This window comes from Oncorhynchus kisutch, linkage group LG27, assembly GCF_002021735.2.
Source record: "Oncorhynchus kisutch isolate 150728-3 linkage group LG27, Okis_V2, whole genome shotgun sequence".
Lineage (NCBI taxonomy): Eukaryota > Metazoa > Chordata > Actinopteri > Salmoniformes > Salmonidae > Oncorhynchus > Oncorhynchus kisutch.
This window is the reverse complement of record NC_034200.2, coordinates 31,521,879-31,634,222: the sequence shown is the minus strand read 5'-3', so window position 1 is coordinate 31,634,222 and position 112,344 is coordinate 31,521,879. Positions and strand designations below refer to the sequence as shown.

The following is a 112,344-nucleotide window of genomic DNA, read 5'->3' as shown; positions in this document are numbered from 1 at the left end:
CTGTCAATGAATACAGCAAAGAGATGCTGTTTTTATTAGTGAGTTGATGTGCAAGTTCTTACAACTGTCAACACTTTGTATTCAACACTTTCATAAGCCATAAAATGCATGTTTTTCCTATTTCACTAAGCACTACAACAATGCATTTTGACTCAAAGAGATCTTGACTCAGAAAAGGTTGGTGACCACTATTTGTCCTGTTAACACTATCAACATTTCCCTTTACTGTGCCAATTGTGATCGAATCAACGCAAAATTAGCCACTTTCAATGCAACATACTGAAACAAAACAAACTATACAAACTTTGTTCTAGTCAGAATGCATCAGAGTAGGATTCTATTGCATTGACAAGAGCTACTCAGCCCGTAATCTACACAGACCAGCGTGGCATAACCAATCAGAGCTGCAGTAGGCCTATATGCAAATAGACCATTGCCATATATGGATTTTTTAAATTTAACCATTATTTTACTAGGCAAGTCAGTTAAGAACAAATTCTTATTTACAATGACGGCCTACCCCGGCCTAACCCTAACGATGCTGGACCAATTGTGTGCCACCCTATGGGATCTGTGCCATTTACTTTGAACTGGACTGTGTTTACAGCATGAGTGCTCGTGAGTAGATGCACTTGTTTTGAGATCAAAGCGAGAGCTGCATGTAGCCATGTGTGCACATTGTGTTCATATTCTTTGTTAGTTAGTGAGTTATTAATCCAGTTATAGATCATTCATAGTCAGCAATAGGGGTGATTGCTTCCTACAAGAGCACAAAACGTGTACATTTCTAGACATCTTTGAAAGGCGAGTCAGGTAAAGATATTTTTTGTCTTTAAAGGGCAGTGTTGTATTTTGAGACAGGCTTGAATAAGCTAAGTAGCCAATAGGCAGAGAGAAGCATAATTTGTCTCATTCTCTGTAATAATGGTATGGGAATAATAATGCTTTTTATTTTGTAAAGTTGTTTCTTGCATTAAACAACACAACAATATCCTTGTCTGAAGGACAAGTGGATAAACAGGTTAATGTCAAGCCCTGCATGTTTTTTTTAAAGTCTCATGGAATGTAGGCCTACATTGAACACAACACACTGGCTTCTACTCTAGGCAGAATAATAGAACAGCTATTTCAATGTTAAAATGTTATGGGATGCATTTTCTCCATCATTTTAGATGGTAGACCACTCTTAAATTGCAACAGTATCCTACATGGCCAAAATTAAAACTGTAACTTAAAGCGGATACAGCCTCAGTGTTCACAGTCAAGATGCGCTGGAAGTTGCACAGAATTTCACAAAGTTCAAGTTTGCACTCAGCAGACCTGAAATTTGCTCAGTGCCGAAAAAAATTAGAGGGAACTTTGGTTGCAAAGTAGCTAATAAGTAGTAAGTAGTTGAAATGTCGCTAATTAGCTAAAATGTTAAATGAGTCCCTGATGAGATTCGAACTAGCAACCTTTCAGCTGCTAGACATTAGGGTTATATGCACGACAAACCACCATACTTTGTTTTTGCTTTAAGTAACCATCTGTCTTATGTAACCATGCCAAACCTAACATACAATATCATACTAATATGAGTGTGTTGGATTTACATTCACTATGTTACGTCTGAAAAAAAAAGTCCCTGCCTTAGGTAATTTAGGATCACCACTTTATTTTAAGAATGTCAGGATAATAGTAGAGAGAATGATTTATTTCAGCTTTTATTTATTTCATCACATTCCCAGTGGGTCAGAAGTTTACATACACTCAATTAGTATTTGGTAGGATTGCCTTTAAATTGGGCCTCTAACTTGGGTCAAACGTTTTGGGTAGCCTTCCACAAGCTTCCCACAATAAGTTGGGTGAATTTGGGCCCATTCCTTCCGACAGAGCTGGTGTAACTGAGTCAGGTTTGTAGGCCTCCTTGCTCGCACACATGGTTTTTCAGTTCTTCCCACAAATTTTCTATAGGATTGAGGTCAGGGCTTTGTGATGGCCACTCCAATACCTTGACTTTGTTGTCCTTAAGCCATTTTGCCAGAACTTTGGAAGTATGCTTGGGGTCATTGTCCATTTGGAAGACCCATTTGCGACCAAGCTTTAACTTCCTGATTGATGTCTTGAGATGTTGCTTCAATATATCCACATACTTTTCTTACCTCATGATGCCATCTATTTTGTGAAGTGCACCAGCCCTCCTGCAGCAAAGCACCCCCACAACATGATGCTGCCACCCCCGTGCTTCACGGTTGGGATGGTGTTCTTCGGCTTGCAAGCCTCCCCCTTTTTCCTCCAAACATTACGATGGTCATTATGGCCAAACAGTTCTATTTTTGTTTCATCAGACCAGAGGACATTTCTCCAAAAAGTACGATCTTTGTCCCCATGTGCAGTTGCAAACCGTAGTCTGGTCTTTTATGGCGGTTATGGAGCGGTAGCTTCTTCCTTGCTGAGCGGCCTTTCAGGTTGTCGATATAGGGCTAGTTTTACTGTGGATATAGATACTTTTGTACCTGTTTCCCCCAGCATTTTCACAAGGTCCTTTGCTGTTGTTCTGGGATTGATTTTCACTTTTGTGAAAAAAAGTGCGTCTCCTTCCTGAGCAATATGACGGCTGCGTGATCCCATGGTGTTTATACTTGCGTACTATTGTTTGTACAGATGAACGTGGTACCTTCAGGCGTTTGGAAATTGCTCCCAAGGATGAACCAGACTTGTGGAGGTCTACATTTTTTTCTTAGGTCTTGGCTGATTTCTTTTGATTTTCCCATGATGTCAAGCAAAGAGGCACTGAGTTTGAAGGTACACCTCCAATTGACTCAAATAATGTCAATTAGCCTATCAGAAGCTTTTAAAGCCTTGACATCATTTTCTGGAATTTTCCAATCTGTTTAAAGGCAGTCAACTTAGTGTATGTACACCTCTGACCCACTGGAAGTGTGATACAGTGAATTATAAGTGAAATAATCTGTCTGTAAACAATTGATGGAAAAATTACTTGTGTCATGCACAAAGTAATGTCCTCACCGACTTGCCAAAACTAGTTTGTTAACAAGAGATTTGTGGAGTGGTTGAAAAAACAAGTTTTAATGACTCCAACCTAAGTGTATGTAAACTTCTGACTTCAACTGTATGTCATTTGATCATTGCCTGAAGGCAAGGGGTAGGGAAGCAACAGGTTCATGAATCCGATATGAACAGCCACCAACCTCCAGAGAATGACGAGAAGTGGGGTCACAAGTGAGAACTTAGAGGGCCCAAAGACCCAACAGGCAACAGAGCTCTGCCCTGGTCCTCAGTGACATGTTTCCAGACAGTCACAGGAGTGCAGCTGGTTGTCAGAGAGGTGACGCCATGGATGTGTAATGATAATTCACAAGTCTAAAGGAGTCTTCTAGAAGGAGCAGCAGTTCACTGACTACAACTCGGGTGAGGTAAAAGTGCACTGAGCAGCTTAGTCATGGGTTGATTGGAGTGATTCAGCACGGAGGTGTTCTGAAATGCATGTAGAGACTCAGTTATGCTATCAGGAGGAAGGGAGTTGAGTTATTGCGGTTTATCATAACAATGATGACAGCTACAGAACCTAATTCAAAAATATATAAAGCTATGATATACATTTCTGTTTAACCATAGAACTTGTCATTGCCCATTCTACTCCATGCTTAAAACCAACCGAAGTGCTCCATGAGGACACTGAGAATACACAACGAAAAAAAAAGAAGAAGTTATAAACCCATAAACATACGCATTTACTTAATTGAACATACCATATTAATACCAACATTAAACAGTTAACCTGACTACAGGTTGGGTTTATATTGTGTCCGAATTAAGAAAACAGAGCAGAGGGTTTAGAATGTCACTTTATTTTTCAAACTATTGAGAGATGTTAAACACTGAACAAATAAAGATGTCCCAGTCAAAACTGACCAGATCCACATCAATCATCTTTAACATTTCTTTATTGCGAGCTGTGTTTGAGTGACATCGCAGTCTGCAATTTACCCATACTGGACCAGTGTTCACTAAGGACCATTGCTGCGAGAAAAAAAAATGGTGCATATTCCAGCATTATCGGAGATAGAATTTGGAATTGTCCCTGACATAAACCTAGCTCCAAGGACAGGAGTATTTTGCGGAACAAATACAGATTCAAAGGCACATTGGTAGGGATGGATTTAGCGGCACAGTTTGATCTTCGCCTATCTAAAGTCATGTTATATGTGGAGAACAGTGGCAATGCAAGATGAGAAAAGGGAAAATAAACTACTTTGAACTACCATTGTTTGTTACATGGAAATAGTTTTTAGAATGTGTGATGGTACCACAGCACTCTAGGTTTATGTAATTAACAAAAAAAGCTAAAGAAACTATGCTTGCTCATTCACCATCATGCATGCTTCTCAATGAGTAGAACATTCCTGCAAAACAAACACTTAAAAGATCTGAGGGAATTTTGACACGGATGTCAAAACTATGTACAAAATTTGAACTTGCAGGTGGGTTGTATTTTTATCTACACGTAACTTTGTGTCAATTATGGAATTACAAAAGTTATCTACCACTGTATAACTAAATACAAAAGGTCTCATTTCTGTACATTCACGAAGGCTGTTCAACTTTAAAAATCTTGTGATGAAATTCCATAAGGCAAAATGATAGCTAAAGGAATGGTGACAAGTATAGTTCGCGCATACAAACACTTCCGTATTTTCTTGTCCTCACAATTGTTTACAGTTTTAATGCATTTAGCCCCCTCTGTTTTGACATTTTTGCTCACAGTTCTGCCTGGATGAGGATTGCTAGGGGATATGGGAGGAAATACAAAATGTACATTTAACAAATAATTAATTGAAAAAGTAAACAGATTAAAAATAATAATAATACTTTTTTTGAATTGAGCACGTTCAAAAACAGGCAACATTTGTTTTAGTATTTCCTCCCAGTAATAATTGTATGATGGCATGGGTACATTAGAACAGAGTGAGGAGAGAGATGTGAGGAGTATGGAATGTTGGATAGCTAACGCGCATTGGCCAATAAAAAGAAAAGACTGTGCAAAACAATGGTATGCCTCATTTGCATTGCAGAACAGGTCAACATTATGTGATGCAAACAGAAAAGCTCTACAGGTTTTGTACATCTGTTTCGATAAACCTCCCAAAAAAACAGAAAAGGTCAAATAAATAGATGCATACATGATAAGACATTTTATAATTTATTTTTTTATATATATGTCACATAAAGCTTCTTGTAACTGCCAAATTGGTGCCAGTATTCCACTTGCTGGACACATTCGGCTTTACCTGTGCTAGATGAACTCTTTCAACCCCTTCTGAGCATAACTGTGCCTCGACTGGACACCTAAACCCCAGCCAACCCGCAACTAGAACCTTAGTTTGCAATTCCTTGTTAGTAGCAGCACTGCAAACAGGGGCACATCTTTTCTACAACTTTTTTTTAAATCTTTGAAAGAAAAGAGAACTGAAACAGCAGCCCTTTGACAAACCAACTTTTTTTAATGTTTTTTTTTTTTTAAACCAAAACCTCATTCGATTATCTCTGAGGGAGGCACGGAGGGAGTTTTGCAGTTCTGGCTTCCCACAACTCAGTGGCTAAAAAAATAGTTTTCCTTCCTCTGTCAAGTGACAGAGAGAGACACTCCATCTACTCAATCTAGGCAGACATATGGCAGGATGTTTAGTTTGCTCTCATCCCCATGCGGATCCAAAGATATGCACTCCGTCCAGTCGTACCAAGTGCCCTTGGTGTCGCAACAACCGTTTACCCCTTGCCAGTGCTCCATATGTACTCTGTGGAGGTCCTCGTCAGTCACCTCCCGGCTCACCCCCGGTGTGTCCGTTACCGAGCTGTCCAGCTGCAAGACGTGGACTCCTCGCCTCGCCTCCCTAACATCGCTCTCCTCCCGTTTCAGGTATTCTGACATGAAAAAGTGTGCGCCGGGGGCCTGGACCCCCGAGGATGTGAGCACGTTGCTCTGAAGGTTTAGGTAGGACTGGATGATGTCGTTTCGGGACAGCTCTTTCCAGTTAGTCTGTTGGAAGGGGCTGGGGGTGGGAGCGGGATGCTGCTGCAGGGGCAGGTGAGTCCTCTGCTGGGGCTCAGGGGGAGGTGGCCTTGGAGGTTCTTCCACCTGAGAGGGTTCTTTATGTACCATGGACTTGATCTGCCCCGTCACAGGGTCAAACGTTAGCCTGCGCTCTTTTAACCGCACAGGCCTCGTTTGGTCCTCTGTGTCCTGCCCCTGCAGGTTGACAGAGTAGTCCCTGGACCTGTACTTCTTCCTCTTTTTGCGGTCCGAGCTGGAGGCCGCGACTTCTGCCTCAGCCTTGACCACCACTACAGAGGAGGAGGGGGTGGGTCTATGTAGTTCTGAGCACTCTGAGTTGGTTGGGGCGGGCTGGGAGGTGTGAGGGAACACCGGCGGGGGTTCCAGTGTTGCAGCGTTGCGTGGGGGATGGGTGGTGACCTCTGAGGAGCCGGGCCAGTGCAGTGAGGCCCTATGGGCAGGGGGTGGCAGCCCATCCACATGAGACACTTCGGCTGGGGGCTTTAAAGACTGGGACGACAGCAAGCGAGGGCTCCGGGCTGGGCTTGGGATAGTCCCTTTTGGTGCATATGTTGAAGAGCGCTTGGACATAGTCTCTTGCTTCATAGTTCGCGGACTCCGCAGACTTGATGAGAGACAGTGGGGGCTTTTGGCCTGATACTGTCCACCGCCTCCTTCGTCCAGCCTTGCCTGCTGCTGCAACACAGCAGTCTTGAGTAAAGAAGAAGTGCTAGGTAGTTTGGTGAGGCCCGGGGAGCTTGGGTGAGGCTTGACAGCATTGACAGGGATTCTACTATGTTTGTCATTCTCTAGGGGCTCTGTACGGGCCCTGTCCGGCGATGGAGGACACTCAGGGCTACCTGCAATCCCATTTGTGGGTGGTGGGGTGTTGTACATCTGCTCGTAGGGGGACAAGTTGGAGATTTTGGCCACTAAGTGCACACTGTCCCTTTGCTCCCCTCTACGCTTTTTGCTGCTCGACTTCTCCGCTTTTGGCGAGTGGGTGTTGTGGACGTCATTTCTGGTTTTCACCTCTGGGACACCCTTGCTTGCCATTGAGACATCAGGGGGTGGAATGTCAGTCCGAAGGGGGTGGGCACTGCCATTTGCAGAGCCCGGGACACACATGGCCCCCCGCGATGGAGTCTCATTTTGCCCTGGCTCGATCAATTTCTGCCAGCTCCGCAAAAGCTTCTTGGCACGCTTGGCAAGGTCTTCATCCTTGGTCTGCTTCCTCACATCATTGATCAGTTTCCCTAAGCGAGTTTCCTAAGTTGGTAATAAAAAACAATAAAAAGTGGTTAAGAACACCAGAATCATTGTCACTGGGAACAAGACATGTTTTTTTTTACTTAAAGCTTTGGGTCTTACCTCAAGAGCTTCTTTGGTGATAGGGAACTTCTCCAAATATGTGATAACTTCTAATACTGCCACCATATTGCAAATCTGCTGGAAGGAGCAAAAGTGGTGATCAGAACACAGAATTTCTGACAATATCGCTCAACAGTCAAGTCATTTAAAAAGATGGTGTCAAGCAACTGCAGTTACTAGCTAGCTGATACTTCTAAGTAAACAACAGTTGGCTTGCGAGCTGGCCTATTACCTAGCTAGAGCTAAACGCTATGCTGGTTATCAACTGGCTAACAAGCAATCTGGCCAATTACTAGTGATGTTGAACGTTCAGGCTGCTGCACAGACACTATGGAAGTTCTAGTCTAGAGAGCCAGGTTAAATTGTGTTTGAGTGCATAATAATGAGTGAGAAATAGGTGCAATAGCTTGGTGAGTGGGCAGAATATATTATCATCCTAAATTTACATGTTCAACAGGATTCTACTTAATCACGTAAAAACTACCGAATGAGCCCAAAACGTGCTTTGATGTATTGAATTTGATGATACAACTGAAGTCGTGAAAATACGTTTATTTTTCCTACAATTATTTAAAGCATGATAGTAGCTTGTTGCACATAACTAGCTAAATTATACCTAAATTATCTTATCCATAGCAGGACACACTGAATAGGTAACGTTACATGACGCTAGCCATGTTAACCTGATGCTACTTATAATCTTAGCTAGGTAACTAGTTTGCAGGTTGCAATGAGGAGTCAACTGTATAGCCATTGCAGCTAAGGTAGCTAGTATTGTAGCCAGGTAGCTTTCTACGAGTCAAGTTAACTAAGCTAACTAAGCTACCTAAACCGTGGCCAACAAAATCACTACAGGTGTTTAGATAGGTATTGGATAACACATGTCATGTGATTAGCTAGCCAACTACTTTTAACTAGCTAGAATTTAACAGATAAACACTTGTTTGAAACAGAGGTTTCATTCGCTGGCTCATTGGCTAACTAGCCAAAGTTAGTTAACTAGTTCGGTGAAGGAATTAGAAACGAAGCTTGCCAATAAATACCAAAACAAGTTCGACCTCACTCATTTTGACAAGTTAGCTAGCACACCAACTAACGTTAGTTAGGTACTTGGTAGCTATTAGCTTGCTATGTACTGTTAGCTACGCAACAACGTGTATTTCGACGCGGACGAGGAATGGGAGAAAAATCAAGTGGGCTAGATAGTTAGCTAACTAACGTTAGGCTGAGGCTATTTTGTCTGATATCCATTTAGTGTATCAAGAGTTAAGCTAACTTGTTTTCAACATAGCTGGCTAAACATTACCCTGTTGGCCAGGCTAGCAACGAAGTTAGCTACGTTAGCGTAGCAAGCTGGCTAGTTTTAACTACCTACAGTAGATAAGTCAGTAGCTAACTTAAGCTAGCAAGCAAGGTGTCAACTCACAAGCTTGTATTATTAGCTATAATTTATCAGTGGATATTGGGAATATTATTTTTAAATAAATATGACGGCAAATATTCGTCCTGATAGCCACATCGTGTTGCTTGCTACTCACATTGCTGTGACTATCGATGGCCTGCAGCAGCCGGTCTCTCATCTGCTGCGGAGTTGCTGAGGCCGTTGTCATTGCCTGTTTGGTGCGATCCGGCGGACGGGGGAGGAATCCTCCAAAACGAATACTGTGGTACTTGTCGACACTTACGGGCCTTTATGGAGATATGCTAGATACTTGAGCCGCATATTTATCTAATGCATGTACGCTTAAACGTTCGTATAATGTCACATTGATTCGGAGACGTTTATCGCCTGCTGCTGCCTCTTCGGCGCTCTGGAAACTCACCACCAGCTGCTGACTGCTGGATCATTCACAACGGCCTATTGCATTATGGGATGCAATGGACGCACACTTGACCCGCGCACGTAGCTAAACCTAAACACACCTAGGGTAAGTGCAGGCCTAGTGGGAAGGCCCAACTACTGTGTTTTCAATAACATTTGCTTACAATAACCTACTGTGAAATTAATTGTAGTTTATATTAAACACTACAAATGTAAGTGTTCAGTTCTAGCTGTTATTTTTTTCAATAGGAAGTTATTCCTACTGATGGTGCCTTTTGTGTATGACCCTGCATTGTATTGTTCTTATGCAATAAAAAGCTAAATTAGGTGAACATATGGTCCTATGAAAACCTCACTGGACTTGATTAGGTCAATGATTCTTTGTAGTCTAATGGTGTGGACTATTTACTGGGCCAAGCAGTTAAAATAGTTATTGTTAGCATTGCTTTCCTCCAAACTGTTGCTGAAATGTTCATTTGCTGGGTCTATACAGGATGTGACTAGAGGGGCCAGGGGAACCAGGTGAATAAGGTTCTTTCCAGCGACTCACCTGGGAAACTCCCAAAGATGTGGAAAAAAATGCCAATTGATGGGAACTAAAATGCATTATCTTTCTGAAAAGTTGATAAGTAGTTATTATATTTTAAGCTGACAAGATTTGAATGTGACCGCTTCAGGTACAATGGCTCTACAAATATTATTATTATTATTATCATTATCATCATCTTAGTGTGTGAACATAATATTTGTGCTCTCTACAGCCATTCTACCTCTCATGATCACCAGATGGAGACATTGTACAACAATAAAACCATGGGCCAACAACATTCAGTGGGGTCAGTCACATTAATATGCTTATTTAGATTTTATTTAATCTAATTTCATTTACAAATAGTAATGCAAAGATACAAAGACTGAAGCCTTCACACAAGAAAAATACATTAGGTATGATTCGAATAGAAGCTTAACATCCGCTTTCAGTTATTTAGCACACATTTAATACAGCCCACATGGATTTTTTGGTCTGTTTTTTCCCGTTTTATATAAAAGCACAATTTAAAAAGAACAAGATTTGATGCATTCATTTTAAAGGGTCAGCTCAACAAAAATACAGGATTGCCAAGCTGTTCTGCTGAATGCTAGGATTTGCATATTCGATGAGCATAACTGTCCTGTTGCTGTGAGTACAGTAGGTGTAGTATCCAGACATTGCAGTTAAATACATTTGCAACATTTGAGTAATAGTACTGAAAAGAAAATACATTATATTACAATTTAGCTGCCGTTGTATGAGAAAGGGACCACTAGAGTGGGCCATCCCCCATTAAATGCACATATCAGAGGATTTCTAGTTTTTTTGTTGTTGTGGTAACTATCCTGAATGATCAAACAATGATTATCTCCATTTCATCTGTCTGGTTGATTTTCCCTTTTTACATGTATTGCCACTATAATAAATAAAAACATTTACAGAATTATATTGAGATCTGCATTTTATCCTACTGGAGATGCTTTGGGTGAGCAGGTTTTAGTCACACAGAGTGTTTGCACATGGTTAACCTAACCTAGTCAGAGCTAAATACTTACTAAAAGCAAAAAATATCACATCAATACTTTTTTTTTTTTTTACATCATAAGGAGATATTTACAAATTTGGTACCATGTAGAAAGAGTTACCTCAAGGTATCAAGCTGAAAATGTCAGTCACATGTCAATCTTAATGCAGTAGGTTATGCAGTGAGAAATAAACTTAAGATAAAGCCGATTTATATTTCTCAAATATTTTCCTTTTCTAAATGTAAACAATTCATAGACAAGTGTATAGTTTTAAGTTTATGTAATTCTCAGTCTAACAAAACGAAAACGTAACTTTTGAGATGCAGTGGGAAATTAGAGTATTTGAAGACTATTTCAACATCGACAGAAACACATTTTAGTGAAGGACAGATAACAATGTGCTCCAAAATAAGTGCATTACTGGAACTATAAATAAGAGTTAAAGGGACAATTTATGAACGTAATACTTGTAAATACAGTTATTTATTTAGCAGCTATACAGCCTGAATCTGTCGGTTTCAGCATTGGACAGCTCCATTGTCACAGTCATGACATTAAGGGAAGCTGTCAACTGCTGATTCAGTCAGGCAGCCAGGCTAGTATGTCAAAACGCTGAGATGGCCATGTTTGGCTATGTAATACTTAAATATTGCCCAGATTACCTGTCTGGTGTCACGGGGGAAGTTGATGGGTTACAGCAGGGTTATTCAACCGGGGGTCCGTGAAGGTACTGCAGGGGGTCACCGAAAATATTTATTTACATCACTAGCAACAGAATAAACTGGTTTTAAATGACATACCTACAGTATAAAATATGGTTAGCTTTCTTGACTTGGACATACATTTTTGCCAAAACACAACTAAACTTTGTTTAACCAGCTGCCCTTAGCGAAAATGGGTTTCTAGCTAATAGGCTATATTAGAGTTTATACTTCCTCTTCTAAATAGAATGTGGGGTGGTGGAAAGCATCTACCAAATCTATTTATTTTAAATTGTTGATTACTTCTTGCTCTTATCAGTCACCTAATGATAAGACAAGACGTGAAAACATTTATTTTTGCTAACATATGATGGGGGTCCCTGGGTCGCCGATTTGTCTGGGAGCTAGTCTCTGGGCATGAAAAGGTTGAAGACCCCTGGTTTACAGTATCCTGTGTGGATGGCAAGGGTCCATTTCATATTAAAACAACATATTTCCCCTTATTGTGGCAGTAATAATAGATATTTCAAATCAGTCCGATTTACTACATAAACACAGATTTTTTTTTTTAAAGAAAAGACAACTGATTGTAAAAACACAGTTAAGCAACAGAGTTTGGATCAGTCTGAAAACATTTGGTAAACCGATACTAAGTCAGAAAAACAATGACAAACTGCAGCACATTACTTCTCAGTGCATGTAACACACATTTTCACTATTGACATATCACATAAAGCACAAAAACATTTATACCGAAAAGCAATAAACACAGTTAATCTATACACTCGGCAAACAGAATACACTTCAGTGGGCATCTAGCGCATAAACACATAGAAGATCAAATGTATAAGTACAAACACCACATAATTGCATCTCCATGTGAATAAAAGGCTGATAAAACATGTATTTTTGTTGCTTTTGGACATAGCAGTTCAGTTTGTGTGAGTCCTTGCCACTGTTCGAATCGAAGATGGACAATTGACCATACAAGGAAAACGTAACAGAACATTAAACCACATTTAAGTCTATTCCACCTTTCTTCCAATATAATCTTTTGCATGACATTGTGCTTGATAGAAAAAAAGAACATACAAAATAAAACCAAGCTTAAAATAAGAAAAAAGCTCATCTTGAAACTCATGCAAAGTAATCAGAAAAAAGGAAAAGAAAACATTTCCACACACAAAAAGTAAAAATCAAGCGCTAAAGATTAGAAATCCGGACTGCTTCTGATTCAGAACCACTCTGGCAGCCAAAACGGTTCTGACATTCAGATCTGTAACCAATAATATACATGCATATAAAATATTGGTTTTCAGGAGAAACTCTTAAAATCAATGATCGAGGAAAACAACAAAACCTGAATGCGAATATTCTAAGATATTATATTTCATTAATCTCTTAAATTTAGGGAAATATAGGGAAAATACTACATTTCCCAGAATGCATTAGTGTTGGCCCTAAAGCCTTCAACATAAGCCAAACAAATGAAATAGTTGGTGGAAATATAATTGGCTATTCTATGCACTAAAATAGAATATGAACATTGATTCCAGAGAAAAGTCGTATATTCTTTGGTATCTGAAAGTGTGACCCGTCAGATTCAGTGAAAAACTGTTCTATGTCTGAGTGGAATTTCTTTGAATTGCACAGAATTGAATTCTACTTTCTGTCAATCAAACTCAAATTCTACATCCTGTGGGGTGTGGCCAATTCAATTCAAATTTGAACTCATGAATTGAATGGGAGTCAATTCTAAAATTCTGATTTGAGCACATACCTGACTTATATAAATCACATAACTAGTGGTATTTCTTCAAGGTGAATTTACTCACACAGTACTGAAGTATAGATAGCGAATGACACAGTTAAATGCATATTATATGATAGTGGGTTTTGTTTATAGACTCTATGCACAACAAGATGACTGTTCTCACTCCTGTCTATGACATTTTTGTACATATTTTAATATTAACCATTAAAGTGGTTTCTCACAGCACTCTTTGATGCATCAATTGTTACATCTAATTGCTTCCCAATTACATGATTACTTCACCCAAGCTACGCTTGAAGCACAACAGGAGCATGACCAGCCGTATCTGTTCTGCAGTGAGAAGTCTATCCAAAAATACAAAGTTTATAATATCGGCTTCCAAAATTGGAGCATTTCAAAGTCACAATATCAGATGCCTCACAAAAAATACTAGCTGATTAAGTAAAAAAAAAAAAAAACATTTTTTTAATACAGACTATAAACATATGCTTTTAAAAAATACACTTTATTTTTTTAACAAGAAGTCAAGTTTGACCAAACACATGGGGAAACAGGTCCAGTGCACATAACAGTCGCTCAGAGGGGGGTGAAAAAGTCCCAGGGCTCAATGCTTTAATGTTGTGAGGAAAGTGCAAAGTAAAATGCAGGATAATGTCATGGGTACATCCAATGAAATTACTCACAAAAAGCAAGCTCACTTGACATGAACTATTAATGGGTAAACTGTAAAGCCTACAGCCGCAACAATACTGACATTCTGACACTATGCATCCACAAAAGCCTGAAGAGCTAATGACAATGAGGGGAAACATGTGACACACACACACACACACACACACACACACACACACACACACACACACACACACACACACACACACACACACACACACACACACACACACACACACACACACACACACACACACACACACACACACACACACACACACACGAGACAAATGAAGGAGTCAAGATTATGATAATACTGTATGAAGGAAGATGTGATTAAATACATTCTGGTTGCAGCAATGCTGTTCTACTATAGAGGCAGTTGAATCTTCTTGTCAGAAAATAATCAAATTTTAGCAGTAAAATCTACCTCCGACACATCCATGAGAATCACACGAAGGGGTAAATTTTCTAATATATGCAGCATTTGTCTTTTGTCATGCTTTTTTACTTTTTCTTCCAAAGCCAGCGTGCAGAATATATCATTTGAATTCTCCTCCGTGAAGTGTAAAAACTAAGTAAAATGTAAATTAAAATGTAGCAAATGAAACATGCCAACATGCTCAGCATGCTTAGGTACTTTGTTATGTCTATTAGATCGCTGATAACGCTCAGTCCTCAATCAATCAATTTAATTTGTTTTGCATAGATATCATAAGCAAGATCCAATTTAGAAATGACAACTAATGGAAGCAAAGCATCTAATTCACAAGTAACAACTTTAAAGGCACCAGAAATGTGATACCTCGGGTCAATTAGGCTGACATGGGTCAATTAGACCAATTAGGCTGACATGGGCCAATTAGACCAATTAGGCTGACATGGGCCAATTAGGCTGACATGGGCCAATTATACCAATTAGGCTGACATGGGCCAATTAGGCTGACATGGGCCAATTAGGCTGACATGGGCCAATTATACCAATTAGGCTGACATGGGCCAATTATACCAATTAGGCTGACATGGGCCAATTATACCAATTAGGCTGACATGGGCCAATTAGGCTGACATGGGCCAATTATACCAATTAGGCTGACATGGGCCAATTAGACCAATTAGGCTGACATGGGCCAATTAAACAAATTAGGCTGACATGGGCCAATTAGACCAATTAGGCTGACATGGGCCAATTAAGCAAATTAGGCTGACATGGGACAAATCTGGACAATTAGGCTGACATGGGCCAATCAAGCAAATTAGGCTGACATGGGCCAATTAGACCAATTAGGCTGACATGGGCCAATTAAGCAAATTAGGCTGACATGGGCCAATTAGACCAATTAGGCTGACATGGGCCAATTAAGCAAATTAGGCTGACATGGGACAAATCTGGACAATTAGGCTGACATGGGACAAATCTGGACAATTAGGTTGACATGGAACAAATCTGGACAATTAGGCTGACATGGGACAAATCAGGACAATTAGGCTGACATGGGACAAATCTGGACAATTAGGCTGACATGGGACAAACCTGGACAATTAGGCTGACATGGGACAAACCTGGACAATTAGGCTGACATGGGACAAATCTGGACAATTAGGCTGACATGGGACAAATCTGGACAATTAGGCTGACATGGGACAAACCTGGACAATTAGGCTGACATGGGACAAATCTGGACAATTAGGCTGACATGGGACAAACCTGGACAATTAGGCTGACATGGGACAAATCTGGACAATTAGGCTGACATGGGACAAACCTGGACAATTAGGCTGACATACATGGGACAAACCTGGACAATTAGGCTGACATGGGACAAATCTGGACAATTAGGCTGACATGGGACAAACCTGGACAATTAGGCTGACATGGGACAAATCTGGACAATTAGGCTGACATGGGACAAATCTGGACAATTAGGCTGACATGGGACAAATCTGGACAATTAGGCTGACATGGGACAAATCTGGACAATTAGGCTGACATGGGACAAATCTGGACAATTAGGCTGACATGGGACAAACCTGGACAATTAGGCTGACATGGGACAAATCTGGACAATTAGGCTGACATGGGACAAATCTGGACAATTAGGCTGACATGGGACAAATCTGGACAATTAGGCTGACATGGGACAAACCTGGACAATTAGGCTGACATGGGACAAACCTGGACAATTAGGCTGACATGGGACAAACCTGGACAATTAGGCTGACATGGGACAAACCTGGACAATTAGGCTGACATGGGACAAATCTGGACAATTAGGCTGACATGGGACAAACCTGGACAATTAGGCTGACATGGGACAAACCTGGACAATTAGGCTGACATGGGACAAACCTGGACAATTAGGCTGACATGGGACAAATCTGGACAATTAGGCTGACATGGGACAAACCTGGACAATTAGGCTGACATGGGACAAACCTGGACAATTAGGCTGACATGGGACAAATCTGGACAATTAGGCTGACATGGGACAAATCTGGACAATTAGGCTGACATGGGACAAACCTGGACAATTAGGCTGACATGGGACAAATCTGGACAATTAGGCTGACATGGGACAAATCTGGACAATTAGGCTGACATGGGAAATACAGTACCACTTCACAAAATGTGTGAATATAAATATGAAAAGCAAAATGTTAACTAGTGAAAAGCAGTGGGTAACAACTTAAGCAGTGATACACCTCCCTGTTGGTCATATTCATATTCTCCCTAGAGCAAATTTCAGTCCGGTGTTGGTCATATTTTCACACTAGCGGCATTTTGAATGAGGCCTACCTCATATTCTCATACTAGTGCCAATCTAAGTCAGGCCTAGGCATTGGAAAACAATGGGGGATGATAAAGGTTTGCAATTCACTGCTTGTCTCAACAAGTTGCACAATTACAACAAAAAAATTAATGGAGAGATTGGCGATCTTAGCTTTCCATATCATGTAATCTTATAAGGCAGAATCTGGTTATCACAGTGATTCATTCAGATTTCATGTCTATCTTGTTTGCATCTCCAAACCAGCTACCATAGTAAATATTAAATGTAATTTCAGGAATAAAGTGCCAAAATGACCCTATGACAGCCCTTTTTTTGAAAACTCTACAAACAGAGTTGTAAATGATTTTTCAAGGATTGTTTAACTTGAATTTAGGCCTTACTTTGGTTGCTGTGGCCAATCACAAGCTAAAGATGAGGGTTAGCACTCCTAGTTGTTCAACAAAGGAAACCACTGAACTGTTTACCTGACGGGTATACTACGAAGCAGCATAAATGAGTTAGCCAGGTAACTTTGATAAACAACCAGAAATAACTATTTATTTTCTGGGTCATGAAGAAAGTTATACTTAGATATACATTTTTGGTCGTTGAGTCAATTAGACCTTGCCCATTTCAAGTTTATCTTCACAAAAAATGACAAGTTACTTCTGAATATTTAGGCAAGTTAGCTGGCTAATTCATTGAACCTGCTTTGTAGTATTCCCTTCAGCACTAAAACATGTTGTGCAACCCTAAGACGCTGACAGAATTTATGGACTGAAAGTGCAACGTCAAGTTTGGAAAGAAACCAAAAGTAAAATACTGGTAAAAAAAACTGCAACAATAAATACAACTACCGTGCCTTCAGAAAGTATTCACACCCCTTGACTTTTTCCACATTTTGTTGTGTTACAGCCTCAATTTAAAATGGATTACATTTAGATTTTGTGTCACTAACCTACACACAATACCCTATAATGTCAAAGTGGAATTATGTTTTTAGAAATGCTTACAAATGAATTAAAAAGGTAAAGCTGAAATGTCTTGAGTCAATAAGTATTTAACTCTTTTGTTATGGCCTAAATAAGTTCAGGAGTAAACAGTCACATAAAAAGTCACTACATGCACTACATGGCCAAAAGTATATGGACACCCCTTCAAATTAGTTGATTTGGCTATTTCAACCACACCTGTTACTGACAGGTGTGTAAAATCTGGCACACACCCATGCAATCTCCATAGACAACCATTGGCAGTAGAATGCCCTGTACCGAAGTGCTCAGTAACTTTCAATGTGGTAAAGTCATAGGATGGCACCTTTCCAACAAGTACATTTGTCAAATTTCTGCCCTGCTAGAGCTGCCCTGGTCAACTGTAAATGCTGTTATTGTGAAGTGGAAACGTCTAGGAGCAGCAACGGCTCCCCCGCGAAGTGGTAGGCCACACAAGCTCGCAGACAGGACCACCGACTGTTGAAGTGCACAGCGCGTAGAAATCGTCTGTCCTAGGTTGCAACACTCACTACAGAGTTTCAAACTGCCTCTGGAAGCAACGACAGCACATTAACTGTTTGTTGGGAGCTTCATGAAATGGGTTTTCATGGCTGAGCAGCCTCACACAAGCCTAAGATCACCATGCGCAATGCCAAGTGTCGGCTGGAGTGGTGTAAAGCTCACCGCCATTGGACTCTGGAGTGATGAATTACGCTTCACTATCTGGCAGGCCGATGGATGAATCTGGGTTTGGCAGATGCCAGGAGACGCTACCTGCCCCAATGCATAGGACCAACTGTAAAGTTTGGTAGAAGAGGAATAATGGTCTGGGTCTGTTTTTCATGGTTCGGGCTAGGCCCCATAGTTTCAGTTAAGGGAGATCTTAATGCTACAGCATACAATGACATGCAAGACGATTCTGTGCTTCCAACTTTGTGGCAACAGTTTGGGGAAGGCCCTTTCCTGTTTCCGCATGAAAATTCCCCCGTGCATGAATTGAAACGCCGACTGCGAGCCAGGCCTAATCGCCCAACATCAATGCCCGACATCACTAATGCTCTTGTGGCTGAATGGAAGCAAGTCCCGGCAGCAATGTTCCAACATCTATTGGAAAGCCTTCCCAGAAGAGTGGAGGCTATTATAGCAGCAAAGGGGGGACCAACTCCATATTAATGCCCATGATTTTGGAATGAGATGTTCGACGAGCAGGTGTCTACATACTTTTGGTCATGTACAGTGCCTTGCAAAAGTATTCATCCCCCTTGGCGTTTTTCCTATTTTGTTGCATTACAACCTGTAATTTAAATGGATTATTATTTGAATTTCCTGTAATGGAAATAGACAAAATAGTCCAAATTGGTGAAGTGAAATGAAAAAAATTACTTGTTTAAAAAACAACAACATATGTATTCATCCCCTTTGCTATGAAGCCCCTAAATAAGATCTGGTGCAACCAATTACCTTCAGAAGTCATTTTATTAGTTCGATCACACACGGGTGAACTTTATTTAAGTGTCACATGATCTGTCACATGATCTCAGTATATATACACACCTGTTCTGAAAGGCCTCAGAGTCTGCAACACCGCCCAAGCAAGGGGCACCATAAAGACCAAGGAGCTCTCCAAACAGGTCAAGAACAAAGTTGTGGAGAAGTTCAGATCAGGGTTGGGTTATAAAAAAATATCTGAAACTTTGAACACCCCACGGAACACCATTAAATACATTATAAATAAATAGGAAAGAATTTGGCACCACAACAAATCTGCCAAGAGAGGGCCGCCCACCAAAATTCACGGACCAGGCAAGGAGGGCATTAATCAGAGAGGTAACCAAGAGACCAAAGATAACCCTGAAGGAGCTGCAAAGCTCCACAGCAGAGATCTGGTCAGATGAGACTAAAATTTAGCTTTTTGGCCATCAAGGAAAGCGTTATGTCTGGCACAAACCCAACACCTCATCACCCCGAGATGACCATCCCCACAGTGAAGCATGGTGGTGGCAGCATCATGCTGTGGGGATGTTTTTAATCGGCAGGAACTGGGAAACTGGTCAGAATTGAACGAATGATGGATGGTGCTAAATATAGGGAAATTCTTGAGGGAAACCTGTTTCAGTCTTCCAGAGATTTGAGACTGGGACAGAGATTCACCTTCCAGCAGGACAATGACCATACGCATATTGCTAAAGCAACATTTCACTGCTAAAGCAACATTTCAGTGGTTTAAGTGGAAATTTAAATGTCTTGGAATGGCCTACTCAAAGCCCAGACCTCAATCCAATTGAGAATCTGGTATGACTTAAAGATTGCTGTACACCAGTGGAACCTATCCAACTTGGAGCTGGAGCAGTTTTGCCTTGAAGAATGGTCAAAATCCCAGTGGCTAGATGTGCGAAGCTTATAGAGACATACCCCAAGAGACTTGCAGCTGTAATTGCTGCAAAAGGTGGCTCTACAAAGTTATTTCTTGTTTGTTTCACAATAAAATATATTTTGCATCTTCAAAGTGGTAGGTATGTTGTGTAAATCATAATATACAAGCACCACCAAAATCAATTTTAATTACAGGTTTTAAGGCAACAAAATAGGAAAAATGCCAGGGGGGGTGGGGGGTGAATACTTTCACAAGCCACTGTAGTTTATCTGTAAGGTCCCTCTGTCAAGCACTGAATTTCATGCACAGATTCAACCACAAAGACAAGGGAGTTTTTCCAATGGTTCCCAAATAAGGGCACCTATTGGTAGATGGTTAAAAAAAAGAAAAGGAGCCATTGAATATCCCTTTGAGTATGGTGTAGTTATTATTTACACTTTGGATGGTGTGTCAATAGTCCCAGTCACTAAAAAGATACAGGCGTCCTTCCTAACTCAGTTGCCAGAGAGGAAGGAAACCGCTCAGATTTCACCATGAGGCCAATGGTGACTTTAAAACAGTTACAGAGTTTAATGGCTGTGATAGGAGAAAACAACATTGTAGTTGCTCCACAATACTAACCTAAATGACATAGTGAAAAGAAGGAAGCCTGTACAGAATAAAAATATTCCAAAACATGCATCCTGTTTCCAATAAGAAACTATAGTAATACTGTAAACAATGAACTTTTAGTCCTAAATACAAAGCGTTATGTTTGGGGCAAATCCAACACAACACATCACTGTGTACCACTCAAGCATGGTGGTGGTTGCATCATGTTATGGGTATGTTTATAATAAGCAAGGACTAGGGAGCTTTAAAAAAAATAAAAAATGTAATAGAGCTAAGCACAGGCAAAATCCTTGATGAAAACTTGGTTCAGTCTGCTTTCCAACAGACACTTGCAGACAAATTCAGCTTTCAGCAGGACAATAACCTAAAACACAAGGCCATATACACTGGAGTTGCTTACAGTGATGACATAGAATGGCTTAGTTATAGTTTTTACTTGAAATTGGCTTGAAAATCTACGGCAAGACATGAAAATGGCTGTATAACAATGATCAACACCCAACTTGACAGAATATGAATAATCTTTTCAAGAATAATGGGCAAATATTGTACAATCCAGGTGTGCAAATCTCATAGACTTACCCAGAAAAACTCACAGCTGTAATCGCTGCCAAAGGTGATTCTTACCTGTATTGACTCAAGGGATTGAATATTTATCTAATCAAGATAGTGTTTAATTTTCCATAAAGTTTTTTTTTTAAATGTTAGAATTTTTCTTCCACTTTGACATTAGAGCATTTGGTGTAGATCATTGACAAAAAAGGACATTTTAATCCCACCTCGCAACAGAACAAAATGTGGAAAAAGTCAAGGGGTGTGAATACTTTCTGAAGGCACTGTATAGTGTGAATTAATGACAGCGCGGTTAAGTGCACTGATGAAAATGTGAGACTGGCAAGATTAGCCAATAGAGGGGCGGTAGTGAAAAAGCAGATGGTTGATAATGAGACATGCTAATCTAGTATGGCAGGTGAGAGAAAGATAAGCAGTTTCCACTGCAGACATGATTTTAAATCAATTGAATGTCTTCAAATGGAAGTCAAGACCAATGTAGTTTGTATCCTATTTTGTTTTCCTTTACAAAAACCAAAGCATCCAACAGAAAGGCTGGCAGGAGGCATATAATAAAATAAATAAATAAACAAGTTAAGGGATGTATGTGGTTAGCACAGACTGGTCACAGGCAGAACCTTAAGCGCAATATCCACCAAACCCTGACAATGTCGCCCTTCCATCTTTTCCATCAGGAAGGGAGAAAGCATACTCTGTCGACCATTTCCCTACTAGCTCATCTTACCATGGCTCTTAGAAAGGGGTGGCTGGTGAAGGGAGGTGGGAGTGTGGGATGAATACACTGCACAGCTGGGGCCTAGTCACGAGCTACCACACTCCCAAAATATCCCTCTCCCCTCAGGCCGGGTTCCTCCGAGACAGTCAGTCAACTTGGCAGCGGCTCTAAAGCCGGTCCATCCGAAAGGCGTCTTCCGTGGCGGGGTCAGTGAGGACCATGTCAGGATCGTTGAGCATGTACAGCCCATCCAGGGTCAGAGGGTCGATCTTCAGCTCGTCCAAGGGAAACTGAGAGTCCGCGTCGAAGCTGATGTCAGCCGACAGAGAGCTGTAAGACAACCCCTTCGACAGTCTGGGTGGTGACTCTCCGGTGGCTAAAACATACATGAGTAAAGAGAGATGAGGAGAGGTCAGGGTCTTCCTGCTGTGTTTACCCCAAAGAATAGCATCTCATTAAATATTTCAAGGAACAGCCAATAAATGTAGTTTACGAATGTTCAAATCAGGAAGGCTGGTCTGAATGCTTGTTTAACTTTATCCATTAAGCATAACATAATTCACTTAGTTTGCTATTCTACGGGCATTGTGGGAATGAATACAAACGCATTATCATCAGCATGGCACAATAATGCACATTCCTCACATTTGCTGTTCAATCTATGGGCTCACTCTTGCAATTATCACCTTCCTCTCTCTCAACCAATGGGCATAAATCTTGGGAAGTATGTCAATTTACCCATGCACTTGCTGTTTCTCAGCAACAGTTTTCGACAATCATCCACCAGCTATAATAACCTTAAGCCCTGTCCATGGAAATCCTTTCCCCCAGCGGGGGGTTTCGATGTCAGCAGTCCCGCATTGGGCTACCTGCCATCACATCATCTGGCTCTGAGGATCTTCCCTCGGTGACAGGGCCATTCCCCAAACTATTTAATAAAATGTCATATTGCATTCCATCTTTGTTGTTCATTCAGTTAAGCCTGTACTAGATTAAACTACAATTGAGTGTCAAGTAAAGTCAAATGAAAATAAATACAGAAAACCTCAACTTAATTAATTTAGCTAGTGTTAGGAATGAACTGCTTAGGCGCACAGGTAAACATTACACTTCCACTTCCCACCTCTAGGGGCATCAGAAACCGGGCCAGGTGCTGAGAGAGCAGGTGGATTGATAAGTAATGGCTCACAGGTGCAAGTGATAGGCAGGTGATCAGTGAGAAGAGAGGTATCATGGATTGAATAGCCTGTCAGCCCGGCAACCACGTTCCCAATTCCCAGGAGTGCCCAGTTAGGGTAAAGGAGTATATGCAGCATGTCTCCTACACGGAGAGTCAGGGCTATACAGCAGGTCTCCTACACGGAGGGTCAGGGCTATACAGCAGGTCTCCTACACGGAGGGTCAGGGCTATATATCAGGTCTCCTACACGGAGGGTCAGGGCTATATAGCAGGTCTCCTACACGGAGGGTCAGGGCTATACAGCAGGTCTCCTACACGGAGGGTCAGGGCTATACAGCAGGTCTCCTACACGGAGGGTCAGGGCTATATATCAGGTCTCCTACACGGAGGGTCAGGGCTATATAGCAGGTCTCCTACACGGAGGGTCAGGGCTATACAGCAGGTCTCCCACACGGAGGGTCAGGGCTATACAGCAGGTCTCCTACACGGAGGCAAGTGAAATAGATGAAGGAGAGAGGGGAGCTGAAGATATGGCGGTGGATGCTCCACTGAATCTTTAGATTCAGAGTGTTGTTAAACAGTTGAGGGAAACTGAAATGCTAATTGTGAAGGTGAATTTTATGGTGTTTATTGTGCATGTGATTAATTGTAATGCACAAAGGAATGAAAAGTCCAAGAAACTGGACATAATAGTATATCTGTACAGCACTTTGTGACATCAGCTGATGTAAGAAGGGCTTTATAAATACATCAATTTGATTTGATTTATCTGCTGCTGAAAGGTTTTTGGGTTTCCAGGATTTCACTGCCGAAACATTGTAAAGAATACTGTCTGAAGATGCTCCTCCTTCTCAGGCTCCTGAGCCTGTAGGGATGGGCGTTGGCAGTATGCACATATAGCATTTGTTTGCGGACCGCGATAATATCAAAGAACACACCGCACACACAGTGCATTCAAACCCCTTGACTTTATTATTTATTACTTAAGTTATTTTTTGCCCCTCATCAATACCCCATAATGCCAAAGTGAAAACAGGTTTATAGAAATGTTTGCAAATGTATAAAATATAAAAAACAGAAATACCTTATTCAGACCGTTTGCTATGAGACTCAAAATTGAGCTCAGGTGCATCCTGTTTCCATTGATCATCCTTGAGATGTTTCTACAAATTGTTTCTACAAACTGTGGTAAATTCAATTGATTGGACATGATTTGGAAAGGCACACACCTGTCTATATAAGGTCCCACAGTTGACAGTGTATGTCAGAGCAAAAACAAAGCCACGAGGTCGAAGGAATTGTCTGTAGCGCTCCGGGACAGGATTGTGTCGAGGCACAGATCTGGAAAAGGGTAACGAAAAATGTCTGCAGCATTGAAGGTACCCAAGGTCATTCTTAAATGGAGGAACATTGGAACCACCAAGACCCTTCCTAGAGCTGGCCTTCCGGCCAAACTGAGCAATCAGGGGAGAACGGCCTTGGACAGGGAGTTGACCAAGAACCCAATGGTCACTCTGATAGAGCTCCAGAGATCCTCTGTAGAGATGGGATAACCTTCCAGAAGGACAACCATCTCTGCAGCACCCCACCAATCAGGCCTTTATGGTAGAGTGGCCAGGCGGAAGCCACTCCTCAGTAAAAGGCACATGACAGCCCGCTTGGAGTTTGCCAAAAAGCACCAAAAGACTCTCAGACCATGAGAAACAAGATTCTCTGGTCTCATGAAATCAATATTGGACTCTTTGGCCTGAATGCCAAGCGTCACTTCTGGAGGAAACCTGGCACTATCCCTACGGTGAAGAATGGTGGTGGCAGCATCATGCTGTGGGTATGTTTTTCAGTGGCAGGGACTGGGAGACTAGTCAGGATTGAGGCAAAGATGAACGGAGCAAAGTACAGAGAGATCCTTGATGAAAACCTTCTCCATAGCACTCAGGACCTCAGACTGGAAGGTTCACCTTCCAACAGGACAATGACCCTAAGCACACAGCCAAGACAACGCAGTAACTTCGGGACAAGTCTCTGACTGTCCTTGAGTGGCCCAGCCAGAGCCCGGACTTGAACCCTATCTAACATCTCTGGAGAGACCTGAAAATAGCTGTGCAGCATCGCTCCCCATCCAAACTGACAGAGCTTGAGAGGATCTGCAGAGAAGAATGGGAGAAGCTCCCCAAATGCAGGTGTGCCAAGCTTGTAGTGTCATACCCAAGAAGTCTCGAGGCTGTAATCGCTGCCAAAGGTGCTTCAACAAAGTATTCAGAGTAAAGGGTCTGAATAACTATGTACAATTTCTAAAAACCTGTTTTTGGTTTTTCATTATGTGGTATGGCGTGTAGATTGATGAGGGAAAAAAACAATCTAATCAATTTTAGAACAAGGCTGTAATGTAACAAAATGTGGAAAAAGTTAAGGGATCTGAATACTTTCCAAATGCTCTGTATGAATGAAATGAAAGAATGACATTTTATGTTTGTGTCAAATCGCCAATTGGTAACCCATCCCTTATGGGATTAATTGACACATAAACAAACATTACAATAATTCACTATGATAATTCAATGATAATTCTTCTTCCGGTGTTCTATGCATTGTGCATCGCATAAAGAGTGAAAAAATGTAAGGTAAAAATCTACATAATGGTAAACAATAATTATATCTCCAGAGCAGTAAAATAATATACACATATACAGTACCAGTCAAAGTTTGGACACACCTACTCACTCAAGGTTTTTTTTCTGTTTACTATTTTCTACAATAGTCATTTACAACATTACACTGTATTTCTGATCAATTTGATGTTATTTTAATGGACAAAACATTTGCTTTTCTTTTATAAAACAAGGACATTTCTAAGTGACCCCAAACTTTTGAATGGTAGTGTATGTATGTACAGTACCAGTCAAAGGTTTGGACACACCTACTCATTCAAGGGTTTTTCTTTCTTTCTTTTTTTACTATTTTCTAGTGAAGTCATCAAAACTATGAAATAATACATATGGAATCAAGTAGTAACCAAAAAAATGTTCAATCAAAATATAGTTTAGATTTTAGATTCTTCAAAGTAGCCACCCTTTTCCTTGATGACAGCATTGCACACTCTTGGCATTCTCTCAACCAACTTCATCAGGAATGCTTTTCCAACCGTCTTGAAGGAGTTCCCACATATGCTGAGAACTTGTTGGCTGCTTTTCCTACACTCTGCGGTCCAACTCATCCCAAACCATCTTAATTGGGTTGAGGGCGGGTGATTGTGGAGGCCAGGTAATCTGATGCAGCACTCCATCACTCTCCTTCTTGGTCAAATAGCCCTCACACAGTCTGGAGGTGTTTTGGGTCATTGTCTTGTTGAAAAACAACTTATAGTTCCACTAAGCGCAAATCAGATGGGATAGTGTATCGTTGCAGAATGCTGTGGTAGCTATGCTGGTTAAGTGTGCATTGAATTCTAAATAAATCACTGACAGTGTCACCAGCAAAGCACCCCCACACCATCACACCTCCTCCATGCTTCATGGTGGGAACCACACATGTGGAGATCACCCGTTCACCTACAATGCGTCTCACAAAGACATGACGGTTGGAACCAAAAATCTCATATTTGGACCAAAGAACAGATTTCCACTGGTCTAATGTCCATTGCTCATGTTTCGTGGCCCAAGCAAGTCTCTTCTTCTTATTGGTGTCCTTTAGTAGTGGTTTCTTTGCAGCAATTCGACCATGAAGACCTGATTCACGCAGTCTTCTCTGAACAGTTGATGTTGAGATGTGTCTGTTACTTGAACTCTGTGAAGCATTTATTTGGTCTGCAATCTGAGGTTCAGTTAACTCTAATTACCTTATCATCATTTAACAAGGCACACCTGTTAATTGAAATGCATTTCAGGTAACTAGCTCATGAAGCTGGTTGAGAGAATGCCTAGAGTGTGCAAAAATGTCATCAAGGCAAAGGGTGGCTACTTTGAAGAATCTCAAATATAAAATATATTTTGGTTGTTTAATACTTTTTTGGTTGCTTTATGACTCCATGTGTTATTTCATAGTTTTGGTGTCTTGACTATTAATCTACAATGTAGAAAATAGTACAAATAATAGAGAAAACCCCTTGAATGAGTAGGTGTGTCCAAACCTTTGACTGGTACTGTACATACATACACTACCGTTCAAAAGTTTGGGGTCACTTATTAATGTCCCTGTTTTTTAAAAGAAAAGCACATTTTTTTGTCCATTAAAATAACATACATAGGTGTAGAGAGGCCCATTATCAGCAACCATCACTCATGTTTTCCAATGGCACGTGGTGTTAGCTAATCCAAGTTTATCATTTTAAAAGGCTAATTGATCATTAGAAAATCCTTTTGCAATTATGTTAGCACAGCTGAAAACTGTTGTTCTGATTAAAGAAGCAATACAGCGGACCTTATTTAGACTAGTTGAGGATCTGGAGCATTAGCATTTGTGGGTTAGATTACAGGCTCAAAATGGCCAGAAACAAAGTACTTTCTTCTGAAACTCGTCAGTCTATTCTTGTTCTGAAAAATGAAGGCTATTCCATGCGAGAAATTGCCAAGAAACTGAAGATCTCGTACAAAGCTGTGTACTACTCCCTCCACAGAACAGCGCTGGTCTCCAACCAGAATAGAAAGAGGAGTGGGAGGCCCCAGTGCACAACTGAGCAAGAGGACAAGTACATTAGAGTGTCTAGTTTGAGAAACAGACGCCTCACAAGTCGTCAACTGGCAGCTTCATTAAATAGTACCCACAAAACACAAGTCTCAACGTCAACAATGAAGAGGCGACTCTGGGATCCTGGCCTTCTAGGCAGATTTGCAAAGATAAAACCATATTTCAGACTGACCAATAAAAAGAAAAGATTAAGATTGGCAAAAGAACGCAGACACTGGACAGAGGAACTCTGCCTAGAAGGCCAGCATCCCTGAGTCGCCTCTTCACTGTTGACGTTGAGACTGGCGTTTTGCCGGGACTATTTAATAAAGCTGCCCTTTGAGGAAACTAGACACTCTTAATGTACTTGTCCTCTTGCTCAGTTGTCCACTGGGGCCCCCCACTCCTCTTTATATTCTGGTTAGAGCCAGTCTGCTTACACTCACTTTCATGCTAAATGCAAACATTCAGACAGCTTATGGTAGAGCAAGGCATGCATTAGACCCCTAGACATAACAAAAGTTAGATATTTGTATTGAGAGAGTGTTTACATTAAGTGAGCTCTATTTCACTGCCTAGCCTTGCAGAGGCTTGAGTGAGCTACCTGGTGTGGCAGAATAGTACCTGTGAGAATGATGTTGGGGATGTTGCCATGGCTACTGTAGCCTGACTGCTGGGAGTCTTGCAGGTTGCCGTGGCTACCCATCAAACCTATCATGGCTGCTTGGGAGTAGTTGAGGGTGGAGCCCTGGCCGTACAGACTGCTGTTGTCTGTCATGTTGAACTGCTCCAGCTGTTCGAGGAACAGAGAAAACAGTACATGAGGCTAGCCAACACAGTACATGAGGTTAGCCAACACTCAATGACAAGGGCTCATTTCTCTACTATTAACAGGTGCCAAATGGTCAATATAAAGATTCAGTACAACGGGTAAAAATGGAAACCTATTAATCCAGGGTTTCCTAAACTTGGTCCTGGGGACCCCAGGGGGTGCACGTTTTGGTTTTTGCCCTATCATTACACAGCTTGTTCAAATGATCAAAGCTTGATGATTAGTTGATTATTTAAATCAGCTGTGTAGTGTTAGGGCAAAAACCAAAACGTGCACCCCCTGGGGTCCTGAGGACTGAGTTTGGGAAACCCTGTATTAATATACTGTGCTTTGATACTAAGATATTGGCATATAATGCCATATCAAAAGTAACTAATATTAGCTTGCATAATTAGTTCTGAGGTAGGATGTTAAACCTTACCTGTTGGGAGAGAGCACTGGTCTGTCTGGATGTGAGTTGCTGGTCATAGAAGTCAGCAAATACACTACCCAATATGGAGTGGTGCTAGAACACAAGCATATCCCCTTGTTAAAAACAATCCCATGATAGTAATGTACAGGGACAAAACACAGGAATGGAAGAGCAGATAGAGAGCACAATCACACCACAACTATAACTGAATTGTCACAATTCACAAGACATTCATATCAAACCATTGGCTTCAGGCAACACCAAAATCACCGCACACATCTGCAATCCTGAAAACAATCAATAACATACTGCTGCCTAGACAATAGATAAAGCATGACACAGTACAAACACAGCAGGAATCATTTTTTCGCAAGCCCATCAATTAATTTGCTGTGCAATCAACCTCAATCTCATCCATTAGTTGATTAATTAAGTCAAAGTAACCTGCCCATCTCACCTTTAAAGATGATTCGACAGATGTTGCTGTTATGTGCCCAACCAGCCAATGTTAACATGCACTGAATACTACTCAAAAGAACTTCATAAATGTCATCAACCCACAACCAACAATGTTGTATGGAGTTGGTTACCATGCATGTCTTGTACTAAGAATTCTTAATAACTTAGATCAAATAAAATCATGAAATAGAATGAAATCATATGGAAATCCCTTTTGTGGGTAAAGCTAGAATTTCAAAAACATTCAAATCATCCAGTAATCCTCTTGATGTTTTAATTTCATGTTCTTATAAAAGCTGAAAATGTTTCCGCTTTCATCATCTGCCTTAATGTATAAATCATTGGATTATATTCACAGGCAGACTCAGTAAGGCAGCCTTCGCCATGCCCCTTTCAGTTCAGAACCACATTATCTGTGCCCTGCCAAAAGAACAGCGGGCAAGGGCATGATAACGACACATGGACTGTCTGTCGCACCCCATGTAACCCACAACACTGTAGGTTAGCCGTCTAGGTGACAGAAAGAAGCGATGGGCAAAGCCAACCGAAGCATTTAGCTAGTAGCCTAGATACTGAGTGAAAGCTTTTATGATTCCTCTAACAAGAGATGACTTAGTTGTTCAATGTTATGTTCAGTTCGATTTGTTTGTTTATATTATAACCTTATATAGAACTTACAGCGTACATCTAGCCTACAGGGCCTTGTGGAGGGACCCTGTTCCTTTTTATTTTTTCACAATACACAAGGGATTCAAAACTCTAGGCTAAAGGGGATTCAAAACTCTAGGCTAAAGGGGATTCAAAACTCTAGGCTAAAGGGGATTCAAAACTCTAGGCTAAAGGGGATTCAAAACTCTAGGCTAAAGGGGATTCAAAACTCTAGGCTAAAGGGGATTCAAAACTCTAGGCTAAAGGGGATTCAAAACTCTAGGCTAAAGGGGATTCAAAACTCTAGGCTAAAGGGGATTCAAAACTCTAGGCTAAAGGGGATTCAAAACTCTAGGCTAAAAGGGATTCAAAACTCTAGGCTAAAAGGGATTCAAAACTCTAGGCTAAAGGGGATTCAAAACTCTAGGCTAAAAGGGATTCAAAACTCTAGGCTAAAGGGGATTCAAAACTCTAGGCTAAAAGGGATTCAAAACTCTAGGCTAAAAGGGATTCAAAACTCTAGGCTAAAAGGGATTCAAAACTCTAGGCTAAAAGGGATTCAAAACTCTAGGCTAAAGGGGATTCAAAACTCTAGGCTAAAAGTAATCTCTGGTTGCTAAATGTTAACTACCAAGTACATTTTCCTAACTCAACCAACTGGCTAACGTGTGTCATTTTGGTGCCTATGCTACGAGGCCACTTAGGATGGAGACACAGAGAAGCAGCAAGGAGAACGGGATCAGTGACACTGCGAGACACGACGATGGGGGTGGCAGGGGGTTGGTGGAACAAGAGCAGCCGAAAGGGGCAGCCAAAGGGCCCAGCCGGCGACGAAAACAGAACCACGATGGAAAAACAGTATATACAGTCAGTGGGTTTTGCTCACACGCCCTTACTTGAGGCGAGCCTCCAGGTGAGAAGCCTTGATTGGAGACTGGAGATGTTGGAGACTGATTGGCCGAAGACCCAGCCCTACTGCGGTACTGTTGGGGGAAAGAGCCCTAATACAGGATCATATTTCAGTTAGACTCACTGACTGGCTAATTGTCTGACTGGCTGGCTGACCTGCTGGGTTACTGGCTAGGTTACTGGCTGGCTGAATGAATGGCTGGCTGACCTGCTGGGTAACTGACTGACTGGCTGACCTGCTGGGTTACTGGCTGGGTTACTGACTAGCTGACTGACTGGCTGGCTGACCTGCTGGGTTACTGGCTAGGTTACTGGCTGGCTGAATCAATGGCCGGCTGACCTGCTGGGTAACTGACTGACTGGCTGACCTGCTGGGTAACTGACTGACTGGCTGACCTGCTGGGTTACTGGCTGGCTGACCTGCTGGGTTACTGGCTGGCTGACCTGCTGGGTTACTGGCTGGCTGACCTGCTGGGTTACTGGCTGGCTGATCTGCTGGGTTACTGGCTGGCTGACCTGCTGGGTTACTGGCTGGCTGACCTGCTGGGTTACTGGCTGGCTGATCTGCTGGGTTACTGGCTGGCTGACCTGCTGGGTTACTGGCTGGGTTACTGGCTGGCTGATCTGCTGGGTTACTGGCTGGCTGACCTGCTGGGTTACTGGCTGGGTTACTGGCTGGCTGATCTGCTGGGTTACTGGCTGGGTTACTGGCTGGCTGATCTGCTGGGTTACTGGCTGGCTGATCTGCTGGGTTACTGGCTGGGTTACTGGCTGGGTTACTGGCTGGCTGATCTGCTGGGTTACTGGCTGGCTGATCTGCTGGGTTACTGGCTGGCTGATCTGCTGGGTTACTGGCTGGCTGACCTGCTGGGTTACTGGCTGGCTGATCTGCTGGGTTACTGGCTGGCTGATCTGCTGGGTTACTGGCTGGGTTTCTGGCTGGGTTACTGGTTGGCTGACTGACTGGCTCCTTTCTGAAAATGTATGCTCCACTATATTGTTGATTATAGTTGACTCGGCTATTGCAGCCACACCCATCACTGACAGGTGTATAAAACACAGCCATGCAATCTCAATAGACAAGCATTGGCAGCAGAATGGCCTGTACTGAAGAGCTCAGTGACTTTCAACGTGGCACTGTCATAACATGCCACCTTTCCAAAAAGTCAGTTCGTAAAATTTCTGCCCTGCTAGAGCTACCCCGGTCAACTGTAAGTGTGGTTATTGTGAAGTGGAAACGTCTTGGAGCAACAATTTCTCACCCGCGAAGTGGTAGGCCACACAAGCACACAGAACGGGACCGCCGAGTGATGAAGAGTGTATCGCGTAAAAATCGTCTGTCCTCGGTTGCAACACTCACTACTGAGCTCCAACCTGCCTCTGGAAGCAATGTCGGCACAAGAACTGTTCGTCGGGAGCTTCATAAAATGGGTTTCCATGGCCGAGCAGCCGCACACAAGCCTACGATCACCATTCGCAATGCCAAGCATCAGCTGGAGTAGTGGAAACGTTCTCTGTGATGAATCACGCTTCAACATCTGGCAGTCCGACGGACGATTCTTGGTTTGGCGGATGCCAGGAGAACGCTACCTGCCCCAATGTATAGTGCCAACTAAAGTTTGTTGGAGGAGGAATAATGGTTTGGGGCTGTTTTTCCATGGTCCATGCCTCTTAGTTCCAGTGAAGGGAAATCTTAACATTACAGAGTTTAATGACATTGCAGATAATTCTGTGCTTCCAATTTTGTTGCAACAGTTTGGGGAAAGCCCTTTCCTGTTTCAGCATGACAATGCCCCCGTGCAAAGCGAGGTCCATACAGAAATGGTTTGTCGAGATCAGTGTGGAAGAACTTGACTGGCCTGCAGAGCCATCTTGCTTATAGAAGACTAGTCCCTTCGACTTCAAGATCAAACCAAAGATAGCTTAACAGGAAAAACTACATTTTGTTAAATAGTGTAGGAACACTAAGTCGGTTTCAGCACTATCTTTTCCTATGGACAGGAGTGTAGGATAAGGAAAGTTCTGAAGAGGGAAGGGTTTGAGAAAGTAAGCTTACCGAGTTCATATCCATGGAGTTCTGTGTCTGGCTGGAAGAGGTGTTCAGAGGGGAGGGGAGCTGGACCAGCCTGGTCAGTCCTTGAGTGGTCTGCTGCTGCTGTTGTTGTTGAGAAGAGGGCTGGCTAAAGAACGTGTACTGGGACAACTGTGCCTCCAGTGTCATGGCGTCTATGGTCTCCGCCTGAGACAGATACACATAGGAGTTCTAAATTAGTCAGTGGGGAAAAACTGAAAATGATGTCCACAGAAATGTGATAGAAAGTGTGATCGAAAGTAGAGCGATGGCTAAACTTAGTACAATCCCCAATTTCAGAAACACTCTTGGATGTTCAGAATCTCTGAAGGCTCCTGGTATATTACCTTCTAATCATTCGACTGGTGCTCCAATTATCCATAGCAACTTACTTTAAATACATTCAAAGAGGGGGGGAAACAACTACAGAGCACAATCATTGTAAATACACTAGAAAAGTAATTCAGAAATGTAACAATCGCAATGCTAGAAGGGAAGAGTACGGTACGTACTACCTGGGCGAGGGTGAGGGGTGGCGACAGGGTGGGGGAGAGCTGTAGGGACTGGTGCTGGTGGGAGTCCTGGTTGACCATGTTGTTGTCCTGCCTGCCCTGCTGGGCTGTGGTCTGTCCTGCTGGGACACAAAACAGCAAACATATCTTTCAGAATCCCAACTGTCATAGAAAGCTAGAGACAGAGAGACGTATATAAGATATAAGCCAACTGTCTGCCATGTGGTGACATCATCTCCCAACTTCTGGTGCCAACATGAAAATTCAGAATTTCTAACTGTGTTTCCAAACTCTATACATCTATGGTTCTGGAAGGTGGAGGACTGAGAGGTCACCTTGGCTGGTGGAACTGAAGCTGTATGAGTGGCTGGTGGCCAGGTTTCCCGTGCTATTGTAGGCGCTGAGGGTAGAGTCCTCGGGGTCCAGGGGGGTGGGCAGCGGAGGGGGGAACTGGATGTTGGTCAGATCAGGCAGGGAGCCGCCGCCCGTGTTTTGGGCTGAAGGCATCAGTGACACGGTCAGCTCCTGATCTGGAGACGGGAATATGCTGAAAATAGAAAAAACATATGATTGGTATCCCCATAATGACAGTAGCGGTATTATATGCACAGTCAGCAGATTTTACAGGCTGCTGCAGTGTATGTAAAATAACATAGGAAGATAAATGAGAATACCCCCCTCCCCGACTTCAGCAATATTTCCACTGTGGGTTTTCACACGGTCCTTCGAGCTGGACAGGAAGTTGTGCATGAAGTATTACCAGCAAATGATTTCCAGATATACACTTCTCTTCATGTTTTCAACATGACCCCAAAGGAAATGAAGGGAAATTGCCTCCAATTGTTTTCTAATAAGCCCAGTATTAAAATTTCTGCAAAGGACCCTGTTCACATTCTCAAAATAACAATAACAATAACATCCTAGACAGCCAGAACTCACTGGCTCCACAACACTTCTTGAAGTATGTCAATGATGTCCCAAAACATCAGTTGGAAAAACATATAATCATCACTAAACTGCCAACTGTCGTGGGCTGTCGTAATCAGCCTTTCACAAAGCTACACCGAAGTCAGGATGGTTAGATTTTAGTCTGTGGAAGTACTCACTTGATTCCTGGAACCTTGGACCTTGATGAGACATTCTGAGGGAAAAATTAAAATGACAACTCAGTAACAATACAATAGAACCCTGAGCTGTTTAACAATACAATATAATCCAGTGCTGTATAACAATACAATAGAACTCAGAGCTGTAGAACAATACAATAGAACTCAGAGCTATAGAACAATACAATAGAACTCAGAGCTGTAGAACAATACAATAGAACTCAGAGCTGTAGAACAATACAATAGAACTCAGAGCTGTAGAACAATGGAGTTAAGATATATCACCAGATCTGAGTGCACTTCACCTTTTTGCCATCCCAGTTCTGTTTTTGTTCGTCTTTGTCCATATCTGATTCTGTGTCTTCTGGCCCTGGTACATGAAGCAGAAGCACTGGAGAGGAAAAGAAAGGACGAGAGGGAGAAAGAGAGAGAAAATGAGAGGGAGTTCAATTCATCGAATTGTCACTTATCTAGAATTTTAAAAAGCAAAAAAAATACATATTGAAATACCCTTATTTTCATCTTGCCATAACAGTGAAAGGAAAATTAAATCAATACATGAAGGAATTTGATATTAAGTTTCTCAATAAAAGGAATACGCGTCAGACAGTCATTAGTATGTCACATTGAGAATCACTTGGATATTCATATTCATCCTATGAGTAATGTCTACAGCCTTTAAAGACAAGGGCTGAAGTATTTTATCATGTACACCAGAGTATTCAATAGTACCATAAACGGTAGCCGGCAAAGCCATGAAGAAATATTTCATCATCAATACATCGTATATCACCTTCCTCATAATGACAGAGATAATTACATTTGCGCCTGATTAAAAAATCATTATTAAACCTACAAACTGGAAACAGAGCACTGGGGCATTGTAGGGCCAAGAGTTTTGTTGTGTGGGCGAGCGGTTTGCTGATGTCAACATTGTGAACAGAGCGCCCCATGGTGGCGGTGGGGTCATGGTATGGGCAGGCATAAACTACAGACAATGAACCCAATTTCATTTTAATGATGGCGATTTGAATGCACAGAGATACCGTGACGAGATCCTGAGGCCCATTGTCGTGCCATTCATCCACCGCCATCACCTCATGTTTCAGCATGATAATGCACGGCCCCATGTCGCAAGGATCTGTACACAATTCCTGGAAGCTAAAAAAGTCCCAGATCTTCCATGGCTTGCACACTCACCAGACATGTTACTGATTGAGTATGTTTGGGATGCCCTTGATCGACATGTTCCAGTTCCTGCTAATATCCAGCAACTACACACAGCCATAGAAGAGGAGTGGGACAACATTCCGCAGGCCACAATCAACAGCCTGATCAATTCTATGTGAAGGAGATGTCACACTGCATAAGGCAAATGGTGGTCACACCAGATACCAACTGGTTTTCTGATCCAAGCACCTACTTTTTTTTTTTTAAAGGTATCTGTGACCAACGGATGCATATTTGTATTCCCAGTCATGTGAAATCCAAAGATTAGGGCCTAATTTATTTATTTGAATTGTCTGATTTCCTTCCACGAACTCAGTAAAATATTTGAAATTGTTGCATGTTGCGTTTTATATTTTTGTTCAGTTTATAAAACTCATATAAAGTATATTAAGTTCAAATCCGACGCACCTCGTTTAAGCTGCAAGTCCTGTGAGCCTCCTGCAAAAATATCCTGCGGGTTCAAAGTGCTCTGATGCAATGCAGAGTCCGAGTTTGTCCTATAGCACAGGGAAAGAGACATACACCACCTAGTTTGTCCTATAGCACAGGGAAAGAGACATACACCACCTAGTTTGTCCTATAGCACAGGGAAAGAGACATACACCACCTAGTTTGTCCTATAGCACAGGGAAAGAGACATACACCACCTAGTTTGTCCTATAGCACAGGGAAAGAGACATACACCACCTAGTTTGTCCTATAGCACAGGGAAAGAGACATACACCACCTAGTTTGTCCTATAGCACAGGGAAAGAGACATACACCACCTAGATTGTCCTATAGCACAGGGAAAGAGACTTACACCACCTAGTCTGTCCTATAGCACAGGGAAAGAGACTTACACCACCTAGTCTGTCCTATAGCACAGGGAAAGAGACTTACACCACCTAGTCTGTCCTATAGCACAGGGAAAGAGACTTACACCACCTAGTTTGTCCTATAGCACAGGGAAAGAGACATACACCACCTAGTTTGTCCTATAGCACAGGGAAAGACACATACACCACCTAGTTTGTCCTATAGCACAGGGAAAGAGACATACACCACCTAGTTTGTCCTATAGCACAGGGAAAGAGACATACACCACCTAGTTTGTCCTATAGCACAGGGAAAGAGACTTACACTACTTAGGGGTGACTAAATGTATCAGTTGTGAAAAGTCAAGGGACATTTCACAAAGAAATCGAAACAGTATCACATGCCACAACATAGATGGATTATCTTACCTCCTCCAGCTGGTGTCGGGTGGGGGTGACAGATACACCGAGCCATACGGACAGCTATCAATGTGAGACCCCTGGTTAAGGGCAATACAAATCTGTAGCATCGCACAACTGAAGTCAACGATGTAAAACACCATGGCGCCATAGAGTACAGTCTATGCTATTGAAGTACATTGGTTAAAGATGTTAAAGATGTTACAAAGTGAAACTCGCTTCAATAAATAGGTCATTACCAGATAATTACTATATTATTAGTGTAATTACCATATTACCATGTCATTCGTAATCAAATTTCCGTTGCATAAGAGACTGTAAAATTAAGTGTAATAAAAATACAGTCACGTAAATCGACAGTAAAGGATATTTGGCGTCCATGTTTGTCGAGGGGCCTTCCGTGTGGAGATGTGATGCGGTTTCTGTCCCGGTAAACTCTGTCAACCAATCCATGATGCCGTGTTGTCCTGCTGGTGTCACCTGAACCTTGAAAGGGAGTCTGCAGACCCCAACAAAACAAACCAGTCACAAGCTACATAGATACAGTTGAAGTCGGAAGTTTACATACACTTAGGTTGGAGTCATTAAAACTCGTTTTTCAACCACTCCCCAAATTTCTTGTTAAAAAACTATAGTTTTGGCAAGTCGGTTAGGACATCTACTTTGTCATTACACAAGTCATTTTTCAAACAATTATTTACAGACAGAATATTTCACTTATAATTAATTCACTGTATCACAATTCCAGTAGGTCAGAAGTTTACATACACTAAGTTGACTGTGCCTTTAGACAACTTGAAAAATTCCAGAAAATGATGTCATGGCTTTAGAAGCTTCTGATAGGCTAATTGACATCATTTGAGTCAATTGGAGGTGTACCTGTGGATGTATTTCAAGGCCTACCTTCAAACTCAGTGCCTCTTTGCTTGACATCATGGGAAAATCAAAAGAAAAAGACCTCAGAAAAAGAATTGTAGACCTCCACAAGTCTGGTTCATCCTTGGCAGCAATTTCCAAACGCCTGAAGGTACCATGTTCATCTGTACAAACAATAGTACGCAAATATAAACACCACCAACACCACCACATCAATATAACCTGAAAGGCCGTTCAGCAAGGAAGAAGCCACTGCTCCAAAACCGCCCTTAAAAAAGCCAGACTACGGTTTGCAATTGCGCATGGGGACAAAGATTGTACTTTTTGGAGAAATGTCCTCTGTTCTGATGAAACAAAAATATAACTGTTTGGCCATAATGACCATCGTTATGTTTGGAGGAAAAAGGGGGAGGCTTGCAAGCCGAAGAACACCATCCCAACCGTGACGCACGGGGGTGGCAGCATCATGTTGTGGGGGTGCATTGCTGCAGGAGGGACTGGTGCACGTCACAAAATATATGGCACCACGAGGGAGGAAAATTATGTGGATATATTGAAGCAACATCTCAAGACATCAGTCAGGAAGTTTAAGCTTGGTTTTATTTTATTTTTTAAATTGTACCTTTATTTAACTAGGCAAGCCTAGGAACAGTGGGTTAACGGCCTTGTTCAGGGGCAGAACGACAGATTTGTACCTTGTCAGCTCGGGGATTCAAACTTGCAACCTTTCGGTTACTAGTCCAAAGCTCTAACCACTAGGCTGGGTCTTCCAAATGGACAATGACCTCAAGCATACTTCCAAAGTTGTGGCAAAATGGCTTAAGGACAACCAAGTCAAGGTATTGGAGTGGCCATCACAAAGCCCTGACCTCAATCCTATAGAAAATTTGTGGGCAGAACTGAAAAAGCATGTGCGAGCTAGGAGGCCTACAAACCTGACTCCAGCTCTGTCAGAAGAAATGGGCCGAAATTCACCCAACTTATTGTGGGAAGCTTGTGGAAGGCTACCCAAATGTTTGATCCAAGTTAAACAATTTAAAGGCAATGCTACCAAATACTAATTGAGTGTATGTGAACTTCTGACCCACTGGGAATGTGATGAAATAAATAAATAATAAATAATTCACTCTACTATTATTCTGACATTTCACATTCTTAAAATAAAGTAGTGATCCTAACTGACCTAAGACAGGGTATTTTTACTAGGATTAAATGTCAGGAATTGTGAAAAACTGAGTTTAAATGTATTTGGCTAAGGTGTATGTAAACTTCAACTGTAAATGATAGCCAAATATATGTCAACAAAAGAGTAAACGTGTTCAATTTAGGGTAAGACCACAAATATTTCAAATCAGAGTCCGACAAACACACTTACCTGAAAAGGCATGTCAATGGTGCCATTTCCAATCTGATTGACATTTGGCAATGATCCGCCATAATACTGCCCACGGTTTTGTCCCAACTGTAAATACTGGGTCTTCTGTAACTGAATAAAGAGAGTGAAGAAACAAAAGAATAAGCAAACATGGAGTCAGATAATGTTAGGTATGAAATATTCAAAAGGCAATAGTACAAATAAATCAAAAACAAAATGGAGGGGCTTCCGGTTGAGCATGTGAATGGAGAAGAGGCTTGTGGATGAGGCTCTTACGCATTAGTTAATTTTGGCAAATTTTTACTTTGCATTCCACTTTCTTACATAGCAGATTTGATTGATGAGTTCGTAAGTTACCTTTTTGATTCAAATGTCACATGATCTTAGGAGCAGAAGACCTGTAACTAACGTTTCAACCGCAATGGCAAACGTGAATGGTAATGGCGCCAACTCCAGTCCAACCATTACGCAGTCTCACGAGGTCACACTCCCAACAGATCTTCAGAACTTCTGTATGGTTCTGATCTCGGAAATTACAGCTACCATTGCCACTCAGCTCCAAACTGTCATCGATGCTGCTCTGGCCACCTTCTCCGCCGCCCTGGATGGTGTCCAAGCCGCTGTGGATGAACAAGGCCACCAACTTAACGGCTTTGAAAATGACCTGTGTGATGGCAGTAACCGCATAGTGAGAAAATGAGAATGAGAAAATGGTTGCCCGTCTGAGCTCCGAAAACCAAAAACTGATTAACAAGACCGATGACCTGGAATCCCATTCTCATCGTTGCAATCTTCGGGTTGTTGGTATACCAGAGAAACTTGGCGGGAACTCAGTTAAGTTCATGTCAGACTTCTTCGCGGAGGTGCTGGGTCCGGCCATCGTTCCATCTACCCCGAAGCTGGACAGAGCCCACCGCATTGTCCCTTCCCCAGCGGGCGGAGACGACAACTCCAAGCCTAGAGTGTTTATCATCCGTTTTCATTATTACTGTGACACGGAGCGCATCCTCAAGAGGCAGGGCAGAGAGAGACCAGCTACATTTCTGCGGATGCAAGGTGTTCATCTTTCCTGACCTCAGCTCGAGTGTCACCAAGAAGAGAGCTAAATTCCTTGAAGTGTTCTCATTTTGAACCATTTCATGTGTCAGAAGCAACAAACTCTGCCTTCCCGGAAAGCAAATTAAGTGCACTATAGGCCTAGCCCTGGCCAATCGGATGGGTCAGATTACCGTGTCTACAGTAAAGCAGCAGGCTTAAAAAAAGTCCACAGCATTGTTGATACTGTGATATTTCAAAACATTTCAAATCATGACCAGAGAGAGAATGTCAAAGAATACAGCAAAGAGATGCTGTTTTTATGAGTGAGTTCATGTTTAAGTTCTTACTCAGCACTGTCAACACTTTTTATTCAACACTTAGAGGCTATTAAAATGCGTATTCTTCAAACTTCCACTCACGCGACAACCAACACTGCAGCTGTAATGAGTAGGAAAGTGTATTGATAGGCTTGCATTATTATTAGCAGATTGGGTCTTTTTTAATATCGAGAAATATTTCACTTTCTCTGTTCATAGGAGTAACAACATGAATTTGTGCATTATGCAGGAATAATGCTGTACTACTCGAGTTTCACCATCAGCTGGAAGACGGTGTCCCTTTTTGGTCAGTGTCAACAGAGGAAAGGGAGAGCGGAGGGACGTTGAGAGGCGGACCCTTGTCTCCTCTTGCTCTCTCCCTCTGCTGAGCAACCTGGTCTCCAAGCATTTTGTATTATTCTGTATGTAAATCTGCAACATTATTTATGTATCGTATGGTATGTTCCGTGGTATGTATCGTATGGTATGTTCCGTGGTATGTATCGTATGGTATGTTCCGTGGTATGTTCCGTGGTATGTATCGTATGGTATGTTCCGTGGTATGTGTCGTATGGTATGTTCTGTGGTATGTATCGTATGGTATGTTCCGTGGTATGTTCCGTGGTATGTGTCGTATGGTTGGTTCCGTAGTATGTATCGTATGGTATGTTCCGTGGTATGTATCGTATGGTATGTTCCGTGGTATGTTCCGTGGTATGTGTCGTATGGTATGTTCTGTGGTATGTATCGTATGGTATGTTCCGTGGTATGTATCGTATGGTATGTTCCGTGGTATGTATCGTATGGTATGTTCCGTGGTATGTATCGTATGGTATGTTCCGTGGTATGTATCGTATGGTATGTTCCGTGGTATGTATCGTATGGTATGTTCCGTGGTATGTATCGTATGGTATGTATCGTATGGTATGTTCCGTGGTATGTGTCGTATGGTATGTTCTGTGGTATGTATCGTATGGTATGTTCCGTGGTATGTTCCGTGGTATGTATCGTATGGTATGTTCCGTGGTATGTATCGTATGGTATGTTCCGTGGTATGTATCGTATGGTATGTTCCGTGGTATGTATCGTATGGTATGTTCCGTGGTATGTATCGTATGGTATGTTCCGTGGTATGTATCGTATGGTATGTTCCGTGGTATGTATCGTATGGTATGTTCCGTGGTATGTATCGTATGTTATGTTCCGTGGTATGTATCGTATGTTATGTTCCGTGGTATGTATCGTATGTTATGTTCCGTGGTATGTATCGTATGTTATGTTCCGTGGTATGTATCGTATGGTATGTTCCGTGGTATGTATCGTATGGTATGTTCCGATTTGCAAAATGTACACGAATGTTACGAATTTTCTAAATGGACAATATATTACAAATTTGCAAAACGTATGATATATTACAAATTCTAGCTAGATGTCTAATGTTCGCTCGCTCGGTAACGTTTACTAGGGGTTAGGGTTAAGGTTTGAGTTAAGTTTAGGAGTTAGGTTAAAGGGTTTGGGTTAGGGGAAGAGTTAGCTAAAAGGGTTAAGGTTATGCTATGAGACCAGTTTGCACTAAGACTGACCATCAGATGCAGGCCCCATCAGCCCAGTAAAATATTTAAATCTATGCTCGCTCAGCTGTGCCTCACGAGTAATACAACAACTGATCTATTACGAGTGTGATCATATAGCCTACCTCAAAGTTTGAAATATATATATTTTTTAAATGGTCAGAACCACAATGCAATGGCACGACAATTCAAGCAAAGCCAATATGCGGTGATAATGTATTTGGCATATAGCCTACTACACAAACCTCATTGCTACAGTACTGTTTTTAAAATGTTAATGTTGCATAGGCTTACATTTTTTAAGTAATGTAAAAATAAAACAAATCTGAGCCGTAGATCTCGCCTTGCATTTTGACTCAGGAAGTGATCTTCACTCAGAAAGGGTTGATCTCCACTGAACGAGCCTATTCCAAGCCCTGAGTTTCCTGCGCCAGTGAGCTCGGGACAGACAGCTGATTTTTATAATGCTTCCACTGGATATATGGGATCATCAGATCATGATATTTTGCTCTTTCACATCGAGGGAGTTTTGGAAAGATTTTTCAAATCCAGAGGAACTATCATTTGATGTCAAATTTAAACATTAAAATTTTAAAAATACTTTGTTGCCTTGTGTGAGGTGAAGAAAAAGTGACTGAGAAGCTCAGCTTATTGGTGGTGTACGTGGTGTGTTAAGACGATCAGAAATCAGACATTGCCAAATGGGCAAGGAGTCTTTGGAAATTCTTTGGGCCTTCCTCTGACACCGCGTGGTATAGGAGTTGTCGTGTCCTCTTAACGACTGTCTTAGTTTGTTTGGACCATGATAGTTTGTTGGTGATGTGGACACCAAGAAACTTGAAGCTCTCAATCTGCTCCACTACAGCCCCTTCAATTAGAATGGGGGCATGCTCGGTCCTCCTTTTCCTGTAGTCCACAATCATCGCCTTTGTCCTGATCATGTTGAGGGAGAGGATGTTGTCCTGGCACCACACGGCCAGGTCTCTGACCTCCTCCCTATAGGCTGTCTCATTGTCACGGTATCTGTGTGCATTCAAATTGCCATCGATAAAATGCAATTGTGTTCGAGGACAGTAGCTTATGCCTTCCCATACCATAACCGCACCCCCATGGGGCATTCTGTTCACAAGATGTTGACATCGGCAAACTGCTCTCCCACACGATGCCATACACTTGGTCTGCGGTTGAAGCTTGTTGGACGTACTGCCAAATTCTCTAAAACTGTTTTTCTGGTAGAGAAATGACTTTTAATTCTATGGCCACAGCTCTGGTGGACATTCCTGCAGTCAGCATGCCAATTGCACACTCCCTCAAAACTTGAGACATCTGTGGCATTGTGTTGTGTGACAAAATTTCACATTTTATAGTAGCCTATTGGCACCTGTGTAATGATCATGCTGTTTAATCAGCTTCTTGAAAAGCCACATGTCAGGTGGCTGGATTAACTTGGCAAAGGGGAAATGCTCAATAAGAGGGATGTAAACAAATGTGTGCACCAAATTTGAGAGAAATAAGCTTTTAGTGCATTTGGAACATTTCTGGGATCTTTTATTTCAGCTCATGAAACATGGGAACAACACTTTACATATGCATGACATAAGTATTTGATACATCAGAAAAGCAGAACTTAATATTTGGTACAGAAACCTTTGTTTGCAATTACAGAGATCATATGTTTCCTGTAGTTCTTGACCAGGTTTGCACACACTGCAGCAGGGATTTTGGCCCACTCCTCCATACAGACCTTCTCCAGATCCTTCAGGTTTCGGGGCTGTCGCTGGGCAATACAGACTTTTAGCTCCCTCCAAAGATTTTCTATTGGGTTCAGGTCTGGGAGACTAGATAGGCCACTCCAGGACCTTGAGATGCTTCTTACGGAGCCACTCCTTAGTTGCCCTGGCTGTGTGTTTCGGGTCGTTGTCATGCTGGAAGACCCAGCCACGACCCATCTTCAATGCTCTTACTGAGGGAAGGAGGTTGTTGGCCAAGATCTCGCGATACATGGCCCCATCCATCCTCCCCTCAATATGGTGCAGTCGTGCTGTCCCCTTTGCAGAAAAGCATCCCCAAAGAATGATGTTTCAACCTCCATGCTTCATGGTCGGGATGGTGTTCTTGGGGTTGTACTCATCCTTCTTCTTCCTCCAAACACGGCGAGTTTGGATGCTGAAATAATTTTGTGAGTGGACAAATGTGTACGGATAGCTTACAGGAGCAACTTTGTTAAGTGATTGTTTGACAATCAGATGAAAACATCATGACTGGTTGTGTTCATGCCACATTAAAAAGGAACAGGGGGCATGTCCATATTGCTAGGGAAAGCTAAGCTTTCCCTGAAGTAAATTGAATTATATAGCCTAATTAGTTTACTCCTGTCTATACAGAAATACATAATCATTAAAAATAGGCTACTACACAAGAAAGGATGATTTAACCACAGAGGATCAATTGCTTCTTTAAAAAAAAAAGTTTTAAAATCGCAGCCTACAGTCGGAAGGGCCCGCAATTTGGGCAGTGTGCGCTGCAAGCAAGAGAGGCCCAGCCAGGCATATCGCAGCATTTTACAAATAGAATTATATGGATTAAACAACATTGTTTTTAAAAGTTTTTTTAAAGACATGAGTAGACAAAACTTTATTGCATTTGGGGATCAACCCCCTCCCCCCTACATTTGGCCATGGAAAAGCCTTCACAGTTGCATCCTTCCTCAGGGAACTAACTGTCTGCTGCTGGCTGACAACAGGGTGGCAGGTTTTTACATGTGCTGCTCTAGAGTTCCATGGCCCAGCAGACTCACCTAGGGATAGGGGGAAGGACACGTTAGTTTGTCTGGGATACTTTTAGAGGGAGGAGAGAGTATGAATTGGAGTGAGTACAGTCATTCCAACCAGTGACCGTGGATAATATGCTATATGTCATCACACAGACAGCCATAGTGAAGGAGGTTTACATAGTGCGTAACGTATATTACCACCAGCAGAGCTTACTTCTCTACTCTGGAGAGATTGCAGGTTGTTGGCCAGAAGGCTTTGGTGGTCCTTGGAATATTCTCTCTGTAGCACCTATAGAGAAATGGATAGAGGAACAGAATGCAATTGAATGAGAGAGCAAGAGCGTTAACATTTACATTGTTAAATATTGAGGAATATAAAGGGTGCCTTCCAATCAGACAAATGGATGCATGAAACACAGCAACGGTTTTCCAATGAAGGAGTGTGTTCGGGGAGAGGCTTGTGTTGTCCGTCAGAAAAGTAGCAAAGTCTGTCCTTCAACTAATTAAAAACATAGAACAGCATTTTTCCTGACCAAACAGCTGTGTTGGACATGCATTTAATGCATTTTGTTTTGAAGGCAGCCTTACTCTGTAGTTGAAGTGGTATCATGTCTATAACTTCCCTCACTCCCCCTACAGGGTTAATACACATTTTAGGTAGAATTTAATGAATTTCAGGCTAATTGATCATTAGAAAACACTTTTGCAATTATGTTAGCACAGCTGAAAACTGTTGTCCTGATTGAAGAAGCAATAAAACTAGCCTTCTTTAGACTAGTTGAGTATCTGGAGCATCAGAATTTGTGGGTTCGATTACAGGCTCAAAATGGCCAGGAACAAAGACCTTTCTTCTGAAACTCGTCAGTCTATTCTTGATCTGAGAAATGAAGGCTATTCCTTGTGAGAAATTGTCAAGAAACTGAATATCTCGCACAACGCAGTGTACTACTCCCTTCACAGAACAGTGCAAACTGTCTCTAACCAGATTAGAAAGAGTGGGAGGCCCCAGTGCACAACTGAGCTAGAGGACAAGTACATTAGTGTCTAGTTTGAGAAACAGACGCCTCACAAGTTCTCAACTGGCAGCTTCATTAAATAGTACCCACAAAACCAGTCTCAACGTCAACAGTGGAGACGCGACTCCGGGATGCTGGCCATCTCTGTCCAGTGTCTGTTCTTTTGCCCATCTTAAAATTGTATTTTTATTGGCCAGTCTGAGATATGGCTTTTTCTTTGCAAATCTGCCTAGAAGGCCAGCATCCCAGAGTTGCCCCTTCACTGTTGACTTTGAGACTGGTGTTTTGTGGGTACTATTTAATGAAGCTGCCTTTGACAGCTTTGCACACTCTTGGCATTCTCTCAACCAGCTTCACCTGGAATGTTTTTCCAGCAGTCTTGAAGGAGTATGCTGAGCACTTGTTGGCTGCTTTTCCTTCACTCTGCGGTCCAACTCATCCCAAACCATCTCAATTGGGTTGAGGTCAGGTGATTGTGGAGGCCAGGTCCTCTGATGCAGCACTCCATCACTCTCCGTCTTGGTCAATTAGCCCTTACACAGCCTGGAGGCGTGTTGAGTCATTGTCCTGTTGAGAAACAAATGATAGTCTCCCTAAGTGAAAACCAGACGTGATGGCGTATTGCTGCAGAAGGCTGTGGTAGCCATGCTGGTTAAGTGTGCCTTGAATTCTAAATAAATCAGTCTCACCAGCAAAGCACCATCACACTTCTTCCATGCTTCACAGTGGGAACCACACATGCAGAGCTCATGAAGTTCACCTAATCTGCGTCTCACAAAGACATGGCGGTTGAAACCAAAAATCTAATTTGTAGTCATCAGACAAAAGGACAGATTTCCACCGGTCTAATGTCCATTGCTCCGGTTTCTTGGAAGCAGGTCTTTATTGGTGTCTTTTAGTAGTGGTTTCTTTGCAACAATTTGACCATGAAGGCCTAATTCATGCAGTCTCCTCTGAACAGTTGATGTTGAGATGTGTCTGTCTGTTACTTGAACTCTGAAGCATTTATTTATGCTTCAATTTCTGAGGCAGGTAAAAATAAATTAACTTATCCTCTCCAGCAGAGGTAACTCTGGGTCTTCCTTTCCTGTGGCGGTCCTCATGAGAGCCAGTTTCATCATAGCGCTTGATGGTTTTTGTGACTGCACTTCAAAAAATGTTCAAAGTTCTTACATTTCATCATTGACAATGTCATGTCTTAAAGCAATGTTGGACTGTCATTTCTATTTGCTTATTTGAGCTGTTCTTGCCATTGAATGGACTTGGTTTTTTACCAAATAGGGCTATCTTCTGTATACCACCCCTACCTCATCACAACACAACTAATTGGCTCAAACACATTAAGGAAAGAAATTCCACGAATTAACTTAACAAGGCATACCTGTTAATTGAAATGCATTACAGGTCACTACCTCATGAAGCTGGTTGAGAGAATGCCTAGAGTGCAAAGCTGTCACCAAGGCCAAGGGTGGCTACTTTGAAGAATCATTTCAAATATATTTTGATTTGTTTAACACTTTTAGTTACTACATGATTCCTTATGTGTTATTTCATAGTTTGTCTTCACTATTATTCTACAATGTAGAAAATTGTCAAAATAAAGAAAAACCTAGGAATGAGTAGGTGTCCAAACTTTTGACTGGTCCTGTATAACATTGCAACATTTAACCAAATACGTTTTATGCCTTTTGAAATAATTCACTCAATAAATATATCAGATTAAATTGCTTTGGTAGGATACAAATATTTTTATTCAGCTGAACAAGCCTACACGTTTTATTCAGGAAATGTACCTTTTCTAGTTTAGCTATTAGCATGTATTAATGTAGTGGTTACTTTACATGCTGACTAGCGAGTTGCAATGTCCCATACATTGGATGCCCAAATCAACTGGAAGGATCTACAAAACAAGTTGAAGCCACAATCAGATACATCTAAAAAAAACTAAAAACTAAAATGTAATTCACAAGATTAGAGTCACTAATACAATTACAAAGTGAATCGTTTGTTTTATATTTAAAAAAACTGTTGAAATTAATCATATGAATTGTTCAAAACAGTCAAACAGTTTGTATGGCCTTATTCACAAGAGTCAGTGGAAAGTTTAAGACCTGACAAAAACATGAATACATGCTAATAGCTAAACCGTTAACTAGAGGGTACAAGATATGTTTTGAATTGGCTACCTAGTTAGTCTGTTCTCTATTCTATAGACTAGGCCAGGCCTGGGTAAAGGCCGGCCCAGGGACCGTATGCGGCCCGCGACCTGATTCAATATGGCCCGCGGAATCATGCTCAGATCAAATAATTTGCGTTAAATAGGTTTTTCAAAACTTTACTGTTATTCAAATTAAAAGCCCAATGAATACTCGCCTTTGTGTAATTTTTTAACTCCCACCGCTTGTGGAACATTTCTTTTGAAGGTACGTGTAAATAACAACTGCACGAAGACAGACAGTGACTGATAGGCTGACACACGTCACCGTTACAAATAGTAGCTAGCTAGAAATTGCGCAAAAATGTTTTTTTCAATGAAAAGGAAAGTAGACGAATGTGGGGTGTTACAGCAAGAGAGGACATCGAAATATTTATTTATTGAAGAATCAGGGAAAGCTGTGTGCTTAGTGTGCAAAGAGAGCATCGCTGTCTTAAAGACTACAACTTGTCCCAATACTTTCAGACGAAGCAGGCAGAGAAATATAGGAATATATTTTCTTAGCAGAACTGCATCGAAAGAGTTTCTTTCTCAGTTGCAAAAGCAGCAAGGACTTTTCACAACGACATTGAGAGCTAGCTATGTACTGTCCCACGAAATTGCTAAACATAGTAAGTCATTCGCTGAGGGGGATTTTTTTATTTTTTTTAAGTATTGACTCTGCAGCAATACTTTTCCCCGACAAGAAAGAGCGGTTTAAAAAGGTGTACCTGTCAAAACGAACAGTGACACGGCGTGTTGTTGATATTCTTACGAGGCATAACCCCATACTTTGAAATTACGGAGGAGTTTGCTTCAATGAAGAGCACAACCACAGGGAAAGATGTGTTGGAGTCGGTTAATAAGTGTGTGGCAAAGCTGGGACTGAGTTTTGAAAAGTTATCAAGTATGACCACTGATGGGGGCCCAAACTTGACAGGAAAAAAACGTTGGCCTTTTGAAAATGATACAAGATCAAGTAGCTGAGCTGAACCCAGATCAGAAAAGTATTTTTCCTGCATTGCATTATTCAGGAGGTGCTCTGTAAATGTGTTCTGAAAATTAGCCATGTTGTGGATAGTCACTAAAGTGGTCAACTTCATAAGAGCAAAATCTTTAAACCACAGGCAGTTTGTCTAACTGTTGGAAGAGAGTCCTGTCATGCAGATCTCCCCTACCACACAAAGGTGAGATGGCTGAGATTGGGGAATGTGCTTAAAAAGGGTGTGGGACCTGAAGTTGGAGATTGCAGAGTTTTTGCAAATGAAAGGAAAATGTGTATTTCCCTCAACTGCAAGATAGAGTGGTTGGCTGATTTTGCCTTCACAGTGGACATCATGGCCCTCATGAATGAACTGAATTCCAAACTAGAAGGGAAGGGCATTTCTTTCACATCAGATGTACAGGGAAAATTACTGCTCCTGACCCGCCAGCTAGAAGCCAACAATCTCACCCACCTTCTGACACTACTAGTCTGTTCCCTATCAGATGACCAGCGGGAGAAGTATACATCGCTGCTGCATGCTTTGAACAGTGAGTTATCTCGTCGTTTTGAGGATTTCAAAGCATTGGAAAATGACATGCTGTTGGTTTCCTCTCCTTTCAGCTTCAATGTGGATAACGCTCCCACGGACCTGCAACTTGAGCTTATCGATCTTCAGTCTGATGCAGTGATTGGAAAACTATTCAAAACACTGTCACTGATGAGGTTCTATGCATCTCTTGAACAAAACTTTCCAAAGATTAGGAGTCATGCTCAGAAGAGGTTTGTACTGTTTGGGTCAACCTATGTATGTGAACAGATATTTTCAGTGATGAAATATAACAAGTCAGATCACCTCTTACCGACTCACCTCCTAAGCAATCCTGTGCATAGCGACGTCAGAAACTATAATCGACTTCACTGCTCTAGTCAACACCCATCAGAGACTTAACTTCTCACACTGATTGAGTAGTTTAAATGTAATGTTGAGCTCTCGTGTTTTTGTGCATACCCGTTAAAAAGAGTTCTGTTCGTGGTGCTGAATGTACTTTTCCCTCCATGTAGTTCATGTTAAATAATGAAAATACCTACCAAAAGGAGAACATGGATGTGGTTTATTTCTCTGCATGTTAAAAAAGTAAAATAAGTAGCATATCTGGATGTGATTTACAGTAGATGTCACAGTCATACACAATGTATAATCCTGTAATATGATTCTGGCCCACGATGGCAAAAATATATTCTAATGTGTCCCTCCATGGAAAATAATTGCCCAGGCCTGGGCTAGGCCTACCTGCTGCTGCAGTGTCTGACAGTCTCTCTCTCCTTGAGCAACAACCCACTCATCTCGCACAAATGCAGGTGATACTGATAAGTTTATATTTATTGGACTGATTAAATATTTTAAGAATGTGCCTAAATAAATTATATTTTAAAAAATTAAAAGGAGTGCCGCACACACTAGGAGCTCAGATGCAAAAATATTTATGTCCAACGTTTCGACAGACAAGCTGTCTTCATCAGGGTGAAGAAGACAAGCTTGTCTTTCAAACTTTTGGGACAAAAGTGTTCCACTACGCTAGCCAGCACCTCGCCAAAATAGGTGTGCGTTTCTTTCGCCTCTAAATAAATTATATTAACATATTATTAAGGTAATTTCCATTGCTTTTCTAGGCCTGGAAAACACCATTTCAAAATCCCATAACTTTTCTAGTATTTTCATGACCGTACGAATCCTGCCCCTAAGCCCTCACCCTTGACCCAAGGCCTCCTGCCAAACCCTCTGAGTCTCTTTGACATGGAGTTACTCCAGAAGTAGACAGGTTTATGGTGCATAGGGTTTCTAGACTCCTCATGAGTAGAGTAGTATATACAATGCCTTCTGAAAATATTCAGACCCCTTGAGTTTTTTCCACATTGTTAGGTTACAACCTTATTCTAAATTATTTTTTTAAACCATCAATATACACACACAATACCCCCTTTTTTTTTGTTGGAAGGTGAACCTTCACCCCAGTCGGAGGTCCTGATCAGTCTGAAGCAGGTTTTCATCAAGGATATCGCTGTACTTTGCTCCGTTCATCTTTCCCTCTATCCTGACTAGTCTGACTCTCCCAGTCCCTGCTGCTGAAAAATATCCCCAAAGCATGATGCTGCCACCACCATGCTTCACCATAGGGATGGTGCCAGGTTTCTTCCAGACGTGACACTTTGCATTCAGGCCAAAGATTCAATCTTGGTTTCATCAGACCAGAGAATCTTGTTTCTCATGGTCTGAAAGTCTTTTACCTTTTGGCAAACTCAGGAGTGGCTTCTGTCTAGCCACTCCACCATAAAGGCCTGATTGGTGGAGTGCTGCAGAGATGGTTGTCCTTCTGAAAGGTTCTCCCATCACAACAGAGGATCTCTAGAGCGCTGTCAGAGTGACCATCGGGTTCTTGGTCACCTCCCTGACCAAGGCCATTCTCCCCCGATCGCTCAGTTTGGCCGGGAGGCCAACTCTAAGAAGAGTCTTGGTGGTTCCAAACTTCTTCCATTTAAGAATGATGGAGGCCACTGTGTTCTTGGGGACCTTCAATGCTGCATAAATTTTTTGGTACCCTTCCCCAGATCTGTGCCTCGACACAATCCTGTCTCGGAAAATTATTTCGACCTCATGGCCTGGTTTTTGACATGCAATGTCAACAGTGGGACCTTATATAGACAGGTGTGTGCCTTTCTAAATCATGTCCAATGAATTGAATTTACCACAGGTGGACTGCAATCAAGTTGTAGATGGAAACAGGATGCACCTGACCTCGATTTTATGTCTCATAGCAAAGGGTCTGAATACTAATGTAAATTTTTTCATTTCACCTTTATTTAACCAGGTAGGCTAGTTGAGAACAAGTTCTCATTTACAAATGCGACCTGGCCAAGATAAAGCAAAGCAGTGCGACACAAACCACAACACAGAGTTACACATGGAATAAACAAAACATACAGTCAATAACACAATAGAAAAAAGTCTATATACAGTGTGTGCAAATGAGGTAGGACAAGGGAGGAAAGGCAATAAATAGGCCATAGTGGTGAAATAATTACAATTTAGCAATTAAAACACTGGAGTGATGGATGTGCAGAAAATGAGTGTGCAAGTAGAGATACTGGGATGCAAAGGAGCAAAAGAAAAACAGTATGGGGATGAGGTAGTTGGATGGGCTATTTACAGATGGGCTATGTACAGGTGCATTGATCTGTGAGCTGCTCTGACAGCTGGTGCTTAAAGTTTGTGAGGGAGATATGAGTCTCCAGCTTCAGTGATTTTTGCAATTCGTTCCAGTCATTGGCATCAGAGAACTGTAAGGAAAGGCGGCCAAAGAAGGAATTGGCTTTGGGGGTGACCAGTGAAATATAGGTGCTGGTAGCGATCGGTTGAAGAGCATGTTTAGTTTTACTTGCATTTAAGAGCAGTTGGAGGCCACGGAAGGAGAGTTGTATGGCATTGAAGCTCACCTGGAGGTTAGTTAACACAGTGTCCAAAGAAGGGCCAGAAGTAAACAGAATTGAAAAATAAGGTATCTTTTTTATTAATGCGCTTGCTAAAATTTCTAAAAACCTGTTTTCGATTTGTCATTATGGGGTATTGTGTGTGTATTACTGAGGCTGTAATGTTAACAAAATGTGGAAAGTCAAGGTCTGAATACTTTCCATAGGAACTGTATATTTAAAAAAAAAAAAATGTATTACTTACTGACATGGAGTGCTCCATGTTCCTGCTGGTAGGTCTCAACCTGGATGCAGGGAAATGGCCTGCAGGACTCGGAGTATGGTTGTATCTACTGTATCTCCACCAGGCTCCTGGAAATCAGACGAGAAACCTGCATAGATTAACCAAATAAAATGGTACCTCTATTTAGTCAAGTCAATATTCTTTTTTTTTACATTGGAGTGTATAGGTTTATGTTCCAGCACTTCACCAACACCTCATTCAACTAACTGATCTAAATTTGACAAAAACTTGCATGCAGTTCAGTCCGCTGGGACAGAAATCACCCACGTCTGTATTATTGAATGAACTTCAAGTTACAAGCTTACAATTCTGCATGATATAAATATATCCACACATGTTATTCTCTGTCTAACCTTGTGAATAACCTCCAAGAACAAGTTTAAATTTAGCTAGCTAGCTAACGCTAGCTGCTGTCAATTGTCTGACATGTACCATTATATTTCACGTTAAACACACCTTTTCACAAAATCAATCGATGTACACATGAAATAGATGATTACCTTCAAGTAGACTTTTATTCTAGTACTTCAGGCCGAGGATTAAGTAACGTTGTTACTTTGTAGAAATGACTTCTCTTTTCCTCTTCAAGCTAATTCCTGAGATTTGACTGATGGAACAATCCAGCCAATGGTTGGAGCAATAGGCGGCTGTGGTTTTAGCTGATTGGCCAGGAGTAAAAAAGGTCCTCCAGGTCTGCTCAAATCATTTGACTTGCGAATGTCTTTCTACAAATGTACGAATCACTTGGTAATGTGACAGAACTCTGAGAATGCATATTTTTGATTCACATCAGAATATTCATAGTGGTAAATGGACATGTAATAATCAGATGTGGACTCGAGTCACATGACATGGACTGGAATCTGACTGAAGTCACAAATCTGATGATTTGAGACTCGACTTGATAGAAAAGAAAATAACTTGAGACTTGACTCCACTTTGACTTGAAATTATCTGGCCAGATTTTGTAACGTTTTGTCAATCATTTTGTGGCACGGAGTCTCTGTGGATTACTCTCCTGGCACCCAGAGACGGTATTGCACTTGCAAACAAAACAGACTGGCTAGTGAAACACACACTCAACCCTCTGATTGGACCGGCAAACTGTCAATCAACACAGGTTGAGAACTAGAGCAGTGAAGGTTTTGGGGAGGTTGCGAGTAGGCCTATAATTATTTTGATAAATATTTTAATAGGCTACATACAGTATACGCTAGGCTATCATTTGTATTTTAGATTTGTAGATTTGGTTATAAAATGTGGATACTAACGTAGGTCTAGAGAATTGCACAAAATTCTTATTTTAAAAACATCTAAATCGGTGCTTCAGAAACAACAAGTTTCCCGTCCTGACTGTTGACCAATCAGCATTAGCACGCAAAGGCGGGTGCACATATCCACATCAGTGACCAGAAAGCGCTTGTTTAATTTTCTCTGGTTTTGCCTGGCAAAAACAGAGTAACCTACCTGCATTAATATTATCCATATAAAGCTGGCTAACGTTTTAGCAATCTGCTACGGACACATCTTTGCCACAATACCTGCAGTGCTTGACTTGAGCTGAAATAGGTGCCGGTAGGTCTACTCATTTTGGGTGCCGGTACTGTTTATATTTAGGTACAGGAGCTCCACTATACTTTTGAGGTAATATTCTATAAAAAAAAAAGAACAGGAGCTCAAGCAGTAGAACATGTTAGGTGCCGGTACTCAGCTCCGGTGATCTCCTGCCCAAGTCATGCACTACCTGGTGGTTTCATTGATCATTTTCATATTTCCAATAGGCCTAGTTTAGTTGAGTAATAATTAATATAATTCAGTGGTGGTACTGTATGTCTAAAGATAGTGTGATGTTACAGCTATCTTCTATACTTATGGGATTGTTGTAGTAACGCCTTAGAACGTTGCGCCACTCGGGAGGCCCCGCCACTCGGGAGGCCCCACCACTCGGGAGGCCCCACCACTCGGGAGGCCCCACCACTCGGGAGGCCCCACCACTCAGATTTTGTACTAGACAAAATATTTTTGCATAATTAAGTCAAAAAACAAACAGATTACATGCTTTGTACTGTTTCTAAAAAAAAGACATTTATTAGTAAGAAGTAATGTGGTACAATGCTACATTTCTTTTCATTTTTTGTAACCCGAGTCTTTTAATAATCAAAATATCAGAGAAAATGTTCAGCTGCCCCTTTTAAGGGTGGGAGGTTAACATAGTAATGGGGCCATTTGAGTCCTTTCACGTGTCATATTTGGGATACGACAAGGACATCTCTTTGCTATTAGTTGAAGCAGCAGACTCAAGTTGAAAAACAACCAAACTTGTGAACAAAACAATGTAAACAGCCAAGAAACAATGTCTCACTTTGTTGACCACCGAGTAAATTAGACCAGCTTTTATGCCTGTGCACAGTGCCTCCAAAAATGAATCGATCAGCACTTCACTCATTGCGCACAGCTCCCATGCCAGGCAGTGTTTCTGCATGGGGTGGGATATAGGATTCCTATTTCTTTGTTCAAATAGCAGCTATGACCGGCCTTCCTAGTGGTATAGTGCTCTAAGGCGCCACTACAGACTCGGGTTTGATCCCAGGATGTGTCGCAGCCGGCCGTGATTGGGAAACCCATAAGGCAGTGTACAATTGGCCCAGCGTCGTCCAGGTTAGGGGAGGGTTTGGCCGTCCGGGATATCCTTCTCCCATCGCGCTCTAGCAACTCCTTGTGGCGGGCAGGGCACATGCACGCTGACTCATGTCGACATGCGGTACAGTTTTTCCTCTGACACGTTGGTGCGGCTAGCTTCCGGGTTAAGCGAGCAGTGAGTCAAGAAGCAGCGCGGCTTGGCGGGGTCGTGTTTCGGAGGACGCATGGCTCTCAAACTTCGCCTCTCCCGAGTCTGTATGGGAGTTGCAGCGATGGGACAAGACTGTAACTAACAATAGGATATCACGAAATTGGAGAGAAAATGGGGTCCAAAAATACAAATATAGAAAAATAGCAGCTATGAAACAAAACTGCAGAAATACTTTGAAAATCTCTACTGTAGCATGTCTAACCCTAACTTGCACATGTGGTCATACTTGACTTTGACTTTCTTTTGGCGAATGTAATGCTCCCACAGGCAGAGCCCCACCTGTTTTGAGCCCCACATTTTTAGCTAAAAAAACAAACATAAAATATTTTTGGGGGGGCGGTGGGTTGCCTGTTTTGCATGTTATTTTGGTGTTAATACGTGTCACATATCAGTTTGCAAACAATGTAAAATAAAAATGATTTGAATTAATAAATGCCAAAATGCAGGTATTTCAGCCTTGCTCAGTGCTTTCTGTCGTGGTGTGGTAGCCAGCGGAAAATACGTAGCGTAGGGGTTGGTAATGTTTTCTAGTTGCACCAGCGATTGGCTCAGTGTTCTGTCACTCATGGGGACACTACTTCACTGCCATTTAAAAAAAATATATTTCACCAGGTAGGCCAGTTGAGAACAAGTAGGGAGGCAGGCAATAAATAGGCCCTAGAGGCGAAAATAATTACAATTTAGCATTAATACTGGAGTGATAGATGTGCAGGTAGAGATACAGGGGTGCAAAAGAGCAAGAGGGTAAGTAATAATATGGGGATGAGTTAGTCGGGTGTGCTATTTACAGATTCACTGTACCTATACACAGCCATCGGTAAGATGCTCAGACAGCTGATGCTTAAAGTTAGAGAGGGAGATATAAGACTCCAGCTTCAGAGATTTTTGCAATTCGTTCCAGTCATTGGCAGCAGAGAACTGGAAGGAAAGGCGGCCAAAGGAAGTTTTGGCTTTGGGGATGACCAGTGCAATATACCTGCTGGAGCGCGTGCTACGGGTGGGTGTTGCTATGGTGACCAGTGAGCTGAGATAAGGTGGGGCTTTACCTAGCAAAAACTTATAGATGACCTGGAGCCAGTGGGTTTGGCGGCGGATATGTAGTGAGGGCCAGCCAACGAGAGCATACAGGTCGCAGTGGTGGGTAGTATATGGAGCTTTGGTGATAAAAAAGATGGCACTGTGACAGACTACATCCAGTTTGCTGAGTAGAGTGTTGCGGGCTATTTTGTAAATGACATCGCCAAAGTCAAGGATCGGTAGGATGGTCAGTTTTATAGGGCAAGTTTGGCAGCATGAGTGAATTATGCTTTGTTGTGAAATAGGAAGCCAATTCTATATTTAATTTTGGATTGGGGATGCTTAATGTGAGTCTAGAAGGAGAGTTTACAGTCTAACCAGACACCTAGTTATTTGTCCACATATTCTAGGTCAGAACCGGCCAGAGTAGAGACGCTATTCGGACGGGAGGATGCGGGCAGGAATCGGTGTGTTGTATGGCCTCGAAACTCATTCGGAGGTTTGTTAGCACAGTGTCCAAAGGGCCAGGTGTATACAGAAAGGTGTCGTCTGCGTAGAGGTGGATCAGAGAATCACCCGCAGCAAGAGCGACATCTTTGGTATATACAGAGAAAAGAGTCGGCCCAAGAATTGAACCCTGTGGCACCCCCATAGAGACTGCCAGAGGTCCGGACAACAGGCCCTCCGATTTGACATACTGAACTCTGTCTGAGAAGTAGTTGGTGAACCAGGCGAGGCAGTCATTTGAGAAGCCAAGGCTATTGAGTCTGCCGATAAGAATGCGGTGATTGTCAGAGTCGAAAGCCTTGGTCAGGTCGATGAAGGCGGCTGCACAATAATGTCTTTTATCGATGGCAGTTATGATATCGTTTAGGACCTTGAGCGTGGCTGAGGTGCACCCACGACCAGCTCGGAAACCTGATTGCATAGTGGAGAAGGTACGGTGGGATTCGAAATGGTCGGTGATCTGCTTATGAACTTGGCTTTCGAAGATTTTAGAAAGGCAGGGCAGAATGGATATAGGTCTATAACAGTTTGGGTCTAGAGTGTCTCCCCCTTTGAAGAGGGGGATGACCACAGCAGCTTTACAATCTTTGAGGATCTCAGACGATACGAAAGAGAGGTTGAATCGGCTAGCAATAGGGGTTGCAACAATTTCGGCGGATAATTTTAGAAAGGGAGGGTCCAGATTATCTAGCCCAGCTGATTTGTAGGGGTCCAGATTTTGCAGCTCTTTCAGAACATCAGCTGTCTGTATTTGGGTGAAGGAGAAGTGGGGGGAGGGGTTTGGGCAAGTTGCTGCAGGGGGTGCTGAGATGTTGGCCAGGCTAGGGGTAGCCATGTGGAAAGCTTGGCCAGCCATGGAAAAATGCTTATTGAACTGATCGATTATTGTAGATTTATCGGTGGTGACAGTGTTTCCTATCCTCAGTGCAGTGGGCAGCTGGGTGTAAGTGCTCTTATTCTCCATGGGCTTTACAGTGTCCCAAAACCTTTTGGAATTAGTGCTACAGGATGCAAATATCTGTTTGAAAAAGCTAGCCTTAGCTTTCCTAACTGCCTGTGTAAACATCCTGACTTCCCTGAAAAGTTGCATTTCGCGGGGCTATTCGATTCTAATGCAGAACGCCACAGGATGTTTTTGTGCTGGTCAAGGGCAGTCAAGTCTGGGGTGAACCAAGGGCTATATCTGTTCTTAGTTCTACATTTTTTGAATGGGGCATGCTTATTTAAGATGGAGAGGAAAGCACTTTTGAAGAGCAACCAGGCATCCTCTACTGACAAGATGAGGTCAATATCCTTCCAAGATACCCGGGCCAGGTCGGTAAGAAAGGCCTGCTCGCTGAAGTGTTTTAGGAAGCGTTTGACAGTGATGAGGGGTAGTCGTTTGACAGAGGACCCAGTACGCACGCAGACAATGAGGCAGTGAACGCTGAGATCCTGGTTGAAGACAGCAGAGGTGTATTTAGAGGGCAGGTTGGTCAGGATATCTAAGAGGGTGACCATGGTTACAGATTTAGGGTTGTATCTGGTAGGTTCCTTGATGATTTGTGTGAGATTGAGGGCATCAAGCTTAGATTGTAGGACGGCCGGGATGTTAAGCATGAAGATAGATGGGGGGCGATCAATTAACATATGGTGTCCAGGGCATAACTGGGGGCCGAGGGGGGGTCTATATCAAGCGGCAACGGTGAGAGACTTGTTTCTGGTAAGGTGGATTTTTAAAAGTAGAAGCTCGACTTGTTTGGGCACAGACCTGGATAGTAAGACAGAAGTCTGCAGGCCCTCTCTTCAGTAGCTTGCAACTCCGCTCCCTTTGGCAGTTCTATCTGGTGGAAAATGTTATAGTTAGGGATGGAAATTTCAGGATTTTTGGCGGCCTTCCTAAGCCAGGATTCAGACACGGCTAGGACATCCGGGTTGGCGGAGTGTGCTAAAGCAGTGAATAAAACAAACTTATGGAGGAGGCTTCTAATGTTAACATGCATGAAACCAATGCTTTTACGGTTACAGAAGTAAACAAATAAGAGTGCCTGGGGAATGGGAGTGATGCTGGGGGCTGCAGGGCCTGGGTTAACCTCTACATCACCAGAGGAACAGAGGAGGAGTAGGATAAGGGTACAGCTAAAGGCTATAAGAACTGGTTGTCTAATGCGTTTGGAACAGAGAGTAAAAGGAGCAGGTTTCTGGACTGAAGAATAGATTCAAGGCAATGTACAGACAAGGGTATGGTTGGATGTGAGTACAGTGGAGGTAAGCCTAGGCATTGAGTGATGACGAGAGAGGTTTTGTCTCGAGGCACCATTTAAGCCAGGTGCGGTCACTGCATGTGTGGGGGGTGGAACATAAGGGCTAGCTAAGGAATATTGAGCAGGGCTGGAGGCTCTACAGTTAATTAAGACACAAACTACTAACCAAAACAGCAATAGACAAGGCATATTGAAATTAGAGAGAGGCATGTGTAGCTGAGTGATCATAGGGTCCAGTGAGTAGCTAGGCGAGCTGGAGGCACGGCAATTCAGACAGCTAGCAGGCCGGGGCTAGCAGCAGGCTGGCAGATGGGCCTCAGGGGAACGTCGCAACGGAAGAGCCAAATCTAAGGGTAGCGCTGCTGCTACTCTTTGTAGCAGCATTTCATTGAAGAGAAATTATATTGATAAAACGTATCGGTGCTCATCGGCCATAAACATTACACAACAAGTTGGAAATCGCAAATTCAACAATAAGTGGTTTTGATGGAATTGGTGGCTAACTGCAAGCATAGCAAAGAAATCACTAGCCTGCTATTCAGTGGAGTGGCTGTGTGGTCCCAAGTCTGGGTTTAAGGGTCTCTTTTCCAAGCTTCAAATGATAAACATTCAACATTGGCCATGCTGTCAATCCAGCATAATTTCTGGCACGCTCAAAACAACTGTTAACTCGGAACTGAGAAATCTCACTTCAGTGAGTTCAAGACAATTGGGAACTTGGGAAAACACGAGCTCAGACTGGGAAAATACGTTTTGAACGGTCATCCAACTCAGAATTGTAAGTGGGGAACTCTGGCCTCTTTCTAGAGCTATGACCTGAAGATCACTGGCATCATCATTCTTCAAGTCCCAGAAAATAAATAATTCTTGCAAATCTTATTGAATGTATTCAAATGACAAATTTGCAACCATTTGTTAAAAAAAAAAAAATCACACATCATGATGATACAAGCTTGCCTAATTAAATTACACATTTGAAAATCGTACTTGCAACCACGAAATTCAAAATACTAACTTCTGTCATTATTTTCCCATACCAGTCCATTTAAAACCATTTAAAATACACCCATGCTATTTTGTCGGGAAATTTAACTACAGTTGAGACCACTGACATGACATTGATGCAGATACCAATATTTTGCTGCGGCATGCGCTTTACGGTCAACATAATCTGTGCGGGGTGGGCTCGTCGTTTATATGACGCTGTCAATCAAATTTACTCTACTTGTCTGCTCAGTCTCACGACTGGGTTTTCCTCCTGATTATTAGGCTATATGTCTTTGTTGATTGAGTATATAGAACAAAATACTGCTGTCCCAAATGCTTCAATGCATAGACATTGCTGTTCATCTCACGCTTCTTCCTCGCCTAGAGTGCATGCAGAAAAAACAAAGCTATATTTTGATGCGCGCTGTCAAACATGCATGCACGCCCCATATTTGCACTGGAGCAGCTATAATACTGTGCAACTTTTGAAGACGATTGGCCTCGGGATTCCTCTCCATTTGAGAATAACTAACCACACGAATGTGATAGTAAGGAGACTGGTTTCCATTCATGCATATCATATTTGCTGGCATATGGGGCTGTTTGTTATTGTTTACCTCCCTGGCCAAACTACGTGCCGCCGCACATATTACTGCATTTGACAGGTCGCGAGCATTCACAGCAAATAGCTAAAAACAGACACGCTTACCCTCGCTGCTCGGGTAATACTCAAATCTTTCATCACTTCCTCGAATGCTGCTGTCTCTTCTGCCTGTTTCTGATTATGCAAAGCGATTTTCTCGCTAAATTTCCGCGGATTATTCGATGTCGCCATGTTTCGCTCTTCTGCTCCGCTTTCCCTCCAGAGACGTTGCGTGCCCACGTCCTTGCGCGTGGGCGTAGTTAAGGCGCACATCTGGAACGCCCGCGTTCCCCACATTTTTCACCAGGGATGGGTAAAATGCAAAAAGGGATAGGTCATTTCCCCCCTCATTGTTGCTTAAACGTTTTATCCACTGTCCACTTGCGGATAATCTAAAATCAATTATATATTTTTAAATAAATGATCCCCTATTGAACATGTTGGTACGGATCTTCTTATTTTGAATGCCTTGTTTAGCCGCTAAACCCACTGTACTGTACATGGCATAACAATACTCTATCCTGTTCCCATTATTTTCCTCTGATGAAAGCTATAGCCTACAGAGAAAAGCAGTTGTGTGTCTGTTACTTTCCAGTTTTTGTAGTCTTTAGTAGCCACTGGCCAGATGTCCCTACTCAAATGAGTGTGCTTTTAGAATTCTCACTGGGAATGAAATGCATAAACCACTGTCAACCACATGCTAAAAGTACCAATACTGGCAAAAAAAATCTAATGGTTTTTCTTTTTCCCACAGACACATAAGGCTAAAGAGCTACAGGCACAGTCCATGCACAATGAAACAATATGCTGTTTCACCCACTATTCAGAGTAGTGGAAATAAATTGTCTGTAAAGTAACCAAGGAAACCATTGAAGAGGGTATACCAGGGCAATGGGTGTGTGGGAATATGTTGTTATTGCCAGCTAAACCCTGAAAAAAAACCTTGAAGTTGAGCCTCAGTGAAAAGGCTATAGGTAGCATGGATTAAATGACATCTTGGTAGATTTCTGTGTCCTGCTCCACAGATATTGTTTACATTAATCTAGTTACATAAATACATCAGCTACAACAGGCTTCCCTGTACATAGAGACATGTAATCACAGGCTTCCCTGTACATGTAGACATGTAATCACAGGCTTCCCTGTTCATAGAGACATGTAATCACAGGCTTCCCTGTACATAGAGACATGTAATCACAGGCTTCCCTGTACATAGAGACATGTAATCACAGGCTTCCCTGTACATAGAGACATGTAACCACAGGCTTCCCTGTACATAGAGACATGTAACCACAGGCTTTCCTGTACATAGAGACATGTAACCACAGGCTTCCCTGTACATAGAGACATGTAACCACAGGCTTCCCTGTACATAGAGACATGTAACCACAGGCTTCCCTGTACATAGAGACATGTAACCACAGGCTTTCCTGTACATAGAGACATGTAACCACAGGCTTCCCTGTACATAGAGACATGTAACCACAGGCTTCCCTGTACATAGAGACATGTAACCACAGGCTTCCCTGTACATAGAGACATGTAATCACAGGCTTCCCTGTTCATAGAGACATGTAACCACAGGCTTCCCTGTACATAGAGACATGTAACCACAGGCTTCCCTGTACATAGAGACATGTAATCACAGGCTTCCCTGTTCATAGAGACATGTAACCACAGGCTTCCCTGTTCATAGAGACATGTAACCACAGGCTTCCCTGTACATAGAGACATGTAACCACAGGCTTCCTTGTACATAGGGACATGTAATCACAGGCTTCCCTGTTCATAGAGACATGTGACCACAGGCTTCCCTGTTCATAGAGACATGTAATCACAGGCTTCCCTGTACATAGAGACATGTAACCACAGGCTTCCCTGTACATAGAGACATGTAACCAAAGGCTTCCCTGTACATAGAGACATGTAATCACAGGCTTCCCTGTACATAGAGACATGTAATCACAGGCTTCCCTGTACATAGAGACATGCAACCACAGGCTTCCCTGTACATAGAGACATGTAACCACAGGCTTCCCTGTACATAGAGACATGTAACCACAGGCTTCCCTGTACATAGAGACATGTAATCACAGGCTTCCCTGTACATAGAGACATGTAATCACAGGCTTCCCTGTACATAGAGACATGTAACCACAGGCTTCCCTGTACATAGAGAAATTTAATCACAGGCTTCCCTGTACATAGAGACATGTAATCACAGGCTTCCCTGTACATAGAGACATGTAACCACAGGCTTCCTTGTACATAGGGACATGTAATCACAGGCTTCCCTGTACATAGAGACATGTGACCACAGGCTTCCCTGTTCATAGAGACATGTAATCACAGGCTTCCCTGTACATAGAGACATGTAACCACAGGCTTCCCTGTACATAGAGACATGTAACCACAGGCTTCCCTGTACATAGAGACATGTAACCACAGGCTTCCCTGTACATAGAGACATGTAACCACAGGCTTCCCTGTTCATAAAGACATGTAACCACAGGCTTCCCTGTACATAGAGACATGTAACCACAGGCTTCCCTGTACATAGAGACATGTAACCACAGGCTTCCCTGTACATAGAGACATGTAATCACAGGCTTCCCTGTACATAGAGACATGTGACCACAGGCTTCCCTGTTCATAGAGACATGTAATCACAGGCTTCCCTGTACATAGAGACATGTAATCACAGGCTTCCCTGTACATAGAGAAATGTAATCACAGGCTTCCCTGTAGATAGAGACATGTAATCACAGGCTTCCCTGTACATAGAGACATGTAATCACAGGCTTCCCTGTTCATAGAGACATGTAATCACAGGCTTCCCTGTACATAGAGACATGTAACCACAGGCTTCCCTGTACATAGAGACATGTAATCACAGGCTTCCCTGTTCATAGAGACATGTAACCACAGGCTTCCCTGTTCATAGAGACATGTAACCACAGGCTTCCCTGTACATAGAGACATGTAACCACAGGCTTCCCTGTACATAGAGACATGTAACCACAGGCTTCCCTGTACATAGAGACATGTAATCACAGGCTTCCCTGTACATAGAGACATGTAATCACAGGCTTCCCTGTACATAGAGACATGTAATCACAGGCTTCCCTGTACATAGAGACATGCAACCACAGGCTTCCCTGTACATAGAGACATGTAACCACAGGCTTCCCTGTACATAGAGACATGTAACCACAGGCTTCCCTGTACATAGAGACATGTAATCACAGGCTTCCCTGTACATAGAGACATGTAATCACAGGCTTCCCTGTACATAGAGACATGTAACCACAGGCTTCCCTGTACATAGAGAAATGTAATCACAGGCTTCCCTGTAGATAGAGACATGTAATCACAGGCTTCCCTGTACATAGAGACATGTAACCACATGCTTCCCTGTACATAGAGACATGTAATCACAGGCTTCCCTGTACATAGAGACATGTAATCACAGGCTTCCCTGTACATAGAGACATGTAACCACAGGCTTCCCTGTACATAGAGACATGTAATCACAGGCTTCCCTGTACATAGAGACATGTAATCACAGGCTTCCCTGTACATAGAGACATGTAATCACAGGCTTCCCTGTACATAGAGACATGTAATCACAGGCTGCCCTGTACATAGAGACATGTAACCACAGGCTTCCCTGTACATAGAGACATGTAACCACAGGCTTCCCTGTTCATAGAGACATGTAACCACAGGCTTTCCTGTACATAGACACATGTAACCACAGGCTTCCCTGTACATAGAGACATGTAACCACAGGCTTCCCTGTACATAGAGACATGTAACCACAGGCTTCCCTGTACATAGAGACATGTAACCACAGGCTTCCCTGTACATAGAGACATGTAACCACAGGCTTCCCTGTACATAGAGACATGTAACCACAGGCTTCCCTGTACATAGAGACATGTAACCACAGGCTTCCCTGTACATAGAGACATGTAACCACAGGCTTCCCTGTACATAGAGACATGTAACCACAGGCTTCCCTGTACATAGAGACATGTAATCACAGGCTTCCCTGTACATAGAGACATGTAATCACAGGCTTCCCTGTTCATAGAGACATGTAATCACAGGCTTCCCTGTACATAGAGACATGTAACCACAGGCTTCCCTGTACATAGAGACATGTAATCACAGGCTTCCCTGTTCATAGAGACATGTAACCACAGGCTTCCCTGTTCATAGAGACATGTAATCACAGGCTTCCCTGTTCATAGAGACATGTAACCACAGGCTTCCCTGTTCATAGAGACATGTAACCACAGGCTTCCCTGTACATAGAGACATGTAACCACAGGCTTCCCTGTACATAGAGACATGTAACCAAAGGCTTCCCTGTACATAGAGACATGTAATCACAGGCTTCCCTGTACATAGAGACATGCAACCACAGGCTTCCCTGTACATAGAGACATGTAACCACAGGCTTCCCTGTACATAGAGACATGCAACCACAGGCTTCCCTGTACATAGAGACATGTAACCACAGGCTTCCCTGTACATAGAGACATGTAACCACAGGCTTCCCTGTACATAGAGACATGTAACCACAGGCTTCCCTGTACATAGAGACATGTAACCACAGACTTCCCTGTACATAGAGACATGTAATCACAGGCTTCCCTGTTCATAGAGACATGTAACCACAGGCTTCCCTGTTCATAGAGACATGTAATCACAGGCTTCCCTGTACATAGAGACATGTAACCACAGGCTTCCCTGTACATAGAGACATGTAATCACAGGCTTCCCTGTACATAGAGACATGTAATCACAGGCTTCCCTGTACATAGAGACATGTAATCACAGGCTTCCCTGTACATAGAGACATGTAATCACAGGCTGCCCTGTACATAGAGACATGTAACCACAGGCTTCCCTGTACATAGAGACATGTAACCACAGGCTTCCCTGTACATAGAGACATGTAATCACAGGCTTCCCTGTACATAGAGACATGTAACCACAGGCTTCCCTGTACATAGAGACATGTAACCACAGGCTTCCCTGTACATAGAGACATGCAACCACAGGCTTCCCAGTACATAGAGACATGTAACCACAGGCTTCCCTGTACATAGAGACATGTAACCACAGGCTTCCCTGTACATAGAGACATGTAACCACAGGCTTCCTTGTACATAGGGACATGTAATCACAGGCTTCCCTGTACATAGAGACATGTGACCACAGGCTTCCCTGTTCATAGAGACATGTAATCACAGGCTTCCCTGTACATAGAGACATGTAACCACAGGCTTCCCTGTACATAGAGACATGTAACCACAGGCTTCCCTGTACATAGAGACATGTAACCACAGGCTTCCCTGTACATAGAGACATGTAACCACAGGCTTCCCTGTTCATAAAGACATGTAACCACAGGCTTCCCTGTACATAGAGACATGTATCCACAGGCTTCCCTGTTCATAAAGACATGTAACCACAGGCTTCCCTGTACATAGAGACATGTAACCACAGGCTTCCCTGTACATAGAGACATGTAATCACAGGCTTCCCTGTACATAGAGACATGTGACCACAGGCTTCCCTGTTCATAGAGACATGTAATCACAGGCTTCCCTGTACATAGAGACATGTAATCACAGGCTTCCCTGTACATAGAGACATGTAACCATAGGCTTCCCTGTACATAGAGAAATTTAATCACAGGCTTCCCTGTACATAGAGACATGTAATCACAGGCTGCCCTGTACATAGAGACATGTAATCACAGGCTTCCCTGTACATAGAGACATGTAACCACAGGCTTCCCTGTACATAGAGACATGTAACCACAGGCGTCCCTGTTCATAGAGACATGTATCCACAGGCTTTCCTGTACATAGAGACATGTAACCACAGGCTTCCCTGTACATAGAGACATGTAACCACAGGCTTCCCTGTACATAGAGACATGTAACCACAGGCTTCCCTGTACATAGAGACATGTAACCACAGGCTTCCCTGTACATAGAGACATGTAACCACAGGCTTCCCTGTACATAGAGACATGTAATCACAGGCTTCCCTGTACATAGAGACATGTAATCACAGGCTTCCCTGTTCATAGAGACATGTAATCACAGGCTTCCCTGTACATAGAGACATGTAACCACAGGCTTCCCTGTACATAGAGACATGTAATCACAGGCTTCCCTGTTCATAGAGACATGTAACCACAGGCTTCCCTGTTCATAGAGACATGTAACCACAGGCTTCCCTGTACATAGAGACATGTAACCAAAGGCTTCCCTGTACATAGAGACATGTAATCACAGGCTTCCCTGTACATAGAGACATGTAATCACAGGCTTCCCTGTACATAGAGACATGTAATCACAGGCTTCCCTGTACATAGAGACATGCAACCACAGGCTTCCCTGTACATAGAGACATGTAACCACAGGCTTCCCTGTACATAGAGACATGTAACCACAGGCTTCCCTGTACATAGAGACATGTAACCACAGGCTTCCCTGTACATAGAGACATGTAACCACAGGCTTCCCTGTACATAGAGACATGTAATCACAGGCTTCCCTGTTCATAGAGACATGTAACCACAGGCTTCCCTGTTCATAGAGACATGTAATCACAGGCTTCCCTGTACATAGAGACATGTAACCACAGGCTTCCCTGTACATAGAGACATGTAACCACAGGCTTCCCTGTTCATAAAGACATGTAACCACAGGCTTCCCTGTACATAGAGACATGTAACCACAGGCTTCCCTGTTCATAAAGACATGTAACCACAGGCTTCCCTGTACATAGAGACATGTAACCACATGCTTCCCTGTACATAGAGACATGTAATCACAGGCTTCCCTGTACATAGAGACATGTGACCACAGGCTTCCCTGTTCATAGAGACATGTAATCACAGGCTTCCCTGTACATAGAGACATGTAATCACAGGCTTCCCTGTACATAGAGAAATGTAATCACAGGCTTCCCTGTAGATAGAGACATGTAATCACAGGCTTCCCTGTACATAGAGACATGTAATCACAGGCTTCCCTGTTCATAGAGACATGTAATCACAGGCTTCCCTGTACATAGAGACATGTAACCACAGGCTTCCCTGTACATAGAGACATGTAATCACAGGCTTCCCTGTTCATAGAGACATGTAACCACAGGCTTCCCTGTTCATAGAGACATGTAACCACAGGCTTCCCTGTACATAGAGACATGTAACCACAGGCTTCCCTGTACATAGAGACATGTAACCACAGGCTTCCCTGTACATAGAGACATGTAATCACAGGCTTCCCTGTACATAGAGACATGTAATCACAGGCTTCCCTGTACATAGAGACATGTAATCACAGGCTTCCCTGTACATAGAGACATGCAACCACAGGCTTCCCTGTACATAGAGACATGTAACCACAGGCTTCCCTGTACATAGAGACATGTAACCACAGGCTTCCCTGTACATAGAGACATGTAATCACAGGCTTCCCTGTACATAGAGACATGTAATCACAGGCTTCCCTGTACATAGAGACATGTAACCACAGGCTTCCCTGTACATAGAGAAATGTAATCACAGGCTTCCCTGTACATAGAGACATGTAATCACAGGCTTCCCTGTACATAGAGAAATGTAATCACAGAATTCCCTGTACATAGAGACATGTAACCACAGGCTTCCCTGTACATAGAGACATGTAACCACAGGCTTCCCTGTACATAGAGACATGTAATCACAGGCTTCCCTGTACATAGAGACATGTAATCACAGGCTTCCCTGTACATAGAGACATGTAATCACAGGCTGCCCTGTACATAGAGACATGTAATCACAGGCTTCCCTGTACATAGAGACATGTAACCACAGGCTTCCCTGTACATAGAGACATGTAACCACAGGCTTCCCTGTTCATAGAGACATGTAACCACAGGCTTTCCTGTACATAGACACATGTAACCACAGGCTTCCCTGTACATAGAGACATGTAACCACAGGCTTCCCTGTACATAGAGACATGTAACCACAGGCTTCCCTGTACATAGAGACATGTAACCACAGGCTTCCCTGTACATAGAGACATGTAACCACAGGCTTCCCTGTACATAGAGACATGTAACCACAGGCTTCCCTGTACATAGAGACATGTACCTACAGGCTTCCCTGTACATAGAGACATGTAACCACAGGCTTCCCTGTACATAGAGACATGTAACCACAGGCTTCCCTGTACATAGAGACATGTAACCGCAGGCTTCCCTGTACATAGAGACATGTAATCACAGGCTTCCCTGTACATAGAGACATGTAATCACAGGCTTCCCTGTTCATAGAGACATGTAATCACAGGCTTCCCTGTACATAGAGACATGTAACCACAGGCTTCCCTGTACATAGAGACATGTAATCACAGGCTTCCCTGTTCATAGAGACATGTAACCACAGGCTTCCCTGTTCATAGAGACATGTAACCACAGGCTTCCCTGTACATAGAGACATGTAACCACAGGCTTCCCTGTACATAGAGACATGTAACCAAAGGCTTCCCTGTACATAGAGACATGTAATCACAGGCTTCCCTGTACATAGAGACATGTAATCACAGGCTTCCCTGTACATAGAGACATGTAATCACAGGCTTCCCTGTACATAGAGACATGCAACCACAGGCTTCCCTGTACATAGAGACATGTAACCACAGGCTTCCCTGTACATAGAGACATGTAATCACAGGCTTCCCTGTTCATAGAGACATGTAACCACAGGCTTCCCTGTTCATAGAGACATGTAATCACAGGCTTCCCTGTACATAGAGACATGTAACCACAGGCTTCCCTGTACATAGAGACATGTAATCACAGGCTTCCCTGTACATAGAGACATGTAATCACAGGCTTCCCTGTACATAGAGACATGTAATCACAGGCTTCCCTGTACATAGAGACATGTAATCACAGGCTGCCCTGTACATAGAGACATGTAACCACAGGCTGCCCTGTACATAGAGACATGTAACCACAGGCTTCCCTGTACATAGAGACATGTAATCACAGGCTTCCCTGTACATAGAGACATGTAACCACAGGCTTCCCTGTACATAGAGACATGTAACCACAGGCTTCCCTGTACATAGAGACATGCAACCACAGGCTTCCCAGTACATAGAGACATGTAACCACAGGCTTCCCTGTACATAGAGACATGTAACCACAGGCTTCCCTGTACATAGAGACATGTAACCACAGGCTTCCTTGTACATAGGGACATGTAATCACAGGCTTCCCTGTACATAGAGACATGTGACCACAGGCTTCCCTGTACATAGAGACATGTAATCACAGGCTTCCCTGTACATAGAGACATGTAACCACAGGCTTCCCTGTACATAGAGACATGTAACCACAGGCTTCCCTGTACATAGAGACATGTAACCACAGGCTTCCCTGTACATAGAGACATGTAACCACAGGCTTCCCTGTTCATAAAGACATGTAACCACAGGCTTCCCTGTACATAGAGACATGTATCCACAGGCTTCCCTGTTCATAAAGACATGTAACCACAGGCTTCCCTGTACATAGAGACATGTAACCACAGGCTTCCCTGTACATAGAGACATGTAATCACAGGCTTCCCTGTACATAGAGACATGTGACCACAGGCTTCCCTGTTCATAGAGACATGTAATCACAGGCTTCCCTGTACATAGAGACATGTAATCACAGGCTTCCCTGTACATAGAGACATGTAACCATAGGCTTCCCTGTACATAGAGACATGTAACCACAGGCTTCCTTGTACATAGGGACATGTAATCACAGGCTTCCCTGTTCATAGAGACATGTAATCACAGGCTTCCCTGTACATAGAGACATGTAACCACAGGCTTCCCTGTACATAGAGACATGTAATCACAGGCTTCCCTGTACATAGAGACATGTAATCACAGGCTTCCCTGTACATAGAGACATGTAATCACAGGCTTCCCTGTACATAGAGACATGTAATCACAGGCTGCCCTGTACATAGAGACATGTAACCACAGGCTTCCCTGTACATAGAGACATGTAACCACAGGCTTCCCTGTACATAGAGACATGTAATCACAGGCTTCCCTGTACATAGAGACATGTAACCACAGGCTTCCCTGTACATAGAGACATGTAACCACAGGCTTCCCTGTACATAGAGACATGCAACCACAGGCTTCCCAGTACATAGAGACATGTAACCACAGGCTTCCCTGTACATAGAGACATGTAACCACAGGCTTCCCTGTACATAGAGACATGTTACCACAGGCTTCCTTGTACATAGGGACATGTAATCACAGGCTTCCCTGTACATAGAGACATGTGACCACAGGCTTCCCTGTTCATAGAGACATGTAATCACAGGCTTCCCTGTACATAGAGACATGTAACCACAGGCTTCCCTGTACATAGAGACATGTAACCACAGGCTTCCCTGTACATAGAGACATGTAACCACAGGCTTCCCTGTACATAGAGACATGTAACCACAGGCTTCCCTGTTCATAAAGACATGTAACCACAGGCTTCCCTGTACATAGAGACATGTATCCACAGGCTTCCCTGTTCATAAAGACATGTAACCACAGGCTTCCCTGTACATAGAGACATGTAACCACAGGCTTCCCTGTACATAGAGACATGTAATCACAGGCTTCCCTGTACATAGAGACATGTGACCACAGGCTTCCCTGTTCATAGAGACATGTAATCACAGGCTTCCCTGTACATAGAGACATGTAATCACAGGCTTCCCTGTACATAGAGACATGTAACCATAGGCTTCCCTGTACATAGAGAAATTTAATCACAGGCTTCCCTGTACATAGAGACATGTAATCACAGGCTTCCCTGTACATAGAGAAATGTAATCACAGGCTTCCCTGTAGATAGAGACATGTAATCACAGGCTTTCCTGTACATAGACATGTAATCACAGGCTTCCCTGTTCATAGAGACATGTAATCACAGGCTTCCCTGTACATAGAGACATGTAACCACAGGCTTCCCTGTACATAGAGACATGTAATCACAGGCTTCCCTGTACATAGAGACATGTAATCACAGGCTGCCCTGTAAAGTAGAGACATGTAATCACAGGCTTCCCTGTACAAGAGACATGTAACCACAGGCTGCCCTGTACATAGAGACATGTAACCACAGGCTTCCCTGTTCATAGAGACATGTAACCACAGTGCTTTCCTGTACATAGAGACATGTACCACAGGCTTCCCTGTACATAGAGACATGTATCCACAGGCTTCCTGTACATAGAGACATGTAACCACAGGCTTCCCTGTACATAGAGACATGTAACCACAGGCTTTCCTGTACATAGACATGTAATCACAGGCTTCCCTGTTCATAGAGACATGTATCCACAGGCTTTCCCTGTACTAGAGACATGTAACCACAGGCTTCCCTGTACATAGAGACATGTAACCACAGGAACCACAGGCTTCCCTGTACATAGAGACATGTAACCACAGGCTTCCCTGTACATAGAGACATGTAACCACATCCCTGTTACAGAGAGACATGTAATCACAGCTTCCCTGTACATAGAGACATGTAACCACAGGCTTCCCTGTACATAGAGACATGTAACCACAGGCTTCCCTGTACATAGAGACATGTAACCACAGGCTTCCCTGTACATAGAGACATGTAATCACAGGCTTCCCTGTACATAGAGACATGTAACCACAGGCTTCCCTGTACATAGAGACATGTAATCACAGGCTTCCCTGTACATAGAGACATGTAACCACAGGCTTCCCTGTACATAGAGACATGTAATCACAGGCTTCCCTGTACATAGAGACATGTAACCACAGGCTTCCCTGTACATAGAGACATGTAACCACAGGCTTCCCTGTACATAGAGACATGTAATCACAGGCTTCCCTGTACATAGAGACATGTAACCACAGGCTTCCCTGTACATAGAGACATGTAACCACAGGCTTCCCTGTACATAGAGACATGTAATCACAGGCTTCCCTGTACATAGAGACATGTAACCACAGGCTTCCCTGTACATAGAGACATGTAACCACAGGCTTCCCTGTACATAGAGACATGTAACCACAGGCTTCCCTGTACATAGAGACATGTAACCACAGGCTTCCCTGTACATAGAGACATGTAACCACAGGCTTCCCTGTACATAGAGACATGTAACCACAGGCTTCCCTGTACATAGAGACATGTAATCACAGGCTTCCCTGTACATAGAGACATGTAACCACAGGCTTCCCTGTACATAGAGACATGTAATCACAGGCTTCCCTGTACATAGAGACATGTAACCACAGGCTTCCCTGTACATAGAGACATGTAACCACAGGCTTCCCTGTACATAGAGACATGTAACCACAGGCTTCCCTGTACATAGAGACATGTAACCACAGGCTTCCCTGTACATAGAGACATGTAACCACAGGCTTCCCTGTACATAGAGACATGTAACCACAGGCTTCCCTGTACATAGAGACATGTAACCACAGGCTTCCCTGTACATAGAGACATGTAACCACAGGCTTCCCTGTACATAGAGACATGTAATCACAGGCTTCCCTGTACATAGAGACATGTAACCACAGGCTTCCCTGTACATAGAGACATGTAATCACAGGCTTCCCTGTACATAGAGACATGTAATCACAGGCTTCCCTGTACATAGAGACATGTAACCACAGGCTTCCCTGTACATAGAGACATGTAATCACAGGCTTCCCTGTACATAGAGACATGTAACCACAGGCTTCCCTGTACATAGAGACATGTAATCACAGGCTTCCCTGTACATAGAGACATGTAACCACAGGCTTCCCTGTACATAGAGACATGTAATCACAGGCTTCCCTGTACATAGAGACATGTAACCACAGGCTTCCCTGTACATAGAGACATGTAACCACAGGCTTCCCTGTACATAGAGACATGTAACCACAGGCTTCCCTGTACATAGAGACATGTAACCACAGGCTTCCCTGTACATAGAGACATGTAACCACAGGCTTCCCTGTACATAGAGACATGTAACCACAGGCTTCCCTGTACATAGAGACATGTAACCACAGGCTTCCCTGTACATAGAGACATGTAACCACAGGCTTCCCTGTACATAGAGACATGTAACCACAGGCTTCCCTGTACATAGAGACATGTAACCACAGGCTTCCCTGTACATAGAGACATGTAATCACAGGCTTCCCTGTACATAGAGACATGTAACCACAGGCTTCCCTGTACATAGAGACATGTAACCACAGGCTTCCCTGTACATAGAGACATGTAACCACAGGCTTCCCTGTACATAGAGACATGTAATCACAGGCTTCCCTGTACATAGAGACATGTAACCACAGGCTTCCCTGTACATAGAGACATGTAACCACAGGCTTCCCTGTACATAGAGACATGTAACCACAGGCTTCCCTGTACATAGAGACATGTAATCACAGGCTTCCCTGTACATAGAGACATGTAATCACAGGCTTCCCTGTACATAGAGACATGTAATCACAGGCTTCCCTGTACATAGAGACATGTAACCACAGGCTTCCCTGTACATAGAGACATGTAACCACAGGCTTCCCTGTACATAGAGACATGTAACCACAGGCTTCCCTGTACATAGAGACATGTAACCACAGGCTTCCCTGTACATAGAGACATGTAACCACAGGCTTCCCTGTACATAGAGACATGTAACCACAGGCTTCCCTGTACATAGAGACATGTAACCACAGGCTTCCCTGTACATAGAGACATGTAATCACAGGCTTCCCTGTACATAGAGACATGTAACCACAGGCTTCCCTGTACATAGAGACATGTAACCACAGGCTTCCCTGTACATAGAGACATGTAACCACAGGCTTCCCTGTACATAGAGACATGTAACCACAGGCTTCCCTGTACATAGAGACATGTAATCACAGGCTTCCCTGTACATAGAGACATGTAACCACAGGCTTCCCTGTACATAGAGACATGTAATCACAGGCTTCCCTGTACATAGAGACATGTAACCACAGGCTTCCCTGTACATAGAGACATGTAATCACAGGCTTCCCTGTACATAGAGACATGTAACCACAGGCTTCCCTGTACATAGAGACATGTAACCACAGGCTTCCCTGTACATAGAGACATGTAACCACAGGCTTCCCTGTACATAGAGACATGTAACCACAGGCTTCCCTGTACATAGAGACATGTAACCACAGGCTTCCCTGTACATAGAGACATGTAACCACAGGCTTCCCTGTACATAGAGACATGTAACCACAGGCTTCCCTGTACATAGAGACATGTAACCACAGGCTTCCCTGTACATAGAGACATGTAACCACAGGCTTCCCTGTACATAGAGACATGTAACCACAGGCTTCCCTGTACATAGAGACATGTAACCACAGGCTTCCCTGTACATAGAGACATGTAATCACAGGCTTCCCTGTACATAGAGACATGTAATCACAGGCTTCCCTGTACATAGAGACATGTAACCACAGGCTTCCCTGTACATAGAGACATGTAATCACAGGCTTCCCTGTACATAGAGACATGTAACCACAGGCTTCCCTGTACATAGAGACATGTAACCACAGGCTTCCCTGTACATAGAGACATGTAACCACAGGCTTCCCTGTACATAGAGACATGTAACCACAGGCTTCCCTGTACATAGAGACATGTAATCACAGGCTTCCCTGTACATAGAGACATGTAATCACAGGCTTCCCTGTACATAGAGACATGTAATCACAGGCTTCCCTGTACATAGAGACATGTAACCACAGGCTTCCCTGTACATAGAGACATGTAATCACAGGCTTCCCTGTACATAGAGACATGTAACCACAGGCTTCCCTGTACATAGAGACATGTAACCACAGGCTTCCCTGTACATAGAGACATGTAACCACAGGCTTCCCTGTACATAGAGACATGTAACCACAGGCTTCCCTGTACATAGAGACATGTAACCACAGGCTTCCCTGTACATAGAGACATGTAACCACAGGCTTCCCTGTACATAGAGACATGTAACCACAGGCTTCCCTGTACATAGAGACATGTAACCACAGGCTTCCTGTACATAGAGACATGTAAACCACAGGCTTCCCTGTACATAGAGAATGATACACCAGGCTTCCCTGTCATAGAGACATGTAACCACAGGCTTCCCTGTTCATAGAGACATGTAACCACAGGCAACCCTGTACATAGAGACATGTAACACAGGCTTCCCTGTACATAGAGACATGTAACCACAGGCTTCCCTGTACATAGAGCACTGTAATCACAGGCTTCCCGTACATAGAGACATGTAATCCACAGGCTTCCCTGTACATAGAGACATGTAATCACAGGCTTCCCTGTACATAGAGACAGTCACCACAGGCTTCCCTGTACATAGAGACATGTAACCACAGGCTTCCTGTACATAGAGACATGTAACACAGGCTTCCCTGTACATAGAGACCATGTAAATCCACAGGCTTCCCTGTCACATAGAGACATGTAATCACAGGCTTCCCTGTACATAGAGACATGCAACCACAGGCTTCCCTGTACATAGAGACATGTAACCACAGGCTTCCCTGTACATAGAGAAATGAAACCACAGGCTTCCTGTACATGAGACATGTTAATCACAGGCTTCCATGTACATAGAGACATGTAATCACAGGCTTCCCTGTACATAGAGACATGTAACCACACGGCTTCCCTGTACATAGAGACATGTAATCACAGGCTTCCCTGTACATAGAGACATGTAATCACAGGCTTCCCTGTACATAGAGACATGTAATCACAGGCTTCCCTGTACATAGAGACATGTAATCCACAGGCTTCCCTGTAATAGAGACATGTAATCCACAGGCTTCCCTGTACATAGAGACATGTAACCACAGGCTTCCCTGTACATAGAGACATGTAACCACAGGCTTCCCTGTACAATAGAGACATGTAACCACAGGCTTCCTGTACATAGAGACATGTAACCACAGGCTTCCCTGTACATAGAGACATGTAACCACAGGACTTCCCTGTACATAGAGACATGTAACCACAGGCTTCCCTGTACATAGATGACATGTAACCACAGGCTTCCCTGTACATAGAGACATGTAACCACAGGCTTCCCGTACATAGAGACATGTAACCACAGGCTTCCCCTGTACATAGAGACATGTAATCACAGGCTTCCCTGTACATAGAGACATGTAATCCAAGGCTTCCCTGTACATAGAGACATGTAATCACAGGCTTCCCTGTACATAGAGACATGTAATCCACAGGCTTCCCTGTACATAGATACATGTACATCAAAGGCTTCCCTGATCATAAGAGACATGTAATCCACAAGGCTTCCCTGTTCATAGAGACATGTAACCACAGGCTTCCCCTGTTCATAGAGACATGTAACCGACAGCTCTTCCCTGTACATAGAGACATGTGAATCACAGGCTTCATCCCTGTACATAGAGACATGTCATCACCAGGCTTCCCGGTACATAGAGACATGTAATCACAGGCTTCCCTGTACATAGAGACATGTGAAATCACAGGCTTCCCTTACATAGAGACATGCTAACCACAGGCTTCCCCTGTACATAGAGACATGTAACCACAGGCTTCCCTTGTAACATAGAGACATGGAAACCACAGGCTTCCTCCCTGTACATAGAGCAAGTAACCACAGGCTTTCCCTGTACATAGAGACATGTAATCACAGGCTTCCCTGTACATAGAGACATGTAACCACAGGCTTCCCTGTTCATAGAGACATGTAATCCACAGGCTTCCCTGTACATAGAGACATGTAACCACAGGCTTCCCTGTACATAGAGACATGTAATCCACAGGCTTCCCTGTACATAGATACATGTAATCACAGGCTTCCCTGTACATAGAGACATGTAATCACAGGCTTCCCTGTACATAGAGACATGTAATCACAGGCTGCCCTGTACATAGAGACATGTAACCACAGGCTTCCCTGTACATAGAGACATGTAACACACAGGCTTCCCTGTACATAGAGACATGTAATCACAGGCTTCCCTGTACATAGAGACATGTAACACAGGCTTCCCTGTACATAGAGACATGTAACCACAGGCTTCCCTGTACATAGAGACATGTAACCACCAGGCTTCCCCAGTACAATAGAGACATGTAACCACAGGCTTCCCTGTACATAGAGACATGTAACCACAGGCTTCCCTGTACATAGAGACATGTACCACAGCTTCCTGTACATAGGGACATGTAATCACAGGCTTCCCTGTACATAGAGACATGTGACCACAGGCTTCCCTGTTCATAGAGACATGTAACCACAGGCTTCCCTGTACATAGAGACATGTAACCACAGGCTTCCTGTACATAGAGACATGTAACCACAGGCTTCCCTGTTCATGAAGACATGTAACCACAGGCTTCCCTGTACATAGAGACATGTAACCACAGGCTTCCCTGTTCATAAAGACATGTAACCACAGGCTTCCCTGTACATAGAGACATGTAACCACAGGCTTCCCTGTACATAGAGACATGTAATCCACAGGCTTCCCTGTACATAGAGACATGTACCACAGGCTTCCCTGTACATAGAGACATGTAATCACAGGCTTCCCTGTACATAGAGACATGTAATCACAGGCTTCCCTGTACATAGAGACATGTAACCACAGGCTTCCCTGTACATAGAGACATGTAACCACAGGCTTCCCTGTACATAGAGACATGTAACCACAGGCTTCCCTGTTCATAGAGACATGTAACCACAGGCTTCCCTGTACATAGAGACATGTAACCACAGGCTTCCCTGTACATAGAGACATGTAACCAAAGGCTTCCCTGTACATAGAGACATGTAATCACAGGCTTCCCTGTACATAGAGACATGTAATCACAGGCTTCCCTGTACATAGAGACATGTAATCACAGGCTTCCCTGTACATAGAGACATGCAACCACAGGCTTCCCTGTACATAGAGACATGTAACCACAGGCTTCCCTGTACATAGAGACATGTAACCACAGGCTTCCCTGTACATAGAGACATGTAACCACAGGCTTCCCTGTACATAGAGACATGTAACCACAGGCTTCCCTGTACATAGAGACATGTAATCACAGGCTTCCCTGTTCATAGAGACATGTAACCACAGGCTTCCCTGTTCATAGAGACATGTAACCACAGGCAACCCTGTACATAGAGACATGTAACCACAGGCTTCCCTGTACATAGAGACATGTAACCACAGGCTTCCCTGTACATAGAGACATGTAATCACAGGCTTCCCTGTACATAGAGACATGTAATCACAGGCTTCCCTGTACATAGAGACATGTAATCACAGGCTTCCCTGTACATAGAGACATGCAACCACAGGCTTCCCTGTACATAGAGACATGTAACCACAGGCTTCCCTGTACATAGAGACATGTAACCACAGGCTTCCCTGTACATAGAGACATGTAATCACAGGCTTCCCTGTACATAGAGACATGTAATCACAGGCTTCCCTGTACATAGAGACATGTAACCACAGGCTTCCCTGTACATAGAGACATGTAACACAGCTTCCTGTACAAGAATGTAACCAGGCTTCCCTGTACATAGAGACATGTAATCACAGGCTTCCCTGTACATAGAGACATGTAATCACAGGCTTCCCTGTACATAGAGACATGTAACCACAGGCTTCCCTGTACATAGAGACATGTAACCACAGGCTTCCCTGTACATAGAGACATGTAACCACAGGCTTCCCTGTACATAGAGACATGTAATCACAGGCTTCCCTGTACATAGAGACATGTAATCACAGGCTGCCCTGTACATAGAGACATGTAATCACAGGCTTCCCTGTACATAGAGACATGTAACCACAGGCTTCCCTGTACATAGAGACATGTAACCACAGGCTTCCCTGTTCATAGAGACATGTAACCACAGGCTTTCCTGTACATAGAGACATGTAACCACAGGCTTCCCTGTACATAGAGACATGTAACCACAGGCTTCCCTGTACATAGAGACATGTAAGAGTACATGTAACCACAGGCTTCCCTGTACATAGAGACATGTAACCACAGGCTTCCCTGTACATAGAGACATGTAACCACCGGCTTCCCTTACCATAAGAGACATGTAATCACAGGCTTCCCTGTACATAGAGACATGTAATTCACAGGCTTCCCTGTTCATAGAGACATGTAATCACAGGCTTCCCCTGTACATAGAGACATGTAACCACAGGCTTCCCTGTACATAGAGACATGTAATCACAGGCTTCCCTGTTATAGAGACATGTAACCACAGGCTTCCCTGTTCATAGAGACATGTAACACAGGCTTCCCTGTACATAGAGACATGTAACCACAGGCTTCCCTGTACATAGAGACATGTAACCAAAGGCTTCCCTGTACATAGAGACATGTAATCACAGGCTTCCCTGTACATAGAGACATGTAATCACAGGCTTCCCTGTACATAGAGACATGTAATCACAGGCTTCCCTGTACATAGAGACATGCAACCACAGGCTTCCCTGTACATAGAGACATGTAACCACAGGCTTCCCTGTACATAGAGACATGTAACCACAGGCTTCCCTGTACATAGAGACATGTAACCACAGGCTTCCCTGTACATAGAGACATGTAACCACAGGCTTCCCTGTACATAGAGACATGTAATCACAGGCTTCCCTGTTCATAGAGACATGTAACCACAGGCTTCCCTGTTCATAGAGACATGTACCACAGGCAACCCTGTACATAGAGACATGTAACCACAGGCTTCCCTGTACATAGAGACATGTAACCACAGGCTTCCCTGTACATAGAGACATGTAATCACAGGCTTCCCTGTACATAGAGACATGTAATCACAGGCTTCCCTGTACATAGAGACATGTAATCACAGGCTTCCCTGTACATAGAGACATGCAACCACAGGCTTCCCTGTACATAGAGACATGTAACCACAGGCTTCCCTGTACATAGAGAATGTAACCACAGGCTTCCCTGTACATAGAGACATGTAATCACAGGCTTCCCTGTACATAGAGACATGTAATCACAGGCTTCCCTGTACATAGAGACATGCAACCACAGGCTTCCCTGTACATAGAGACATGTAACCACAGGCTTCCCTGTACATAGAGACATGTAACCACAGGCTTCCCTGTACATAGAGACATGTAATCACAGGCTTCCCTGTACATAGAGACATGTAATCACAGGCTTCCCTGTACATAGAGACATGTAACCACAGGCTTCCTTGTACATAGAGAAATTTAATCACAGGCTTCCCTGTACATAGAGACATGTAATCACAGGCTTCCCTGTACATAGAGAAATGTAATCACAGGCTTCCCTGTTCATAAAGACATGTAACCACATGCTTCCCTGTACATAGAGACATGTAACCACAGGCTTCCCTGTTCATAAAGACATGTAACCACAGGCTTCCCTGTACATAGAGACATGTAACCACAGGCTTCCCTGTACATAGAGACATGTAATCACAGGCTTCCCTGTACATAGAGACATGTGACCACAGGCTTCCCTGTTCATAGAGACATGTAATCACAGGCTTCCCTGTACATAGAGACATGTAATCACAGGCTTCCCTGTACATAGAGACATGTAACCACAGGCTTCCCTGTACATAGAGAAATTTAATCACAGGCTTCCCTGTACATAGAGACATGTAATCACAGGCTTCCCTGTACATAGAGAAATGTAATCACAGGCTTCCCTGTAGATAGAGACATGTAATCACAGGCTTTCCCTGTACATAGAGACATGTAATCACAGGCTTCCCTGTTCATAGAGACATGTAATCACTGGCTTCCCTGTACATAGAGACATGTAACCACAGGCTTCCCTGTACATAGAGACATGTAATCACAGGCTTCCCTGTTCATAGAGACATGTAACCACATGCTTCCCTGTTCATAGAGACATGTAACCACAGGCTTCCCTGTACATAGAGACATGTAACCACAGGCTTCCCTGTACATAGAGACATGTAACCACAGGCTTCCCTGTACATAGAGACATGTAATCACAGGCTTCCCTGTACATAGAGACATGTAATCACAGGCTTCCCTGTACATAGAGACATGTAATCACAGGCTTCCCTGTACATAGAGACATGCAACCACAGGCTTCCCTGTACATAGAGACATGTAACCACAGGCTTCCCTGTACATAGAGACATGTAACCACAGGCTTCCCTGTACATAGAGACATGTAACCACAGGCTTCCCTGTACATAGAGACATGTAATCACAGGCTTCCCTGTACATAGAGACATGTAATCACAGGCTTCCCTGTACATAGAGACATGTAACCACAGGCTTCCCTGTACATAGAGAAATGTAATCACAGGCTTCCCTGTACATAGAGACATGTAATCACAGGCTTCCCTGTAGATAGAGACATGTAATCACAGGCTTCCCTGTACATAGAGACATGTAACCACAGGCTTCCCTGTACATAGAGACATGTAACCACAGGCTTCCCTGTACATAGAGACATGTAATCACAGGCTTCCCTGTACATAGAGACATGTAATCACAGGCTTCCCTGTACATAGAGACATGTAACCACAGGCTTCCCTGTACATAGAGACATGTAATCACAGGCTGCCCTGTACATAGAGACATGTAACCACAGGCTTCCCTGTACATAGAGACATGTAACCACAGGCTTCCCTGTACATAGAGACATGTAATCACAGGCTTCCCTGTACATAGAGACATGTAATCACAGGCTTCCCTGTACATAGAGACATGTAACCACAGGCTTCCCTGTACATAGAGACATGTAACCACAGGCTTCCCTGTACATAGAGACATGTAACCACAGGCTTCCCAGTACATAGAGACATGTAACCACAGGCTTCCCTGTACATAGAGACATGTAACCACAGGCTTCCCTGTACATAGAGACATGTAACCACAGGCTTCCCTGTACATAGAGACATGTAACCACAGGCTTCCCTGTACATAGAGACATGTGACCACAGGCTTCCCTGTTCATAGAGACATGTAATCACAGGCTTCCCTGTACATAGAGACATGTAACCACAGGCTTCCCTGTACATAGAGACACGTAACCACAGGCTTCCCTGTACATAGAGACATGTAACCACAGGCTTCCCTGTACATAGAGACATGTAACCACAGGCTTCCCTGTACATAGAGACATGTAATCACAGGCTTCCCTGTACATAGAGACATGTGACCACAGGCTTCCCTGTTCATAGAGACATGTAATCACAGGCTTCCCTGTACATAGAGACATGTAACCACAGGCTTCCCTGTACATAGAGACATGTAACCACAGGCTTCCCTGTACATAGAGACATGTAACCACAGGCTTCCCTGTACATAGAGACATGTAACCACAGGCTTCCCTGTTCATAAAGACATGTAACCACAGGCTTTCCTGTACATAGAGACATGTAACCACAGGCTTCCCTGTACATAGAGACATGTAACCACAGGCTTCCCTGTACATAGAGACATGTAACCACAGGCTTCCCTGTACATAGAGACATGTAACCACAGGCTTCCCTGTACATAGAGACATGTAACCACAGGCTTCCCTGTACATAGAGACATGTAACCACAGGCTTCCCTGTACATAGAGACATGTAACCACAGGCTTCCCTGTACATAGAGACATGTAACCACAGGCTTCCCTGTACATAGAGACATGTAATCACAGGCTTCCCTGTTCATAGAGACATGTAATCACAGGCTTCCCTGTACATAGAGACATGTAACCACAGGCTTCCCTGTACATAGAGACATGTAACCACAGGCTTCCCAGTACATAGAGACATGTAACCACAGGCTTCCCTGTACATAGAGACATGTAACCACAGGCTTCCCTGTACATAGAGACATGTAACCACAGGCTTCCCTGTACATAGAGACATGTAATCACAGGCTTCCCTGTACATAGAGACATGTGACCACAGGCTTCCCTGTTCATAGAGACATGTAATCACAGGCTTCCCTGTAGATAGAGACATGTAACCACAGGCTTCCCTGTACATAGAGACATGTAACCACAGGCTTCCCTGTACATAGAGACATGTAACCACAGGCTTCCCTGTACATAGAGACATTTAACCACAGGCTTCCCTGTTCATAGAGACATGTAACCACAGGCTTCCCTGTACATAGAGACATGTAACCACAGGCTTCCCTGTACATAGAGACATGTAATCACAGGCTTCCCTGTTCATAGAGACATGTAATCACAGGCTTCCCTGTACATAGAGACATGTAACCACAGGCTTCCCTGTACATAGAGACATGTAATCACAGGCTTCCCTGTTCATAGAGACATGTAACCACAGGCTTCCCTGTTCATAGAGACATGTAATCACAGGCTTCCCTGTACATAGAGACATGTAACCACAGGCTTCCCTGTACATAGAGACATGTAACCACAGGCTTCCCTGTACATAGAGACATTTAACCACAGGCTTCCCTGTTCATAGAGACATGTAACCACAGGCTTCCCTGTACATAGAGACATGTAACCACAGGCTTCCCTGTACATAGAGACATGTAATCACAGGCTTCCCTGTTCATAGAGACATGTAATCACAGGCTTCCCTGTACATAGAGACATGTAACCACAGGCTTCCCTGTACATAGAGACATGTAATCACAGGCTTCCCTGTTCATAGAGACATGTAACCACAGGCTTCCCTGTTCATAGAGACATGTAATCACAGGCTTCCCTGTACATAGAGACATTTAACCACAGGCTTCCCTGTACATAGAGACATGTAACCACAGGCTTCCCTGTACATAGAGACATGTAACCACAGGCTTCCCTGTACATAGAGACATGTAACCACAGGCTTCCCTTTACATAGAGACATGTAACCACAGGCTTCCCTGTTCATAGAGACAAAAATAACTCAAATGGTTCCGTAGCTTTTCAATTAGATTTAAATAGAGATAACTTTGTCCCTGACCCCGACTTCATCTCCATTTCACTTTAGATCCCCCCCCCCAGCCCCTTCCCTCAAAACATTGGTGATGGCAGACAATATTTGCTGTGCCAATGCTATGCCCCAAAAAAGTGAAACTTCTGAAAAATGGATGTATAAATATGTGATAAAATATCTTTAGATAGGTAGATGGATATATTGATGGTGGATAGATAAGGTATTTCACATTTTGTGGGATTGAGATATTCATGGTAACTCATGCTCAAGGCAGTAACTGACAGCAGGGGGAGGTATATCTAAAGAATTGTTTTCACTACTCTGTTGTGCAAAAAGGCTTCTCAACAGTTTTTACCCCCAAGCCATAAGACTCCTGAACAGGTAACCAAATGGTTACCCGGATTATCTGCATTGTGTGCCCCCCCAACCCCTCTTTTACGCTGCTGCTACTCTCTGTTTATCTTAAATGCATAGTCACTTTAACTATACATTCATGTACATACTACCTCAATTGGCCCGACCAACCAGTGCTCCCGCACATTGGCTAACCGGGCTATATGCATTGTGTTCCACCACCCGCCAACCCCTCTTTTTACGCTTCTGCTACTCTCTGTTCATATATGCATAATCATTTTAACCATACCTACATGTACATACTACCTCAATAAGCCTGACTAACAGGTGTCTGTATATAACCTTGCTACTCTTTTTTCAAATGTCTTTTCACTGTTGTTTTATTTCTTTACTTACCTACACACACACACACACACACACACACACACACACACACACACACACACACACACACACACACACACACACACACACATTTTTTTCCCCCACACCATTGGTTAGAGCCTGTAAGTAAGCATTTCACTGTAAGGTCTACATCTGTTGTATTTGACGCACGTGACAAATAAACTTTGATTTGATTCTGTTGTCTTAATTGTATGGACAGTCCGTCTAATGTGGGGCCCAGATTTGATTTCACATTGTTGCTATTTAATGATTTCTGTGGTAAACATGTTAAATTGGGAACTGATAACAGCATGTGGTAGAAAACCCTGTTGTCTTCTATTGTTATGAATCTGGCGAGAGACCAGTTTGTTCTTCCAGACTGATATTTCTGTCATTTCTGTTTTGTGTATGATAGACACCTGCTAAGATACTGAATTTGCATATCACACAGCCTTACTGGAAACATGGTTCTGGAAACTGATGAAGCTGTGTTTGTGGTCTGTACTTCCTTTGCAAGGCTTCTCCAATGCCACTTCAGCAGGAAATACAGTGCATTTGGAAAGTTTTCAGACCCCTTGACTTTATCCACATTTTGTTACGTTACAGGCTTATTCTAAAATTGATAAACTCATAAATCTACACACAATAACCCATAATGACAAAGCAAAAACAGGTTTTTAGCTGGAAAAAAAACGTTGTGTTTGTGATTATCACAAACACCTCGCAGCTATAATCTCATTTCACAGAAATAATTTGCTGGTGGAAATTACATCACATTTTGTAGGCTATGGACATAAAAACATATGTCAAATGTGTTCTGGATAGGAGTGTTTCGAAACATAATTGCACACTGATTCATTGCTTATCAGTTCATATGAGTGAGTTAAACTATACTGTAAAACAATTGCTGTTTGAACAGTGAACAATTCAGCAATCATGTACAGTAAAGAAATGAAAGTCCCAAACTTGTGTCTTCCGTGCAGTGTGTTCTATTTCTCTATGAGGTAATGAGGCTTTTACAGGAAATCTTGATGTGACTTTCATTTTTGCTAAGTTCCACTTTTTCAACATAGAAAAAAGGGAACTTGGAAGTTCAGTCAACAACTTCATGGTCTCTCACTCATAGACCAACTGGACCACTCTGTTCGTCTCACCAAGGCCTGGTAAAACACATTTGTATTGGTTCTGACCTACTGATCTTCTGTATTTCATGGGTGCTATCTGGGGGCTATTCAAACAATACTGGAATCTGGAAAATGTTCTTAGGATATGCATTGTATTAATATATTTCTTATTGATCAATATGTTGTTGATTTCAATTTTAATGAATCCTTTATTTAGCTCATAGGTTCTTGCATTATTTTGCAATGGTGACCTGGGTTTGGTTAGTTAGGTTTAGTTAATGACATCATTTATTGAATGCCTTAAATACCAGACTGTTTATGCATAGTAGGCTACCCTTCATTTCAACATCCCAAACTGCTGTCATCCAATAATGCATTTTTTCATTCACAGGTCATGATGTCTAATACAACTTGTCTCCGTGCAAACTCTACCACAGACTGCCTAGACCCAGCTTCTTTAGGTTTTTCTGTGGGATATGCTGTGGGTCTTCCTCTGTTCTTCATAGTTCTGGGAGTAGTGATTGCGCTGATCTATACCAAGCGCAGTAAATGTAGGAATATGTGGCAGTTAGATCAACTCAAGAGCACAGAGGTCAACACACGTCAGCTTGAGGGTTCCCAATACACGGCCATGGTCCGACCACCACCCGCTGATCATAGCCCTATCTACGAGAACTTCACTGACTCCAACAAGACAATCATCAACATGAAAAGGTAGGTTACATGATGATGATTAGTTTGGGTTGAAATGTTCAAACAAAGTACACTGGAAGTTGAAAGTTGATTAGGTCATTATATTGAGGGAAATCAGAGTTTGTTTTGCCTTTTGCAAACTGTTCATTTCCAAGACTTCATGCCTCTTTTATTTTAACTTTTGAATGGTATTAATCCGACTGTGTCTCAATGACTCAACAATGGACTTTTAACAGAGTTGACAAATGTTGACCACACGACAGTGAGCACACATAGGCCATGTTTGTTGTGGTGTAACTGTGCGGGAAAGCATGTTCTGATGTTGGCCCATCTGTCTACCTGTCTCTCCAGGTCACCCGCTGAACCTGAGGACGTATATCTGCAGTGTGATTTACCCGATGATGCAATTTACAGCAACGACATGTCCTGTAGCCTGGCCATACTGCCTCCTGAGGAAGATATTTATATAATGCCAGATGTTCTATAGTTACAGCCATAAAGATGACCCTATTCAAATCCAAACAGTCATATTTTTGTAGGACAGGAAGAGGAATCAAAGGAGCCAATATGTTCTGGTGACTGTATGTTTTATCCACCTCTGAAGGAAACTTGGCCATATTGACAAAAACATTTGTCTTAATTAGAATCTTTTGCTTTGTTTTACAGACTAAAAAGTATGTTATTATGTTATTGTACATATTTTAGTCAGTGCCTGCTAGGTTCGGCACAGTGCAACAACTTTTTGGGGCAAATTTAAATATAAGTAGCAGTTTAGCCCAAAATGTAAAACATTTTTACAGTGAACTTTTTCACTCTGTAGTTAGGGAGAAGTCGAAATGTACCCAATTGTTACCCAGAGGGGTGTGTTGCCTAAAAGATTGGCTGTGCTGTGTACACTGCCACTTCAGGAGGCGATTCTTCCCCCCCAGTATGGGGCCCATTATGGGGTATTGTGTGTAGGCCAATGACAAAAAGTCTTCTCCATTTTAAATTGAGGCTGTAACAAAACACAATGTGGAAAAGTCAAGGGGTGTGAATACTTTCTGAAGGCACTGTATAGCAGTCTTGTTGACAGGTCTCGAGAACGGTCTGGAGCCCACATATTGAGTGTCTCGGTGTTGTCTCAGTGTATGATACATTTGGACTCGGTCTTGACTCGGTCTCGGACAGTGGGGACTCATAAATAGTTGCCTAGACCAATGGAGTAAAAAAACTCCTAATTACCAGCTTCCATTCAGTCCAGTGTTGCAATTTAGGTTTTTTTGGCCAAAATTAGTCAACTTTAAAAACAATGTTGCGGGTGAAAATGTATTGGTCGCGGGTGCCAGATTTTTGGCGGTACTTCTAAATTGCACCACGACCGCCATGGCATTTCTCTTAAAAATATATACATATATTTCACTGTGACCTGCTGCCTCTGACTATCAGGCAGTGAGCAGGCTGTAACTGAGAGAGTGAGTCAGTGAGTGAGCATGTGAATGTGGGAGAGGGAGAGGGCCGAAGGGGTGCGTGTGTGCTTTGAGAGAGTGCTGCAGCTGAGTCACGGAGGCAGAGCAGCACCAGTGCACTTTGTGACCACTGTTTACCAGTTGTAGGTAGGCTATTTAGGTTGGTCATTATGGAGGCACACCTTTTCCATAAAACACATATTACCACACTAGAACAGCAACAAAGCTTTGGACAACGACTTTAGGGGCACTAGAACTGTTTAGATAAGTTTGCTCAGAGGTGGTTTAAAGTAAACTGCATTCTTTAATGTCAGTTTCATTGTGGACTTTTCCCAGAAATGATATGTTGGCATGTTGGCCTATCATGGGCTATAGACTACCTGCATCTATCTCAGTAAACCACTGCAAAGTTTAGTTGCAGTTATAAACCCAGATTTTAGTCAGTAGACCATTTATAAATAGCAAATAGACCATTTATAATAGTTTGCAGTCTTAACATCTGGCACAAAATGACGGCACAATTGACAGAAAATAGCCTAACATTTGTTTTTTTAAGTTCATCCAAGTGTTTCTTGCGCAGAGATTGAGATGCTCTGTCCAACCTTCATCACTTAAACTCTCCTTTCGGATTTATCTATAGTTATGCACATGCTACAATTATAAACTGGGTGGTTTGAGCCCTGAATGCTGATTGGTTGAAAGCCATGGTATATCAGATGTGGAATGACAACTTGTTTTGAATGCTATGATTAAGCAATAAAGCCCAAGGAGGTATGGCCAATATACCATGGCTAAGGGCTGTTCTTTGTGGTATATGGTCAATATACTACGACTAAGGGATATGTCCTAAGAACAGTCATTAGCCATGGTAAATTGGCCATGTACCACACCTCCTTGGGCTTTCTTGCTTAATCATAATCATAATCAAAATAATCTATTGAGGGAAAATTATCGGGAGAGTTTAATAAGGGAGATTTATCTTTTCTCTTGTGATATGTTCTTAAACTCGCAATAATTATTATTTTGATGGAAAAACTAATTGAGCTTTTTAGTCTGTCGTAAAAAATAAAGTCAATATTCCTTCTTAATTCAATTGATAACATTAAAAAAAGTGGAAAAAGTGTTTATTGGATAAATGTGGCAAGTCCTCTTTTGCTGCAAAAAATTATTTGTGCTAGTTTTCAGGCCTTGTGGGCGGGTTTTCCGAGGTCATTGGGCTAGAAATTTTAGCCAGACCTGGCAACCCTGATTCTGTCAGGGCATAAAACCACTTCGCTTGGCCAAATATATACACATTAATATCTTAACATCCTTATCTATTATAGACATGTTTGCACACTGGTGAACCTATAGGCCTTCAGTGTGTGACAGGTTAGTACAGTGGTGAACCTATAGGCCTTCAGTGTGTGACAGGTTTGTGATTCTGAAAGGACAGCAACCGTAATACCAGTGAACTCATGTAGGAGACTGCACTTTTTGTAAAAACACAAAGGTCCAGTGGTGTAGTGGAGGGTATATGCAGGTATAAACCCAACAATCTCACACTCAATTCATGCAAATATGTACAAACAGAATTTCAGCAGATGTTGTGTGTTATTGTGTGGCTTAATTTGTGTGAAAAGACACTTCGTTCATAGGAAAATACATTTTTGGGGGATGATGGTGTTGGGGGATGATGGTGTTGGTGCGTGATGGTGTTGGTGCATGATGGTGTTGGTGCATGATGGTGTTGGTGCATGATGGTGTTGGTGCATGATGGTGTTGGGGGATGATGGTGTTGGTGCATGATGGTGTTGGTGCATGATGGTGTTGGGGGATGATGGTGTTGGTGCATGATGGTGTTGGTGCATGATGGTGTTGGGGGATGATGGTGTTGGTGCATGATGGTGTTGGTGCATGATGGTGTTGGGGGATGATGGTGTTGGTGCATGATGGTGTTGGTGCATGATGGTGTTGGTGCATGATGGTGTTGGTGCATGATGGTGTTGGGGGATGATGGTGTTGGTGCATGATGGTGTTGGTGCATGATGGTGTTGGTGCATGATGGTGTTGGTGCATGATGGTGTTGGGGGATGATGGTGTTGGTGCATGATGGTGTTGGGGGATGATGGTGTTGGTGCATGATGGTGTTGGTGCATGATGGTGTTGGTGCATGATGGTGTTGGGGGATGATGGTGTTGGTGCATGATGGTGTTGGTGCATGATGGTGTTGGTGCATGATGGTGTTGGTGCATGATGGTGTTGGGGGATGATGGTGTTGGTGCATGATGGTGTTGGTGCATGATGGTGTTGGTGCATGATGGTGTTGGTGCATGATGGTGTTGGGGGATGATGGTGTTGGTGCATGATGGTGTTGGTGCATGATGGTGTTGGTGCATGATGGTGTTGGTGCATGATGGTGTTGGTGCATGATGGTGTTGGGGGATGATGGTGTTGGTGCATGATGGTGTTGGTGCATGATGGTGTTGGTGCATGATGGTGTTGGTGCATGATGGTGTTGGTGCATGATGGTGTTGGTGCATGATGGTGTTGGTGCATGATGGTGTTGGTGCATGATGGTGTTGGGGGATGATGGTGTTGGTGCATGATGGTGTTGGTGCATGATGGTGTTGGTGCGTGATGGTGTTGGTGCATGATGGTGTTGGTGCATGATGGTGTTGGTGCATGATGGTGTTGGTGCATGATGGTGTTGGTGCATGATGGTGTTGGGGGATGATGGTGTTGGGGGATGATGGTGTTGGTGCATGATGGTGTTGGTGCGTGATGGTGTTGGTGCATGATGGTGTTGGTGCATGATGGTGTTGGTGCATGATGGTGTTGGTGCATGATGGTGTTGGTGCATGATGGTGTTGGTGCATGATGGTGTTGGGGGATGATGGTGTTGGTGCATGATGGTGTTGGTGCATGATGGTGTTGGTGCATGATGGTGTTGGTGCATGATGGTGTTGGTGCATGATGGTGTTGGTGCATGATGGTGTTGGTGCATGATGGTGTTGGTGCATGATGGTGTTGGGGGATGATGGTGTTGGTGCATGATGGTGTTGGTGCATGATGGTGTTGTTCTACACTGCCTTTTTTTGTGTCCCACATGTATTAATATAAAAAACAAATGTGTTAACAACCCAATCTTTTTAATCAACCAGGTTGTCACCTAAATAATTACAATATAATACTAGCCTTGTTTTTTAAATGTGTTAAATTAATGCCAATGCTGTTTTCTATGCTTGTTTTCACATAATACTTTGGAATACTTGTGCTATGTCGGATTTTATGAGGGTCGCCAAATTGGAGTAAAAAGCTTTATTTGTCTGTTTTTGTTTTGTGGTATCAATGAAGGGATTTGATTGTGTTTTTTCAGTGGGCATTGCATACAGTATACTCACTTCTTAATCCCTACTGAAGCATATCGAAGTAGTGTAGTGGAGGCATACGACTTATCAATTATGTAGTACAACAGGGAAACCATGCACAAAGTAGCCTACACAATCGCAAAGCATGTGAAATATGCTCGCCACAAACAACCTAGTTTCAGCTGAATATCATCTGCAGGCAGCAGGAGTGTTCAGCTCTCAGCTGGTGTTGGCATGGAGCAGCTCACAGAAGAATGACATCGGCAGCCGGTAGGGTAGGAAAAACGTTTCAACTTATGATGTCAGCCAGTAAATGCTAACTAAGGCAACAATGGGTATGCAAACCAGGTATTTAAAAAGTTTAGTCCAAAGTGTTGGTCAGTTGGCTGTTTTTGATGCTCAATTAACATCATGTACTGTTTGCATCAGGGGCGTAGACATGGATGGGCCTGGGTGGACAGAGGCCCACCCACTGGGGAGCCGGGCCCTGACAGGCCCACCCAATCAGATTGATGTGGTTTGTGGATGTGGCATTGTTGTGGACTTAAACCATCAAATGTGTTTTAAAAAAATAAAACATTTAAGTGATCTTTTGAGAGTGAAAATCTAAATCTATAGGAAAACTCAAAGGACGAGGAGCCTACAATTCCCCATCTTGTTGATGTGCATAACTGAGGGAGAGAGTCTACCTTTTCATGGTTGTTACATTAATAAGACTGTAAAGTTCCCATATGTAAGAGAACTTCTGTGGTGTTTACATATTATCAGAAATCCATTCTGGTCTATTTTGTGGCTTTTGGCGAATGCATTCTAATGATCTAAAGTCACGCTGTTGCAACTGCCTGTAAACACACAGTCCAGTTCAAAGTGAATGATGACAGGCCCTACTGCCTGTAAACACACAGTCCAGTTCAAAGTGAATGATGACAGGCCCCACTGCCTGTAAACACACAGTCCAGTTCAAAGTGAATGATGACAGGCCCTACTGCCTGTAAACACACAGTCCAGTTCAAAGTGAATGATGACAGGCCCTACTGCCTGTAAACACACAGTCCAGTTCAAAGTGAATGATGACAGGCCCTACTGCCTGTAAACACACAGTCCAGTTCAAAGTGAATGATGACAGGCCCTACTGCCTGTAAACACACAGTCCAGTTCAGAGTGAATGATGGCAGGCCCGTGTGGCAAATGGCTTGTTTGTATAAAGGCCTACTGTCGCTCTGATCGGCTATAGCACACCGGTCTGTGAAGACTCCGGTCCTGGACAAGACAGATGTTTTATTTACTGTAGTGTAACGGCCACTTTCGCACGGCCGTTTTCCCACTCCGTTTTCCCACTCCGTTTTCCCACTCTATAGTGCTAGAGAATTTTCACAAATGGCTTAGTATACGTAATTCCCAAACATTCTATAAAAAAAATGAAAAACTGGAAATTACCATATCTAAGCAGTGGTGTAAAGTACTAAAGTAAAAATACTTTCATGTACTACTGAAGTAGTTGCTTTACTTTACTTTGCTATTTATATTTTTGACAACTTTTACTTCACTACATTCCTAAAGAAAAGGTTGTACTTTTTACTCCATACAGTTTGCCTGACACCCAAAAGTACTTGTTACATTTTACATGCTTAGCAGGACAGGGAAATTGTCCAATTCAAGCACTTATCAAGAGAACATACCTGGTTTTCCCTACTACCTGATCTGGCGGATTCACTAAACACAAATGCTTTGTTTGTAAATTATGTCTGAGTGTTGGAGTGTGCCCCAGGCTATCTGTCAATAAAAAACAAGAGAATTGTGCTGTCTGGTTTGCTTAATATAAGGAATTTGAAATGATTTATACTTTTAATTTTACTTTTGATACTTAAGTACATTTTAGCAATTAAATGTTATTTTCATACATAAGTATATTTAAAACCAAATACTTTTAGACTTTTACACAAGTACTCTACTGGTTGACTTTCACTTTTACTTGAGTCATTTTCTATTAAGGTATCTGTACTTTTAATCAAGTATGACAATTGGGTATTTTTTCCACCACTGTATCTAAGTGGTCGCTTGTCAGATTTCTTTATTTTTAAGTGCCATATTCCTCCTGGGGGTGGAAATGAACAGATTTTAATAAGATTTAATTTAGCTAAAATGCTGTCAGTTCCACTTTAAATGCAACAATGTTTCACATACAAGTTATTTTCGAAGAGATGGTTAACAACAGCTAGCGTGCTCCAATAAAAAACCCAGTTTCATTCACCAGATGATGATAACTTGAAACTGAACTTCTTGTTGAAAGTTATTCTTGTAAAGGGAGAAGCTAACAAATTAGAACCGATATCCTCTTTGATAACACCTGCTGCAGCCGCTGCAATCTAGCCTACAAGCCGCCAGCTAGTTAGATCAAGAAGGCAGAAGTTACGTTTTTGTAAAAATGGTCCCTTCCATTTAAGTCTAAAGATGATCAAATCAAATCAAATCAAATCAAATTGTATTTGTCACATACACATGGTTAGCAGATGGATGATTCCACTGTCACCCCAAAATGTTGCCCTTATACAGTTGAATGGCAGATGCCTTTATTTAGCTTCTGATGGCCTAGCCAATGGCTGAATTAGCTAACTCGATTTATCTCCCCAGAGACCAGCAAAGAAAATCCTTTTCTCTTCAGTGTTAACCCTTTAATTTCCAACAAAAACTGAAGAGATGAAATCAGAACATCATTGAAAATATTATTATTATTATTATTTTATAAATCCCAAGCCCTTCTCTGAAGGCGTAGAAGGCCCATTGTTCCCCACTGTGTTTGGGTTAGTAATATTTTGTAGAGTGGCTCTATTTTCCCCTCAGCATGCATTTTTATTACTGTTCTGAATATCTAAAGAATCCATGTGTTTTTCTGAAATATGAACACAGAAATACTGGATATTTTGAACTCTTATTATGGTAGTGATTTGATAAAATTACAATCATGGTCTTGAATTGGACTCGATTTGCTCTGGTCTTGGTCTCGAATCAGTCTCGCTTTAGGTTGTCTTAAACACAACACTGCTGTATAGCCTGCCATTTAAACAATTAATTGTGAAGTGTTTGTGACATGCTACAGGCTGGCAGAAGCACCCAGCATTTCAACAACATGCCTATACAGTTTGCATTTAGGTTGTATAAATGAAATTGTAAAAAACAATTACTTGGAATTAAATAGTAATGAAACTAAAAATGCCTTAGTAATTTTTTTTAAATATGAGTTTGGCCAGTCTTTGGTTTTGAGTATCATGCAGTGAGCTATGCATGCCTGGTTTGTTAATTTAGCTTATCAGATTCTAAACCAGTTTCTAAACTGCATATCTAAGGCTCTGGTCTGTCCTAGGAGTGAGGGTAAACGGTAGGCATGTTCTCTGCTATCCACGTTATATTTGAATTATTATTCTGGGTATAGGGGAGGATTTCTTGTTTTTTCCAATCGTTCAGGGAGGGTCAGGTAAAAATATATATTACTGAAGGGAGGGCCATCCATTTTCCTTTCAGAGAGGTCAGATTTTCTCCAGGTATCCCTCATCATAAATAACTTACAGCCACATAGAGAGTTACTGATGGCTTTGATTTCAGCTTCTCCTTTCTCATAAAATAGAAAGAGAAAAAAAATTGAAATAGAAAAAAAAGACAGGAGGATACCCTTTTTGAATCTGATGAGGTTATCAAATAGTGTGAAGTGATGTCATCTGTTGAGAGGACTGGTGATGGGTTGTCTGGGGATGAACAATAAATAACATTCCTCCTGCACTGAGAGAATGCATATTTGGATGCTTGATTAATGAAATTACGTTTGGTCATTGGGGACGAAGAGAAGCTAGTCAGTGTGATTGTTCAAACATGATGTCTCGCAAAAACATTGAAAATGAGGATGTGATACTCAAACTGAAGAAATGGCCCAAAAACATTCAGATTGAGTCTCCCTTGTGTGTTGGAAAAGTTCCAGCAGTGAACCTTGTGTGAGTAGTATAGTGTTTCATTGGTGTTTTAAAGGAGACACGTAGAAAGGAAGCAAAAATCCCTTTGACCTACAGTACCAGTCAAAAGTTTGGACACACCTACTCATTCAAGTGTTATTCTTCATTTTTTAAAACTATTTCTACATTGTAGAATAATAGTGAAGACATCGAAACTATGAAATAACACATGGAATCATGTAGTAACCCAAAAATATATTTGTGTTTCTTCGAAGTAGCCACCCTTTGCCTTGACAGCTTTGCACACTCTTGACATTTTCTCAACCAGCTTCACCTGGAATGCTTTTCCAACAATCTTGAAGGAGTTCCCATATATGCTGAGCATTTGTTGGCTGCTTTTCCTTCACTCTGCGTTCCAACTCATCCTAAACCATCTCCATTTGGTTGAGGTCGGGGGATTGTGGAGACCAGGTCATCTGATGCAGCACTCCCTCATTTTCCTTCTTGGTCAAATAGCCCTTACAAAGCCTGGAGGTGTGTTGGGTCATTGTCCTGTTGAAAAACAAATGATAGTCCCACTGATCGCAAACCAGACACCTCCTCCATGCTTCACAGTGGGAACCACACATGCAGAGAGCATTCGTTCACCTACTCTTCGTCTCACAAAGACACAGACCAAAGGACAGATTTTCACCGGTCTAATATCGATTCCTTGTGTTTCTCTTCTTCTTATCGGTGTCCTTTAGTAGTGGTTTCTTTGCAGCAATTCTACCATGAAGGCCTGATTCACACAGCCTCCTCTGAACAGTTGATGTTTAGATGTGTCTGTTACTTGAACTCTGTGAAGCATTTATTTGGGCTGCAATCTGAGATGCAGTTATTCTAATTAACTTATCCTCTGCAGCAGAGGTAACTCTGGGTCTTCCATTCCTGTGGCGGTCCTCATGAGAGCCAGTTTCATCATAGCGCTTAATGGTTTTTGCGATTGCACTTGAAGAAACTTTCAAGGTTCTTGAACTTTTCTGGGATTGACTGACCTTCATGTCTTAAAGTAATGATGGACTGTTGTTTCTCTTTGCCTATTTGACCTGTTCTTGCCATAATATTGACTTGATCTTTTACCAAATAGGGCTATCCTTTTAATACCCACTCTACCTTTTCACAACACAACTGATTGGCTGAAACGCATTAAGGAAAGAAATGTCCACAAATGAACTTTTAACAAGGCACACCTGCTAATTGAAATGTATTCCAGGTGACAACCTCATGAAGCTGGTTTAGAGGATGCCAAGAGTGTGCAAAGCCGTCATCAAGGCAAATGGATGCTACTTTGAAGAATCTCAAATATAAAATATATTTTGATTTAACACTTTTGTTACTACAGGATTAGATATGTGTTAATTCATAGTTTTGATGTCTTTACTATTATTCTACAATGTAGAAAATAGTACAAATAAAGAAAAACCCTTGAATGAGAAGGTGTGTCCAAACTTTTGACTGGTACTGTAGTTTGTGATGGGATACCTTTCAGATTTATCACGCCACAGTGAGTACATCTGAAAGAGAGTGAATGTTAAAAACAGCTTAATTTCAAAGCCCGTTATAACACTGCCTCCTGAATAACCGCACTCAACATCCAACGCCACCCACCCAAGTTTGCACAATGATGAAGACTGATTCAGATTTTCATTCCCTGCAAATTGTATACATTGGGTGGTAACAAGACCTTTCAAAACGTAAGATTGAGGGTGTTAATATCAGGTCTTGGCTGTGGAGAAATAGAGGATGGACTTTCAGTAAGCATGAACAAAGAACTTGGGGAGTTTCCTGGTGTACATTAGCTGTACTTTTACCAAATGAAGACGGCAATATTTGTCAATATTTGTATATGTCCGGAGATTGATGACTTACTTATATTCAATTTCCCGGACACTTGATATGTCACACCCCTCATCAATCTACTGAAGTAATGGACATGTGACATCAGTACATAGTACTGTATGCCATTGGTGGTCAGTGACGTTTAAAATGAGGGAGGACACTTTTTTTTTAATGAGCATAGCCTTATTTCTATTACAGCATATTGGATGAGTGTCATTGATATTCCATTCACCCAGCTCAATGTAACGTCGATAGGTTTAGGCTACTACATGATACTCACATTTTCCATCTGCCTATCATGAGGTTTCTAAAACCTAGACTAAGAACGAACGTTTATAACGTAGGTGGAGAGAAAAGGTGACAGACAGTGACATATTCAATACCCCCTTGCGCACATTTACCTGCATCTAGGGTGTAATCATTAATCCAACAGTTGCAAATGAGAGTCTCTATTGTACAAATTCAGGTATGTTTATCCCCATTTTAATTCTGTTTGCTTCCATTTGTGAAAAGTTTTTCAACTGAATCGGCGGAATGAATACACCCTTGATCACAGCATGATAATTTTGCTCGTTGTAGAATTCTTTCTCGCATCTACGCACTCTCCTCTCACCTTTTCCCTTCGTTGTGGATTTCAGTGCACAACACATCAGCTGTCTGTAACCAGGTGAAAAGCCTTTCCAAGCCAAACCTTCATATCATAACCACTAATCGCTACACACAGCCTACATCGCTAATGCCAGCTAGCTAACATAGCATCCCTTTCTGTTTGAGCCGGATGTTTGAGTAGGCTACACAAGCTAGCTACATTCTCTAGCCAAGAGAAAGTGAAAGTGAAAACAAAATATGAAATATTCTCTCTCTCCCTCACTTGCTTCTCCTTCATTTATAAATAAATACATTTGTTCAAAACTCTTTACATATTGTATTTCTCTCTCTTTGAGTCAACTACTCATCACATTTTATGCACTGTAGTGCTAGCTAGCTGTAGCTTATGCTTTCAGCACTATATTAGAGCTCTGATATGTTGGAGGATGTCCTCAGGAAGTTGTCATAATTACTGTGTGAGTCTATGGAAGTGGGTGAGAACCATGAGCCTCCTAGGTTTTGTATTGAAGTCAATGTACCCAGAGGACGGAAACTAGCTGTCACCATGGCGCTACCCTACAGAGTGCTGTTGAGGCTACTGTAGACATTGCAAAACCGTGTGTTTTAATCAATTATTTGGTGACGTGAATATTTAGTATAGTTTTATCTAAAATAGCCAACTTTTTTCATGTTTGGCTATTTTATTTTTATGAAATTCACTGAGGAGGATGGTCCTCCCCTCCCTCCTCTGAGGAGCCTCCAATGCTGTATGCTTCCCAAAATATGTTTATGCTTTAGAATACACAATTTGAAATTATATCGGTATATAAAATACTTTAATAAACATACGCAAATACACATTTATACTGTATTTGTAAATGTTTATATTCATATCTGTGTATACATACACTGTAAAATGTATTTTGAAATGGGCTATCCTATGACTTTCATATCAAAATCTCTCACAATTTACAAAATAGGCCTTCTACACACCAAAATGTTGGGTTATATCCCGAAACAATTGTGTTATACAGTGGGGCAAAAAAGTATTTAGTCAGCCACCAATTGTGCAAGTTTTCCCACTTAAAAAGATGAGAGAGGTCTGTAATTTTCATCATAGGTACACTTCAACTATGACAGACAAAATGAGAAAAAAAATCCAGAAAATCACATTGTAGGATTTTTAATGAATTTATTTGCAAATTATGGTGGAAAATAAGTATTTGGTCAATAACAAAAGTTTCTCAATACTTTGTTATATACCCTTTGTTGGCAATGACAGAGGTCAAACGTTTTCTGTAAGTCTTCACAAGGTTTTCACACACTGTTGCTGGTATTTTGGCCCATTCCTCCATACAGATCTCCTCTAGAGAATTGATGTTTTGGGGCTGGGCAACAGCCCCCTCCAAAGATTTTCTATGGGGTTGAGATCTGGAGACTGGCTAGGCCACTCCAGGACCTTGAAATGCTTCTTACGAAGCCACTCCTTCGTTGCCCGGGCGGTGTGTTTGGGATCATTGTCATGCTGAAAGACCCAGCCACGTTTCATCTTCAATGCCCTTGCTGATGGAAGGAGGTTTTCACTCAAAATCTCACAATACATGGCCCCATTCATACACAGATCAGTCATCCTGGTCCCTTTGCAGAAAAACAGCCCCAACGCATTATGTTTCCACCCCCATGCTTCACAGTAGGTATGGTGTTCTTTGGATGCAACTCAGCATTCTTTGTCTTCCAAACACGCCGAGTTGAGTTTTTACCAAAAAGTTATATTTTGGTTTCATCTGACCATATGACATTCTCCCAATCTTCTTCTGGATCATCCAAATGCTCTCTAGCAAACTTCAGACGGGCCTGGACATGTACTGGCTTAAGCAGGGGGACACGTATGGCACTGCAGGATTTGAGTCCCTGGCGGCGTAGTGTGTTACTGATGGTAGGCTTTGTTACTTTGGTCCCAGCTCTGTGCAGGTCATTCACTAGGTCCCCCCGTGTGGTTCTGGGATTTTTGCTCACCGTTCTTGTGATCATTTTGACCCCACGGGGTGAGATCTTGCATGGAGCCCCAGATCAAGGGAGATTATCAGTGGTCTTGTATGTCTTCCATTTCCTAATAATTGCTCCCACAGTTGATTTCTTCAAACCAAGCTGCTTACCTATTGCAGATTCAGTCTTCCCAGCCTGGTGCAGGTCTACAATTTTGTTTCTGGTTTCCTTTGACAGCTCTTTGGTCTTGGCCATAGTGGAGTTTGGAGTGTGACTGTTTGAGGTTGTGGACAGGTGTCTTTTATACTGATAACAAGTTCAAACAGGTGCCATTAATACAGGTAACGAGTGGAGGACAGAGGAGCCTCTTAAAGAAGAAGTTACAGGTCTGTGAGAGCCAGAAATCTTGCTTGTTTGTAGGTGACCAAATACTTATTTTCCACCATAATTTGCAAATAAATTCATTAAAAATCCTACAATGTGATTTTCTGGATTTTTTTTCTCATTTTGTCTGTCATAGTTGAAGTGTACCTATGATGAAAATTACAGGCCTGTCTCATCTTTTTAAGTGGGAGAACTTGCACAATTGGTGGCTGACTAAATACTTTTTTGCCCCACTGTATATTGAGTTGTTTTGTTGAATGAGTGTTGTTTATTAAGTTGTTTGATAGAAAAACCATCAGGTTATGTTGCCCGCTGCCTGTTTATTGTTTGTTATCTTTGTCATTGATAAAAAATTAGATATGATGCTTATAATTATCAAACACTATCTTTGGCATTATTTGTTCTCTCTTTATTTATCCGAACTTATCTCTATAATATTTCATTGTGGTTATCGAGATACAGTATTGCCTTTCACATTATATTACATTAAAATAAATTGTATTTATTGTTTAGAGATATGATATCTGTTCACGGTGCTGAGTTTACAATTCATGTCGTAATGTGTTCTGTGTGCTATTCTTACTGTCATGCAAAATCAAATACTTAGTTAATTTGTCCCGCAGGTCATTCAGTCTTTGGTCAAAGCCACTGTATAAATGGTTCAAAGCTACAGATGCAAGATATTGGCTATCATATCTTTTACGTCTTTCACGGCACACCCTAACTTTTGAAATATTATCTAGATGGTTTTCCGTAAAGCACAATCATTTCAAGTTATTTTACTGTTGCTAAGGAATTAAACACATGGGTTAAACTGTAAAGTTTGTGTGCATACGCATTCAGGCACAACAATCCAACATTGTTGTTTTTTTTCCGGACAAACTTCCAAAATGTTTGGAAATAATACTGTACATAGTATTACATTAAATTGAATACATATTTACAATACAGTGATGTAAGGATCAAGCTAAATAGTGTAACGTTGAAAACTACACTACAAAACAATACAAATAAGTTTTAGACCCTGTTAAATAAATTACAATAAATAATATAATTTTGTACATAGTCTTGGAAGAATAGGATATTATGGGCCACATGAGACTAACAAAGTTTATCTTCCAAATAAAATAGTACATTTCAGTCATCGCTCCACAGTAACTTCTCTCAAAATCCATAAGTGATGGATAATGTTGGGTATTTTTGTTTGCTTAGCTGTTGAAAAGAACATTAGTAATGTCACTAATTGAGCATGACAAATGTTATTTTCTTACATCCTTTGAAAACATTATCCATTCTATTTCAATATGTAGCACTAAAGGAAAAGGTTTGTTCTGACTCTTTTTTCTGTCCTTGCCTGGGCTTGCCCTGAAGGACTCAAGCACAGTGGCATTTGCTGACAATCAAGTCATTGAAGGGTGTGAGCTTCAACTTTCCCCAACTGTCATAGTGCATGAGGATCACTGGCTCGTAGGCTGCCGGCACACAACAAGGGTGAGGTGTTGCTCCCTTGTTGATGTGGTGAAGACGAGACTTTGCCTGCGCGTGCATGCTGGCTGGCTTGTAGTTGTGTGGACAGGAGCCGTCGCAGAAATGCATGTTGTAACCAGTGGGGGCCACGACCCAGTCTGACCAGCCAATCTCCTTGAAGGACACATTGATGGATTTTCGGCAGCAGCTACCGTCTTCGTCACAGTTGTCCTCTTTGTTGGAGCGAGTCCGTCTCCTTCTGCCTGCTGATCTAGGTTCTACAAGGTCTACCTCCAGGACCATCTGAGGGGTCCTCTTGGGATCAGTTCCCTCTTCTAAGGCCAGTTCTACTTCCACAACCAGAGAGTGGCCGTCCGACCTCCCACTCCACTTACCAACCACTGTTCTGATGTCCAAAGTCAAATCACCAGTTCTTGCAGCGACCGTCTGAACAAGGGTCTCTGTGTGAATCAATAGAGAAGAGTTCAGTGGTTTCGTCTCATAGATCTTCACATGAACCTCATCCCTAATTGTGGGCTCGGCAGCTTTAGAGCCATCCAACAGCTGTCTGTAGAGCTTCAGCTCAGCCCGGGCCAAAGTGAACTCCTTCCTGATGTGTGGGTTCTTGTGGAATACAGCTCTGTACCAAAGCATATCTGATGGATGTTCCTCATCACTCCAAAGCACTTTGAGAGGCTCCACTGAAAGAGGTGAAAAGAGGGTTGTTACACATGCTCAAGTACTTAGAATTACTGTCATGGCTTGAACAGGTTGTGCTTTTAAGAGTGGTAATGGATGTGCCTTGTCAAAAAAAGAAAACGATGTCAAACGATTTAAAAGCTTTGGAGAAGAGGTACTGTGTTACTATCAAGCCTTTGCCCAGACCAAATGTTAATGGTAGGCTTTTGTTGGAGTGCACACAAAAATGAACCCCTTTAAGACAAAATTGTTCCTCAGAGCATGACTCACTCATTCTCACAACATATGGTTTCAGAAAACACTCACAGGTACATTAAGATTAATAAAAAAAAGTGTTTGAATGCTTTTTGTTAGTTTTGTCATAAAAGCGAATTTGAATTCTTCTCGAAGACGCAAATGTGGGAGAATGTTTCGGTACACAGGTACACACCTTATACAAAGTTATTAATACACTTTGCATAAAGGCTAAATTCCATGCAGTCAGATCACTATCTAAAGCTAGAATGTCAACAGTCAGGTCCTGTATTGTGTTAGAAACCAGTACAGTAACGATGTATCTTTAAGTAAGGACCCACCTGTGGCTGGATGAAGCACAGTGGATGCCCTCCTTGGGGAACGCTGGGTTCCCCCCTCCTGACTGGAGCTCCTTCTCAGCTGCCTCAGTGTTTCCCTGTAGAGCCTATGCATCCTCATCAGCTCCTCTTCTGAAGCCATTTCCCTGGGCCTGGCCTCCCTTTCCATCCCCATGGAGCTCAGGATCCCTGTCTTCACTGACTCCAAGACCAAGGCCCTCTGGTTCTCCTCCTGCCCCAGGCGGGGTCGGCCCTCCCCCTGACAGAGGCTGAAGATGAGGACCACCCAAGAGAAGAGAAAGCACTGTGTGACTGAGCTAGGCATGGTAGGTTTGTTCTCAGAGGAGATGTCAATGTTATGAATGAAATTTCAGACATGCTTTCATTTATACAGCTCCTGCATGGCCACACCTCTCCACTATCAGGTGAGCACTCCTTCCGCACTTATACTGTATGTATTGTCATCATTATGTAAAGGATTTAAATATATATGTATTTGTATATACAGTGCATTAGGAAAGTATTCAGACCCCTTCCCTTTCTCCACATTTTGTTAGGTTACAGCCTTATTCTAAAATTGATTAAATATATTTTTCCCTCATCAATCTACATACAATACCCCATAATGACAAAGTGAAAACGGGTTTGTAGATATTTTTTGCAAATTTATTACAAATAAAAAACTGAAATACCTTATTTATATAAGTATTCAGACCCTTTGCTATGCGACTCGAAATTGAGCTCAGGTGCATCCTGTTTCAATTGATCGTCCTTGAGATGTTTCTACAACTTGATTTGAATCCAACTGTGGTAAATTCAATTGATTGGCCATCATTTGGAAAGGCACACCCCTGTCTATATAAGGTCCCACAGTTGACAGTACAGGTTAGAGCAAAAACTAAGCCATGTGGTTGAAGTAATTGTCCGTAGAGGTCCGAGACAGGATTGTGTCGAGGCACAGATCTGGGGAAGGGTACCAAAAAATGTCTGCAGCATTGAAGGTCCCCAAGAACACTGTGGCCGGACAAACTGAGCAATCGGTAAAAGACACATGACAGCCCAATTTTAATTGCGAAAAGGCACCTAAAGGACTCTCAGACCATGAGAAACAAGATTCTCTGGATTGAACTCCTTGGCCTGAATGCCAAGCGTCACATCAGGAGGAAACCTGCCACCATTCCTACGGTGAAGCATGGTGGTAGCAGCATCATGCTGTGGGGATGATTTTCGGAGGCAGGGACTGGGAGACTAGTCAGGATCCAGGGAAAGATGAACGGAGCAAAGTACAGAGATCCTTGATGAAAACCTGCTCCAGAGCACTCAGGACCTCAGACTGGGGCGAAGGTTCAACTTCCAACAGGACAACGACACACACAGCCAAGACAACACAGGAGTGGCTTCGGGACAAGCCTCTGAATGTCCTTGAGTAGCCCAGCCAGAGCCCGGACTTGAACCAGATTGAACGTCTCTGGAGAGACCAGAAAATAACTGTGCAGTGACGTTCCCCATCCAAACCGGCAAAGCTTGAGAGGATCTGCAGAGAAGAATGGGAGAAACTCCCCAAATACAGGGTTGCCAACCTTGTAGCGTCATTCCAGAGAAGACTTGAGGCTTTAATCACTACCAAAAGTGCTTCAACAAAGTACTGAGTAAAGGGTCTGAACACTCAAGTAAATGTGATATTTTTTTATCTGTTTTTGCTTTGTAATTATGGGGTATTGTCTGTAAATTGAAGAGGAAAAAAACAATTAGATCCATTTTAGAATAAAATATAAATATAAAAGTAGCCACCCTTTTCCTTGATGACAGCTTTGCACACTCTTGGCGTTCTCTCAACCAGCATCATGAGGAATGCTTTTCCAACAGTCTTGAAGGAGTTCCCACATATGCTGAGCACTTGTTGGCTGCTTTTCCTTCACTCTGCGTTCCTACTCATCCCAAACCATCTCAATTGGATTGAGGTCGGGTCATCTGATGCAGCACTCCATCACTCCATAATTTAAAAAAAATGTAACCTTTATTTAACTAGGCAAGTCAGTTAAGAACAAATTCTTATTTACAATGACGGGTTACCGGGGAACAGTGGGTAAACTGCCTTGTTCAGGGGCAGAACGACAGATTTTTACCTTGTCAGCTCAGGGATTCGATCTGGCCCAACGCTCTAACCAACAGGCTACCTGAAGAAAGTCTCTTATTTTTATTTGTGTCCTTCAGTGGTGTTTTTTTGCAGCAATTCGACCATGAAGGCCTGATTCACGCAGTCTCCTCTGAACAGTTGATGTTGAGATGTGTCTGTTACTTGAACTCTGTGAAGCATCTATTTGGTCTGCAATCTGAGGTCCAGTTAAATGCCGATTTTTGAGGCTGGTAACTCTAATGAACTTATCCTCTGCAGCAGAGGTAACTCTGGGTCTTCCTTTCCTGTGGCGGTCCTCATGAGAGCCAGTTTCATCATAGCACTTGATGGTTTTGTGACTGCACTTGAAGAAACGTTCAAAGTTCTTGAAATGTTCTGCGTTGACTGACCTTCATGTCTTAAAGTAATGATGGACTGTTGTTTCTGTTTGCTTATTTGAACTGTTCTTGCCATAATTTGGACTTGGTCTTTTATCAATATAGGGCTATCTACTGTATACCACCCCTACCTTCTCACAACACAACTGATTGGCTCAAACGCATTAAGAAGGAAAGAAATTACACAAATGAACTTTTAACAAGGCACACCTGTTAATTGAAATGCATTCCAGGTGGCTACCTCGTGAAGCTGGTTGAGAGAATGCCAAGAGTGTGCAAAGCTGTCATCAAGGCAAAGGGTGGATACCTTGAAGAATCTCAAATATAAAATATGTTTTGATTTGTTTAACACTTTCTTGGTTACTACATGATTCAATGTGTTATTTCATAGTTTTTACGTCTTCACTATTATTCCACAATGTAGAAAATAGTACAAATAAAGAAAAACCCTTGAATGAGTAGTTGTGTTCAAACTTTTGACTGGTACTGTACATATCTCATGTTCGATGAGCTGGGAAACCATGGTTTGTCGAGTAGTTCTTTAAAGAAATCATATGAATTATATCTGAAAAACATTTAAGCTCTTACTGTGTCGATGGATTCCAATGGATTGTTTCCATATACAATATATTACCGTATTGATACAACTAATATTGTCCATCAAATCATCTGTATTATCTTTATGATCCCTGAGAACCAAAGGCATTGTAAATCATTTAGAATAGTTTTAGCCTATACTCACGCATCATTTGTCAAGTAAATTACATACACTACTGTATATCCTTTAATCATTCATTATAGTGGATGGATCTGTGGAGAGGGTTCTACATGGAAGCCAAAAGGGTTCTTCCTGGAACCAAAAGGGTTCTTCAAAGGGTTCTTCTATGGGGTTAGCTGAATAACTCTTTTAGGTTCTAGTTAGCACTTTTTTTTCTAACAGTCACTGACATGATGAAATAGTCATGTGCTCTGTGCATTCCACCTTGGGGCTAAAAGTGTGTGAAAGGTGACCAAGTATGAATCATCGGCAGACCGACAGTGACATAACATTTCTCATGACAGGCTATTGAGTAATCAGGCTTAAGCCCACTGCCAGTATTACAAAGGAAATTTTCTATTTTTGAGACTGGATGGCAAACTGCAACAATTTAATCACCTGTGAACTGATGACAGAGCGCTGCCTCTCCCAATCACAAGCACATTCTGGATTCCGCAAGTGACAGTGATGTATAGCCTATCGGGGTTCATTCGAATTAGGGGCAGTCAATTCAGGAAGTGATTTGAATAAAAAATTCAGAAATGTAAAACCTTTGAAATAAATAGCTTCTACTTTTCAGTTTATTGAGAAGTCATTGAAAATAAATGCCCCTTTTCAGATTATTTAATTGTCATTTTTGTTTACTTCCTGAATTGACTGCCTTCAATTGGCATTGATCCCAACCCTGTCACATATATGGGTGACCACTCATTCTTCACTTAATTTTCAATGCCATCTAACGGAATGGGTGGACATTTGGGCATGCTCTTTTCAAGAGTTGGTATATGTATTTAGAAGGTGTATTGTTGAGTAGCTTGAATCGTTTTTTATAAGAACGTATCAGTATTTAACAATGGTTTTAGAACTATTATTTCTAGTTTTTTACTTTTTGTTCATGGCATAACTATGATTTTATAGCAATAATTTTATACAATGTAGCAATGTCAATGCAGGTATGACAAGTAAAGATGTCACTTTGAGTCAATTCTATTTAATTGAGCTTTCAATTACAATTCAATTAAGTTTTCAATTCATGAATAATTAATTATTACATTTCTTAAATATCTACAATCTGAATAGGTTTGAACCATAGTCATCCATAAGAAACATAAGCGCTAGTGAGCATTCTCTTCCCAAATATCTCACCCATTTGCCCCCTCTGAAATGTGTTTCATTAGGAAGGACCTGAGTTTTGCTGACAATGTGACCTTACCTGGAAAAACTCTGAGCCCTACTTAGATAACATTAAACTTCATACAGATTTAGGATCTTAATTTGATCATCCTATTGCAGGAAAACTGTACCGCAATGCAGGAAATGTAAGACTTGTGGTGTATTTGACATTTAAAAAGGCTTCTGAAATGTGTCATTTTCACTTACGAAAAATATATCAACCCCTACAAAAATGAATTATATTTATAATCCACATTTCCTGTTGCTGCACGATTATTTGCCTGATGTAGCAAACTGCCTCGAATTAAAATCCTACATTTGTATAAATTGACCCCATGGCATCTTTCGTTTAAATGAGTCATTCATTTCATATGAAGATGTGAGATGGATTTCTGTTGGACTGCATGGTTTGCTTCACGCTCCATTCACAAACAGTCTGATGTTTACGTGTGTACACTGTGTGGTGTCCCATCAGGAGACAGAGTGTAAACATAGATCCACACACACACACACACACAATGTGAAAGGATCTTCAGGGCAGATTGTCAAGGAGGCAGGGCGAGGATGGAGCTTCCAGTGAGGGAGCCTAACAGGACATACTGTAGAACGGCTGCATGTCTCCCTCTAATGGCACTGAGAATATATTGCGTTCTATAGTGGCAATCTGTAGTAGAAACATTAACAATATGTCTGTCATCCCTGCCCGTTTCAGAAAAAAATGAGGGATGGGGCTGGAGAAATGTAACCACTCAAATTCATGGATATAGTTTTAACCATGATTTGAGGCTATATAGTGTTTGTTTCTATTTACTTTAACAAACATTGGAATAAAACAAGATTATATTTCGGGTTCTGATGGAGTACAACAGTTGAACTAAGCATATCTACAAGTTATATTCTTCAAGCGTCAATGGGTACATCATACAGTATCATTAATTAGTGAAAAAAGGTATGTAGAAAGTGCTGATTGCCCCTTTAAGCAGATATGCTCTGGGTAAAAATTTCCTTACACACAGATCTAGAATCTGGCACAAATCCTAACTAGAACCATTAGCGAAGAAAACGCCAATCTGGGCCTGGATCAGTGTTTAGGGCCATTTATTTTGTAGTTGCTATTGATAACATGTAAAGGCCTACATAAAAAATCATGATAGTGTATAAGATCGAATGTGTCCTCTGGAGATGTATAGAAAGAAAAATGTGGATATTTTTAAGACAGACTATAGCTGGGCTACATTCATTTGTAATCAAAAGTATTTCATTGTGCTTAGGAATGATTTAAACTTAGCAGATCTGTAGCAAACTGTAGCAAGTTTCCTTTTGGTACTACATGTCCTTGTTGACTCCCCACATCCCAGAACAGTACATGCATCTGGTTGAATCCTGTTGGGCAACTGGGTGTACTTTCAATTTGCTCTGTTGCTATGGCTTGTTGTGGACGAGGAACAGTAGAGGAGGAGGAGAGAGAAAAAGAGAGATTTTTCTATCACATTTTCATGGCTGAATAGTTCTAACTATCATTGATCATTTACAATTGACCTGCCTCGCATCCCAATGCAAAGGACATATAGAAAAAAAGAGGACAAGAAAGTGGCCTGTAGACATTCAATATGGTGCCTCGAGCAAAACCAAATGAAGCTTCATAATGATAAAGTTGGATGCATAGTTTTTCAATCCCCCTTGACTGAAAATAATTGCAACAATTTCATGGTAAGAGAAGATAAGTGGATATGAGATATAAAAACACATGTTTAAGGAAAAGGGATGACTGTGATGACATGAAACCTCTATAGATGACAGACATACTAGACCTAGGTTATTTCCTCCTCAACATTTTGGGGATATTAATGCTTACTTGGGAAGATGACCTTGGGTTACACTCAGGATTAGAGACAATGCCCAAAATGAGAACAAGGAATGATTCATTTTACCGGTTCACATCAATGAATGTGTGACACCGCATGACAAGACACAGCCATTGTTGTATGAAAACATTGTGGTGCCACTTGGAGACTGGCACCATAGATCATCAAGCCCTTTCTCCATCTGACTGTCAGAGATGCACCATTGTTCTTGGTAATCTGAAGGCAGGGATGGACTGGCCATCTGGCATTTTGGGCAAATGCCAGATGGGCTGGTCCATTTTTTGCCTAGTGGGTCTCTAACTTATAACTGACAATTATTTGGTTATAGGGGAATCCAGTAAAAAAAAAATGGTCCCAGTGTGTTAGAAATGCCAGGGCTAATTTCTGGTCCCAGTCCACCCTGGTCTAAAAATGTAATTTGCCTGAGCCAATGATGATGTGACCACTGTATAGAGTTACACAACATATGGAACACTATAGTGCACACATATAAAGGGTCAAATGAACCTTGATATTGTGTTGATTAGTACATTAAGTGGTGTATATACTGAACAAAAAATACAAACGCAACATGTAAAGTGTCGGTTCCATGTTTCATGAGCTGAAATAAAAATTCCAAGACATTTTCCGTACGCACAAAAAGCCTATTTCTCCAAAATGTTGGGCACACATTTGTTTACATCCCTGTTAGTGTGCATTTCTCCTTTGTTAAGATAATCCATCCACCTGACAGGTGTGGCATATCAAGAAGCTGATTAAACAGCATGATCATTACACAGGTGCACCTTGAGCTGGGGACAATAGAAGACCACTAAAATTTGTCACACAACACAAAGTCTCAAGTTCTCTCATGTTTTGAGGGAGCGTGCAATTGGCATGCTGACTGCAGGAAGGTCCACCAGAGCTGTTGCCAAATAATTTAATGTTCATAAGCCGCCTCCAATGTTGTTTTAGAGAATTAGCCAGTCCAACTGGCCTCACAACCACAGACCATGTGTAACCAGCCCAGGACCTCCACATCTGGCTTCTTCACCTGCGGGATCATCTGAGACCAGCCCCCCTGACAGCTGATGAATCTGAGGAGTATTTGTGTCTATAATGAAGCCCTTTTATGGGGAAAAACTCATTCTGATTGACTGGGCCTTGCTCACCATTCAGTGGCTCCCAAGTGGGTGGGCTTTTGCCCTTCCAGGCCCACCCATGACTGTACCCCTGCCCAGTCATGTGAAATCCATAGATTAGGGCCTAATGAATCTATTTCCAACGACTGATTTCCGTATATGAACTGTAACTTGTTGCATTTATATTTTTGTTCAGTATATATATCAACATGATAGACAACATCTGAATGGGATTTTAAGCAATTTGTTCCTTCTTGTGAACACAGAACAGGTGTATATATATATATATATATATATATATATATATATATATATATATATATATATATATATATATATATATATAGAATGGAGGTACTGCAAATAGGTAATTAGTGCATATACCACCTACCTGATTAAAAAATCCCCATGTAAACTTTCAACAAGTTAGCCATGGTTGAAAAAGGTTGCATTGGCTCAATGATATGCCTAGCGTTACCGAACTGAATGAATCAGCCCACTGCCACCCATAGGCGCTTTGTCAGAAGTCCCTCCCTGCACATTCATTCCCAATTCTCACCGCTGCCCGGTCACCTGACAATTAA

General features: G+C 42.3%; 3 protein-coding genes and 3 long non-coding RNA genes across 13 annotated transcripts; 1 reads left to right on the top strand and 5 right to left on the bottom strand.

Annotated features, from left to right (window-relative positions):
• Nucleotides 1-3,830: 3,830 nt before the first annotated feature.
• LOC109872028 (mediator of RNA polymerase II transcription subunit 26-like) lies at nt 3,831-9,363 on the bottom strand. 2 transcript variants are annotated; one of them, XM_020463110.2, is made up of 3 exons: nt 8,965-9,363; nt 7,427-7,501; nt 3,831-7,324 (listed from the first exon to the last, which is right to left on the bottom strand). In XM_020463110.2, exons 1-3 carry the CDS (start codon nt 9,034-9,036, stop codon nt 5,657-5,659), a joined length of 1,815 nt encoding a protein of 604 aa, XP_020318699.1. In that variant the 5' UTR covers nt 9,037-9,363; the 3' UTR covers nt 3,831-5,656. The 2 variants fall into 2 exon arrangements, with proteins under 2 accessions (XP_020318699.1, XP_020318698.1); XM_020463109.2 differs by having other exon boundaries at nt 7,427-7,504; nt 8,965-9,348.
• Nucleotides 9,364-10,098: 735 nt separating this feature from the next.
• LOC116357786 (uncharacterized) lies at nt 10,099-17,663 on the bottom strand. Its single transcript, XR_004205741.1, has 2 exons — nt 15,752-17,663; nt 10,099-15,689 (listed from the first exon to the last, which is right to left on the bottom strand). It is a non-coding gene; the product is annotated as an uncharacterized LOC116357786 (long non-coding RNA).
• Nucleotides 17,664-20,256: 2,593 nt separating this feature from the next.
• LOC109872130 (CREB-regulated transcription coactivator 1) lies at nt 20,257-61,648 on the bottom strand. 6 transcript variants are annotated; one of them, XM_031806623.1, is made up of 14 exons: nt 61,456-61,648; nt 39,479-39,589; nt 37,598-37,726; nt 37,237-37,298; nt 36,419-36,507; nt 35,086-35,171; nt 34,781-34,815; nt 34,010-34,221; nt 33,675-33,796; nt 33,148-33,330; nt 31,079-31,183; nt 29,085-29,168; nt 28,456-28,624; nt 20,638-22,365 (listed from the first exon to the last, which is right to left on the bottom strand). In XM_031806623.1, the coding sequence occupies exons 1-14, from the start codon at nt 61,579-61,581 to the stop codon at nt 22,157-22,159; spliced, it is 1,722 nt and encodes a 573-aa protein (XP_031662483.1). In that variant the 5' UTR covers nt 61,582-61,648; the 3' UTR covers nt 20,638-22,156. The 6 variants fall into 6 exon arrangements, with proteins under 6 accessions (XP_031662487.1, XP_031662488.1, XP_031662483.1 ...); XM_031806626.1 differs by having other exon boundaries at nt 33,678-33,796; XM_031806625.1 differs by having other exon boundaries at nt 33,675-33,793.
• On the bottom strand, nt 44,658-54,161 carry LOC109872131 (uncharacterized). Of its 2 annotated transcripts, none has more exons than XR_002252403.2 (4): nt 53,642-54,161; nt 53,103-53,229; nt 45,392-45,466; nt 44,658-45,201 (listed from the first exon to the last, which is right to left on the bottom strand). It is a non-coding gene; the product is annotated as an uncharacterized LOC109872131 (long non-coding RNA). The 2 variants fall into 2 exon arrangements; XR_002252404.2 differs by having other exon boundaries at nt 53,103-53,209; nt 53,642-53,928.
• Nucleotides 61,649-87,269: 25,621 nt separating the features above from the next.
• Nucleotides 87,270-91,200, top strand: LOC109872160 (uncharacterized). The gene is made up of 3 exons (XR_002252414.2): nt 87,270-87,360; nt 87,713-88,035; nt 88,366-91,200. It is a non-coding gene; the product is annotated as an uncharacterized LOC109872160 (long non-coding RNA).
• Nucleotides 91,201-101,771: 10,571 nt separating this feature from the next.
• LOC109872390 (growth/differentiation factor 15-like) lies at nt 101,772-104,668 on the bottom strand. Its single transcript, XM_020463600.2, has 2 exons — nt 104,334-104,668; nt 101,772-103,760 (listed from the first exon to the last, which is right to left on the bottom strand). The coding sequence occupies exons 1-2, from the start codon at nt 104,653-104,655 to the stop codon at nt 102,967-102,969; spliced, it is 1,116 nt and encodes a 371-aa protein (XP_020319189.1). The 5' UTR covers nt 104,656-104,668; the 3' UTR covers nt 101,772-102,966.
• Nucleotides 104,669-112,344: the final 7,676 nt, after the last annotated feature.

Bases quoted from the DNA above. Each gene is read 5' to 3' on its own strand.
- LOC109872028 (XM_020463109.2), bottom strand. From the start codon at position 9,036: ATGACAACGGCCTCAGCAACTCCGCAGCAGATGAGAGACCGGCTGCTG. The intron at 7,505-8,964 runs GTGAGTAGCAAG...TGCTCCTTCCAG, and splicing joins CCATCGATAGTCACAGCAAT to CAGATTTGCAATATGGTGGC. The intron at 7,325-7,426 runs GTAAGACCCAAA...TTACCAACTTAG, and splicing joins TCACCAAAGAAGCTCTTGAG to GAAACTCGCTTAGGGAAACT.
- LOC109872130 (XM_031806623.1), bottom strand. From the start codon at position 61,581: ATGGCGACATCGAATAATCCGCGGAAATTTAGCGAGAAAATCGCTTTG. The intron at 34,816-35,085 runs GTGAAGTGCACT...TTTTTCCCTCAG, and splicing joins AGAACTGGGATGGCAAAAAG to AATGTCTCATCAAGGTCCAA. The intron at 33,331-33,674 runs GTACGTACCGTA...TATCTGTCTCAG, and splicing joins CCCTCACCCTCGCCCAGGTA to GCGGAGACCATAGACGCCAT.
- LOC109872390 (XM_020463600.2), bottom strand. From the start codon at position 104,655: ATGCCTAGCTCAGTCACACAGTGCTTTCTCTTCTCTTGGGTGGTCCTC. The intron at 103,761-104,333 runs GTGGGTCCTTAC...CACCTCTTTCAG, and splicing joins TGTGCTTCATCCAGCCACAG to TGGAGCCTCTCAAAGTGCTT.